The sequence below is a fragment of the Ochlerotatus camptorhynchus genome, unplaced genomic scaffold (genome assembly GCF_037179485.1).
Source record: "Ochlerotatus camptorhynchus isolate MF236.1 unplaced genomic scaffold, CSIRO-AGI_Acam_v1.1 ptg000313l, whole genome shotgun sequence".
Taxonomy (NCBI): Eukaryota; Metazoa; Arthropoda; class Insecta; order Diptera; family Culicidae; genus Ochlerotatus; species Ochlerotatus camptorhynchus.
In genome coordinates, this window is record NW_027040801.1 from 1,161,431 (window position 1) to 1,271,063 (window position 109,633).

At 42.7% G+C, this 109,633-nt stretch overlaps 3 protein-coding genes across 5 annotated transcripts; 1 reads left to right on the plus strand and 2 right to left on the minus strand.

The window, feature by feature from the left end:
• Positions 1-26,096: 26,096 nt before the first annotated feature.
• Positions 26,097-27,961, minus strand: LOC135707504 (protein roadkill-like). The gene has a single exon (XM_065229353.1). It carries the CDS (start codon positions 27,959-27,961, stop codon positions 27,581-27,583), a length of 381 nt encoding a protein of 126 aa, XP_065085425.1. The 3' UTR covers positions 26,097-27,580.
• A 54-nt stretch (positions 27,962-28,015) lies between these two features.
• Positions 28,016-53,204, minus strand: LOC135707501 (uncharacterized protein CG5902). Of its 2 annotated transcripts, XM_065229350.1 has the most exons (6): positions 52,444-52,796; positions 51,859-52,367; positions 38,719-39,231; positions 38,529-38,614; positions 38,231-38,461; positions 28,016-28,209 (listed from the first exon to the last, which is right to left on the minus strand). In XM_065229350.1, the coding sequence occupies exons 3-6, from the start codon at positions 38,997-38,999 to the stop codon at positions 28,016-28,018; spliced, it is 792 nt and encodes a 263-aa protein (XP_065085422.1). In that variant the 5' UTR covers positions 39,000-39,231; positions 51,859-52,367; positions 52,444-52,796. The 2 variants fall into 2 exon arrangements, with proteins under 2 accessions (XP_065085422.1, XP_065085421.1); XM_065229349.1 differs by lacking the exons at positions 51,859-52,367; positions 52,444-52,796 and adding an exon at positions 52,831-53,204.
• A 9,270-nt stretch (positions 53,205-62,474) lies between these two features.
• Positions 62,475-94,166, plus strand: yata (N-terminal kinase-like protein yata). 2 transcript variants are annotated; one of them, XM_065229309.1, is made up of 12 exons: positions 62,475-63,108; positions 70,933-71,483; positions 71,554-71,632; positions 71,694-71,915; positions 71,975-72,130; positions 78,521-78,785; positions 78,850-79,014; positions 79,205-79,350; positions 79,420-79,554; positions 79,614-79,956; positions 80,260-80,340; positions 92,182-92,267. In XM_065229309.1, the coding sequence occupies exons 1-11, from the start codon at positions 62,728-62,730 to the stop codon at positions 80,322-80,324; spliced, it is 2,508 nt and encodes an 835-aa protein (XP_065085381.1). In that variant the 5' UTR covers positions 62,475-62,727; the 3' UTR covers positions 80,325-80,340; positions 92,182-92,267. The 2 variants fall into 2 exon arrangements, with proteins under 2 accessions (XP_065085381.1, XP_065085380.1); XM_065229308.1 differs by lacking the exon at positions 80,260-80,340 and having other exon boundaries at positions 62,476-63,108; positions 92,182-94,166.
• The last annotated feature ends 15,467 nt before the right edge of the window (positions 94,167-109,633 follow it).

Below are 109,633 nucleotides of genomic sequence, written 5' to 3' on the forward strand. Positions count from 1 at the left end.
TGGAAGGTGTTCGTTTATACCCTGGCAAACGAAAGATCAGGCGATAGAGGCCAGATCTTGTGTGACAATCAATCTGCTATTTGCATTGCCAAGAATGGTTCTTATACCACCCGAGGATCAAGCACTTGGGCATACGATACCATTTTGTCTATTGTCCATGAAGCAATCGATAATGGGTAGGTGATGGCAAATATATTAACACCAAAAATAAAGTTGCCGATGGATTTTCCAAGTCACTAATTAATTAAAGCCGGGATCATGAACCAGAGCGGTTTCTAGGAATCGAGGATTAGGGGGTAGAGTTGGCGATCAAATAATCCACGAATAGAATAACAACCGATGTTTGTTATAGCGATAAATAAAATGCTACTTACCGACAAACCTTTAAGACCTAGTCACTTTACTAAAATCACCAAATGAATTAAAATTTCGCGGAACCTAAACGTTCTTTTTGACGCCTGAAAAGAAATGAAAACGTTTTCGGCTGGTCGCCTACCATCAATGTCACGGATAACAGGTCCGGCGATAAAAATCTGTTGTCTCTCTCATTTTTTCGCCGTTCTTTTGCGACGATGAGTGTGACGTCAAACTGTACGTTACATAAGAACAGCGGGAGAAAGAAAGAGGTGACAAATTCACATTGCCGAACCTGTTCTCCATGGAATTGACCTACCATCTGTCAACAGTAAGAAGCTCACACATATACACAGTGTTGCCAGATATACCGATTTATCGGTATTTATACCGATTTCTAAACTTGATACCGATATACCAATAAGCTTTCTCAGAATACCGATTTTGGAGATTTTATACCGATTTATACCGATTTTTATAAATAATCAAAATGATTATTGTCTGCCCGCTGAACTGTCAGATGAAACTATTGTGAAAGACTTTTATCTTTTTGAATATCTAAAATTGTTTAAGTCTGCTCAAAAAATTATTCATCTATAAAAATGTTTTATGCTTGATACTCTTTCGACTAATATTTCCATTTCCTTGCCGTTTTTGGCTAACCAGCAGTCGAGAAACTGCTGATGGCTCATCCTGGTAATTCCTGGGAATCAGGAAATACTTTTATTCAGTGAACTCCATGTTAATTTTATGAAGGGACGGATACCATCAGTGTTCATCGAGCCACCGGGATGCATGCCTGCAAGCTTCATGGAAGCCCAAAAACCCCTCGTCACAGTCGAGCCATTGCGGCCAGCGCCCTGCAGACATCCCGGTCCTGTGTACGAGTGTGGAGAAGGGGTCTTCCAAACCGTCCTCGCAAGCAAGTATTCGCACAACGAGAACAATTTGCCTCAGGTAACGTCTGCCATTTCTAGCGGTTCAACGTCAACCCCATTCGATGCAGCCGCTCAGTGGTGTCACACGGAAGCCAATCAACGTAATCGTGCCCAATCAGGGACATCTGTTTCATCAGTGTTCGTCGAGTCACCGGGATGCATGCCTGCAAGCTTCATGGAAGCCCCAAAACCCCTCGTCACAGTCGAGCCATTGCCGCCAGCGCCCTGCAGACATCCCGGTCCTGTGTATGAGTGTGGGGAAGGGGTCTTCCAAGCCGCCATCGCAGGCAAGTATGCACACGTTTCAAACAGTTTACTTCCCGTGACATTGGTCGATTCCAGTTGCCGCTTGTCAACGAATGTGGGCTTATCTGCCAACCAATGCACCACGGAAGCTCTCGGATCTACCTCACCAGTGAAGAGCCGTTCGAATGGCGTGTCATCTGACCGGTTGTTTTCGGTATACTATCAGAACGTTAGAGGCTTGCGTACCAAAATTTCCCGTCTTCGCTTGCTTTTATCGAGCTGTGATTACGATGTTCTCGTGTTCACTGAAACTTGGCTCAGGTCTGATATCGACAGCGCAGAAATTTCGTCCGAGTATACCATATTTCGATGCGACTGTAGCACATCGACCAGTATTCACTCACGGGGAGGCGGAGTGCTGATCGCGGTCAAAAGGCATATAGTCTGTGAACCTACTTCGCCGATAAATTGTGAGCAACTCGAACAAGTTTCAGTTCGTGTGAAATCTGGACGCCGCTCGCTCTACATCATTGCCATTGCCATGACACTAGGAGACTACAATCTTCCAAGTTTACGGTGGCAATCAGACGATGACGTGAACGGCTTTATACCGTCAAACGTTTCCTCAGAAATAGAACGTTGCCTCACAGAAAATATGTTTGCCTCTGGTTTGCGTCAGGTCAACGATGTTGTGAATACTAATGGCAGACTCCTCGATCTTGTGTTTGTCAATCTACCGGAGTACTTTGACCTCATTGTACCCTCAACTCCACTTTTACCAATTGACGACCATCACGCACCATTTATCTTGCTTCTTGACGAAAGCTGTAATGGCACAATCACAACGGACGATGGGGATGTGAGATTCAACTTTAATTTTCAGTCGTGTGATTTTGGTCGTTTGGATGACGTGCTCTCAAACATCGAATGGGATGCTCGGGAATCATTGGACGAGTCTGTATCAGCTTTCTATGATAAACTTTACGAAGTTCTTAGTGACCAAGTACCTCAAAAGAGACAACGAGCTTCTTCAGTCTACAACAAGCCATGGTGGACCTCTGAACTACGTCATCTACGAAACGTCCTCAGGAAAGCACGCAGCCGTTTCTTTCTGATGAAGTCCGATAGTGAGCGGAATAACCTTCAGGAAGTGGAAACAACGTACAAGGCACTTCTCTTTTCCACGTATGAAAGTTACATGGCTAAGATTCAATCAGATGTCAAGCAAAATCCTTCATATTTCTGGAATTTTGTCAAAAGCCAAAAATCGGCTACTCGCATTCCAACTAACGTTAAATACGACGAAACCATGGCTAGCTCTAATTCGGAAGCAGCAAGCCTATTCGCCAAGTTCTTCGAGAGCGTATTTAGCAAATCATCGCCTGTTCCTCGCTTCAACCGCTTTGCCCATATTGCTTCACCAGACATAAATCTACCCGACGTTCAGTTTTCCGTTGTCGAAGTGGTGAAAGCCATTGAAGAACTCGACGTTGATAAAGGACCTGGAATGGACGGTATACCACCCTTGCTGCTGAAGAATTGCTCCACCGCACTTGCATCTCCCATAACATCTCTATTCAACCGTTCGCTGCATGACAGGACGTTCCCAGTGGCTTGGAAATCAGCTTCTATCATTCCAATCTACAAATCCGCCAACTGTAATCGAGTCACGAACTATCGAGATGTTTCTGTCTTGTGTTGCTTGAGCAAAATTTTCGAAAAACTGGTGCATAACGTTCTGTATAACGCCGTATCTTCATTAATCTCCGGCAGCCAACATGGTTTCATGAAACAACGCTCCACGACTGCAAATCTGATGTGTTACGTCAACACCTTGTCTCGCGAATTTGAACATGGACAACAAGTTGATTCGATTTATATAGATTTCGCCAAGGCCTTCGACACTGTACCGCATATCTTGATCATAGACAAAATGGTACACATGGGGTTTCCGGAATGGATAACGCAGTGGTTGTTCTCGTACCTGTCGGACAGAACCGGTTGTGTTGTAGTGAATGCGGCACAATCCCAGCCGTTCAACATCACGTCCGGTGTACCCCAAGGAAGCGTTCTTGGGCCGCTGATCTTCAATATCTTCGTAAATGACTTGTGTATGCTGCTCTCTTCTTTTAACCTTTCTTCTGCCGACGACTTGAAGATTTATCGTGTCATCACTTCTTCAGAAGACTGCATGGCGTTGCAAGAGGACATAAACGTTATGCTCCGGGCTTTTAATGAAGTTGACGACAAATTCGATTTTAACATGTCCAAAACTGTATTTTCACATAGGATTAGGAATTAAGTCTAGAAAATAGTATTAAGTAGTTCAGTCTGTGCGACTTAGTCGAAGGCGGTGATCGTAAATAAATAAATAAAATAACTTCCTGAAGTTTTTTTATTCTTCTTTTGGAAGTTTATTCCATCTTTCCCCTGGAATTTTCATCCACGTTACCCTGTAGGTTATGTCCCGAAACTTCAGGGATGCTTCTTGCTTTTCTATTAGCTTCAAGAAATCTGCATGAACTTTTAAGAAGTTCTGCATCTTCAGAAAACTCCAGACTTTTGAGTTAGTTTAAAGATCTGTTAGGGTAAGTTCCGATTAATTAAAGATAGGTTCATTAACTTTTGTTAAAGATCGAGAACCTATGAAGTTCAGAAAAGTCCAAAGAGCTTCAGAGAAATTAAATGGTATTCAGGACAGTAAATTGAACAGATCAATTAATTTCTATTAAACTACTGAAACATGAATGGAGCTCTGAGAAGCTTAGGGGATGTCCATAAACTTCAGCTAAGTTCCAACATTTTGGAAACGTAAAGGAAGTAACATGAACATTAGAAAAATGTGAGAATGTTTTAAGGGCAGGTTCGTGCATTTTAATGGCAGTTTCTAGAACTTTTTAGAATGAAAATTTAATCGGGTAGATCAAAAAACTTCAATGTTGATGTTAAATTAAGTTCAATTAAATTGTGAGAGTACTTAAAAAGTTTCAAAATGTTCCAGAAAGTCCAGAGGCCTTCAAAGAAGATTAGAGATTTTCCGGTAGTTGACAATTATCCACGGCCCATACAAATTTTAAAATTTGTATATGGACAATTCTCTACGCATGGGGGGGGGGGTCAAGAATACCGAAAAGCTGTCTACGTAGTTAATGAACAGCCCCTAAAATAACACTGTTATCAAATAAAAAGCAGCTCACGCGACCACCAACGATCGACCAAAACAATCTGTGGGTAGTGTGCGATATACCGTTAAAAAAAAGTTGATGCATTGTCCAATACTCATATTGTTCGTTTAACTCGTATAACTTAAATTATGCACTCATAATGCTTAAAAACAAACAAATAATTTTGAAAACATAAATGACCTATGTAATTATAACAAAACGTCCTATATAACATGTCCAATGTACACCTGACAAGAGCAAAATGTCCTATGTAACATTTTTCACGTTTTCATATAAAAAAAATGTATGAAACGGGTAGATTATAATTTCAATTTCAATTTTACTATCGCATTTTACTATTAAAGGTCTTAAAAATGTCAAAAGTTGATTTGATTTAATATAGTATCAAAAAAGATTTTGTCAATCTTCAACCTCGTTTTTCTCGAAAAGAGTGAAATGTTAGATAGGACCTTTTGAAAAGTTAGGCGAGAAATAGTAAATACCGATAAATACCGATTTTTTAATAGCTTTGGTACCGATAAGCTTTAAAACAATCTGGCAACGCTGAAACACAGCTCGTTTCGTGGTTCAAACCCGCACAGAAATAAAACAGAGTTGTCGAGCAGTTGCAAATCTGATGCAAAAAAGTGCTCGAAGAATGAAACTACAACTCGGCATTGCAAAGGGTGCGTTTTTGTTTTTGTTTAAAAAAACAGCCCATATAAAAAAACACTGCATTGCCAACGGCCTTACACCTTTTCTTGCTGTGTGATTGGTTGAAGGAGAGAAAATGGGACAAAAAAAAGAAGCATTGCGTTCATTTTATAACTAAAACAGGGGAAATTTATCACCGCACATGGCGATTTTATCTACGGAGAAGATTTCCAATAACCGCAAGTCACAGTAAACACTCTTCTTAGCAATGGCTCAGTCGATGAAGAGAATCGATCAAATGTTCTTCGAGAATTGTTGATTACTGATCATTATTGGCAACACTGTCAGCACTTCTCGAATCTTTATTTTTCTCTCTCTGGAGAGAGGCAACACGTGGTTATTTAACGCTAGAACGTGGTAATTTTGAATTTAACGGTCGGCGGCTTGACCTCAGACTTTAATGACGAAAATTTTCCAAGCCTCCGATTGCTATGATCCTGCTATACGGAGCTGCACCGTCGGGCTAACGTCACTTTTTTTACATCTGGCTGTGGTTTGTTTAAATGGATTTTTTTTAAATGTTGCTTTATACCCCGTTCACATTACAGCGTATATCACGTGATATACGCTGTCTTGCAATGAGCACTCATACATCAAGTTTTCACTGGAAATCCTATGTATGAGTGCTCATTGCAAGACAGCCTATATTATGTGATATAGGCTGTAATGTGAACGGGGTATTAGATTATTTGGAGCGGAAGATGTTTTGAAAGAATATAGTCGGATAACATATACCTACAGTCAAATTTCGCTCGTCGAGCTATGCGAGGAGCTATGTTTAGGTGGGCTACGCTTTAGTTGGTTTCTCGTTAGTTGGGCTGTAGCCCACCTAAATCGAAGTCAAACGTCATTTTTGACAGTGCTATTACTTTTTCTAGGGGCTCATGTATGAACAATTTGGATAGTTGCTAAAGGATTGTGATTGTGATGATAATAAACAATCGGTGTATCCCTCAACCAATTTTCAGCTTGACAGCTCAGCCCAACTAATGAAAGTCTTTCACTAAGTGGGCTACAGGTTTAGCCCAACGAGCGAAAGTTGACTGTAACAAATCTTTTAGCCCTTTTTTATTTAAATACTCGAATTCACTTGAATCGATTAACAGGCAAAGGTAAACAAACCACCACTGGATGTCAAACTGGTGAACGCGGGTTCATTTCGTTCATTCGTGACATTAGCATGCAGCATTCGACTGATGCAAAAGTTAAAATTTTCGCTCCAAAAAGTGAATAAAACCCAAGTATTAAAAAAAAAAAAAAAAATTAAAAAAAAGCTCATTTGATACCCCATTCACATTACAGCGTATATCACGTGATATACAGTGTCTTTCAATGAGCACTCATACATCTAGTTTTCACTGGAAATCCTAGGTATGAGTGCTCATTGCAAGACAGCCTATATTACGTGATATAGGCTGTAATGTGAACTTTTAAAATATTTAAACCCATGCACACTTTTTTTTCCTTGATTCTCTTTCCGTACTAAGTACCAATGCTACTGACGCCAGGGGAGCAGCTTCCACACCTGGACCTTACCTGTCGACCATCAACTCATTGTCCAACGGCTTTACTTCCCTTCTGAAAGCGTGATCAAATATTTTATGTCTCATAAAATCCCAGCGGCGCCGACATGCAATTGAACCCAGGCCCTTTGGGGTGAGAGGCAATCACGTCACTACACCACCAGCACCACTGCCCGTGGATACTTAAACATTGACAAAAATCGTAGGATATCAACTTTTGGTCATATTTTTAAACATTTTGTTGGCAAGCTTTTTATGTAACGTTTGCACAGAAAACGATTTAGAATGTTTCAGTTATAGTTTTCTGTATATAAACTACTTAAAAACCGCTACTAGCAAAAAGTTACAAAATTTGACTAAAAGCGATTGTGATATGATTTTTGACAATTTTCAAATGTCCATGGTTTAAAATATTCTTAAATTCTGCATTTTTCATGAGCTTTTATCTAAATTATAAAAATTGAAGGTATGCTTTTTGAGAAATTTGAGTTTGCTCAAAATTACCAAAAAAGCGTGATTATTTTTCCCTTTGTCCCTTTGTCTCAGACGTTATTTCGATCAGGAGCTAGATCAGGAGTGACGTTTTCGTGCTACAATTGATTGAAAAATGTCAAAGCGGCCATTTTGAAAAAGAAATAGAACATCCAAAATGGCAATTTTTTTTAATGTGAATGATACCCATTACATACCGTTATGCAAAGTTTCATGCAAATTGGAGATGGTTATTTCTTGATTCGTCATTTGGCGTGGAACTGCTCATCTACATCCTTAACTGTCTCGATAACAATAATGTGACGAATAAACTTTTTTACACTTGTTCAATTACACTTTTTTGCTACCAGATGAATCATTGTGATGTCATTGACTAAAAAATTAATAAGATTTTGACAAAGGTTTTTTTTTTCTTTTGAGAATCAATATTTAAATTTACGATGTCTAAAATAATGTTTGCTTTTTTCATCTTTACTTGCCAATATTTATAGGTATGATGATTGTATTATTCAGATCTTGAATTCTTTTTTATTTAGGTAACCATTTTTGTTCTATTATAGCCTCGCAGACCTTGACAATAGCCTTGAAACCTTCATAAAATCTGAACAGATAATGCAATTATTTGCATGGTTTGTGAAGATGTTACTCATTTTGAACCCAAAGGTAAACCTTTAGAATTGGAAAGGAATCTTACGACTCTGTAGCACATATCAATTGAACTTGTTCGAAACTGTAAACAACGTGACGACATCGACAATGTGTTTACGATGTGCTGCACGCGGTATACATTATATACCAGTTTTGAAGATAATGTTTACCACTGAGCCACCTACTGGGCAACCTAACCAGCTATAAGTTGATATGCAAATCGTTTATATCTAAGCTCCATCGCCGCTGAATTTCTACGTTTGTTGCCATGGCAACAACACGGGCTAACTGTGCACAGGGTTTTGTTTTTATATGGACATGGATGCAAATGTTTTGTCTTTTTGCAGGAATTGCAGCAGGACAACAACAAATCAATCACGATGAATTCGATGTGTTGATACTCTTGTTATTTCATTGAACAAAGCTAAAGTTACGTAAACGCATGGTAGACGGAGGAGTGATCAGCGAATAACGGAACTGGCTTTTTTCAGGGGGAACGATACATTTTCGTCCCATCAAATTTATCCACAAATTAGCGTACATATCCCTATAAATAAAAATCTTATTTTTATATCATTCATTCTTTTTCTATTTCTACGCATCCCTATCAATGTTTATCCTGAACATCCCTGTTTATCCTTCTGTCTATTCCGATCTATTATTTTCATCCCACTCGCATTCCATTGCAGCGCACCCATGTTTTTTTTAAATAAAATGCATTCACAGAAGTAGTTCACTTTGTCACTTACTTAGAAATGAACCTCGGAATCGAGTGAGAGAAGTCATGTGACAGTGGTCGGCGCCCGAAGAATAAGCCTCCTGTAACTGGTTTTAGGCAAATCGAGACTAATTTCGCAAAGTTGAAGATATTTTTTTGAGTTTAATGAACTGACCCATTCTTGGTGAACGAAAACGTTAAATAGACAGAGTTCACAGTAATATGATATGAGATTTGTGACTGTTATTTTGAAAATGTATGAATTTAATTTTTAAATTTTATTGTAAATAATCGGGATTCCGTTACATTTCGAAAACTTGAAAATACTTCAACACGACATTTTCTGCTCTAAGTGAAACGAAACGAAACCAGAGGCGAAATAAACGGAATTACTAGATAATATATTATATCGCATACTTTTAAGGCCCAAGCGCAATGACAGCGGAAGCGGAACGGCAGTGGAAGCGGAAAAGCCCGATCTGAGTAAGCCTACTTGTCGGATTGAAAACTAGTAAGAACCAAATCGACTTCGGTTAGGCATCTTGATGTAATTTGTGACAACTGTAAAACTTTCCGTTTCCGTGACGGTCCGTCCACGTTTGGGCCTTTACATCTACATGTCACACAAATGATAACTGTCACATTGCCGCAAAAACTAACTCAGTGAGAGTAATTTTTACTCAGTTGCATGAGAAATTTCTAAACACCAATAGAACGTACAACAAGGCTTTCTTTCACTGCTTTTCCGTACTGAAAAAAAAAACAAACCAACCCCAGGTTGGCGAAGTTCATTGAACAATTGTTTGTTACGATTCTTAGGTAAATATATATATTTTTTTTTCGCTCTCTGATATGAAAACATTTAATTAACTTTTATTTTTATTTTGTTAACCGCAAACAAAATCCAACACAAATCGACTAACCGGTCCAAACGGAAACCTGTGAACTTGTCAAACTGCAATGTTAGGTTAAAATAAAGTCCTAAAGAGGAAAAAAAAAACATTTCATAACTTATTTATCTAAATGAGTTTCAACGAAGAAAAAAATCGTACACTAGCGTTTTCTTTGTTATCTGTTTGTTAAAACGTATGAACGAACGAAGCTCACGCTGAACGTTGAACGAATAAGCTTTAAAATTCGATCGAACCGAAACGACACGTCTCCTATTGACTACTATTATTTGTATAAACGGCTGGCCTTTCTCGACGATAGTAAAATTTATTATAATTTATTTCTTTTGCTGTGTGTGAGTGTGTGTTCTATTCTTCAACGGGTTTCATAGTTCTGACTCTCTGTGTTGTTCAATTACACTTTTCTTCGTCTATTCTTGTTTAATTAAAATCTACTCGGCATTTCGCATCTTATAGTTTATTATACTATTTTCATCTTTTTATTCGTATGTATGTGTGTGTGTGTGTGTTGGTTTGTTTGTTTGTTTGTGTTTGAACCTTTATTAAAGCATGTCACTTGTGATTCTCCGTATATGGCCTAACTAAAATGTATCTGTGAGATTTTGGTTTCTGGATGCTCAATCGATTGCCCCCTTAAGAATGGTCGCACTAAATTCACTACTATTGATCAGTAGCTTCCTAGGTAGAACGTGTGTGTGTATGTGTACGTGTGTTGAATTTTTTTTAATGTTACAGATAACAAACAAGATTCTACTACATGTGTACTGCACGTTGCTTCCGTCATTTGATTGAATCGATTTATATTATAATAATAACGGCCCTATAATTAGTATTGAACTCGCGATGAAGGCGCAAAAGTGAAGTTTTGAGGTGAAAAGTTATGATTTTTTAAATTATTTGGAAACGGTGGATTCCATACCAAATCGAACCTTGATTTTAATAAATGAATGCAGAATTTATGCACTTATTTGAGAACCCAATTGGGTTGTTTAGGGGGATTGAGATAAATGTATATTCGTAATCGGCATTAAAAATTGAACCGAAATCCAAGATTTCATCAATTTTTGTACACCGGAACTATTTTAAATAAGTGCGATTACATTAGCAAAACACACCATTTGAGCCACCATAGTCTGTCTTGCAGCTTAAGTTTCGTTTATCCGGTATTATCTTCTCGGCAAGAAAAACAAAACATTCAAGCTGTCAGAATACCGGGATGCCTTTTGAGTACTTATTGCATCTAGAACAACGAAACCACATTCGTATTCTAAAGCTCAGAAAATCTCCACCGGAACATAGGTCTTTATGGCTGAATCAACGATACTAATAAAGGCTGACTAAAAGTAAATTGGTACGCCCCTCGCGCACCGCTAGCACGCCTCTAGTGTTGGGAATAGAAAATCTTTGACAGTGGTTGTTTTCACCTCTGAACAACTGGTGAAAATTTGATCAAAGTAATCGATCGCGTTCAGAAATAACGTCAAATGGAACTCGAAAGAAGAAGAAAATATTGTACACAAGCACCTGAAAATCCGGAGTAGTCCGATTCCAAGCTTGCTAAAGTGCTGAAGATGCCGAAAACAACAGTTTGTCGAGTGCTCAATACCTACAAGGAAACCTTGAGTGTGGAAAGGAATCAGCGGACCTACGAAAAAAACTGGAACCAGGGATCGTCAGCTGCGCAGCAAGGTGCGTTAAAGCCAACCCCGATCTTTAGATCCGAGATGTGGCCAGAAGGTACAACGCCAACTTTCAAACGGTGCGGAACATACTTGCCAGGGAAGGATACAAGTCGTACAAAGCCAGTAAACATCCGAACCGGCACATGAAGGAGAATTCCGTGGCCAAAAAGCGTGCAAGGCTCTTGTACGACCGTGTTTTGACGAAACACAAGGGCTGCACTTTGATCGATGGCGAGACATACGTCAAACTCGATTTTAATCAGCCGCCCGGTCAAAAGTTTTATATCGCGACAGGACGTGGGGATATGCCGGGAAAATTCAAGTTCGTGTTTGCCGACAAGCTCGCGAAGAAGGCCATGATTTGGCAAGCGATTTGCAGTTGTGGCCTGAAAACGGAACCATTCGTCACATCCTCGACGATGACATCCCAAGTTTACATCGAAGAATGTCTAAAAAAGGGCAAAGTCATCTTTTGGCCCGATTTGACCAGCTGCCACTACTCCAAGGTGGTTCTGGCGTGGTATGCTGCCAACAATTTCGATTTTGTCCTCATGCTAATGAATCCTCCGAATTGCCCGGAACAAGGGGTGAGACATGTTTACTCTGAGTTGCTTTTTTGCAGCGAGTAACTCGCGAGTAGCTGAATGTACCTCAATATTTAATCGACGTACATCGATTTTTTCTCTGCTTACTCCGTTTACTCCCTTTAAGAATATGCTTCTCATATTAGACGTCAGTTTTGTTTGTAAACAAAGTAAGCCCAAGTGTATCCTGAGGCGTTCGAATAGCTTGAATATTATGGAAGAACCTGCCAGCCAGCCAGCTTTCAGCAGTTGTTCTTCCTCCTCAGCAGCCAGTTCCAGTTCAAAAGGATCATCGCTGATTAAACAAGCTCTCCAAATAGCTATTCTTCTAAACATCTGGAATTTCACCTATAATGATCCCAGTAGTCGTAACAGTATTCCCATTGAAAATGGTAATAACTAACTCCGATCCCCTTCTCGTTAGCACCATGCAAGTTAGCTACATATCGTGGTGAGCAATATTCCAACCTTGGCCCCTCCAATAAAATCCACCGCTACAGTTTCCGATTTAGAAAACATCTCCCTGGTGGGGCAACAACCGATTTACACCCAATTCCAGCTCCGACGGCAACGCTACCAACCATTACCCCCGCGGAATGTTTAGCCAGAACAGCCGCTGTCATTTCCGAAACCGAAGAGGAGGAGGACGCCTGAAGTAACCGCTACCAATGTTTTCGATGAGTGCGATCCTCGTCCGGACTTCAAACCCATCAACGATCAACCGGACGAAATCGAATTGAAAACCGGTTAGTAAGACTAAGAACAAATCAAGCTGAAAGATTATCTTCATCGAAGACCAAGTACAGGATCGTCATGAGACGTGATCAAGTTCACTCGATATCGTCAGCGCTGTTCATACAATAGATCGAGACGAACAACAAATTCTACACCTGAGCCGCTATGGACTTAGCTATGGAGAAACCGAAGAACACACGTATGTAGTAATGTTCTACTTTAAAGGAGACTGCCGTCGACGGCCGCAGCAAAATCACGGTGGTGTATCGCAGAAACGGGACCGTATCACGATCATCCGGAAGGCACAGCAGAAGCACCAAAAGAGGAATGATGAATGTCCACCGTTAGTAGAACGGCACAGTGGTAATTCAGAGCTCGGTTCGCAGTTTCATACAGTGGCAGTTTGCCAAGCCATGGGAACGGGATTGCTTCGACGAGTAGTACATGCGGGGTACGTAAGTCACCGGATTTTGAGTATTTGGTTAGGCAGATCGAGTTTTTCCACCATATCAAGCCGGACAAGCATTCGCTCTTGGTAAGTCCGGGGAACTTTGAGATTTGGGCGTAATTGCTTTTGTAAACAAATAAGTCAATCGCCGATTTTTCGCGAATAAACGCTCAATCTCGCCAACAAACTATACCAAATGATAGACGAATCGTTCTTCTATCTGTTTGTGTGGTTAATTTTCGAGATTGAGCTTGAATTCGCAAGAAATCGGCGATTGACGTGTTTGTTTACAAAATCAATTACGCCCAAATCTCAAAATTCTCCGGAAGTGTAAGGCAGCAATAGGTTCCGTTCACGTTCACAGTTGGTAAGGGTTGAACGAAGGTTATTAAAGCAGACATGATGTAGGATAATCAAATCAATCAATTTAAGTATCTCCGAGTTTCGCTGAGTTATCAAGTTCTGTAAATATGTTTTTTTTTATTGTGTTTTGATTGACAGCAGCTTTTCGACTCCGCATGAAGATGCTCCTTCATATGTTACTGTGATGCGAAAAGTGAGAAAACAAATGACAGTGATCTTTCTCACTGAGGAATGTGAGTTACTCGAGGTGAGCAGAAATTGCTCATGATCAGGAGCTGTCTTGCCCCTAGGCCCGGAATTTCGACCAATCGAAAAATACTGGGCAATTTCAAAGCAGCGACTTCAACGAAGCGGCAGCCCGAGCAAATTCCAACATCAAAATTATAGCAAATTGAAATCATGTTTTGATATCAACATCAAACTGAAATCCTAATTTGATTTCAGTTTATGCAATTGATAAATTTTGTTTTTATTTTGCTGTACATTTCTCGATGAACATTTCAAATGGTCCTATCTGCTTTGATCGATTCTCTTCATCGACTTTCTCTTTCGTCAATAACTCAGCTGCAGAACCTTTCCCTGTTGTGTTTGACATTTTGGACGCTAGATAAGAACCTCCTTTATCAAACTATGTGGTAGAATTAGCGCGAAATCTGTTTGCATAGCAGTGGTTATGAAAAGAGAAAGTCGATGAAGAGAATCGATCAAAGCAGATAGGACCATTTGAAATGTTCATCGAGATTTGCTCTTCAAAAATATGTTGTTGCGGGTTTGTTTTCATTGCCTTAGCATAACATCAAATTGGATTCTTGTTTTGTTATCAAAAGGAAAAAATGATATCAAATTGAGTTTTCAGTTTGCTCTCACTGATAGCAGAAATAGTTTTCAATGTGAGGTCACAGGAAGTTTTTGATATTTTAACCGTTAAAACGACCAAAACGACAGCAACCTGAGTAAGCATTATCAGCGAAATCACAATATATATATTTATATTTCAATTTGATCTCAGACTTAGCTCGGGAGCCAGTCAAGGACATATAGCAAATTCGGGCAGAATTGAAGAAATGCGGTGATTCCGTGTCTGTTTCCATTGTGCGGGCACTGATGGGTTCAATCAAGGGGAAGGTTCGAGATTTCGTTCGAACTGGAGAAATGTAACCATCGAATGCTGTAACTTTGAAGTTTTAATAAAAGTACTGTAAAGCAACCATTAATGGACTTTTTAAACGAATTTAATGTAATCATGAATTAGAGGTCTTTTTGAGAGTACCAATTTACTTTTAGTCAGCCTTTAATACCAGTAGCGATATGAGTCCTGAAGGTAGTAATCTCACGAAGGAGAACATTTATCATTTCCAAGGAGGATACATGAGCAGCTGGAACGGATCCGACGAACAACCAAACAATCAGACATCCTAACGTACCATACATACCACAGGAATAATCCAAAAGCGACGAGATCGGAAGACGCGGACAGCTTCTCTTCGAAAAAAAGGAAATCAACCCGGTGCATCACGCCATGCAACACAATTTTGCTTGAACCATGTACAAATATAGTCGAGGAAGTGCCTAACAAGTTTGCCGAAGAGAGTACGGTGCTGAATGTTTTTGAATTACCCATCCGAACATACCAACTCGAGAAGATGGAAATTCCGAAGTTATTTCAGTTTGTAGCTTAACTGTCATTGATATAAGGGAGGGGGCGACGGGGATAAGGTAAACCTTCCCCCTTCCCTATCCAAGTACCAACTACGCCTATTAGATTGAGCAAATTTGTTTGAACAACACATCTGAACATACCAAATGGATAAGAAATAAGCTCAAAAATATTTCAGTTTGGATCTGACTTCCATTGGTACACCGGCAGTGTTGCCGGAAAAAGTGATTTTTGGCATTTAATTCGAAACATCGATCTTTCAACAGCTATTGCTTTTTATAGAGACTTTCTAGCACCGTACTTCCTTCTGCAAAGTTGTTAGGCAATTCCTCGACCATACTTTTAAAAGGTTAGTTACATGGTTCAAGCAAAATTGTGGTAAAAATGCAAATAAGAAGGTTTTCCCATACTAAATTCCATGCAAATTTCAAACGCAATGCGGAAAGCCGGTTTACAACCAATCGTCCCCAAATTTTGCACAGTTTTTTTTTATTTATTGTCCTCAATCAGATGTAGACCGTTTTGTTGCAATAGAAATTACATTCTTCGTTTTTTTTTTTACAATCATTACCTCAAATGGAACCTAACCTTGTTTTGAAAAAAAAAAATGATCATGATGACCCACTCTAACTCTATCCGATTTAGAAAATAAATCGAAATCATTCACTCGAATAAGATCTCTTTGATAGTGGACCGTTGCCGTAAACTCCGGACTGCTTATGGATTTCATAGATCAATTTGGGATGCCTTGTGTCTTCACTCAAGAGGTCTTACAGGATAACCCCAACAGGGCTAACGGTCTTATGGGTTCAATATAAAGGTTTATGGATGACTAACAGAGATCTCATGGCAAAGGCTTTATGATCTAAATACAAACGATTTATGGAGGTCAATGGTATCCAATCCGGAAGTCTCAGCATCGAACTCCACAACAGACTAGGGAGTTACAACAGGACGGGCCATCCTGTGATAACCCTTCTTTCGTAGATAATTGTTTCAGAGCACTCCTCCGGCACAAAATTCCATTTTCTTAAATTATTGTTCGATTTGGCATAAAATTCCACAAAACCCGAAACCGTAAACCGCTAATCCTCATGTGATGATTAAGTACAATTGATTGATAAAATCAAAACCCGGTAGATGCCATTCGATCCTAGCAGAGTTCCGTGAGGAGGAAAATGATTAAAAGTTTGGCACTACGCAATTGGGGAGGGCGAGGGGAAACGAACGAAAATGCTTTTAAGACGTCTTCACCGCGAACGAATCACGTCAATGGTGGTTGTTTGTTTTTGATGCGGATGTGTGTGAATGTGTGTGTTTGTGTGACAGTGTGGCTGTGTGAGTGAGATTAGAAAAAGGTCCAATGAGCCGTTCCACGCGGAATGACGAATCGAGCAGACTAGACCTTCTTCGATTTGCATGAAACTTTGCTTAATTGTTTGCAGTGGGCAATCATTCATATTTGTGCTAAAATTCGGCCATTTTGAATCTTGTATTTTTTTAAATGGCGTTTTTTTCTTTTTTCATTAAATCGTAGCACGGATACGTCACTTCAAATCGAAATGAAGACCAATTTGGAGGGAAAACATAAATTATTTCTTGGAAAAATAGACACGGATTTTTTTAAGTAATTGTGAGTATAAGACTTTTGAAAACGTAAATCTAGATAGAGTTGGAATTAGGGCGTAACAGCCTTTGTAAACAATGACATCTCTCATTGATTTCTAGGAATTCAAGGCACGCCTGCACAAACCAACATATCCATCGGGTAGGGGAAGTCTTCCCCTACCGATGTCGATTTGCCAGTGAGAGCCATGGCTTTCGAGAAAACACCGAGAGAAGTCATTGTTTACAAAAGCTGTTACGCCCCAATTCCAGCTCTATCTAGAAATAACAAAAATGTGCATGAAGGGTGTGGTCAACCTCTAATTTCAACAAAAACTAGTCATGTGGCATATCAAAATTTTCAGAATTGTATGGACATGTCATCAGAAACCATGCCAATTGAAAAGAGAGACAATGACTACCCAATGTCCCTGGAACAGGGTCCGGATACCCCGGAGGTTGTGACCAATCTATGGTTTCAACAAAACTAGGTGTGCGGCTTATAAAAATTTTAAGAATTTGATGGACATGGCATGGAGACTATGTAAATTAACTGGATTTATAATGGCCATCCAATGTCCCTGGAACAGGTTACGGAAGCCCAGTAGGTTGTGGCCAACCTCTAATTTCATCAAAAACTAGTCATTCGGTACATCAAAATTTCTAGAAATTCGTGGATAATTCATAAGAGACCATGCTAATTTACAAGAGAACCAATGGGAGTCAATCATGGGTTTGTGGAACCTGTTTTTCGCGATGCCATTGTATTCTGCTTAGTTAATATGGTCTTTAATGAATTGTCAATGAAATTATGAAAATTTTGATACGTCGTACGACTGTTTTCGGTTGCAAAAAGAAACTAGTCACGTCATCGGGCAGCCTTTGTCACTTTTGTCATTTTACATAGTCTCTAATGCCATGTCCATGAAATTCTGAAAATTTGGATATGCCGCATGACTAGTTTTTATTAAATGTAGAGATTGACCACTCCCCCCGAGGCGTCCGGAACCAGTTCCAGGGCAAACGGTGGTCTTTGTCACTCTTGCCAGTTGGCATGGTCTCTAACGACAGGTTCACGACATTCTCAAAAATTTAGACATGCCGCTGACTAGATTATGTTGCAATCAGAAATTAGCCACATTCCCGGGGGCTTCTGGAACCTGTTCCGGGGTCAGCGCGTTGCCATTGTCATTCTGAAAATGTTGGGGCTTCCGGACAATGGAGACAGTGAGTGGTCCATTCCAAAATTGATGTACACCATATTTTAGTTCTTATCTAAACCTACAACTTTGCAGAACATTGTTTGGTTCTATCTTATTGCCTGAGCTTCACAATAAGCTTGAGTCCGCCTTAGCTATCATTTGGAGGGTGAGCCCCCAGATTTCCAGACATAGTGCAATTTTGGGACACCCTATCCGTCACCCTTTTACGGGTGAAAAAATGGTCACGCACATCAGGGTTAAGGTGTTCGGGTTATATTGACTCGGATTTCCGAGACCACCGGATGGTCAATGTTGCTCCGGACATGTTGACATGGCCTCTGATGAATTCTTCATGAAATTCTGCGAATTTCGAGGTGTCGCACGAATTCATCAGGCCACCTTTCCGGGATTCCTGGAAACTGTCAATTGACCACCGGATGGCCAATGTTGACATGGCCTCCGATGAATTCTTCGTGAAATTCTGCAAATTTCGAGCTGTCACACGGCTTGGTTCTATGGAAGTGATAAATTGGCCACATATACGGTGCCCCCTGTTCCGGGACCACCAGGTGGCCAATGTTGCTTTAGACAGTTGACATAGTCTCTGATGAATTATATATGAAATTCTGCGAATTTTGAGATGTCGCACGACTTGATCCTATGTAAATTATAAATTGGCCACTTTTTACGGTGCTTTCGGAGACTGTTCCGTAGTCACCGGATAGCCTATGTTTCCCTGGACAGTGGTGTACATTTTGATTGCAAGTTACAACATATTCAGCCTTTTGAAATGCAATGCAGATGCATTTTGCGACATCTGTTGTGAAAATACACTCGTTCAAAAAAGGGCCAAACCTTGATCATTCCGACACCGATTCTGGGTGGTCAATTCCGGCCCATTCTAGATTTGTGGTCGGAATCACAAAATTTACAAAATCACAAAAAAATATATCAAAAATTCGGGGTGAGGAGGGACTATCAGGGCACCCAATTGAAGCGATTTGGATAGGGGGAGAGTGAAGATGTCAACACCCTGTTGCTAACATTTCGTGGATAAAGAACGGGCTCTTCTCCCCATTCTGCATCTTTCTGTTGGATGGCTCGTTTTCTGACCAATTGGCTGATCAAGTTGTTGGAAGGAGATTCTTAACTGTCCCAAGGAAATGAATAGGCTAATTGCCTATCAATCCATCCATTCGTTTTTGGCCCTTCATACAGCGATTTGCTGATGACAATCAGAGGTTATTATGCTTCGTCAAGTTCAACAGTGAGGAGAACCCACAGCTATCGTACTAGTTTCCGTGCTACAATGAGTGGAAGACCACTATCATCATTATCATACTTTGAAATTTGGTAAGAAAATATGACCCGAACACCTTAAACGTAGCTTGAACACCGTACGGTTGGTTTAAAATAGACAAAAATCGAAAAGAACAATTTTTGGTGAACTTTTTAACTTTTTTTTCAGCAATATTTTTGTGATCTCCAATATTATTTTCTGTGCAAAAATGACATAAACAAGCGTTCTAAACAGAGATTAAAATTTTTACCAATAGTTGTTGTTCTACAATTTTTGTACATTATTGAGTGATCAAGGTTTTCAATATTTAAAAAAATCAAAAAGATTGAACAAGGACTTTTTTATTATTTAATTTTTAACACTTTTTTACCTTGATTTGTTCTATATTTTCCGCTCCAACCGGTATTATCCTCGGATTAAATCCCGATCAAGAATGTCCGGCTGCTTTGATGTCTACATCAGATTCAATCAAACGCGACTGTAAGTAAATATTTTGCAGATCATCCAAACAGGGATGGTGTTTTTTTAAAGTTAATCCAAGTTGGAGCTTACCGTCATTAGTGACGTTTAAGTGCTAAAATTTCAAGATTCAAAATGGCCGAACTTAAGTACAAATTTTAACGATTGCTCATAAATAAAAATTATGCAAAGTTTCATGCAAATCGGAGATGGTCTAGTAAATTTTTTTAAATTTTTTTTTGTTGCCATTTGGCCTGGAATTGCTCTTATTCGATTTTACGGAGTAGATCAACAATGTAATCAATAATATTCCTTATCAACTAATGTTTTGAGAACGCTTTCATGTTGCTTTTCACTTTTTCGTATCTCACATTTTCCCGGTTTTAAAACGACCTACAAGCTTTCATGTTTTGTGTTGAAACAAATCCAAGGATCAGGAAAATTGTCGCTAGTTGTGCCATGTGAGCAGTTTCACGCCAGATGACGAATCGGAAAAACTCGAGCTTCTTCGATTTGCATACTTTGCAAAATTGATTGTCATAAGTAATGATTAATATGTTTGCTGAAATTCAACCATTTTGGATCTTGGAAAATGGCGTCTTTGAAATTAAAAAAAAAAGTAGCACGGAAACGGCACTTCTGACCGGAATGACATTTGAGACAAAGTTTTAGAGAAAATAATGCTTTTCCGGGCAAAATTTACAAAAAGTTTTAACTAATTTTAAGCACATTTAAAAAAAAAAAAAATTGTTGCGAACCTAAATATCTCAAAAAAATGTCCTGGTCCGATTTTTGATATTTTATTTAAAATAAAAGCTAATGAAAAACTTTTGAAATGTTCAAAAATTATGGGTACTTAAAAATAAACAAAAATTGTAGAACAAGAACTTATGGTCAAATTTAAAAATGCGACCAAAAGTTCTTGTTCTACGTTTTTCATCAGTTTTGAAGCATCCATGGTTTTGAACATTTCAAAAGTTTGCCTTTTTTAATCGATTTAAAAACAAAACAAAATCTAGTAAGGGCATTTGGAGATATTTAGGGTTTAAACATTTTTCAATTTTTATTTAAAATTAATTAAAAAAAACAGCTTTTGATTGTTTTTCCAGAAGAACCTAATTTTTTCTACATCTTTGTCTCGGACGTAATTTCGATCAGAACTGCCGTTTCCGTGCTAAAATTTTTAGAAAAATATCAAGGGCGCCATTTTGAAAATTATAGAAGATTCAAAATGGCCGAATTTTTGCAAAAATGTGAATCACTGCTCATAATCAGGCATGGAAAATCATTTGCAGAGCGTAAAATTATTGACTGCTTAGGAAGAGTGTGAAGTCACTGCTCTGTTCAATGCATTGCTCTATCGAGAGCGTATGTACCAAACGGTGAAGGACGAGGCAATGAAAGAGCCAACAAAAACATTCAGTCACTCACGAAGAAGTGATTCGCACAGCATGTAAATGAGGCATTTGTCCATAGAAAATGTACGATCAGTCAATTCAAAACAAGAATTGGGTACCATTACGAGAGAATAAACTATAGTCGCTATATTCATAGTCTGACGGATAGAATTTCGATCTATCAAAAAGCGGAACCAATTCAATATATTTTAGACCACATTTATAAACAAAACGTTGATTATTTTTTCCTCACCAATCGAACGCAAATTACCGGCATCATAGGACAGAGGAAACTTTCCCCAGACCCAAAGATGGTGTCAGTTTGCGTAAGCGAGCCTTGAGTCACGAGAAAAGGGTTTCCGAAGTTTTGTTCGCAATAGCTGATGTGCTCTTTTATGTTGTTGGTCATGATTTGCTCGATTGGTTCCGCTATTTGACAGCTCAATTGGTTCCCGAGATTCTATCCACCAGACTATGAATATAGCGACTATAGAATAAACGTGCTGAGTGAGTGCTCTGCTGTCAGTGACTCGTTTGCTTCCCAATCGTTCAGACTATCAAGAGGCAGTAAATGATGAGGCGGATGGCTGTTTATATTCATATGAAAATGACTCATTGAACCTGACTGTTTTGCGCACTGGTCATTTACATTCATTTCGTGCATTAATTTACATTCCGTAAAATGATGTATGAAGCATTTGTAAATTTTATGAATTACTCAAATCTGTATACAGTCAAGATTCCCATAGTACGGTTAATAGGGACCGGATAATAGGAACCGGCATTAGCGAATACACATACCATATAGGATTAGAGTTAACTGGGGACGAACTCTTATTGTAGAGTAATTTGAAGAGATAACTTCATGGTGTCTTCTAAAAAGTTATTAACTAGATAGTTGACCATCTTTTGGGAAACTTCAACATCCGGAAAGTCACAAGTCTGGTCCTCTGGAAGACCCGGAACATCCGTTAAAGAAGTCAATTTATGATCCTAGAGCTCCGCTGATTTTTCGAAATCACTCGTAGGCTTCTTATCAGAATGAATTCGGAGTTTTGACTCAAATATGGACCCAGGGGACCACGGGGTGGACCACTGGATGATCCGGAACGTCCGTAAAAGTAGTCAATTCATGAAATTGATCCTAGAGCTCCGCTGATTTTTCGAAACAACTCATAGATTGTCTTACCAGAATGAATTTCGAGTTGTTACCGAATGGATCCAGAAGACCAGTTAATGGTCCACCGGATGATCCGGAACATCCGTAAAAGTGGTCAATTAATTAAACTGATCGTGTACCTCCGTGTTTTTTTTTTTCGAAACCGCTCATAGACGTCTTATCAGAATGAATTTCGTTGTTAGCGAATGGACCCAGGAGACCAGTTAATGGTCCACCGGATGATCCGGAACATCCGTAAAAGTGGTCAATTAATTAAACTGATCGTGGACCTCCGTGTTTTTTTTTTCGAAACCGCTCATAGACGTCTTATCAGAATTACTTCGGAGTTGTGACCCGAATATGAACCAGGGGACCAAATATGATCCTCCGGAAGAATTGAAACATCTGAAAAGTGATCAATTTATGAAACTGATCCTAGAACTCCACAGATTGTTCGAAACCTCTCGTAAACGTCCTTATCAGGATAAATTCGGAGCTATGACCAGAATATTGACGCTAGCGACTACGGGATGATCAAATAATTAAACTGATCCTAGACCTCTGCGTTTTTTTCGAAACCTCTCATAGACGTCTTATCAAAATGAATGTGAAATTATGACCGGAAATGGACCCTGGGGATCAAGGAATGGTGCATTGGAAGATCTGGATCGTCCGTAAAATTGATCAATGTATGAAACTGATCCTAGTGCTTAGCGGTGTTTTTTTTTTTCTTCAAGAAACGTCTTATCACAATAATTCAGAGCTACCGGAATATGAATCATGAACATTCACGAACTTCTCGAAACACACACATTTAGATTTTCTGGCCGAGATGGGCACTGCCCACGTCTTTACAATCGCAGAGGATAGGATCAGAGCTGGTAAATATCACGGCCGTCATGTGACAATGAGAAAACAGGTCCTCTCACTATCACGAGACGAAACGACCGATCATTAGCTTTCTTGTCATTTTCCAATGATCAATCACTCATGAGAATTCATTTGACATCAACATTTCTAACTGATTTAGATGAATTTAAGCAAGTAACCGTAGGTAATCGGTAGAGTGAATATATTTTTTATATTTCTTTGGTACAAGTAACTTTAATAGAGCAGTAATCCTAATGATTACAGCACTGTCACGTTCTGTCATGAAAAAAAATCGATGAGATTTTGAAAAAATCTCTGTCATCGTTTTCTCATCCGATGATAGTGAAAAAAGTATCTCTGTAAATATCGTGTGAGATCTTTCATTGAAAATGACATTTGCCAGCCCTGGATAGGATACCACTTATACACATCTCGATATAGAAGGGATCATCGGGTTGTGGGTTAAGGAATAAATTAATTTAAAAGATGTGTGCACTTTTTGGAGAATTGGGTTTTTTTAGCGTGTGAAAAAGTTGACATATCTAAACGATTGAACTAACTTAAAGTAAACTATTAAGTGGTCAGCATATTCCCGGCTAAACTTCTAATTCATTCTAAATAAGACGTCTATAAATGGTTTCGAAAATAAGCGTACCTCTAGAATCAGTTTTATTAACTGACCACTTTTACGGAAGTTCCAGATCTTCCAGAGGTCCATTCAGGGATCCACAGGGTCCATATTCTGGTCACAACTCCAAATTCATTTTGAAAAGACGTCTATGAGCGGTCTCGAAAAAACCGCAAAGTTCTAGGATCAGTTTCACGAATTGACCACTTTTACGGATGTTCCGGATCTTTTGGTTGACCATTACGTGGACACCAGAGTATATATTCTGGTCAAAACTCCAAATTTATTCTGATCAGACGTCTACGAGAGGTTTCGAAAAAAACCGCGGAACTCTAGGATCAGTTTCAGGAATTGAGCACTTTACGGATGTTCCGGATCATCCGGTGATCCATCCCATGGTCCCCTTGGGTCACAACTCCGAATTCATTCTGATAAGACGTCTATGAGAGGTTTCGAAAAAACCGCGGAACTCTAGGATCAGTTTCATGAATTGACCACTTTTACGGATGTTCCGGATCTTCCACAGGACCAGACTTGTGACCTACCGGAAATTGGATGTTCCCGAAGGGTGGCTTAACAACTTCTTAAAAGACATCAAGAAGTTATCGCTTAAAATTGACGAACAATTAGCTCAAATCCCATATGGTACGTGTATTCGTTAATGCCGGATCGTGGTAACAGTACTATAGGAATCCGGCAAGGAATATAGGAATAGAAATCTTGACTGTATATCTTATGCATGACGAACTAGAGTGGGCAGAATTTGTTATTGTTCTTTAACTAATCATGTTTTTATTACTTCATGCGTGTTAACAAATATCAGACTCAAAGTGGTCATTTTATACGATAGATGAGGAGATGAAAGTGAAGATTTGATAGTTCCACTTGAGTACGGCAGTGTAAAAATTGTATTTAGAGAGTAGAAAACGAGTAAAGCTCAATTTTGAGTAAGGTACGAATCGGATTGAAGGGAGATAAGGAGATGATCTACCTGATTCGTACCTTTCTCAAAATTGACCTTTGCTCGCTTTCTACTTTCTATCCACGCTATTTCAAAACTACTCAAATTTGGGTAGAATACACCCAACTCTGTCAAAACTGAACCTACCCAAAAATGGGTAAGCTATGTTGGGAGTGACAAGTTGACAAATGAACAAAGTCGATCGGATTCATGTCGATGTTGTAAATTTGTCAACTTGTCACTCCCAACATAGTTTACCCATTTTTGGGTAGGTTCAGTTTTGACCGATCTGGATGGATTCTACCCAAATTTTGGGAGTTTTAAAATAGCGTGTATATAATTTTCACACTACTCTAACGTAACTAGCAACTCTATATTTTTGTATCCTCATCTATCTGTTCCTTCTGGTTCATCATGCATAAGAGACAAAGATTTAGGTTTTTCACAAAAGTTGTAGCCAATATCAAAACTTACAAAAGCTTCATACATCGTTTTACGGAATTCTGTCGATGAAAAAAGTTAGAGGCTAATGAATGTAAATGAATGCACGAAATGAATGTGAATGATTTTCCGTGCCTGCCCATAAAAAAAAAACAATTACGCAATATTTCATACAAATCGGAGAAGGTCGATTCAAGAATACAATTTGTTTCGCTATTTTGCCTGAAACTGCGCATTAGGGTGTTTCATTTTGAAAAAAGTGATGAATTTTTGATAGGCCACCCTCCAGTTCGATTCATAGCCCCAAAATATGAACCTGTGCAAAAAATGGTAAAGATTGATGAAGGTTTAGAGGTCGCGCCAATGATTTGGATTTTGTATGGAGATTTTGGTGAATTAGTATGGGAAATTATTGATTTTCGTTTACATTGCTCTAACTTTGGTTGTAGTTGTCCAAACGTTGAAAAAAAAAATATGTGGTTGTCATGACAATGATCAACAAGCCTGTTGTTGTTGCGATGAAATTGGCGTTGTTGCCTTGTACATATTCATCTGTCAATTTACCCTATTTTGCCATTTTTTCACATTTTTATAATTCTTGATACGCTGCAAAACTGAGCGTAGCAACTGTAGGCTTTTTGTTTATTGCCATAGCAATAACATACTAAATTTTTTCGACATTTGGACAAGTAGAAGCAAAGTTATAGCGATATAAGCGATTTTTTAAATTCTTCCATAGTAATTCCCATACAAATTTCAAATCATTGGCGCGACCTCTAAACCTTCATCAATCTTTACCAATTTTTGCACAGGTTCATATTTTGGGGCTATGAATCGAACTGGAGGGTGGCCCATCAGAAATTTATCACTTTTTTCAGAATGAAGCACCCTACTGCGCATGTTTTAAAGTTTGAGTTTGAGATTCAATGCACAAAAGACGAGCTCACCGATGAAATTCACCAAAACAAATTTGACAGGACTGATGAGGGCTTTGTTAACTGAAAATCAAAATTATATGTTCATTTTCAGTAAGCAAGATTCTCATCACCTGTCAAATTTCCTTCAGCGCATGAACTATAGAAATCATGTAGACAATTCAAGCTGAACAATGCATTAGGTCCTAAGTAACATTGACAAATTCTCTACGTCGATTTTCTCTTTGCATCCTCATGACCGTGTTAAGACATTCCCAGCTATTTTCAGCACACAGATCGATGCAAAAAGCAATTATCTTGCTTCTAATACGACAAACACAAGACAAGAAACGGTGCTGTACCAAAGTTATTAACGAAAACAAAGTCGATGAAGAGAATCGATTATGTTACTTAGGACCTAATGCAATGTACAGCTTGAATTGACCTGTACCACGCTTGGAAGGGTGGTGAATATTGTGCATTAATCAATTTTCGTAAAGCTTTAAAAAACCAAGCAAACAAACAACAATTCGACAGTGAGTATACATAAGGGCGTAACCACGATAATCGATTCTCTTCGTCAATTTTCTCTCTTGTTAATAACTCGATTGGATTAACATTTCTCGGTACGTTTGTTGTTTCTTTTGATAGCCAATACAACCTGTTACAGCACTGTATTGGTCAAATTTCCGAAAATTGCTTCCCTTAGCTGTAGCAATTTAAAGGGAAAATCGATGAAGAGAATCGATCATCGCAGTTAGGCCCATATGCATGTTCACTGTCGATTACTTTCCGACATTCCTCAAAATAAATGGATCTTTCAGCAGAAAAGAAAATATGAAAAGAAGAAGTCGATCAAAACCGGAAAGATCTCCTGGTGAGAAAAATTATGCTCCTAAATCAATAGCTTGTTGTTATGTTTAACGCCTTTTTGTATTCCTTAAATTTTGCAATTAGGTATCGTCACTCTAGAGAGACTACCTGGGTGTATTGTTTTTATTGTTTCGGAATTTCCTCCGCTCCAACTCGGTTCCAAAATGTTTCATATTTCTTACTCTTTAAAATAGTGTTTTACTCTGTGTCCTTATCTCATCGCCATCTATGTTATTAGTTATTTATATTATAGTTAATTAATTAATGTTTAATGAACATTTAGTTACCGCTTGAATTTTAAATCTGTGACGCACTAATTCGTACCAACTACAACTACTGACGAGCACGTTTCCGAGACCGCACCGCACACTCGGCTTTTTCCTAACTGAGTGTGTAATCCGTACTGACCCCTGCTGGCTAAGTGAGGGGTGCCCCGGCGCGGTCCCCTCCCCGTGTCCTCGATTCGCCCATGAACGATTGGCAAAGGTATAAAACTTGGTTTAATTCGTATTTTGTATAAGAACTGGTATATTTATCTGCCTGAATCACACCGCAACGTGCCGCCACCACCACCACCACGAAGACGATGATCGCTTAGTTGAAATAGCGGAAACGAGCTGGTGCCGCCGGTGGAGGGAGGAATGGCTGCGGAACGGCGGGACGCGGTTGGAACTGATGGTGGTACTGGGAGGAAGGATGGCGGTGATGATGATGCTGCTGATACGAGTGGGGATGAGCTGGATTCATCCCCGGCGGCGAGTACGAGGACAAGGACGGCGAGGATGATGAGGACGATGACAAGGAGGATGAAGAGGAGAACGAACCACCAACAACATGGTCCGGTTGGACCTGACCGTTGCCGTTCCATACCAGTTGACAGATAGGCGACGGTTGCAGATTTTGCAACTGTTGGTGTTGGTAGTGATGTAGCTGTGGCTGTTGTTGTGGATGATGCGGCTGCTGGCTTAGCTGCATAGGCGGCGGCGGCGGCGGCGGAGGTCGTGGTGGAGGCAGATAAAACACGTGTTGTTAGCATTGTACTCTACCAGGCTGGTTGTATTGCGATTGTCTTTCCAGCAGGTCACGGTACTCGCCGTACGTCATGTGGCACTCCTGTGACGTGTAACGAGTCAACTTGAGCGAACGGCGCGTCTCTGGCGTGATGGAAGCCTTGTAGCCACCCTTACGCAGCAGCGAGTCGATCGTTTGCGTTTGGTCCCAACCTGAAATGGTTTGAATCGCTTTAAAGTTCTATCTCTGATGGTCAAGTGTTAAGCGCTGAACACACACGGCGTTTTTTACTTATTGTTCATCTGACAAAACAGCCTTAATGAATACCTAAATTATGTTCAATTTTCTTACTCTATTTACAAATTGAGACGTGGACATACCAAAATCGAACGCGGATTCAATCGATGCAAACAAACGAATCATTGCAGATATAGGCTGGTTATAACCATACAGAGTACGATAAAATCCCGGTTGCATCAGGGACCGCTGACGTAATATCATACCTGAAGCACGGAAGTCACGTAATTTAACGAGAAACGTAGCTTGCTGTACTTTTCGTCTTCGATCAATCGTTTCAAGACCAAGCAGACGGCATCTATCGGGATACGCTGGAAGGTTAGACGGATCACGCCATGGTAGATTCCTGAGAGCAAGCCGTATGAACCTCTTTTGGACTCGCTCGATTCTTAAGTTCCATGTAACGTCGTTTGTAGCGTGTCCTTAAATTTTATAGCGACACAAAATTGGTTTGAGTTTATGGTAAAGGGGAAATCTTAGGGGAAACAAATAAAATGAAAACGGAAGAATAGTGATATTTCGAATCGCGTTGGGTTTGGTGACTATGGCATGACCAGACACTCCCGGGTAACTAGCTCAGTAGCATGAGACCCCTGAGCTGTGTCGCAGGGCCGGCATGTTAATGGGTATTCGGAGGGGCTACGCGGACAAAGTATGAAACACACAGGAATATTCACATTTTCTAACATTTATTTGCCCTTTTCTGTGGCGTGTGGGTGTGGGTTTTATGAGAATTTATAAACGGTACGGTACTCACTGTTGCAGCAGATTCTCCTTCGGCGTCGCGACGCTGGCATTGGCCCACACGGCTGCTGCTGCACTACCGTGTGGCCGGAAACTTGCGGCGTGGGCTGCAGACAGTGTTGTTGCCGCTTTGGGAGAATGGCGGATCTGGTGGCGTTCATCAGCCACATACGGCTCAGCAGGCGTTGCTGGCTCATTTGGCTGACAGGCGTCTTCCGTCGTTGACGGCATCGGCTGACCATGGCATGGCCACCTTGGTCGAGCCGAGACGGGACCCTCCTTGATAATAAAGGCCACCGGCCTGAGGGAATCGTCCCTGACAGACGATCGAGGATCATTTACTATTAGGCTCGGAAGCCATCTTGACTTCCGAGCCGAGCCGTGTAAGACCGTCTTATTTACGGTACGAGGTGTACAAAATGTACAAAAGCACAAGAGGTCCTGAGAATTCAGTCAGGGAAATTTCCGTCAGGATAATAAAAATCAATTACCTGAACGGAGGTAGGCTTTCCAGTCCAAACACCACAAGGGGGGGGGGGGTTGTATTAAATATGCACTACACTTCACGATACCGGTCTACACGGACGCCTGATTACTTCTGCCTAATCTTTCAAATCTTTTGCCCATCCATTGTTATTTTAATGCCAAGATTTTACTCCATCAGTAACGTTACGTTGTTGTTTGCAGCGGCACAAACCCTCTCGCTCTTGTGTGTGTCTACTGTTTTAGGTTTAACAAAACGTGAATTTTCCAAACAACAACAACAACTCATACAAACGAAAATCCAAGGATTGTAACCAACTGGTTACAGTTTGGTGAACTTGATGGAACTGGATGAACATTTCGGAAGTTCTATGAACTGCTCAGAAGCTCAATATACTGCTCGGAAGTTCCATTAAATTCTCGGAAGTTCTATGATCAACTCAAAAGTTCCAAGCTCATCTTGAAAGTTCCATAAACATTTCGGAAGTTCTATGAGCGTTTTGGAAGTTATAGAATAAACTTCTCGGAAGTTCTATGAACTGCTTGAAATTCTATGATCATTTCGCAAGTTCTATTAACATCTCTGAAGTTCTATGAGAATCTCTGAAGTTCTATGAGTATCTCGGAAGTTCTGTGAACTCCTCGGAAGTTCTATGAACATCCCGAGAGTACCATAGGTGTTAACTTAACATTGTTAACTGCGATTGAGAGTACCTATGATAATTCATTTGGTTGAGTGGAAGTTCTATGAACTGGTCGGAAGTCCAAGGGACATTTCGGAAGATCTATGAACATCTCGAAAGTTCTATTGGCCACTCGGAAGTTCAATGAGATATGTGTTTTCAATAAAGATAATAACAATACATGTCGGAAGTTCTATGAACATCTCGGAAGGTCTATGAACATCTCTGAAGTTCTTTGAACTGCTGGGAAGTTCTATGAACTACTCGGAAGTTTTACGAACATTTCTCTATAAACAACTCGAAAGTTCTATGAACACCTTAGAAGTTATATGAAGCTCTATCGGAAATTCTATGAACATCCCGGGAGTTCTACAAAAATTTCGAAAATTCTATGATTCTCTCGAAACTCCGGTCTACAAACATTAAATGCTGAACAAAAGCTTAATCAGCCAAAAATAAACTTCTTCAGTAAAAAAAATAGCTTATTCATCTTATCATTAGCTCATATTGTTGCTTGGGTGGAAGTTCTATGAACTGATCGGAAGTCCAAGGGAAATTTCGGAAGTTCTATGAACATCTCGAAAATTCTGTTGGCCACTCGGAAGTTAAATGAGAGATGTGTTTTTAATAAAGATAATAATAATACATCTCGGAAGCTCTATGAACATCTCGGAAGGTCTATCAAGATCTCTGAAGTTCTATGAACTGCTCGGAAGTCTATGAACTGCTCTGAAATTCTAGAACATCTCGGATATGCTATGAACATTTCGAAAGTTTTATGAACACCTTGGAAGTTCTATGAAATGTTCAGAAGCTCTATCGGAAGTTCTTTAAACATCCCGGAATCTACAAACTTCTCTAAAATTCTATGATTCTCTCGAAACTTCGGTCAACTGCACACCCAACAAACATTTAATGCTGAATAAAAGCTTAATCAGCAAAAACGTAAACTGCTTCAGCTTAAAAATAGCTTATACAACTTTTCATCAGCTCAAATTGTTGGTTGGGTGAAAGTTCTATGAACTGGTCGGGAGTCCAAGGGACATTTCGGAAGAACTATGAACATCTCTTAAGTACTATTGGCCGCTCGTAAATTCAATGAGAGATGTGTTTTTAATAAAGATAATAATAATACATCTCGGAAGGTCTATCAACATCTATGAAGTTCTATGAACTGCTCGGAAGTCTATGAAGTGCTCTGAAATTCTCGAACATCTCGGATATGCTATGAACATTTCGAAAGTTTTATGAACACCTTGGAAGTTCTATGAAATGTTCAGAAGCTCTATCGGAAGTTCTTTAAACATCCCGGAATCTACAAACTTCTCTAAAATTCTATGATTCTCTCGAAACTTCGGTCAACTGCACACCCAACAAACATTTAATGCTGAATAAAAGCTTAATCAGCCAAAAATAAACTTCTTCAGCTAAAAAGTAGCTTATTCAACTTTTTCATCAGCTCAAATTGTTGAGTGGGTGGAGGTTCAAGGGACATTTCGGAAGTTCTATAGACTTCTCTTCGAGATCAGCAATGGCAGATTATGCACGAGTACGGATTTCCGGACAAACTGACGCGATTGGTCAAGGCGACGATGGATCGAGTGATGTGCGTTGTTCGAGTATCGGGGACACTCTCGAGTCCCTTTGAATCTCGAAGGGGGTTACGGCAAGGTGATGGACTTTCGTGTCTGCTGTTCAACATCGCGTTAGAAGGTGTGATCAGAAGAGCTGGGATAGACACGAGTGGCACGATATTCAGGAAGTCCATCCAGCTTCTTGGCTTCGCCGATGACATTGACATTATGGCACGGAACTTTGAGATGATGACGGAAACGTACATCATACTGAAGGCTGAAGCTAGACGGATTGGACTTGCCATCAACGCATCAAAGACAAAATACATGAAAGGAAGAGGTTCTAGGGAAGACAATGTTAGCCTCCAACCCCGAGTTCAGATTGACGGTGACGGAATCGAGGTAGTCGATGAGTTCGTGCATTTGGGCTCACTGGTGACCGCCGAAAATGATACCAGCAGAGAAATTCACGAAGTTGACTGTCTACAAGACGCTGATTAGACCGGTGGTCCTCTACGCCCACGAGACCTGGACTATGCTCGTGGAGGACCAACGGAAGGTGTTGCGTACCATCTACGGTGGAGTGCAGATGGATGACGGAACGTGGAGGAGGCGAATAAACCACGAATTGCACCAGCTTGGGCGACTACGGTGGGCTGGGCACGTCGTAATAATGCCGCACGACGACCCAGTGAAAATGGTTCTAGAAAGCGACCCAACAGGAACAAGAAGAAGAGGCGCGCAGCGGGCAAGGTGGATCGACCAAGTAGAAGGTGACCTGCGGACCCTTCACAGACTACGAGGCTGGCGAACTGTGGCCATGGATCGAGTAGAGTGGAGACGACTTCTTCGGACAGCAGAGAACAACAAGGCCTTCGCCTGATTGGTAAGGCAAGGTATAGACTTCTCTGACGTTTGTGAATTGCACAAGTATTAGCGCAGAACTTTGGGTAAATTCAAAGGTTTTCTTGCACTAATACTTATAATTTACCCAAAGTTCTGCACTAATACTTGTCCATTTCACAAACGTCAGAGAAGTCTATGAAGTCTCGAAAGATCTATTGGCCGCTATTGACTTCAATGTATTTAATAAAGATAATAGAATCTCGGAAGTTCTACGAACATCTCTGAAGTTCTGTGAAACTCTCGGAAACTTCTATCAACTGCTCGGAAGCTATATTAACAGCTCGGAACTTCAATGAGAATTTTGGATGTTTTATAAACATGTCGGAAGTCCTATGAACCGCTTGGAAGATCTATGGACTGCTCGGAAGTTCTATGAACATCTCAGAAGTTCCATGCACATCTAGGAAGTTCTATGATTATTTCGGAAGTTCAGTGAACTACTCGGAAGATCTATGAACATCGCTGGAGTTCTATGAACATCTCGAAAATTCTATCAATGTCTCTAAAGTCCGGTGAACTGGTGATGGGGAATAACGAAAGTAATAAACAGGAAGCGGAAAAGAAGAGAGAGATTTTTAATAGTGTGAATTTGTCGGAAGATCGGTGAACATATCGGAAGTTCAGTGAACCCGTCAGAAATTCTGTAAACTTGTAGGTAGTTTTGCGAACTTGTCTGACGTTCAGTGAAATTGTAGGAAGATAAGTGAATTTGGCGTAAGTTTTATGAACTTTCAGACATTCTACGAACTTTCTGGAAGTTTTGTGAACTTGTCGGAATTGTAGTGAACCTGTTGGAAGTTCTGGGAACTTCTCGGAAAACCCATGAATATGTTGGAAGTTCAGCGAACCTGTCAGTTCTGTGAACATGTCGAAATATCTGTGAAGGAAGTTCTGTGAACTTGTCGGAAGCTCTGTGAACTTCCTGGAAGTTCTGGAGACTGGGGTCACATTGCGAATCTTGAAACGAAAGAAGTTTTTCGTTTCGAGATGCGCAATGTGGCCCCTGTTTTGGGAGTATAGCGAACTTGACGGTAGTTCTGTAAATTTGTCGGAAGTTCTATGCACTTATCAGAAATGCCATTAACGTGTGGGAAGATCTGTGAACCAGTCGGAAATTTCATTAATCAGTTGGAAGTTCAGTTCGAAAATTGTCGGAAGTTCAGTGAACCAGACGCAATGTCAGTGAACTTGTCGGATGGTGTGTATGTGTATTTATTGGGAGTGAACTTGTCGAAAGATCTATGACCAAGTCGGATGTTCTATAAACTTGGTGAAAAATCTGCGAACTTTCCGGAAGTTTTGTGAACTTGTCAGTAGTTCTGAAAACTTGACGGAACTTCTGTGAACTTGTCGGAATTTAGGTGAACCTGTTGGAAGTTGTGAGAACCCAGAAATTTTGTATAAGTTCAGTGAACCTGTCCAAACTTCTGTGGACTTGTCGAAACATCTGTGAAAGAAGTTATTGCGTACTTGACGGTAGTTCTGTAATTTTTTTCGGAAGTTCTATGAACGTGTCGGAAGATCTGTGAACCTGTTGGAAGTTCCATTAACCAGTTGGGAGTTCAGTGAAGCTGTCGAAAATTCGAAATTGTCGGAAGTTCAGTGAACCTGACGCATGGTCAGTGAACTTGTCGGAAGTTGTGTAAGTGTATTTATTGGAAGTGAACTTGTCGGAAGTTCTATAAACTTGGTGAAAAATCTGTGAACTTGTCGAAAGTTCTGGAAACTTGTCAGATTTTTAGTAAACCTGTTGTAATTTCTGAGAACTTCTCGGAAAATCCATGAATATGTCGTAAGTTCAGTGAACCTGTCAACAGTTCTGTAGACTTGTCAAAACATCTGTGAAGGAAATTCTATAACTTGTTAGCAGCTTTATGAACTTTGCCAAAGATTTGTGAACTTGTCGGAAGTATTGCGTAGTTCTGTAAATTTTGTCGGAAGTTCTATGCACTTGTCAGACGTTCTAAAAACGTGTCGGAAAATCCAGTTGGGAATTCAGTGAACCTGTCGAAAATTCTGTGAAATTGTCGGAAATTCAGTGAACCTGACGCAAGGTCAGTGAACTTGTCGGAAGTTAAGTGTTTTTATTGGAAGTTGTGTGAACCTGTCGGAAGATCTATGAACAAGTCGAAAGTTCTATAAACTTGGTGAAAAATCTGTGAACTTGTCGAAAATTTTGAAAGCTTGTCAGAAGTACTGAAAACTTGACGGAACTTCTGTGAACTTGTCGCAAGTTCTGTAGAATTGTAGGAAATTCTGTGAACGTCCCTCGTCTTTCAAATTGTCAGGTTGATCAGAAATTATTCCAAAGACCTTCAGTTGATCGAAAATTACGATAAAACCCTTTGGATATTTGTTCAAGACATCAGGTGGACCAGGTATTATTCTGAAGATCAACAACCAACCAACAATTCAAATCATGATTGTCAGAAATTTTCTCAAGATATCAGGTTGACCAGGAATTATTTCGAAGGCCTTCAGATGATCAAACATCTCCATAAAGTTTTACCAGAAATTATTCCAAAGACCTTCAGTTGATCAAAGATCTCCATTAAGTCCTTTGAATATTTTTTCAAGACTTCAGGTTGATTGAGTATTGTTCTGAAGTTCTTAAACTGTCCAGACATCAGTGTGGGGTTCCACCAATCCGGAGAAATCCTGATTGTCCTGGGGTATGGTTTGGTGTCCGTTGTGGGAGTTCTCCTGAGAGCTTACCTATGCGTCCGTACGCGGTCGTGGTCCGAGGGCAAAGAGGTCGAGAGACGATTGCTGCGTGTTCTCGTTGTCACCCGTCGCGTCTACTGAGGAGTGCGCAGGGTTATTTGTGTGATGGATAGTGGGCGGCTCGCATCTCTATGCGGAGGGTATTTGATACCGCACAATCAGGTTAATCGGGAAATATTTCAAAGAACTTCAAACGATTAAAGATCTCCATAAAGTATTTTAAAGATTGTTTCAAACATTATTCTGAGGATCTCATCATTACAATTTATGTCTCCCGGATATTCTCTCAAGACATCAAGACTCATTGTAAATTATTCCAAAGACCATCAGTTGATAAAAGATCTTCATTAAGTCCTTTGGATATGCTTTTCAAGAATACAGGATGATCAGGAATCATGTTTAAGATCTCCAGCTGTCCAACAATTCAAATCATGTCTTCCGAATTTTCCCTCACGATATTAAGTCCATCATAAATTATTCCAAAAATCTTCAGTTGATCTAAGGTCTTCATAAAATCCTATGAATATTTTTTTAAGACTTCAGGCTGATCAGGTATTGCTCTGAAGATCTCAAACTGTCCAACAATTAAAATCATAAGATACCAGGGTGATTAAGACGTATTCCAAAACTTTTCAGTTGGTCAAAGATCTTCATAAAATTCTTTGGATATGTTTACAAGACTTCAGGTTGATCGAGTAAAGGGTGATACGGTCAAAATTTGGTCAAGGGAAAACGCGTGTAAATCGGTGAAATCGTTTATTTAAAAAATCAAATTAAATTTCTTTTTCAAGTTCAATTAGTATAAAATTCAGGAAAAATATTCAGTTAGGCTTCCGCTTTTCCAAATCCGAATTGCCGGGCCTTACGCTTGACCCCTGCCATGAGATTTTGTACAGCCACCTTGTCCACCTTCTTCGCCGCAGAAAGCCAGTTTGCCTTGAACTGCTGCTCGCCCTTAGCAGTTTTTTTAACCTTCTTTAGGTTCCGCTTGACAATAGCCCAGTATTTCTCAATTGGGCGGAGCTCTGGCGTGTTGGGAGGGTTCTTGTCCTTGGGAACCACCTGCACGTTGTTGGCGGCGTACCACTCCATGGCCTTTTTACCGTAATGGCAAGATGCCAAATCCGGCCAAAACAGTACGGAACAACCGTGTTTCTTCAGGAAAGGCAGCAGACGTTTATTCAAACACTCTTTCACGTAAATTTCTTGGTTGACAGTCCCGGAAGCTAAAGGGTGATACGGTCAAAATTTGGTCAATATCAACTTGACGTATTTCTTTCAATTTTGCATTTAAAAAACCTGAACACCCCTCATTTTGAAGGTGTGTGTGTGTAGAATGTTGCTCCTATTTTGATTTTGAAATTCACTCTTCAGTTGTCAAAATGCCGTCCAAGCAAGAAGAGCAGCGTATCAAAATTTTGCTCGCGCATCGCGAAAATCCGAGCTACTCGCACGCAAAGTTGGCAAAATCGCTAAAAGTTGCCAAATCAACCGTTACAAATGTAATTAAAGTGTTTGGGGAACGTTTGTCGACAGCCAGGAAGTCTGGATCGGGGGGAAATCGAAAACCGGAAGCCGCTGAGACGACAAAGAAAGTTGCCGGTAGTTTCAAGCGAAACCCTAACCTCTCTCTCCGAGATGCCGCAAATAAGCTGGGTGTATCGTCTACAACCGTGCATCGAGCCAAAAAACGAGCCGGACTATCGACTTACAAGAAGGTAGTGACTCCAAATCGCGATGATAAACAAAATACGACGGCCAAAGCGCGATGCCGGAGGCTGTACACGACGATGCTGACGAAGTTTGACTGCGTGGTAATGGACGACGAAACCTACGTCAAAACCGACTACAAGCAGCTTCCGGGACAGGAGTTTTATACGGCAAAAGGAAGGGGAAAGGTAGCAGATGTTTTCAAGCACATGAAACTGTCAAAGTTCGCAAAGAAATATCTGGTTTGGCAAGCCATATGTACCTGTGGCTTGAAAAGCAGCATTTTCATAGCTTCCGGGACTGTCAACCAAGAAATTTACGTGAAAGAGTGTTTGAATAAACGTATGCTGCCTTTCCTGAAGAAACACGGTTGTTCCGTACTGTTTTGGCCGGATTTGGCATCTTGCCATTACGGTAAAAAGGCCATGGAGTGGCACGCCGCCAACAACGTGCAGGTGGTTCCCAAGGACAAGAACCCTCCCAACACGCCAGAGCTCCGCCCAATTGAGAAATACTGGGCTATTGTCAAGCGGAACCTAAAGAAGACCAAAAAAACTGCTAAGGGCGAGCAGCAGTTCAAGGCAAACTGGCTTTCTGCGGCGAAGAAGGTGGACAAGGTGGCTGTACAAAATCTCATGGCAGGGGTCAAGCGTAAGGCCCGGCAATTCGGATTTGGAAAAGCGGAAGCCTAACTGAATATTTTTCCTGAATTTTATACTAATTGAACTTGAAAAAGAAATTTAATTTGATTTTTTAAATAAACGATTTCACCGATTTACACGCGTTTTCCCTTGACCAAATTATGACCGTATCACCCTTTAATTTTAAATGGCATACCGCGGAATGTTCCAAGCGAATTCTAAAAAAATCTGGAGGAAAATTGAACAAATTTTCGTGAGATAAATGATGAATTCCTAAGAAACAATTAAGTAAATTTAAAAAAATTATTTGTTTAAAGTCACCCGTGTGAACCACAGGTAGCAAGGATCTCGTATTGAATATTTTCGGCCATAAAAGTACGTCGCAAAAATCGCCGTGTGTGTGTTCAGCACGCTTTAAGTAAGTTCCCATATTGTCTAGTGGTTAGGATATTTCGGAAGCGATGCACCTACCTTGCTCGGTGGCCACCTGTGGCAGATAGGTGGCGGTTCGTTTTGAGCCACGTTCGTTGTAGAACTCTATCCGAATGCCGTGCACGCCAAGCGTCCAGTCCAGATAGCCCCGAGCCTCCTCGAAGCCCTGCAGGATCGACACCGACACGGTCAGTCTTTGGATCTCGTCTCGCGTGATGGGGGAGAAGCGCGAATCCTTTAAAGCACTTGTTATTGCGTATTCTCGAAGACCTTTTCGGAAAACCAAAATTTCAAATTAAATCTAACTGATTCTAGCCTCATTAAACGGCGAACCAACCTGAGTGAAGACGCATAGCGCTGAACGTTCCGATACACCCGCGCAAACGCCGGTCCTTCCCGATTTTCCAAGTGACAAACAATGGGCTGCAAGAGAAACACAAGTTAAATTAATGTCACGACATTTTTCCCCATAACATTTGCATGACATGTATCACCCCTGCTCCCCCACACTTCCCACTCAAACTCACTAAGGATCATTGGTGAAGGACGGCGTACGAGGTTCCTCCATCTGGTTCAGCTCCCGGTACAGCACCTCGAAGCAGTAGAAGCACATCTCCGACATGGAGCCGATGGCCGACTGGTTGCCATCGCCACCGTCCACCGCGTGCCCATTGGTTAGATACCCATTGCTGTGACCGTTGGTCATTGGGCCTTTCCCGTTGGAGCCACCGCCACTGCAGTGCCCGTTGGCGTTCGCGTAGTTGCCGTTGAGCTTCTGCTTCTTCGTTCCACAACAACTGGACGCCATGCTTGGAGGGCGCTTGCTGCCGCTGTTGCTGCTAGTGCCGCTGGTGTTGCTGCTGCTGCCGCCGCCGTAACTGCTGCCTCTGGTCGTCGATCCCTCCACCGAACGAAGCCGAAGTGACACGCTCTGCCCTTTGCTGCCTTCGGCTTCGTTACCCCCGAGGTGGTTCGTACTGTGATTAGACGTTTTCGTGCCTGTTACGTTACAGGGGTTTTCAATGAAATTCAACGGTGTGCTGCAATGAGAAGTGGGATTTGGATTATTGGTTGGGATTTAAACTCCAAATCTGAAAGATAATGAAGCATTAGGCAATGTGTTGTCTTGAATATAATTGTATATTCATTCAATTACATATTTTTAATATCGTTTCAATATACCACAGTCACCATTTTGATGTAAAATCTATCGGTGTCTAGATCGGTGCGATTGTTTTCAAGGTAGAACTCAGTGCCCTGAAGTTCAAAATTGCAATCAATCTTCCCTCCAATGCAAGATTGATCTTGACGTAGGACTACGTCTTTGTCGAAGGCCCTGTCCTTTGGTTCAGTGAGAGTTACACACAAAAATTTTGGTTCCGTGTTCGGTAAATTTTACCGAAATCAGAACAGCTGAATGTTCGGCAAAACTTTGACCTTCATTTTAAAGGCTTTTGAATTTTAAAGCATGTTCAACCTTGTTTAAATGATTAAATCTTGTCATTTTAGTGGAGATTTAGTTTCAAAGTAGCTGAAAAGCAATTGAATTGAATTGCATAAATTTTACCGAACAGTTCAGTTGTTCAGATTTCGGTAAAAATTACCGAAGTCGGCGATAATTTCTAAGTGTGTAGGGCGCGTTCTGCCAGGTTGGTCGAGGCGGATTTCATGTGTGAGCAAGTGATGACACTAGACATTGTTATGTGCAATTCACTTTAAAAGGTGCGTTTAACCACATGTATTTCCAAAGAGCCTGAATGAAATGTGGAGCTTGCGAAGATCACTTGAAGAATCGATATGACGGTACATTGATACTATTTGTATAGAACACAAGCAAATGCTTCCAGAAATTAGTTAAGATAACATATTGAAAAATGCGTTGTTAGTCAAAAAAATTTATGTTGCGTTGAAATACTATAAATCGTGTTAAATTTAAATATTCCCTCATTTCACACCGTTGAACCATTCTGAACGGTCATCCCGTTGTGGTTGTATCACAGCATTGCTAATAATTTATATATCTATGTATATCTTTTCCGGTACCATGGATTCAACAAAGTAAAAGTGAAAGGAAAGCTGCAAAATTGAGCACATGCGGTACGATAATGGAGTGATGCCGAGAGTGATGCTCGTTAAGAAATTTTGTGTTTGTCGGATTGATGTTTGTCGCATTATATTTCAATTGTAGTTGTTTATTTCAGATTCATATGATAGGGGAAATTGATGTAATGTCGGCCTAAATGCCCCTAATTTGGGCCCATACATAAATTCAGCAAACGACAAAACTTCCAATAGCGACCAAAAATATCTATTAGTACCATCCCAATGACACGTTCATCTAGATAAAATTGATAAATAGCAGATTTTTAGCGATGCGCCCAATCTTAGATGCATAGGCCAACATTAGAGCCATCTGATTTAAAAATTCACGAAAACATAGTTATACGATATTTGCATAAAATTTTCGAACTTTGCGCTTAACTCCATCCATCAGGATTCGTACAGACTCCTCAGATAGCATGGTGGCCGTCTTTGTCCAAATATGTTGGAATTGTTTGATATCTTTGATTCCTTGTTTATTTCCAGAAAGCTTCCGCTTCTTCAGAGCCCACTATCTCTCGATTGGGCTCTAGAAAATTGGGCGGATTTGCGGTTTTTGGTACAATATTCACTTGATTTACTTCGTACCACTCCATCACAGTTTTAGCAACCGGGGGAAACTAACGATTTTAAATTGGCTCACTACTTGACTAGCCTATTGGTCCCAAGTAAATCTATAAGCATACCCATAAAATGAGGGGTTCGTGGATTTTCCTATGTTTCGAGGGGTGCATCGATTAGCTTGGGACCGAAGATAATACCAGAGCTGAACCAAAAAGTTGTGCACGTTTCTTCGGGACCTTCTGGTCTTAGAGTTACCTCTATGGTTTTAGCATAATGGCATGATGAAAAATTTTGCTGTTTTTCGTTGCGATTTGGAACTGTTTTTACTTTATACGACTTCAGCCCCAAACGCTGTTTTGATTTTTGGACAAAATCAGGTGACGTTCCAATTTTACGAGCCACCGTTCGAACAGAGAGATTCGATATCCTCTTCATCTTTTGGTCCATGACAGGATCAGCACGTTCAATGTTTTTATCACTTCTCGGTTTCCTCTCGACCGTCATACGTTCCGAAAATGAATTGAGCACACCGTGAATAGTGGAATTAGGTAAATCCAATTTTTTTGCAAGTTCCCTATTGACCAGTAGTCAGGATTTGCATTACGTTCGTACAAATTCCGTTCGCGCACGTGTTTTCCATATGTCGCGATCTTAAACACTAAACATGGAATGTACACGGTAACCGCAAAATACCCAATAATGACTACAAAGTAAGCATTTGCGAGGGAAACTAGTCCCAGTTTAAGTAAAATTTTACCCATTTATGAGTAATTACAACTACAAAAACAAGTAGTAAGTAAGTAACAAATACTCATAAATGGGTAAATTTTTTACTTATTTAATGGGTAGTCCCAGTCTCCCTCGAAAATGTTTACTTTGTAGTCATTATTGGGTATTTTGCGGTTACCGTGTAAACACCAATCATAGCCTTTTTCATCAATGACTCCCAGCTATACCTCAGCGAAATTTTTCACTCCTACGTGCAATATATTTCAAGAGTTAGTGATTTAAAGGTATCCGGATTAATTATTGGAATGGCCATAGATCGTGGGAATAAAAAACTTGTATATCCTACGATGTAAAAAACTATAAGAGAGTGAATGTTCCTTTTTACCGAGCTTATATTGAGGTTACTATGGTAACATGGAACAAATTCAAAATTATTATGGCATGCTGCGTGCTCGACGGAAGTACACCAGCAGCTCTTCACGGAAACCCTTAAACAGATTACAACGGCTTCGTCATCATATCCGCAACCATCGCATCAGTCGGACAGTAACGAATATCGATCTCTCCATTCTGTTGCTGCTCTCGAACGAAGTGGAATTTCGTCTCGATGTGTTTCGAACGGCGGCCAATGGTTGAAGAATTCTCCGGACCCAACGAAACTCTTGACAACACTCGGCTAGCGCATCATACTCTGCTTCGGTGCTGCTGAGCGTGACGCAAGTTTGCTTTTTGGAACTCCAGCTTAGAGATCCACCAGCGAAACGGACCAAGAAACCAGACGTTGATTTCCGGTCACTCGAGTCACCGGCCCAATAAGCGTCGACGGAGATTTTTAGCGATGAACCATCCACACCCAAAACCAGCTCATCGTTTAACGTTTGCTTGAGGTATCGCAATACCCGCTTCGCTTCCAGCCAGTCAGCTTGAGTCGGCCAATTGGTCCTTCTTCCCAGTATCGATACAGCAGCCGAAATATCTGGACGCGTATTAACGTCCACGTACAATAAACCGCTTGCACATTGGTGATTATTTGGCAATTTATCCTCCTCCTTAGATTGTGTGTGGCTGGGGCTAAGTGGAAACTTAGAAGGTTTTGCATCAGTCATTCCGAAACGTTCCAGCAGCTTTCGGATGTATGTTGTTTGATTCAGGCTCACTCCTCCAGCTGATCGATTCACCTCGATGCCAAGAAAGTGCCTGATATCACCCAGCGACGTCACTTCGAAATGCCGGTTCAGCTCTCGAATTATATCTGCTCATACTCTACTTCTTCTTCACAGGCAACAACCAGGTCGTCCACGTACACCACCAAGTACGTACACTTCTTCCCATCGCGACGAATGTAGCGGCACGAGTCATTTTTGGACTGCTCGAACCCGATCGGCTTCAAAACAGCGTCGAATGTTTGATTCCAAACGCGGCCAGCCTGCTTGAGTCCGTATAGGCTCTACGCAGTCTTACTTTGTTCGAACCAGGTGGCGGACGCATGTCCACGGTTTCCTCCAGAATCCCGAGAAGGTACGCTGTTTTCACGTCGGCGTGTTTCACAACCATCTTCCTCTGGCTAGCGACCGACAGGTAACCTGTTTCACTACAAGAGCGAATACCTCGTCCTGCTTGTGCTTGAAAATCCATTTGGATCCGATTAGTTTTCGGTCTCGAGGGAGGTCCGTCAGCTCCCATGTGCGGTTTGCACGGAGCGATTGCAGCTCAATAGCAGCCTTCCACAGCGCGCTTTCGGAACTTCTTCGAACGTTCTAGGGCCAGGTGGAAGATTTTTCACCAGACTACTCGTTTCCCGGTACCGTGAAGGTGGTACTCCTTTCGTGGTGCGTTCCGATCTGCGTGCCGGAGTAACTGGCTCATCTGAAGTTTCACCCAAAGATTCTTCATCGGATTCGTATTTCGAGTTCGTATCGGAAACGTCATCCTGTTCGTCATCCTCTTGCTCGAGTTCCGGTTGGATATCATGCTGAAGCGGTGACTCGATCTCGATAACATCGATTGGCTTGTACGAGTGCTTGTGTGTTTTTTAGCTCTCCAGAAAACATACGTCATTCGTGGTATCGATGAAACGATATGCCTTGTGGTGATCAGAGTATCCCACCAACGTCATCTTCACAGCTTTCGGCTCCAGTTTGTATCTTTTATCCGACGGAATGTGTACGTAAGCTTGGCTGCCGACTACTCGCAGATGGTTGAGATTCGGTTTCTTGCCATACCACGCCTCGTACGGTGTCTTGTCTGTTGATCTGGTTGGCAGGTGGTGAGCGCCTCAGCCCAGAAACGGTATCCCATATCTCCGTGCAGTAGCATACAGCGTCCCATTTCCACCAAGCTTCTATTTTTCCGCTCTGCAACGCCGTTTTGCTGTGGCGTGTAGGCGGTCGTAAACTGGGGTGAAATTCCTTTCGAAAAATAGAATCGTCCGAGGTGTTTGGATGTATACTCAAATCCAATTGCGGCGCGTCCTCGAACAAAATTAATTTTTGTTCTTTCCGGTACTTCACTCGCGACAGTAACCGAAACGAAAAAAAAAAACACTTGTCGTCGATCTGGTTTTCCGTGCTGAGCACCAATGCTACCGACGCCAAGGAGGCAGCTCCCACACCTGGACCCTACGTATCGACCCATCAACTCATGAACCGGGGACCAACGGCTTTACTTCCCTTCCGAAGGAAGGCGTGATCAGAGATGTTATGCCTCAGAACATCCCGGCGGCGCCGACTGGGATTGAACCCAGGCCTGCTGGGGTGAGAGGCAATCACGCTTATTTTCTCTAATTAAACTTCCGAAAGGCCCATTGGAATAGCCATAGATCGTGGGAATAAAACACTTGTGTATCCTACGATGTACAAAACTATAAGAGAGTGAATGTTCTTTATTACCGAGCTTATATTGAGGTTACTATGGTAACATGGATTAAAATCAAAATTATTATGGCATGCTGCTTACTCGTCGTCGTCATCCCCCACATTAATGTGGATACATACCTTAATACGCAACTAGGAACTCAAGATCACCATACAGAGATAATGGACGTCGAAATGTTGTGGAAAACATCAGAAATAACATAGGAGACTTTCGGGAGACTAGCAGCGATGCAGAGAAGGACAACAAGTTTACAAATAGGCACGAAAATTCGAAAGAAGAGTAAAGAATCGGAGAAAGTTAGTGAGATGGGCTAACAGTGCGGTTGCCCCCGCCCGGTATAACCTTGGCAGGCCTCCGGATACGTTCAAAACTCGTCAAAAATTGATGGTTGGTGAGTAGTAGCAACCTAACGATTTAGAATTGGCTCACTACTTGACTAGCCTATTGGTTTAAGCCCCCATGAAAGACCGTGTCAACCCCAGCATGGCCTCCCTGCTTGCATAGATAACGATGAGGTCACGATAGGCGACTACATACAACGAGTGGAGACAGCGGCCCGGAGGGGGACCCAACAGAAAGGAGAAAAACGGAGAAAAAAACAAATCACCAGTGTGAAGTTCCAGTAAGGCCCAATGTGAGCAGCAAGGACCCAAGGTTTCCAAGGAGAGCAGCCAGGCGTTGGGCTAAGCCAGATATTCACACCGATATCCAGCAGTAGCAAATCTCAAGAACTGCAGTTTGGGTGAACCAAAATAACGGAGGTCAGGAGGAAGATCGATAAACTCTATGTGTTAGAGCACCCGCACCAATGCGTTGCTAAACTTATTTTAGCAACCTCCACCATAACGCAGTAACCGCACTGGGGGTTGCTACTCAAGTGCGGGAAATAACAATCTGCCCCTCGGTGAACAGCGGGTTGACAAATATAGCAGCGCGATAGCAACCGGCCCAAGCGTTGCTATATATGAAATGTTTGTTTGGTTTTTCATTTGAACATTGTGATATATGAATAAATTTGTATTTGGGACAAAAATGTGGACCCAAGAGACAGCAAAGCAAGATCCGGAACAGCTATTAATGTGGAAAATTGGTAAAAAAGTATCTAGATTTTTTTAATCAACTTGTTGTTATGCTGCATTAACTCTGATGGCCATGGAACGGCCCTTCAAAAGATCCGGAACATCCGTAAAGGGGGCTAGTATATGCAATCAGGTAGTCAAATCCTAGTTTTATTTGGAATTCTCTAAGGTTTTGAATCTTTCCTGAAGTTCATTAATTTTTTTAAAAAATTATTAATATTTATAAAATTTTCTTGAACATAATCTGATCGTCGCTGAAGTTCCTGCAGTTTTTTTTTGTAGTTCTTTAAAATGCATTGAATACCACGGAACTTCCTTAAAATAATCTCAAATTTTTACTGATGCTCATGTAAAATCTCTTATGTTTCTGAAATTTAAATAAAAGTCTTGGTACTTTGATGAAGTTTCGGAAATTACCTGAGTTTCTTGGAACTTCTTAAACATTCTTCAATTTCCATGAAATTAGTTTATTTATGAATTTATATATTTATTTATGTATTTATTTTTTTCCATTCCTGAAGTACTCTCAATTCTATTGAAGTTTTTGGTACTACCCGGAACTAAATAGAACTTTCAAAAAAATCCTCGAAGTTTTTCTGAGTTTTATTGAATTGACCGGAATTTATCAGAGCTTACGCATATAAATCTTCGAACTTCCCTGAAAGTCTGGAATTTCTTGAATTTCTCGAAGTTATGAAGTTATTTGAAGTGCCGTTGATATCTCTGAAATTCCCTAAAGCTCTCTAGTTTATCTTCGTTGAGGTACTTGGAAGTTCTATAACATGTCAATAGTCTTCGAGTTATTTCCACATCTCTGAAATTATTTTGACTTCCCTAAAGTTCTCTGGATATCCCTGAATTTCTCAAATTTTCTAAAAAGTTCTTGCAATTTCCTGAAACTTTTGGAACCACTTTTAAAATCCTGAAATTTGCCTATGAAACTTCCTGAAATTGTTTCTTTTCATTCCTCAGACTCTCCTGAAGTCTATATTGTTTCCTGAAGTTTACGGAACTTCACTTATGTGTTCCTGATGATGTTCCTGAAATTGTTCAAAAATTAATGGAACTACCCAGAAAATCTTTAAATTTCCCTTTAAACATGGATCTTCTTTGTAGCTTTCTAAATGTTTTTAAGTTAATTCCCTGATGTCTTTTTACTATCCTAAAATTTTCGGAACTTCTTGATGGTTTCCTCTATTCTACTGAAATAAATGGATTTGCGATAAAGTTCTCGGAACAAATCTAAAGTTTTAGGAACGTCCGCCATGTTCTCACAGTTTTCCTGATATTCATGAAACTGCCCTAACATTTTCAGAACTTACCGGAGGTTCACGTAACTTACTCATAGGTCTTTAAGCTTAAATTTTCCTGAATTCAATGGAACTGCCCTGAAGCTCTTGATTTTCGCTGAAGTAAATTTTCCTGGAATCTATTAAATTGCCCTGGAGCTGTCGAAACTTATTCTTAAAGATCTTTTAACTTCCCCACAATTCTATCAACTGGAACTTTTTAAAGGTTTCAATTTTGTTCTGATGTTAATAGATCTACCGTATTAAATTCGACCAACCGAGCTTGATAAATTCACAAACTAAAATATGTAATCTAGTAATCCAGGTGGGCATCCGAAAATGCCTTTATGCATTTTGGTGCGCACAGGGTGGCCACAGAATTTTTATTTTGAAATTCCCGGTTTTTTCCCGGTTTTCCCGGTTAAAACAATAATATTTTCCCGGTTTGCCTCAAACAAAACAAAATGAAAATAACTAAGCAAGTTTTCGACAATTTTCATCCACAAAAACAGAAAACCAAACTCATAGCTGAATCCAGATGAAGATACAAAAATAATAGGAAAATATGTTTATGTTCCATACAAAATGGTCGAATCAGTTTATATTTAAAAAGAAACCTTAATATTACACTTTACTTTCTCAGCTCTTTTAGTTTAACGTCCAAAGCAGCAGCCTCTTTCTCTGCGTCTGCCAAAAGTTTAGCCTTTATCATTTCCAGCTCTTTTATTGCTTTGTCCGCTTCCCTCTTTCGGCTAGCTTCTTTATCGCTTGCAATCCCCTCAGCTCGCTTTGCATCCAAAAATTCCTGGTACCGACCTCGGGCGTTTCGACAGTACTGAATAAGCTGCTTGTCCACTTGAATGTTGGTCACACCACCAGCCGCTAAAATCCCATCATGTACAGTGCGTTGTGCTACCAGGCTTTCCTCGGATTGATTTACCACCAGGCACTCCTTGTTGACGGAAAATCCGCGCTCCTGGGCTGCATTTCCGGGAGATATTATCAATATCTTCTTGACAAACGATGCCAAATTCGGAAGCTGTTATCTAGAATCAGCAATTGTCTTCAACCAGAAATGATCGACCCGTGTCTACTGTCTGCGATATCCTGAAGCAATTAACTTGAAGAAGGCCATCGTGCAAATTTGCGAATATTCATCCTTCACCTTGTCCGCAACAGCTCCAGCCAAATGATCTTTCTCCACCATATGTTCCAAACAAAACTCAAGTCGTTTCTTGGCTACATCTGGGGAGTTTGAAATGACAGATGGACTTAAACAAGACCTTGTTAGAGCATATCGAAGTGGCGAACGATCGAGGAGTTTCGTCAAAAATGCAACATAATAGTTTTTGCAGTCGTTGCGAAACACCAAGAGTTGTTGTTCAGACATTTTTCCACGGATTCCTTCAGCTTTGATAGCCGCTTTTACAGGAAATCCCACGTCTAGTTCAGCTGATGTAAGAAGGTTGTCCTGATTTAAGTCAATCTCCGTTAGCACTTTAGGTTTCTTTTTAAGGCGGTCTGGCTTCAACACTCTCTGCATCGCATTTTGAACTAGGCTTGTTAGTTCATCGTACAAAAAGGGAGCAAGTGGTGCATCACCCTGAAATTCTTTCAAAAATGTTTCCACATTTGCCGCTGCAGCTACAAAAAAGCTCAATTTAGGTCCAAAGAGCTGATCCGATACCGCTTGGGACACCACTGAAAACGCGTTGGAGCTGTAAACCGCCTTAAAGCTTCTCCTGAAATCGGGATGACTTTCTTTTCGTTTTGACTCTTGTTGAAATTTTAGTGCCTTCACATATGTTCACAGATGAGGAAGCATATCTAGAGCTCGTTCTGCTACTCGCTGGTTTTCCACCCACCTGACTCCGCAAAATTTTAGGGCAATATGGTGTTACCAGTAACTGCTATAAAGTCAGCACGTCTTAGGGGAACATCTTTTAGCAGGTAGTACAACGACACCAGAAACTGATCGATCTTCCAGTCCGTTTTCTGCATACCGCTCTTGAACGAATTATGCACTACATGAAGACCGCAACTGCCAATGCTGAGTAGACTGAAGGAACTGCTCTCACGCATCTCTTGCAATTCGGAGGACAGATCGTTAAGGAGTCGCCAGTTCACGTTGGGTCCATCCATAGACACCTGAATAACTTTTTTCAACAGTCCGGGATATGCTTCGAAACACTTCTTGATCCCACTCATCAAGTCAATCGCTCGTGTCGATGATAGGAAAGCTGAGCCTACATATCTTGTCTTTACTTCCTGCTTGTCTTCATCCCAAAAATGAATGCTTACATCAAGTTGCTGCCGTTGTGCAATTTTGTTCAGTGTTTCGTCGAATCCAAGGACGACCTCGGAGCAACTTTCAACTTTGGTCAGTAAGATCTTCTTGAAGTAAAGTGCCAGACCGTGTGTGATGAAATAACCAAGTTTGGTGCGGCTCATCTCCAGCTTCGAAGCAATTTGGCTGTCAGGAAACATCTTGTGGAACAGAGCAACACTGGTACCTGCACTACGGTATGAACCATGGGTGGCCACAGTTTCAAGTGCCCATAAAATTTCAGCGGACGTCACCGAATCGTTTAAAAAATACTTTTTCATGACAGCCTGATTGGCGCCTACTGCCACTTCAGATGATGTTGAAGCATTTGTCTGAATTGGATCGACCAAGGTAGTTGTACTCACCTTGGGATCGACAGTCAAACTTGAAGTTGAAGATATGATTTTATCATTTGTTGAACGATCTGAAATTTGAGATAGAAGATCAGTATTCAATTCATAGAATTCATGTATTAAAGTCTCAGCACATGATGAACTTGATTCGATAGCAACCAAAACAATAATCGAAGCTTCGTTGCAAGTTTCAGTGCATTGTGGTATAATCAAGCGTGTTATTTCGGAGCTTACCATTCGTTCCAAATAAGCTGCTGATCGGCAAATTTGAGCGACGTGCTGCAGCCTGATGCTGATGGCCTTTGCTTTTTTCATGACTCCCAAAGGCCACCCTTCCCATCGAATCAATTTTGAATGATTTATTGCACCAGGTGCATCGAGCAGCAGTCGGTACTTTGGGATCCGGCGCGCTCCATTGATAATCCTTCTCATACCTCGTCGAATATTTTGTAGTCATGGTTATTTGCTCCAACTTTCTCAAATTTCACTACTCTTATTTGATAGTTTTACACTTATAAACACAGATGGAAAACGCGTCTCACTTTTTTCAATGCAAATGCGGTTTTGAACAGGCCAATGCTCGCGAAATGAATGAAAAAAACACGAAGCTTTTTCATTGACGAAGGTTGATAGCTCGTCGTCGGGTCGGTACGTTTCAGAACATGCCAATACATGCGAAGAGCCGAACGTGAGGTGAACGAAAAAGCTTTTAAAAGAGAATGTCGAACGAACCCGGTCGTCCAACTTTGCTGAATCTTTTTCAGACGCTTGATCGCCGTCGAAAAAAAAAGCTTTAAGCCGCTTAATGTCGTTCGTTTTTGTTCTGGAGTAACAGCAGATCTGTACTACCGTACACCCAAATTTTTCAGGGTGTAGCTGTTTGGTGCATGTTTGTTTATAAACGAATGATGCTGAGCTGTCAATAGCTCGCACTTGTTGGCGCTCAGTGTTAGGTACACCTCGAAAACGGAATCGGTGTAAGAGAATAAAAGCTGCCATCGCCAGTCAACATCAAGGTGGGACTGATTAGCATTTTCGAATTATATTGAGCAAGTTGGATTGAGAAAGAGTGTGAACTTGTGCATATGCAATTAAATTAAAATAAAATATATAATTTGATTTTTCCCGGTTTTGTTTCGGAATTCCCGGTTTTTTCCCGGTCCATTTCAAATTCCCGGCTTTTTCCCGGTTTTCCCGGTTCTGTGGCCACCCTGCAACCTTTATAAAATAAGCATACGAAGATCAATATTTCGATCATTTTTACGAATTGACCACTTTTATGGATGTTCCGGATCTCCCAGAGGACAGTTTCATGACCACCAATGTGCGCATTCTGGTCCCAGATTCAAATATATTCATGTAGCATCACAACAAGTGATTTTTAAAAAAAATCGCTGGGCTATTCGGATACCTGGGTCAGTAGTTAGATCTTAACCTTCAATCTTCAGTCTTCGTGGTTAGGTATATCAATATTGTCGAAAAAAACAATCACGAAACTCTGTGATCAATTTCAGTTCGAAGTTCGACGATAAGTTTAGCAACTATCGGTGCGAAAGCCGAAAACGTAAATTCACAATCGTGATAGCAACGACGGGTGCGTAAACAAGTTGCTAACTAAAATAGCAATGGCTAAAGTTGTCAAACTAGCAGCCCGAATAGCAACGCATTGGTGCGGATGCTCTTAGTAAAGGATAAAAACAACGTACACAAATAAATCAAGCAACTTGTGACCAACTTGTGTGGTATCAAAATTCCAACAAGGCTCTGCTGGAGGCCAAGGAGAGCATAAGGCTGGCTGAAGCACATGAGTCGCCGAAGGAACCCACAATTACACGTCCTGAAACGAGAGATAGAGACACAAGGAAGAAGCAAAAGAAAGTGAGGAAGAAGGAAAACAGAAGGACTCTTGATTTCAAAATTGAGATATAAGTAAATGGAACCGAAAAAAAATATCGTTGTGGTCAGAAAACGAAGCTCTTTCAGACGATGTTAGTAACCGATATATTTTTCAAAATTAAAGCACCCAATAGAGTATGATAAGTATGGATACAAAGCAGCGATGTCGTCTCGTCATAGAGAATTGCCACAGTAAAGAATAAGATTTGTATGATAATTTAAAGGGACCTCTGGAAATGTCGTTATAGAGAGATTATTTGTAGACTGTAGCTCTTATTTTGAAATAATATGGTAAGTCCCAGAAACGTTCCGTTCTATATTAATGAAAGTTTGTGATCATTGAGGTTTCTCGCCACATACCAAAACATACCTAGTCTCATCGTAATTATATGCGACCATTTCGCTCAGTGCACATATTTACCTTTTCGGCTGTGTGCGTGTGTTTTCGTTCACTCACTTTTGTTTCTCGACGACTTTTTTTTTGGTTTTTGCTTGGCTTTGTTGTTGTTGTTGGTTTTTGTTCGATTCACCACAGCCAACAATCTCGCTGCTCTGCTGCTGCTGATGCAGATCGTATCCGCACAATCTACCTACTTATGTTTATTATTTGAGGTGGTGAGCACGAGGAAATGTTTGCCATTTTTCCTACGTATTATGGTTATGCTTTCGCTTTCGGGCGCTTTGTTTTCGAACACTTTCCGTTGCGATTTTTCTTTGTTATGGGCTGGGCAACTAACATGCACCTCTCTATGCACTTATGTAATTATTATGTTGCTGCTGTACACAACAAGACCCAGCAGGAAGTGCCAGCTGCTTGTGGGAGAAGAGCGAAACTCCTATGAATCAGCAGAACCAAGAAAAAAAAATCGAACACACAGCTGACGATGATTGCAGCCCAGAATATCGAAAAAGGCTTGAACGTGTGTCAAGTGGAAAACAGCAGCAGCTGGTCGCACTGAATCATACCTACAATAAAAGGGAAGCAGTAACTAGCTTTTCCTTTCAATCCTACACATTTTCCGGAATTATAACTCTGATTTACCCGAGTCAAGAAACCAATTCCATTCGGACTGCTGAGCTCGGCAAAACAACACACAAAATGAACCTTAAAACCTTCCCCGAATCGAAGAAAATCAATGCTTGAGCCACTACCACCACTTTCGTCCTCTCCTCGCTCGTTTCCTCAATATTTGGGGGATTTTGACGAGTTTTTGGTGTGACCTCTTCGACGCAATGAGAAAATCCACGCACACCCGATTTCGCACTACACCAAGCAGAAAGAGCTCCCGAAATGTATCACCAAAGGCGATGACGATATCGTCGTTTTCTGTGCGGTACAAATGTTCATCCTTCCTAGGATTATGCCTCGAGTTTGGGATCAATAATTTTTCCCCAGTGGGAGGGTATGGTCGTAGGAAAAAACTTTCACCTTCAATCACACGGGGAACGCAGCTTCGCTCTACGATGACGACGATGAACACAATCAAATTTATTGTTTTTCACTTGCAATTTTCCAACTTCACTATCTTCTAGCTCGGACACAAAGAAAAAGTCACTCTGGCCTCGCGGGTTCTTCTCCGTTTTGGCTGCGGGGGAGCTTCTCCTCGATGCAATCCCAAAGTGGAAAACGCAAGCTACATTCGGCGCAAGCACAAGAGCAAGGAGCAGTGGCTGTTTGGAAAAATGCGCGTAATGGAGAGCGACTTTATGGGCACACAAACCATATACAAACTCTACTCCTTTTGTATCACAAAAAGCACTGTGGACAAAACTTTTTTCCTCGTTTTCTTCAGTCGTCAGACTTCACTGCCATCAGACAAAAAGTTTGTGAATGTTTGTGAGTGGAGGAGTTTCATAAACAAACATAAACGCACACTGATGCAAAATTTGGAAAAAGTGACGTTTCCAAACTGTCACTCAGCACTCAGCTGTTTGTGAATATGTACGTTCCTGAAGGGCACTTAAAGCAATGTCAAGAGCAACAATTGAAATAAGCGGAAAAACCAAACGTAAGTTTTAAACGCAAATTTCTCAAGAATAAAAGCACATTCATGCAATTTAATACCAGCATCTGATAGAACAAACTTCTTTCATTTGATGGCATTGTTAGTTTGCGTGAGTGTTTTTCGATTCTCGTGAAATTAAATTAAAAGCCATTGTTTACGTTTGGTTGTTCCGCCTATTTCAATTGTTGATCTAGGTATTGCTAATTGCATCTGAAAATGGACAACTGGCTGTCCCAAAATGCAAAAAAGTGTGATAATAGTGAATGTTTCCGTCAAATCGTGTCTTTGGAGCACTTATTTCTCGCATCATATCATGGGGAATACGTGCACCAACGATACCAAGACGATTAGACGTAACTCGCACTTTTATCAGACGTTTTAATAAGTGAAAAAGCCCTTATTAATCCAGTTCTGTGTGAAATGCGCAATATTTAAACTGGAAAATATGGATATAGACATTTCTTAGACAGAAATCGCGATAGAACTAAAATAAGGGCCTAACAGCTGTTTTTTTTTTGTTTTTTTTTATAATGCGTTTATTTTTCCAGGCTCATTTGCTATAGCTTTGCGGAGCCGATATTCATTGTTTGGATCACAATATTATTATATAAAACTAACGTTAGTAAAGCGGGGGCCGATTACTCGCGGCTATCTCGAGGTTAGGGGTGACAAATTGTAACAAATGGATGGCAGGGTAGGGATTGTGAACACAAGGTTTGGAGAGCAATGTGCTCTTGATCTCGAACTAAGCGACACTCTGATGAAAAAGACAAACATGGGGGTACACCGATGGGCAGCTAACAACTTGAGAGAACACAAGATGACACTAACTACTAAATCCTCAGATCTATCCGTTTTAAAAACACATAAATTAAATTCAAATAGTCGAGATCTCGGCTCGCCAAGACATCTCTAACGGGTATCGCGGGTTGTTTTCCTCGGGCCCTGAGGGATGTGGATAAACCAGATCTGGCAACACGGTGTAGGGTACACGACCAAACAACATGCTCGATATCGTGATAACCACTGCCACACGCACATGAATTGCTGTCTGAGAGCCCAATTCGATAGAAGTGCGAGTCTAACGAGCAGTGATTGGACATAAGCCTTGATATAACGCGTATAAAGTCGCGGCTCATGTCCAACCCTTTGAACCATGGTTTGTTCGACACCTGTGGGAGAATAGAATGTAACCATCTTCCCAATTCACCATCATTCCATTTTTGTTGCCAACTGATGAGGACTTGCTGGCGAGCAATGGAGAAAAATTCGTTGAAGGCGATTTGTCGCTCAAAAATATCGCCTTCCATAGCGCCCACCTTAGCCAATGAGTCCGCTTTCTCATTACCCGGAATTGAGCAATGAGATGGGACCCAAGCTAAGGTGATAGTATAGAAGCAGTTAGATAAAGCACTCAGTTTAGATCGTATTTCAGGGGCAGGAAATACGAGGAGTGCTTCATCGGCCTCATTGAACGAATAGCCTCCAATGAGCTAAGACTATCCGTAAAAATGAAATAATGGTCAGAAGGTAGTGAGGCAATTCGCTCTACTGCGTAAAATATAGCTGCGAGTTCCGCAACGTATACTGAGCATGGTTTCTGCAGTTTGAAAGAGGCGCTATGAAATTGATTAAATACACCAAATCCAGTGGAAGCATTTATGGTTGACCCATCTGTGAAAAATCTTTTATCGTTACTTACATGGTGGTACTTGATTGCAAAAATTGAGGGAACAACCATCGACCGATGGTGATCTGGTATTCCATGGATTTCTTGCATCATGGTCAGATCAAAATTTACAGAGGAACTATAGAAGGCTTGAAAGCAATCACGATTGGAGATTAATGAAGAAGGGCCAACCTCCAGCGTCATGTACTCATAGTACAAACTCATGAATCTTGTTTGAGGATTTCGGTCGAGCAGCTTCTCAAAGTTTTCTATTATCAATGGGTTCATTACTTCACAACGGATAAGAAACCGGAAGGACAGTTCCGCGAAACGATCTGTCAGTGGGAGAACACCCGCGAGTACTTCGAGGCTCATCGTATGCGTCGAGTGCATACAGCCAAGCGCGATTCGGAGGCAACGGTATTGAACCCGTTGTAGCTTCAGGATGTGTGTTTTGCCGCGGATTGAAAGCAGAAGCTACCGTACTCTAGGACCGACAAGATGGTTGTTCGATACAACCTGATCAGATCTTCCGGGTGTGCTCCCCACCAAGTTCCAGTAATTGTACGAAGAAACGTGGATTCTTTGTTGGCATTTTTGTTTCACATACGCAATATGTTTTCCCCACGTGCTTTTGGAATCGAACCAGACACCTAAATACTTGAAAGATATACTTTGAGTGATTGTTCTACCCTTTAGTTGAAGCTGTAACTGTGCAGGATGATGCTTCCTAGAAAAACAACCAACTCAGTTTTCTCCGGAGAGAATTCGATACCCAGCTTCATAGCCCAAGTAGACAAATTGTCTAAGGTATCTTGCAATGGTCCTTGCAGGTCCGGTGCACTTGGCCCTATAACGGACACAACGCCGTCATCTGCAAGCTGCCTTAGCGAGCAATTTTCATCAAGACAACCATCAATGTCTTTTACATAAAAATTATAAAGAAGGGGGCTTAAACATGAGCCCTGGGGGAGACCCATGTAACTAATTCGTGAAGTTGTCGAGTTTCCATGAGAAAAGCTCATATATTTCTCAGACAACAAGTTGCTCAAATAGTTGTTCATAATTGGTGAAAGCCCACTATCGTGGAGTTTATCCGAAAGGACATCGATACAAACAGAATCAAAAGCCCCCTTAATGTCCAAGAAAACTGAACCCATTTGCTGTTTTTACGCATAAGCCAGTTGAATTTCAGTTGAAAGCAACGCAAGACAGTCGCTCGTTACTTTGCCTCTCCGAAATCCAAATTGCGTATCTGAAAGTAAACCATTCGACTCAACCCATTTGTCTCTGGGGGGGGGACGTGCTGTCAAATCAGCCTACTGATCATCTTGTATGAAACTGGTTCCAAACGTAAACAAACGCTGTAGGTTTCTTATGGCTTGTTTACGTTTGGAACCAGTTATGCGAGGTAGGCGACGATTGTTCGTATTTGACAGCCACCTCCCCCCCTTGATTTGTCTAGAAACGCAGTACACACTTAATCTAGCTCGGTAAAATCTCCAACAGCCGATTACTTCGGCATTCACTTTTGCTGATATCACTGCAAAATATCTGTTTGTTAGCTGATATCTCAGCAAAATTTTATTTGTTAGCTGAGTCTCGGCAATTATTTGACTGAATCTCAGCAAAATAAATTGCAGAATTACTCGGCTGTTGGAATCTCGGCGAAAAAATTTAAGTGTGTACACACTTAATCTAGCTCGGTAAAATCTCCAACAGCCGATTACTTCGGCATTCACTTTTGCTGATATCACTGCAAAATATCTGTTTGTTAGCTGATATCTCAGCAAAATTTTATTTGTTAGCTGAGTCTCGGCAATTATTTGACTGAATCTCAGCAAAATAAATTGCAGAATTACTCGGCTGTTGGAATCTCGGCGAAAAAATTTAAGTGTGTAGGCTCTGTCCGCGAATGGTTGGTTTTGTTTTTGCTGGCGCTGATTTCATCTGTTTTCGCATATTTTTTAATTGTACCAAATCAAACAAATATTAGTTTTCGCGTAAGGATAAGTGTAAATTAAGATCTATCACGTCTTAAGAAGTGTTTTTTTAATTGATATTGTAATTAACGTGAAAAATCTGGAACAAGAATTTGTTTCGAGTAGCTGTGTTGCTGTGGTGTCGCGTCGGTCGGTTTTTCATTTCGCTTGTTTTTGGTGCTTTGCCTCCCTCCCAAGAAGAGTTTTACCCGTTTTACCGGGTATTTTTTTTCTTTTCTTGGTGCTGGCGTTCTGCCTTCCGGAGAATGCACGCGAATGAGGTGTCAAGCAAAAATTCGGTGCAAATAAAAAACTTCGAATGTGATTCAAAATGTCGTGTTGGGTTGTAAAAACAACGTGGAAGATTGTTTCGATTACCGCGAGTGAACAAACCGGTCCTATTTCGGAGGCAGAATTTGGTGAGATCCATCTGATTTATAATCAATCATAAATACATATTTCCATATATTACTAAATACGCGCCAGATTTCGAAACATCACATTTCGAAATCTGGAAGTGTGCTTGCAGTACCATTATTCATATGATAACGGTAGTGTTTACATGCAGGGCTTATTGTATGTGAAAGTAACCGCGGAATGGACGTGAATTACCAGGCATTCTGAAATGGGTTGCTGAATCTGCAGTAGAGCTATCGCTTTCTAACTCCCGGACTAAACTTGCTTTAAATTATTACATCAAGGATTGTTGTAAGCAAATTTCTTCCATAATACCACTGCCGGCCAGTGGGGGTTAGATTGAATACACACACACACACACCTCCCCCCCTTGATTTGTCTAGACGAAAAAGAATTATTTTCTCCAACATTTTCCGTATACACCACCGCGTCCTAGCAAGAAGTACGGTCGACTTGTTTCGCGCTCCGTTAATTTGGAAGTTTTCTCGCTATTATCTGACGTAAATAATCAGTTTTTTCTCGCTTAGTGATTCCTGGCATAATTCCGGATAAATTTATCAAAAAGTGAGTTTTTTTCTGAGAAGAAAGTGTGTTTTCGGCATCATCGAAATTTGTTTTTGCGATTGGCACGCATACCTGTGCACACGGATCATCGTCATCGAGTGTCAGCATCTGTCTCCACATTCAAACCGCTCATCCATCATCGTGTGTTCAGCTGAGTGCTGAGCTTCATACAAGCACACACCAACGAAGACCGCCCGCACACGCGGATCGAAGATCATCAAAGCTGCGCGTCGCTCCGCTGCTGCTGTGTAAACGCTCGGTGGTAGTAGTATTGGATTATCAGATAAGTTTTTGTTCTTGTTTCTTTCTTTCTCCCATCAGTTAAATTTTAAGTTTGTGTTTCTGTGTTTGTTTTTTTTCTCGTGTATTGTGTCCGAGTAATTTTGATTATCGTTGCAGTGGTAGAGCGTTTTTCGCTCCCACTAGTACGGCAAAATGGACATTTTGTCGGAAGACGACACTTCTTTGCCACGCGATGGCAAGAAGGGTCGAAAACGTACGTCTTCGCAGAAGACAGATGATGCCTTCCCTGGTTCGTCATCTCAGTCTGGTAATGGACAGGGACAGATAAGCCCCCGATCGCGAGCCTACCCAGAAGACTCGACTGGCCCATGGGTTGTTTACTTTCAGCCCAAAAAGAAACCTTTGAATGTAATGCAAATTACTAATGATCTGACGAAGCGGTTCTTGGCCGTGACCGAAATCTCGAAGGTGAGGTACAATAAACTTCGCGTTGTCGTCTCTAACCTGAAACAAGCTAACGAGATTGCTGCCTCCCAGCTCTTTACACTCGAGTATAGAGTGTACATCCCAGCTCGTAATGTGGAGATCGAAGGTGTGGTCACCGAAGCGAGTCTGACCCCCGAGATCTTGGCGAAGCAAGCGGTTGGCCGTTTCAAGAACCCCTTGCTTCCCACGGTTGAGATACTGGAAGTCCAGAAGCTGAACTCAGTATCTTTCCGCGAGGGTAAAAAGAGCTTTACCCCCACAGACTCGTTTCGGGTGACCTTTTCTGGTTCAGCCCTTCCTCACTACATCGAGTTGGGAAAACTTCGGCTACCTGTGCGTTTGTTTGTTCCTCGGGTCATGAACTGCCAAAACTGCAAACAGTTGGGACATACGGCCTCTCACTGTGGCAGCAAGGCACGCGTTTCCAAATGCGGGGAGAAGCACGAGGATGGCGCCTGCACAGTCACTGCACCAAAATGCGTGTACTGTAAGGGAACTCCTCATGGTCTCTCATCGTGCCTGGCGTACAAACAACGCGGGGAGAAACTAGAACGCTCTCTTAAGGAGCGTTCCAGGCAGTCTTTTGCAGCAATGCTAAAAACAGCCACACCATCAACCAACGACAAAAATCCCTTTGCTGTTTTGTCTGATGACGAGTCTGACTCTGACTTGGCTGAGGAGGGAGTTTCTTTCAGTTTTCCGGAAGGTTCTGCACGGAAACGAAAACGCATCCGTTCGCGGAAAGTTGCAGATAAGGAACCCCAAATCAGCTTGCCCAAATCAAGGAGTGATGGAAAAAAGGAAGTTTCAACTCCTCCTGGTTTCCGCAGAACTGATTATAACCAGAATTTTCCATCTCTTCCGGGGACATCAAAAACCCCTGATGGCCCATTTTTAGGAACAGAAGCCCCTTCTTCATCCGGGTTGTTCTCATTTGATAAAATTGTGGACGATATTCTCAAGTACCTCAATATTTCTGATCCTCTCAAAAGCATTGTTCTGGCAATGCTTCCTTCTGTGAAGACCCTCTTGAAGCAATTGACATTGAAGTGGCCCCTCATTGCAGCAATCATTTCCTTCGATGGATAATTTTCCAAACGAGGTCGGGGATTTGATCACTGTTCTACAGTGGAATTGTCGAAGTCTCATTCCTAAATTAGATTCTTTTAAGTTTTTAATTCACAATAATGATTGTGATGCATTTGCTGTTTGTGAAACTTGGCTCTCTTCAGATATTGATCTTCATTTTTATGATTTTAACATTATTCGACTGGATCGTGAGGATTCGCGTGGAGGAGGGGTACTTTTGGGGATCAAAAAGTGCCATTCTTCTATAGAGTGAATCTTCCACAATTTCCAGGTATTGAAGTTGTTGCATGTCAGGCTATTATTAAAGGTAAGAGCCTTTGTATTGCTTCTGTTTATATTCCTCCTAGAGCCGTTGTTAATCGCAAACAACTTTCAGATATCTGTTCAGTACTTCCTGCTCCACGGTTGATTATGGGAGATTTGAATTCCCACGGTACAGGCTGGGGGGAACTGTATGATGACAACCGTTCTACTTTGATATATGACCTCTGCGACAGCTTTAATATGACAATTCTTAACAATGGAGAAGTAACACGTTTGGCTGGCCCATCCTCGAATGGAAGTAGATTAGACCTCACACTTTGCTCTAACTCATTATCGTTGGATTGCACGTGGAATGTGATCCAAGATCCCCACGGTAGTGATCACTTGCCGATCAAAGTTTCAGTTGCCAGTGGGTTCAATCCGTCGGAATCCGTTAACGTCGCGTACGATCTTACCCGTAATATCGATTGGACAAAGTTCAAGAATGTGATAGAAGATGCCCTAACGTCGGTAGAAGGGCTTCCACCGTTGGAGGAATATAACTTCCTCTCCAATCTGATCTTGGACAGCGCGCTTCAAGCTCAAACTCGGCCAGTTCCAGTAACGTCTTTCCGTAGGAAACCTCTTTCCCCTTGGTGGGACCAGCAATGCACTGAGGTAACAGTCGAACGTTCGATGCGGAATGATGTTTATTTCAACAATATAGAATTTGGGTAAATGATTTTTAGCGTGCCCTGCCTTTTTTCTTTCTTGTTTACATTCGGAAAAAAATTGCCCCAGCTTTGCCAATCAACACTGAAAACGGCCGGCAACAAAACCGAAGTCATGGATCCGGAAACCCACCTAGGTAAGTGTCTTAACAAAGTTCCAGCTCGATAAAACCGGAGGAACCCCACAGTATCGTCATTACTTTGTCGTTTCTGATGCCGATCCCTGTATCATCCTCCTCCACAACTGACGTCAGAAGAAAAACGAAAATCCGAAATAGATTTTGAATCTATTCCGGATCCTCACCACCCCCCTACAACACCGAAAGTAGAAATAGGCCGGTATAAGAACCAGCATTAGAAACGACAAAACGACGCTAATATCCCAAATTTTACTGGTTTTACTCTGGGTACTGCGGAGTTGACCAATTTTATTTTGCAAGTCAATGGAAAACTGCTTGAAAATTTTCTCAAGTTTAAAACTGGTTTGCTCTTTCTCAGTTGATTCCCGCCAAAAGCTCTGAGCCAGGAGTGCTCGAGCCCTCATGACTCTATCAAAGTTTGTTTACATACATGTTTCGCCCAAGTATGTTTTACTGTAATTGAAAACTCAGTTGCCCCATAAAAATTATGTTGGTTTTTATACTCTCATCACTGAGCCTGTTGGTTTTTATCTTTGAGCTTAAAATGAAGAATGTGTTATGAAAAAGTATAGATCATTTTTGTGAGGTTACAATGCTTGATGGTAGATAAGAACAGTAACTGCATTAGCTGCTTCTGAATGTTTGGCTCCTGCTTGACAATTCACACTGGCTCCCAAGTGACAAGCACCTTGAGTGAGTCCGCAGTACTCAGGTTTTACTGAACTGGAACCTCCGGACACTCACCCCGACGGGTCCCCGCATCTCGGACCAGGACCCCAACATCCAAAGCCCACCCTTAATCGCACCCAAAAAAGAGCAGGAGTTTAGATGCCATGTCTGTAGATCGTTTTATTTTCATCTCTTTGCAATCAATTTTTTGCTTTCTCCTATATTCAAATGCTAATATAATTTAAAATTAAGTATGTTTATTTCAAACATAAGAAGCATGTTTAAAATAACCAAACAAAAATATTCACCTGTATTTTCAACACGAATATTTTTAAAATAAACGTAACATTATTTTTATTTTAAACATAAATATCACATGACTTCAAACATGGAATACGTTTGAAATAAACCTTGTTTATTTTTGTGGCCAGAACAAACTGAGTTTACGTTTAAATTTACCTCAAATATTTTTGTTTCAACGATAATTTTTTCTGCGTGTAGGCGTATAATGTGTTTACAGCTCCGAATAGATCTGGAAATATATTGATATTTACTTGATAGTGATTTCTAACTTGAATGACATCATTTAAAAAACAATCATGATAATAAATCATTGCTAAACTGCAATTATGTTCTAAAATACCCCAGTTGAGCATGATGGGACATTGGCCATTATGAATGCCACTGGTATATTTTCGTCTGTTCTTCGTAATCTGTGGTCTTTGACGCTCGAGGGCTTTCACAGTTTCAGCACCGGGTAGTAGCCAGGTTTGACGTTTCGTCTTTGTTTTCATGTTCTGCGCGGAGTATGAGGTGAGGTGTCAAAATTTTGCCCTCTGCATTTTTCGTTGTGGAAAAAAGTGAAGGAAAAAAAAACTCCAGAACGAAAACTGATGGTGATGGTGAATAATCTCTGCGTCAGCGAGAGAAAAAGTGAAAATTCATTAAAATTTGCCAAAAGAAAATCGATTTTGCCAACGGGAAGTGCTCAGTGAATAATAAGGCTCGCGGAAAACCAGTGCTGGTGGTGCTTGTGTTTGTGCTTGAACGCTAGACGGGCCGTGACCGGAACCGACGACACGGCAAGATGTGGTCTTTCTTCTCACGGGACTCGGCCAAAGATTTCCCGTACGAGATCGGGGAACCAGTGCAGCAGTTCGATTCGCGCAGTATCTGGTCGCTGCACCGGGGCAAACGGAAAGGCGGAAGCAATGAGGAAGTGTCCGTGTTTGTGTACGACATCAAGAACGGGACGGATGTGAAGTTGGAACTGGCCAAGGCCGCCGTGAAGCGACTGAAAACGCTGCGCCACCCGAGCATTCTGCAGTTTCTGGACAGTCTCGAGACCGACAAGGTGCTGTACGTGGCGACGGAACAGGTGGAACCGCTGGGTACGCACTTTGAGAAACAGGCCGGCGAAGGACCCCAGCGGGAGCTGTACATGGCATGGGGAATTTTCCAAATTACGGTAGGAAACGCAGTTTTTTTCTCTTTTCTTTTTGTTGTGAGAAAACTGTGTCAGAGGGTTGGATTGGGTTGGGGAGGGTGGGATTTTCTGACCTAGAAGGTGGAGTGAGGAGTTCCTTCTCGTCAGGCAGAATGGATGGGGACACACTTTCGAACGAAGGTGTCAATGTATATCTATGTAGGTAGGTGCTTGCATAGTTTTTCTCCCTGTTCCGCTGAGCGTTGCTTCGGTACATGGTGACTGGATTCTCTCAGCTTCGGCATTTAATGAAAGCAAACATATGTGTGCATGCGAGCAGAGGCGACGAGTGTAATTTCATTTTATTCTGCTGGAAATCTGAGATGCAGCGTTTTATCAGTTTTTATTTGTGCTTCTTCGGAGGCTTGGGAGACTGACGCTACTATCTTCCATTAGACGCAGCCTTAATTGATTGTGCAGCATCGGATATTTGCACTTGTTTGCTTCTTCCTTCATATTATAATATATTGGGTTAGATGGCGGAAAAAAAAAAATACTGCGTGGGTGGGTTGCCGTTTCTATCAATTTGGGTCTATTAGCTGATGCAGATAACAATTTAGCTGGTATTTGCTCAAGGTTTGCAAAACTAAGATTTATTGTTCGGAACCGTTTAAACCATATAGGATGATGGATTGTTCGAACCGAGCATTGCAGATCGAGATTATTTATTTATTTACTTATTTGCTCATCATTATTGTGAGGCAAGATAATTTTTTTTTGCTGCCACACAGTGATTTCATTTAAAGGTCCCAACTACTTACATTACTAATACATGTTGCCGAATCTAGTGAGAAGATAATTGCTCTTAGCATATGGATCATATTTAGAACTCTCTTGCTGCTGTTGCTGGTGAGGGGCATACTAAAATCACATACAAACAGACAAAAAACTCGCAAGTTGTCCATCGACCACACATTTCACGGTAAATTTAAATGTTTCTTAGTTGGTAGTACCACCACCTGTGGCGCGCATATTAAATTGTCTTGTGTGTGACGTTTGCACACTATCGCCATCTGTTGAGCGTACTGTCCGTACACTGTGATGGCGGTACAGTTTTAGCGACGATGTTTTGCAGGGAGAAATATTCAATGTGTTATGTCTGTTTGTCTGTGCTAAAATGGTGTAGCGTTTCATACCAATCTCAGACCCCATCCTCTCCTAGCACTTTGGTCAAAAACGCACAATTCCACGCCAAACATCGATATCTCGAAAACTCTGCTCTCAGAGGAACGTGACTTAAATTGTTGGACAGTTGAAGATCTTTGAACAACACTGATGGTCTTTGCAATCTTGGCAGTATATCTGAGAGACTTGACTTAAATTGATGGGCAGTTCTTCAGAATAATGCCTCATGAACCTGAAGTCTTGGACAATTTCCCAAAGGACTATATGTACATTTTTGATCAACTTAAGGTCTTTGGAATAATTCGTGGTCCACCTGATTTCTTTAGCCCTTCACCGACCATGCACTTCCACAGTTATTAATTGAGAGCTTTCGATGCCTGTACCATTTTTGCATTCGTATAATTGTGTGGCAAGAACAATCATACTCTATGCCCAGGGAAGTCAAGAAATTTTCCAACCCGAAAAATCCCTAGATCCTAATGGGAATCGAACCCAGCCACCTCCAGCATGGTCTTGCTTTGTAGCTGCGCCTTTACCGACTGAGCTAAGTGAGGCAACTAACTGCAGCTATGTTGATGAAATTTGTGCCATAAATCATTTGACTTTTTAAGATGCCGTCGAAAACAAATCATTCATTATCATGCCATCATATTGCACCGGAACAGCTTCCGGAAGCCCTAGGGGAAGTGGCCAGTTTATCACTACAACAGAAACCTATCGAGCAACATATCAATGTTCTCAGAATGTTGTAGCCTTAGAACAGATTCCAGAAGGGTTAATTTAATCATTTATGGATCATGTTGACTATCTGCTGACTCCGGAACTGGTACCGAAAGCCCTGGGGGAAGTGGCAAAATTGCATTAAACCAGAAACCTATCGAGCGACATATTATTGTTCTCAGAACTTTGTGGACAATCTAAAAGAGGCCATATCATCTATTATTGTGCACTTTGGCCATCTGCTGGGGTCGGAACATTTTTTTTTTACTTTATTAGAGAGATTTTTAGCCGTTGGCTAGTTCATCTCTATAAAATAGAAGGCTCCAGAGGTAAGTTCTGCCTGCAAATTTTGTTACGGAGTTGGCTTACAATTCAAGGTTTGTTGCCCAGTATGTCCCTAATGCTGTTTGGAAGTGCGTACTACTCCCGTAGTTGTTGGTATTGCGGACACAGGCATAGAATGTGTTCCACCGATGCAGTGGTTCCGCAAACGTAGCACATTCTGTGGAACTGCGTCCCACCAAAACTATGTGAGATCCTTGTATGGGGATGAAGAGGGATTGAGATTGGCACCACCCTGCTTCCCAGGCTTCCCACATTTTGCTGACTATCCATCGTTTTATGTCCTGTAGTGGCACTTCGTCGGTGTTATGGAGGTCAGCTGGTCCAGACCCTGCCAGGCTGTCGGCTTCGCTATTTCCTGGGATACCGAAGTGCCCAGGGATCCAGGAAAACACCGTGTTCGGAGGTGTGGCCTCCACAATACCATGTATCCTGGGGTGAGTCAGGGTCTCAGATGTAAGGGCTTGTATCACGCTGTACGAATCGGATAGCACCAGTATGGGCCGGTCCGAGGGTGTTGTAACGGCAACAAAGATGGCCGCAGCTTCGGCGGAGAAAACCGAGCATTGTGGCGGTAGGCTGCTACTCATCGGTGCTGAAATTCCGGCTACTCCAATTCCGACCCCGGCTCGGGAAAGCGTTCCGTCCGTGTATATGTGGGCATGGGTTGGGTAGTCCGTGCCTAGCAGTTCGGCTACTCCAGCCTTGAACCTGCTCTTTAGCCGACTCTCGATTTTTGGTGGAGGTATGCGCCAACTTTTGTCTCCGTACCAGTGGATTTTGGCCAGTGGGGGAAGCTCTGAATTGGCAGTCATGCGAAGGAGTCTGTTCCCCTCATCGAGGAGAAAGATCCTGTCATTTCCGGAGGTCATTGCTGTAAAGGTAGCGCCTTTCGTTGCAATTGCTGCGGTTATACGATGGCGGAAGGGCAGAATACCCGTTTCGATGCATGCGGCAAGACCGGAAACAATCCGGACGTAGGTGTTGAAAGTTGGTGCTAGTATCTGCACGAGCTTTTCGGTGGCGATGCACGTCATCTCAATACCGTACAGTAGGCGACTATCGATGACGGCTCTTACAGCCCGGAAACGAGTGTCGTGATTGTTAGACCGGTGGGGGCGAAAGATGGTGCGGATCAAGTTGATCCGACTGCGGCAGTCGTTTTTGATCGCCTTAAAGTGCTGCTCGAAGTTGAGGGACCGATCAACAAGTACCCCCAGAATACGGACCGGCTTCTTCAGTGGTATGGGCTGGCATTGAACTTTGATAGGTGGCCCGCTGACACCTACCGAGCTGGCCCACCTGGCTACAGCGGAGACTGCTGTGTGGGCCTTGATCCTGTTACGTGCTGCTGTTGGGCCGGTAGTTACGATGAGTACATCGTCAGCATACAGGAAAATGTAAACATCCGAAAACTCCGTTCATGGCCACAAGGAAGAGGGTAACGGCGATAACTTAACCTTGTGGGACGCCTGTCTCTTCTCTGAAAAGCTGGGACCTCGTGTTGCCAACTGCGACTCTGAACGAACGATCGGTCAGGAAATTTTTGATGAAGTGGACCATGTGTCCACACAGTCCCCAGTTGACAAGCTGCTCTAAGACGAGGGGCCTCCACGTCCTGTTGAAGGCCTTCGATATATCCAGCGAGACGATCTCGGTGTAGAACCCGCTATCGTTGGCACTCTTAAGGACCTCCCCTAATGTTGCGAAGTAAGCTGACGTTCCGTAACCTTGACGGAAGGCGTGCTGTCGATGGTCTAGCAGGTTTTCGGCTTCAAGGAAATGCTTTAGCCTCCTGTTGACCATTCGCTCCAGGACCTTGGCCATACAATATGTCAAGGCTATTGGCCGGAACTTGCTAACTTCACGGGTTGTTTCATTGGCTTATGGGATGGGAATAACTAAGCTCTCCTGCCACGACGCTGGATACGATTTGGTGAGCCAGGGTTTGTTGAAAAGCTCCAGCATCCGTAGCTGGCCTGGCGTTGGTAACCTCTTGAGTAGAGGGTACCCGATTTCGTCGGGACCCGCCGACTTTCCGTTGCTGCAGCGGAGGGCATGCTGCAACTACTGCCAGGAGAATGCCTGGTTGATGTCCGAGTTCCCAGCGTCAGAAGAAACAGTGAAACTTGCGATGGATGACATCGAAGGCTTAGCTTTCCGCTTGAATTCGTCTTCGTACTTCTCGATGGCTGCGAGATCGGTAAAGTACGAGCCGAGTTCGTCCGCTACAATTGCAGGGTCAGAAACCGCTTCACCGTTAATCTGTACGTGGATAGGTGTCATGCGCCGTTTCCCGAGTGTGACGAATTCATTCCTTACAGAAAGTGCATCCAGCTGGTTCGTTTGGCGACACGGATTTCTTGCCGGCATTGATTGTGCGACTTATGGTAGTGACGGAGAGCGTCCTCGCGGTCGGGATGTCCGATGCGCTTTACACGGCGAAATGCTTTACATATCTTCATTCCACCAGCGTAGCGCTTTTCGCCCTGGAACGCTACTGGTCTTTGGGATGGTTGCTGTTGCCACTTCGTATACCACTTCTGAAAAGTCTTCAATGCTGTTCGGATTACGCTGTAGTAACAAGGACTGAAAGGCTTCACCATAGCTATCCCAGTCCGCTTGGAAAGATGGCGGTCGAAAGTTGAAGTTTGATGGGGTAGTGGTCACTATCATTGAGATCCGTGTTCGCGCTCCACTGAGTTTTTCCGGCAAAGCAGCGGCTGACAGCAGAGACGTCGATGGCAGAAGTGTGCCGCCCGTTAAAGTACGTGGGCACTCCGTCATTCAGAATAACCATGTCTTCCTTCTCGAAAATTTCGACCAGGGTAACACCTCGTGGGTCGGAGCGGGGGCAGCCCCAGCTTGGGTGGTGCCCGTTCAGATCTCCAACAAGGATGTGCGGTTCCGGTAGTTTAGCTATGGCTTCGCTGAGTTGATCGTGATCGATCGGAGTCCATATCGACAACCTCGGAAGGTATAGTCTTCAAAACCCCGATGGCCACGGAGTACCCGGGAGTTGTTTCCCCGTTTTGCTGTCCACATAAACTTACCACCTAGAGAGCGGTTGATTTGGGCTGTTGTCGCTTTGTTAGTTTCCTGGAGTGGGATGACCCAGGGGGGGATCGTCGTGGCAAAGGAGCTCTAGATCACCCGTTAATGTTCCACTGCAGGATTGTGGAAGCCCTGCAGAAAGTGGTAATTTTTTTCACTACATCGAAAACCTATCGAGTGACATATCATTGCTCTCAGAATTTTGTGAGCCATTCGGAAGAGGCCATATAATCTTTCTTGGATCACATTGGCCATTTGGTGGCCCCAGAGCAAGTTTTGGAAGCCCTGAGGGAGGTGGCCAATGTAACACTACACCAGAAACCTATCCATTGTGCTCATAATTTTGTGAGCAATCTTGAAGAGGCCCTATAATCTTTTCTAAATCACAATGGCCATCTGGTGGCCTCGGAACAGGTTCCGGAAGGTCCGGATAAAGTGGCCAATTTTTCACTACATCATAATCCTATCGGGGGACATATCATTCTTCTCAGAATTTTGCGAGCAATCCGGAAGACCCATACAATATTTCCTGGATCACATTGGCCATATGGTGGCCTCGGAACAGGTTCCGGAAGCCCTGGAGAAAGCGGTAAATTTTTCACTATATCAGAAACCTATCGAGTGACATATCATTGTCCTCGGAATTTTGTGAGCAATTTGGAAGAGGCCATATAATCTTTTCTGGATCATATTGGCCATATGGTGGCCCCAAAGCAGGCTCCGAAAGCCCTGGAGGAAGTGGCCAGTTTTGCATTACATCAGTAACCTATCGAATGACATATCATTTTTCTCAGAATTTTGTGGACTATCTAGAAGAGCCCATATATTCTATTATTGATCACATTGGCCATCTGGTGGCTCCGGAACAGGTTCTGGAAGCACTAGGAAAAGTTACCAATTTTTCACTACTTCCGAAACCTATCGGGCGACATATCATTGTTCGTAGAATTCTATGAAAAATCCGGAAAAAGCCATATATTCTTTTTTTGGATTACATTGGTATTTGTTTTACCCCGGAACAGGTTTCGGAAGCCCTGGAGGAAGTGGCCAATTTTTCATGATCACGCATGATTTGTTTTTGACGGCATCTTACAAAGTGAAATGATTTATGGCACAAATTTCATCAACGTAGCTGCAGTTAGAAAAATATGAAATGACATACTCATCCGCCTCCCACAAAAAGGGGAGGGTCATAAAGAGACGTGTTTTATATTAGCTTTTAGCCCAACTCTTCCCTTTGATGACACATCAAGTCGTCGAGAACGAGCCATTAGAGTAAATCAAGAGCCACATGTGAAAAGGGCATACAAGCTTTTTGTAAACAAACCTGTGTAGGTTCTTTTCTCGCCAACCAAGGGTCGCCTACGCAAACCAACCACATCATCGGAAAGAAGAAAGTTTCTCCTACCCTGTGATGTTGATGGTTTGCGTTGGTGTCATATGGATGGCGAGAAAAGGGCATAAGAAGGTTTGTTTACAAAAAGCTTGTATGCCCTTTTCACATGTTGTTCTTGAAATCATAATCCGGCCCGGTCGGTTAAGTATTAATATATGAGAGACGTGACTTGACGTTTTGGACAATTGAAGATCTTCAGAACAATATCTGTGCAATCTGAAATCTTGGAAAAATATCCAAAAGTCTTTATGGAGATCTACAAATAACTTCAGAGACTCTCATAGAACTTCCGAGGTGATTATAGAATTTCTGAGAATTTAATAGAACTTTCGAGTAGTTTATAGCGCTTCTAAACAGTTCGTAGAACTTCCCATGTGTTCATAGAACCACAGACAAACATACGTAACTCTTGATTGTTTATCTTCGTTCACCCATTTAACGGTTGATTTGAATATTATCAGTTCCGCGAACTACTCGCCGCAGCGCTGGCATCTTTGACGTTTATATACATTCTATAGAACTTGTATGCAATATTGTTTGCAAGTAAGCGAGCAAGCTTGCTTTCCGCGAGAAGTCCGAGAGATGCCGTTACTGAGGTCCTATGTTTTGAGATACTATGTTTTCAAGAAAAACGTTTTCAAAGAGCTACGTCTGTTTGTCTGTGATAGAACTTTCGAGATGTTCATAGAACTTCCGTCAAGTTCATCAAACCCCAACGCGATTGGAAATTTAACTCTTTTTCGTTTACGTTCTATTTGTTCCCCCAAGGTTTCTCCTTTACCATAGACTCAAACCAATTTTGTGTCGCTATAAAGTCGTCTACGGACACGCAACGATCTCTTATAAAAAGTCTGTCGTTAAAAAATGCCGTGTGTGTTCTGCGCTTAAGTCGCAGATCTCCGGATAAAAGTGTAATGGAAATTCTCAATTTTCTGGCCAAGTACATCGTCTCAAAATCCTCCTATGGGGTCTCGGAAAAGTTCCGAGGATAATTTTTAAAATTCTTCTGAATATCTGTATGGAGTGCATTTGTTATAATCCGTCTGAATAGACCCTGCAAGTCCTTTTGATATACCTGAGACGTTCAACGAAGAACTCTTACATTAGAAATTTGATGGTCAACTGATCTACAAATCTACTCTAACCATGTCATTTTTTTTCCCTTTCAGCGTGCACTATCATTCCTGAACAACGACGGTAACCTGCGCCACAACAATGTCTCAGTGTGGTCCGTATTCGTAAATGCCAGCGGCGAATGGAAGCTGGGTGGATTGGAGTACGTCTCATCGACGGATGTGGCGTCAGCGCCGCCCATAAAAATACCGCCAGCATTGGAGATCTACGACCCGCCGGAGAAGAACGATGCCAGCAAGCTGAAAAGCATGACCAAATGTTCCACCGACATGTGGGGCCTGGGATGTCTGGTGTGGGAAGCCTTCAACGGACCGCTGAGGGCTCGGGGCAACCTGAAGGATCTGGCGGGTATTCCAAAATCCCTGGCACCACTATACTGCGAGCTGGTGGGAGCCTCTCCGGCCAGCCGACCCAATCCGGCCGATGTGATTACCAAGTGTCGCAAGCCCGGGGGCTTCTTCAAAAACGAACTGGTCGACACGTTGCTCTTCCTGGAGGAGATCCAGATCAAGGACAAGGCGGAGAAGAATCGATTCTTCAGTTCCCTGACGCCGCAGTTGGACAGTTTTCCCGATAATGTGTGCAAGTATGTGGGCGGAGGAATTGTCACGTGGGTTGGAACTCTAATGCAAAAAATTGTGTTTCTTTGTTTGCAGGAATAAAATTCTTCCGCAGCTCATAACGGCCTACGAATATGGTGATGCGGGTTCGGCGGTGCTTGCTCCCATGTTCAAAGTAAGATTCGGGGGCAGTATTGATTGGAAAAACTGTCAACTAAAGTTTCCCTTCCTTGCAGCTCGGGCGGCTACTCGACGAAATCGAGTACCAGAAACGGATAGTGCCATGCGTAGTCAAGCTGTTCGCATCGACCGATCGTGTAACGCGGTCCCGACTGCTGCAACAGCTGGAACTGTTTATCAATCACCTGCAGACGGGGGTGGTCAACGATCAGATCTTTCCCCAGATTGCTCACGGTTTTCTCGATACCAATCCAACGATTAGGGAACAGACGGTTAAGGTTGGTTGTTTGTTGGGAAGCACTAGGTTCTAGAAAAGCTATAACGATCTATATTTCAGTCAATCATACATCTGGCGCCAAAGCTGAACTACAACAATTTGAACGTCGAGGTTTTACGACACTTTGCACGGTTACAATCACGGGACGATCAAGGAGGAATTCGCACCAACACCACTGTTTGCTTGGGGAAAATTGCCCCGCATTTGCATCCGCAGGTAATTATCGCTGGATTGTGCAATGAGTCGTTTGGTCGAACAGCTGTTGAGTTTTTAACGAACGAGACCGAATGCAAATCTCTTTTTTGGTTCACTTATGAGAGGTTTGGAGTAGAAATCAATCGTCAAGTAACTTGCTGCAAAGATGAAAACAGTTTTTGAGCGAACTGGAACGTGTCGAAATTTCCGCTAAATAAATGCAACAATGATGGATTAATTCAGCTGTAACATCGGAAACCATCAATGTTAAGCGAACCAAGTAGGATTCCCTTCACCACGTTGTCTGCAATGTCGTCCATGCAAGGAGAGGAACGGAAATTTCTTTGAAAAAACACATCAAATTCTCTCACGTAGATCTGTTCATGGTGCCGAAAGTGAGTGCCTATCAACTTTGTCTTCGCACCGACCAGATCATCCTTGAAGGAAACTTAAACTGAGTGATTCAACAATAACGCATCTCATTGCCTCCCTTAGCTCAGTTGGTAAAGGCGTAGCTACAAAGCCAGACCATGCTGGAGGTTGCTGGGTTAGATTCCCGATCCGATCTAGGAATATTTCTCAACTTCCATGGACATAGAGTATGATTGTACTTACCACATAATTATACGAATGCAATAATCTAGATCTAGAGCACTACTAAGTTGAGAGCACCCAATAAGCTAATATGCGATAAGCAATAAGCTTGAAATGCGAGGAAGACGAAGCATCCCATTGTTGAATCACTCAGTTGAAGCCCAACCTTCAAGGAGTAAGTTCCAGTCCCACTCTTCAAGCCGTAGCTCAACATCTGCGAGGTGCCTAGTGTACACAACTCTTTATCCAGGATCGATAAGTTGTATGCACCGACCTTCGAGAACTACTGTCCATGTATGCTGCTTCTCAGATCACAACGCCATCCCCGGGAGAATTAGTCTTCCTCTTCCCGGCTGAGCGCATATTCAGACTCGTTAACGGCGCAATTATCCAACCCGGATGGAATAGAGGCCGTCGATAGCAAAGCTAAAAATAAATTCCTTTTATTAGTTGCTATTCAGGATCATAATATGGTCCAGTACTTCATCGACCAATACGCTCGTCAGCCCGTGGATGATGAAAAAGACGGGTTTTTTTCACTGCGAGAGAGCCCCGGAGATTTCCCCGAACGGGATTACTACTACCAAAATACTTTCTGCTATCGCTACTAATACGTCGAAAAAAATCATCATGCATCTACGGACATTCAACGTGATTCATCGTGGTGAGTCGTCAATGAAGTATTGGATGGGGAAACCGATTATTCGACAAAGGGTCATCCACAGATTATGTTAGGATATTTGAGCGATTATTGACTAAAAGAGAGTAGATACTCTTGTTCTAATCGACTGAGGGTAGTCGGTAACTATCGTGGATAGCGAACTGGTGGAATCGTCGGAAGCTGATGGACCGGTGGAACCGTTGAAGATGTGCTGAACTAATGGCTCGAAGAAAGTGACGCTCGAGATCTCCGCCAAGGATCAGCCATATCGCTATTACTTGTTGGAAGCTCGTTGGGTGCAGAAGCAAGATCTCCCTGACACAGCACAGGCGTACGATAATCCCGGGGCAGTAGAGCCGCAGCGATAATGAGGCGATGCTGAACTGAATGGTGGCTGGAACCCGCTTGATCTGATGTTGGATTCGCAACGGGGGGCGCTGGTTTAGTGGAAGCGGTGCTGCTTCTCCACTCGTAAAGGAAGTTCCTCATCATCCTCCTTTGGTTATTACTGTTGACGACAATCACATTCGGGATCTCGAAGACATCTTCACTACGGTGTCTTACAATTTCCGGAAAGCCGATCATCGTAGCATTGCCGATGTGCTGTCAAGCATTGATTGGGAAAACATACTCGATTCTGATAACGTCGAAACCGCTGCTCAAACTTTTTCACATGTCTTGGCTTATGTCATTGACAGACACGTACCTAAGAGCGTTCGCCAGATTGCATCGCACCTCCCTTGGCAGACGAACGAATTGAAGAAGCTGAAATCGATCAAGAGAGCCGCGTTGAGGAAATTCACTAAATATCGAATGATGTCACTGAAACGTCACTACGTTAAGCTCAATTATCAGTTCAAGCGAGTCAGCCGTCAATGCTACTTGCATTATCTCTGCGAGGGATTCAAAGGAAATTCAAGTCGCACCCGAAGTCTTTCTGGAAGTACGTGAAGAAGCAGCGCAGAGAGTCCGGTCTACCATCATCCGTGATATTGAACGGCGAAGTCGCTTCCACTCCACAGGAAGTCTGCCGCTTGTTCTCCAACAAGTTTGCAAGTGTCTTCTCTGACGAGAGCCTAACCAACGAATACGTGAATACGCACTAAAACTAAAGCCTTCTATCAACCCTGGACCGGATGGTGTTCCTTCAGTCTTTCTGAAGAAGCATATCGCTAACTTACTGTCACCGCTACAACATCTGTTCCGATTGTTCATATCGTGTGGCATTTTTCCATTGAACTGGAAATTTGCGCATATGTTCCCTGTGTATAAAAAGGGTAGTAAACGGAACGTGGATAATTATCGTGGAATTACATCGTTGTGCGCAATTTCGAAGTTATTCGAGTTAATCATCATAGAGCCTCTGCTCTCCCATTGCAAGCAGTATCTAAGTGAAGATCAACATGGCTTCACCTCTGGTTGATCTACTACCACGAATCTACTGTGTCTGACATCGTACATCACGCAAAGTATGGTTGAAAGGTCACAAACAGACGTCATCTACACTGACTTGTCTGATGCCTTCGATAAGATAAATCACGCCATCGCGATCGCCAAATTGGATAGACTTGGGATTAGCGGAAATCTCTTGAGATGGTGGTTTTGCTCATATCTCGCCGATCTCGCAGCTACGTCAGGAATACCTCAAGGAAGTCATCTGGGACCGTTGATTTTCTTACTCTACTTCAATGACGTGAATTTAGTTATCGAAGGTCCACGACTATCGTATGCAGACGATCTCAAAATCTACTTACTGATCTGCTCGATCGATGATTGTCAATTCCTCCAACGTTAGTTTGAAGCGTTTGCCAGCTGGTGCCATTTGAACCGAATGACAGTAAATCCTGCAAAGTGTTCAGTCATCACTTTTACCCGAAAGAAAGAACCAGTTATTTTTCACTATGCTCTCCGGTACACCATTATTGAACGTGTGAGCCATGTAAAAGATCTAGGTGTCATCCTGGACTCTCAACTTGCATATAAGCAACACATCTCGTACGTCGTCGACAAGTCGTCAAGGACATTGGGCTTTATCTTCAGAACAGCTAAGAATTTCTCTGACATCCATTGCCTCAAGTCACTGTATTGTTCCCTGGTACGTTCCAGTCTAGAATATTGTTCTGTGGTTTGGAGTCCGAACCACAACAATGGTACTGGGAGAGTCGAGTCCGTTCAACGCCGCTTTCTGCGATACGCGTTGAGAATGTTACCTTGGAGAGACCCGTTTCATTTGCCCAGCTATGAAAGTCGCTGCCAGCTGATTGACTTGGAGCCTCTTCGCACCAGAAGAGATACTTCAAAAGCCCTGCTTGTCGCGGACACGTTACATGGCAGAATTGATTGCATGGCAATCTTGGAGCAAGTAAACATTAACGTCCAACCCCGAATGCTTCGTAACAATGTTATGCTGAGAATGCCACTACATAGGACAAACTATGCAATCAACGGTGCAATAGGCGGCCTGCAGCGAGTATTTAATCGGTCACCTGCCACGACTAACACTTCGGAGACGTTTCTCTTCATTCTTCTCTAGAAATTGAAACAGTCAATGATTATGTTTTAATGTTTTGTAGTCATTGGGACCATATCGAGTCTGGTGATGCTGACAAATAAATAAATAAATATAGGTTCGGGACCATGCGACGAGCCTGAAGTACTGGAAACGTGTCCATGTTGACAGTAGGAGCACGATTATTGCGGTGTCGACCAGGTTGGTCCCTCGTGGAAGCCTGTTGTCGGATCTGGATGAAGGCCGTTCGCTTGGGACATCTCCTATCGCTGCCCAGATGGTTGGAATCACAGTTCACGCACTTAGGTTCAGCTTCTTCTTCCTTCTTGCAGGCGGTAGTATTGTGAGCCCCAGCACATTTGCCGCAACGAGCCTTCATGTGACAATTCTTCGTACCGTGGTGATACTACTCCCGAGGGTGATACTACTTCCACTGAATCACGATGTTGAACAGCGCGCGAATCTGTCGCAGAGCAGCCACACTGCTGGAGTCCTTATCGAAGTGCACCAGGTACAACTGGTCCCGAAATACACTGGTTTCATCACGTCTCGCAATGGGAAAAATGTTGATTTCGTTGCATATGAAGGTGCTCCAATTCCGCTTTAATGTCCGCAACAGGAAGATTTGGAAGACCACGGATCACCATTTTCAGTGGGTTGCTTCCAGGGACGTCGTGAGTGTAGAACTCAAACCGGTTCAGCTGGATAAAAGTGCCAACAGCGTTGTAGTCCACCAGCGTCGAGCACAAGATTTTGATCCCCGTGTTGCACAGCTTGAATAGCGGATGGATTTGGTTTTTAGCCAGCTTATTCCTGAGCAACGCGAGTTACTTCGTCGAGGTGAATAGTGGGGGCACTTTTTCCCGTTTCTCAACTGGATCTATATCTGCTTCTTCGGAGAGTGCTCAGAACGGATTACTCTGAAGCAAAATTTCCGTGTGGTTGCTGGCACCAGCTTCCTTGCGAGGCCTTTTCGGGGCATCTTGAGCGGATGCGGTTGCATCCAAACTTTGGCGACCCATCACCTTTTGTTATTTCAACAGGTGAGTGGAGGCATTCAATCGTTGCTCCGCTACCGCCGATTTAGCGACTATCACAAGAGAGACTACAACTGACGACACGTTGCTAGCCAAAGCGAAAACTCTCGACGGGTACCACGACCAAACGACCGACTTAAAACACCGAACGACTCGATAGAGCGAGCGAAAAGAAAATCGGACTGTACAGCTATCTCCAATTTATTGTTGATCCTATTATAAAGATTGGACTCGGAAAAAATACGACACTTTGTTTTGGGTGTAACTTTTTATCGCGTGGGTAAAAATTAATGAAATTTTGGGTAATACTAGTTTAGAGTGTTATGTATATGTGTGCAAAATTTTATCGCGATCTGTCAAGTAGTTTTCAAGATGCATTCGAAACAAGAAGAGCTACGCCAGCAAATCTTGGGCGCGGTGATCGATAATCCTGGTCAGTCGCACAGATGGATCGGCAAAAGGCTTGGAATCCACCATTCCACCGTGTCCCGCGTTGTGAAGATGTTCCAGAAGACGAAGACCATCGAGCGGCGCACTGGAAGCGGCCGAAAACCGAAAACGGAATACCCAGAGAAGGCGCGGAAGATAAGGCGGTAGTTTAGGAATAACCCGAACCTTTCCACCCGAGACGTGGCCAAAAATGTCAATTCGTCGAAGTGGTTCGTCCAGCAGACCATGAAGCGGGCTGGGCTACGTGTTTTTAAGGTCAGAAAGGCGCTAAACCGGACTGACAAGCAAAACACGGTGGCCAAATTGCGTGCGCGGAAGCTGTACCGTGAGTGGCTGGTCAAGCCAGGCTGTCTCGTCATGGACGACGAGACATACATCAAGGCGGACACCAAACAAATCCCCGGCCTCGAGTTTTTTGTTGGTACGTCCCGCATGGAGGTTCCGGAAAAGTTCCGGAAGAGAAAGATGGACAAATTCGCGAAGAAGTACCTGTTGTGGCAGGCGATCTGCGAGTGCGGACGGTACAGCAAGCCGTTCGTTACAACCGGCACCATAAACGGGCAGATTTATCGAGAGGAATGCTTGCAGAAGCGCTTGCTGCCCTTCCTCCGCTCTCACCGTGGTCCCACGCTGTTCTGGCCGGATCTCGCTTCGTGCCATTACGCCAAGCCTGCAATGGATTGGTGCGAAGCGAAGGGCGTTAATGTGGTCCCGAAGGAGGTGAACCCGCCAAATACACCAGAACTTCGTCCGATCGTAAAGTTTTGGGCGATAATGAAGAAGAAGTTGAAGAAAAGCGCAAAAACATTCAAAACCGATGAAGCTTTGAAGAAAAACTGGAAGAAATTGTGTAAGGAAGATGGGCAAAGCCTCGCCCAAGATCTCATGAGCAGTGTTAAGAGAAATGTACGAGCATTCAGCTTGGGGGAGGAAATTCAATAAATAAATTATGCCAAAACATAGCTAATATATAGTTATTTAATCCCTGAAAATTTGAGAAGTATCCGATTTAAAATGAATTTTTGGTGATCATTTTTGTGTGTCTCATTTTTCCGAGTCCAGTCTTTATGCCATTCAACCTTACGACTCTTGCCCTCATTTGAAGCCCATATTTCTTTTTTACCAAGTACTCACAATAACTAAATCCCACATTCCCACAGGTCCGGCAACGGGTGCTGGTGTCGGCCTTCATACGGGCGATGCGCGATCCCTTCCCGCCGGCTCGGGTGGCAGGAATCCTAGCCCTGGCGGCTACCCAGCAATATTTCCTCCTGAACGAAGTTGCCAACCGGATTCTGCCTGCCCTGTGTCCGCTGACGGCCGATCCGGAAAAGACGGTCCGCGATCCGGCCTTCAAGACGATACGGGGTTTCCTCGGCAAGCTGGAGAAGGTCAGCGAAGATCCTAGTCTACGGGAGAGCATGGGTAGGTTATGTTCAAATTGGGGAATCGCATCGGGGATTTTTCTAACGGGTTCTTCGCATTTCAGAGGCGGACGTCCATACGGCGACACCATCGCTCGGCAATGCCGCGGCCACTTGGGCCGGCTGGGCAGTGACGGCCGTCACGGCCAAGTTCTACCGAAGTCAAAGTGACACGGCACGACCGCGGCCACCACTAACCGGTAAAAATTTGAGTAAACCTGCTTCGCTGGGTATGTAGGCGTACGCTAGAACGTCACTTTTTTTCTCTATAAGAAACCGAGTTTAAATCGCTCTCTAGAATTTATCCATTTGGTTTCCTACCATTAATAGCTAGCTGCTGCAATGTTTAGTTGTCAGTAGATTGTGTCGGAAGGTTCTGGGCTTAATTAGTTTTCTTTTTGCTTCGATCCGACATTTCAGAACAACCATCCAGTAGTAGTATTTCAACGACAACCAGCAGCGTCACGTCGATGACCTCGCTGGAGCATGAAAGCGCAGACACATCAGCATCGGCCAGTGACTACGGTGCGGATAATTGGGACCAGGAGAACTGGGGCGATATGGATGTAAGTTATCTCGCTGCAAATGACCGCCTGGCAAATGGAATTATAAAAGGCCTTCTACTGAATTTTCAGACATCCCAAGATCCTAGTAGTCCTATGGCCGGTACATCGAATCCGCTCTCCGCTAGTCTCAATATGATCGGTAGTGTGAACGACGCTCGAGACGGGTGGGACAACGAAGACTGGGGTAGTTTGGAGGAAGAACCGGTAAGCTTTAAATTTATTCCAATGCGCGTGTTCCCCAATTTCTTCAACTAACATTTCAGAACGAAGATCTGGACGAGAAAGACGAAGACGAGCACATGCGAACGCAACCGCCGTCGAGGACTCCCAACCAACCATCGACGGCAAATGCGTCACCTGCGACAAACTCCAGCAGAGCTGCCTCCACGTCCGCCGCTTCCTCCGCACTGTCCAGTAGTAGTAACAATACCAACAACAATCTACCAAACCATCACACCACCAGTAGTCCGAGCAAGATGCTGGCCCTCAAAAATATGACCAACATCATCAACAGCACGACCAACAATTCCAACTCGAACTGGAACACCAGCACCGGCGACGGCTGGAACGATGGCGATTTCGAGCCGATCGACGAACCCAACACAGGTTAGAAATTTGCTTTCCCTAGAATTTCCCATTTCCATCACCATCATTCATAATTTCTAATTGGCCGTTCGGTTTCATTTCGCTTTCATTCATAAAATCACCCGTTGTTGTTACGACCTTGTTGGACGAATTTCACCCATCGTTGACCGTTTTTCGTGTATTCTGTGTTCCTCTCTTGCCCGTATCACTACTGCTTGCACGCATCTTGTTGAACCATCTACCACCAACCAACCAACCAACCAACCAACTAATCAACCAACCAACCAACCAACCACTAATCACAACCCGCGCCGTGACTAACAGTAGCGGAAAACATTAGTAGTCTCCATCGAAGAGGACACTTTTTGAAGAAGCACGCGATGAAATGAAACAAAACCGTGGACAGTGAGTGTGTTTACTCGAGACGATTAGCGGCTAATAGTGGGCTTCTTCCTCATCCATTGAATATTCTATAGTATCGACTTTTGCGGCTACACACATCATTGCTCATAATAGGACCGATAGAGAAAAAAAATTGAACTCATCATCCGTAGTTGCACCGAATCATCGCTTCTAGAGCTTTAGTTTGAGAAGTTTGATTCCGCTACGTCGGGGAGGACTGAAGCTTCGATCGGGTTGGTTTTGTTGCGGGGCTTGCGGGTTTACTTCTGGAATTATTAAGGTTATCATGGGAATCAAAGTTCAGAGCCTAGAAAAGAAGTTGTTTCGTTCTTTCGATTGACTGTGGAGGTCATTATGGTGATTCCTTGAAGAGGACAAAGATGGCCGTCATGGCGGCTGATAGAGTTTATCGCTCCTAGCTTTCTAGAGCACAAACATCGTACACTGTTACGACACCGGCCATGAAATTGGAACTACTTGTAAAGTTAAGTTCCAGTATCATTGTTGTATGTTTCGTGAGATATGATATTTGTGCTCTTGAAATTGCTAGGTGTAAATGAGAATAATCAGAAATAAGGCTTCCGCAACGATTCACATTAAAACTATCAAAATATCCTTTAAATTTGTCGAACCTCTTAACGGAATCCCTTTATGATGAGCTTTGAGTGGGTTGGTTTATTTACTTTAAATTCCGTTATAATTGCTTATCTTTTGAGGTCTTTTTGATGTCAAAAGATAAGCAATTATAACGGAATTTAAAGGAAATAAACCAAGCCACTCAAAGCTCTTCATATCATAATATGTTGGTTCTAACATTTAGAAAAGCGTACAAGACTTAGAAGCAATCCCACAAGATGTTTGATGGTAGTCCATAAGAGTTTGAGAGAATACTCTTATGACAATTAAAGGGGAAGCCCACAAGATTTCACAGATATTCTGAGAAAAAAATGATACATGACTTGCAAAGAAACTCACAGATTTTATATGGGACTCATATAAAATCAGATGACTTTAATGAGAAGGCCATTGCATTTGTTAAAACTTCTGAGGGAAGGAATGACTTTTAGGGGAGCCGTCAAAGTATTTTTTATTGTTAAGGTAATACAATTCAGCGTCCACAAATCATAGGCAATTGCTTCGAGTTTTCTAGGGAGTTCGGATACTATTGCGATTTCATTAAATTTGCATCACCATATTTGTTGCGTCGCAGCTAACATGGGGAGGCAGTTTTGTCATTGTATGTTTTTCGGTAGAAGATAATTTATTATCGCCTGAAAATGCGAAGTAGTATAAGAGCCCAGGCTTCTGGATCGTATCATCTTAATATGGCTTCAGGAGCAGGTTCACAGTACTATTGAGGAAAGTCCACAGAACTTTTGGTGTGGAGTTCATAGAATATCCGAGGAGCAGGTTCTAGAGAAATTTCATTCTACTGAATCTACAAGACTTCTAGGGGAAGTCCGAGAAACTTCTAAAGAAAGCCCATATGACTTCCGGAAGAATTCCATGGCGCATTTAGGAAAATCTACGGGAATATCGGAACTGGAAAGGGAAAGGTCACAGATTTGTTGGAGGGTGCCCGCATTGTTGTACTGCTGGGGATTGTTCATAGAACTTCTGCGGACGTCCACAAGGCTTCTGAATTAAGTTCACATTTCTGAATGCATGGAACTTCTTAGGAAAGTCCATGGAGTTTTGAAAAGAAACTCGCGGCATTGTTGGGGAAAACATAACATCTGGGGACGTCCCAAAAACTTCTAGACAAAGTTTACAACACTTCTTGGAAAAGCCATCACAGGTTCGCACAAGACTTTTGAGAAAAGGCCACAATAACATTTGTAGGAAGCCCATGGGATTTCTGGTGGAGCTCTGGGAGGAAGTTCGCGGGGCTTCTAAACGAAGTACATGGGGATTTTTATGGACATCCACGGAGCTTCCGGGAAATGCTCACACATTTTTGTGGAATATGTACAAAACCTCTGAAAAATGTGCATAGAATTTCTGTGGAAAGTTCACAGAACTTCTACGCAGATTGTGCATAGAATTTCTAAGACATATTTATAGGTTCTTTGAAGGAAATCCTCAAGCTTCCTGGGGAATGTGCACAGGATTTATGTGGAAGATACGAATGAATTTTGATATAAGTCCACCAGACTTTTGAGGGAAGTTCTCTTGAGTTCTGGAAAGATATTCATAGGACTTCTGAAAGCTGTTCCAGAAAATCCTCACGATTTCTGACTGGAAGTCCATGAGATGTGATGATCATAGAACTTTATGATGATCAGAAAACTTAAGGGTCCATAGAATGTCTGGTAATACAACTATTTTGGTAGAAATCATCCTGCTCCAGGTGGAACATCTATAGATCTTTATGGAAAGCCTGGAGAAGTTCCAGAACACCTCCTTGAAACTCCACAAACATATTCTTAGTAGTTCCCAGAAACGTAAAAGTTCACAGAACTCATTTTTCGTAGAACTTCCAATAGAAAATTTCAAATACGTCCCCTTGATGAATTCAAATCTCTCCCTCAGTAGATCCCAAAACAATGCCTTTCAAGTTCCCAGAACATCTTCCGGAAAATTCTAGAACCTCTTCAAGGAACAAGCATAAATTTTCCTTCAGAAATCTCGACAAATCTCTTAGGAAGTTCCCATAACTTCTCTTAGGAAATTCCCCAGTGGTGTCGCGTAACCTTACTGTCTACCTGTGCACCGACTTTAAAATCGTGATATCTAGCAATAATTACATTCAAATCGATTGCAACATGTACAGAATCTTCTAGTTTTACTGATATTTATTCGATAACGATTTTTGTTTACGATATTCTTCAACGATGTATTAGTTTTATTGGGAGTTAAATGCAAGCTCGTTTATGTAGATGATCTTAAGCTATACGTCATAGTTCACTCGATTGAGGATTGTCAGGAGGAGCTCATCATCAGCGTTCCAAAGTTTGCAATGATGACGTTTCACCGCTCTAAGAGTTCAATCCTTTACGACTACTGCATTGACAATATAACGCTTGAACCTCTCACCCCAGCAGGCCTGGGTTCAATCCTAGTCGGCGCCGCCGGGATGTTCTGAGGCATAACACCTCTGATCACGCCTTCCTTAGGATGGAAAGTAAAGCCGTTGGTCCCCGGTTCATGAGTTGATGGGTCGATAGGTAGGGTCCAGATGTGGGAGCTGCCTTCCTGGCACGTCGGTAGCATTGGTGCTCAGCACGGAAAACAAGATCGACGGAAAAAAACAAACCAAAGGAAAAAAAAACAATGTAACGCTTCGCAGAGTAGAACGTATGACAGATCTCGGTGTTCTTTTGGATCCAAAGTTGACCTTCAATCTTCACTATTCCTCGATCATCTCTAAGGCGAATCGTCAACTGGGATTTATTTCGAAGATTGCACGAGATTTCAAAGACCCTCACTGCTTGAAGGTACTATATTGCTCTTTAGTTCGGCCCATACTTGGGAATGCATCTGTGGTTTGGTCTCCATATGAGATAGTGTGGAATCTCCGAATAGAACGTGTTCAGAAAAGATTTTTGAGGTTGGCTTTGCGCAGCCTGCGCGATCCCATGAATTTACCACCTTATGCAAACCGATGCATGCTATTGGACCTAGACACAGGAACACTAAAGAAAAATGTAACAAGCTTTATTGGTAGCGAAACTTTTAAATGGCGATGTGGACTGCCCTCAACTGCTCTCACAATTAAACTTCCGTGTTCCTCAGAGGATGTTGCGGCAATCATCCTTACTACAATCAAGATTCCATCGGACTGCATATGGATACCATGAGCCAATGTCTGCGATGATTCGGGCATTCTCCGCTGTGGAAAAAGCTTTTGAATTCGGAGAAACATCGAACCAATTTCGAAACCGATTGAGAAGATTGTGATTATTTTTGTAATCTGTTTATCTGTTGCTTTTTTGTGTATTATCTAAGTTTTATTCATTAAGACAACTACTGTCAGATGAATTACAATAAATAAATAATTAAATTGCAAGTAATATTTGACGCCACTGAACTTCCACTGATGTTTCCTACACGCCAGCCGAGACTAATTCAGTGAGTGAGTAACGTTCATTCAGTTGTATTGGAATTTTCTAATACCCAAGTGAACGTTGTATGAGAAATGTCTAAAAAGTGAGGGTACTCAGCGCTGAGTAAACTCAGTTTTAAACTAATCATACAACTTAGTAGAATTGACTCTTTCTCTCTCTGAGTTATTCTCATTGGCCGTGCATACACCTGAGTACAAGTTACTCACTTCCTGAGTTAGTCTCAGGAGCCATATATACTTCCCAAGAAAGCTCCCAAAACTTCCAGTAAATTTCAAGAAGTTCCTCGAAGTTCTCACCACTCCATTCACAGAACTTTTTGGAACTTCCCAGACATTCTAAAAAGTTCTCAATAATGTCTAGGAAGTTCCTGAATTGCTGAACTTCCCCTGAGAAGTTCCTAAAACATCCCCTTGAAATTTCCCTGATATCGCTCAGAACTTCCCCTTGGAACTCCATGAATTCCTGATTACTAAGAAGTTCTCAGAAATTCTCTTAGAAAGCTCCCGGACATTCCATTTGGAGTTGTTTATAAACTACGTACAACCCCCATACATTTGTTTAAACCGCAGACACTCGACAACCCGTCTTATGATACTGGATTTTGGTCCGCCATCTTGGATTCCAAAATGGCGGTGGATGTCAATTCTCCACTTTTACTCATCGAGCCCATTGCAAAGATACGCAAATTGTATGGGTTTAGGTGAATAAACGCTGTCCGTAGGCCGCCATATTAGATTTTGATCAGCCATCTTGGATTACAAAATGGCAGCGGATGTTGATTCTCCACTTCTAGTTCTCACTTCATGAATTTAGATGCCTATACGCTGTCCGGAGGGTGCCATATTGGATTTTGGTTCACCATCTTGGATTCCAAGATGGCAGTGGATGTCGATTCTCCACTTCTATTCATCGAGCCCATTCGATAGATACCCATATTGCATGGGTTTAGATGCATATACACTTTCCGGAGGACGCCATATTTGATTTTGGTCCGACTTCTTGGATTACAAAATGGCGGTGGATGTAGATTTTCTATTTCTACTCATCGAGTCCATTCCATAGATACCCATATTTCATGGGTTTAGATGGATATACACTTTCCGGAGGCCGCCATATTGGATTTTGGTCCACCATCTTGGATTCCAAGATGGCAGCGGATGTCAATTTTCCATTTCTACTCATCGAATCCATTGCATAGATACCCAATTGCATGGTTTTAGATGCATATACGCTGTCCTCAGGCCACCATATTGGATTTTAGTTCACCATCTTGGATTCCAAGATGACAGTGGATGTCGATTCTCCATTTCTACCCATCGAGCCCATTCCATAGATACCCATATTGCATGGGTTTAGATGCATATACACTTTCCGGAGGCCGCCATATTGGATTTTGGTTCACCATCTTGGATTCCAAGATGGCAGCGGATGTCAATTTTCCATTTCTACTCATCGAATCCATTGCATAGATACCCAATTGCATGGTTTTAGATGCATATACGCTGTCCGCAGGCCACCATATTGGATTTTAGTTCACCATCTTGGATTCCAAGATGACAGTGGATGTCGATTCTCCATTTCTACCCATCGAGCTCATTCCATAGATACCCATATTGCATGGGTTTAGATGCATATACACTTTCCGGAGGACGCCATATTGGATTTTGGTCTGACATCTTGGATTCCAAAATGGCAGCGGATGGTGATTTTCCACTTCTACTCATCGAGCCCATTGCATAGATACTAGAATGATGCAAAATTTGACTTTTTCGCTACACAGTGCTTAAATGGTTTCAAATCGGGTCCTGATTAGCCTCCCAAAGTTACAACTCATTTGGTTAGGAACAGACTTCGCACAAGCCATTTGAAGTTTACATGTAAATTACTATGGAAAATCTCAACTTTTTGTTCATTGCCTTCTAGTCTTTTTCCATATTAAGCTGCGAAACAGTTCGATAGCCACTCTTATAGAAAATTCTCAGCTACAACTTTGCTGAAGGTTGTTTCTATGTAAAACGAGACAGGAAAAAGTTATTAATTATTTAAGAGATTGGTAAACTTATGACATGATCAAGCAGCTGCTCTGTAGGCAACACTGTATTTTTCAGTGTGACATAGTAGCCATGATTTTTGTGTCCTATTCAACGCCCCAGAAACACCAATGTTGCCTGCTGAGCAGTTGATTGAGCATGATCATAAGACATCAGCGCATTGAACCATTGAAAACTTTCGATCCTTGCATTTAATCAAAAAGTGATCTTCAGTTGTAGCTGGGAAAATTTCCTACAAGTACAGTTGAAAACTTTTGAAGCAGACCGATATGGTGAATTATTAGATAGACATGAACAAAAATCTTGGTTTTACCATAGTAATTCCTCGGAGACGAGCCAGCCAACGGCTGAAAGTCTCCTTAATAAAGATATAAAAAAAAAAAAAAGAAAAAAAAAATAGTAATTCCCATACAAACTTCAAATGGTTTGTGCCATCTCAGTTTCTCACCAAATGGGTTCAAATTTTGAGATGTTAGTCAGGATCCTGTTTGGAATCGTTTAAGTATTGTGGAGCGAATATTTCAAATTTTGCATCACTCTAATACATACCCATATTGCATGGGTTTAGATGCATATACACTTTCCGCAGGACACCTTATTATATTTTGGTCCACCATCTAGGATTCCAAGATGGCAGCGGATGTCTATTTTCCATTTCTACTCATCGAATCCATTGCATAGATACCCATATTGCATGGGTTTAGATGAATATACGCTGTCCGCAGGGTGCCATATTGGATTTTGGTCCACCATCTAGGATTCCAAGATGGCAGCGGATGTCGATTCTCCACTTCTACTCATCGAGCAGATTCCATAGATACCCATATTGCATGGGTTTAGATGCATATACGCTGTCCGGAGGGTGCCATATTGGATTTTGGTCTGACATCTTGGATTCCAAAATGACGGTGGAAATCAGTTTCTTACTTTGACTGTAATAGCAAGGTATTGATTTTCCGTTTGGTGATTTTGTTACCTCAAAATCAGCTAAGTCGTCGTCTGCGTGTGCTCCCAAATCTGTTACCGTACCTTCTTCGTTCTCTGTGATCCACGTTGAGGTCAAGGAACTGCTTATTTTAATTTTACACGTGACGGAATCCATCTTTGACATAAAAGATGAAACGTAAACAAACATGTCATGTAATATTAAGTGCTCCAAGACTGAAAAGTTCGTTGCTCGACGAAAAGTACGTTTGATTGAGCTATATTTCGCGTCTGTTATGACTCAAATTTATGTCAAAATTGACGCTCGTATATGTCACTCTTAGAGCACCTAAATTTACATGAATTTTTCTAAGTGTGTAGTTAACCCCATGAGTGCCCATTTCGACCTTTTGTCCATTGCTAAGGTGTCGTCAGTCGGTAAAGACGCAGCTATAAAGTAAGACCATGCTGGAGGTGATTGAGTTCGATTCCCGGTCCGGTAGAGTTATTTTCCGGGTTAACAAATTTCTAGACTTGGAAATAGAGTATGATTGTACTTGCCACACAATATCCTAGTGCAAAAATGGGAAGCTCTCAATCTGGCTCAACGAACACTTACTTGTGATCCGGTGTTAATTCTCAGCGGGGACGTAATAAGCAAGGTTTCAAATTGAAATAACTTCGGAGTTTCCCATATTCTCGAGTTTGTATTGTTACGTGTAACTTTGTATAGATTAGTTTTATGCTTTTGCTTAATTGTTTATTATTATTATTCTTCATCTGACTAACAGTCTTATTGAAGTTTGATGGGGATTGATGCACAAGCTTGGTGGAGGCGGTACTCACTTTCAAACTGCTCATATGAGATTGAGCAAAGGTTTTTGAATAACCAACTCGAGAAGATTGGAAACTCCGGAATTATTTCATTCTGTAACTTTACTTTCATTGAAATAAGTGAACTGACTTTCAGTACTTTCTCATCTCGCGGTAGTGCAGTTTCCGCAATTATTCTAGAATTCTAGGAAGCTCCTACTGTTAGCTAAACAATTAGCTAAAGTTCTCGATTTACAAGTTCTTTTCTGACATTCTAGAAACCTTTCTAACGTTTTTGCAGTTATCGTAAAGCTTGTTGTTGAAAATTTGGTTAAACTAAACTTAACCTAAAATAAAAAAAAAAAATCTTAACATCCCTAAAGACGCTTGATCCGGTTCAGAAGACATTGTTAACTGCTTTCGGGATGTCATTTCCTTTTAATACCTTCTTGTAACCGATAATGAACGATCGTCGTTCGAAGCTTGCTGTGATGTAAGGGGGCACGGTGGCCTTAGAGCGACCGTTTTTGCTTACCGAGCAGAAGATCGTGGGTTATGATAGGGTTCAGATCTAATTCATCCTTCCCACTAACAAAACCGTCCTTCCCGTGACAATCGTGGAGATGCAGAGGTATACTCGGTCTCTAGTAACAAAGGGTGTCGAAATAGCAATCCTTTCCCTTCCCGATGACCGTAAGGACGTGGCCGGCGCCGTTATTGACCTCAAAAATATCGGATTTTGCACACTGAAAACGAATTGCTAATCCCACGCCCCATTCATCATATGGTTCTTTGTGCAAATTTTGCTAAATCTGGACAATCACAGAGTAGCCACTAGTGAAATGTATGGTCGTCAATGAGTGAGACTCCATTCCCAAGGGAGTCAAGATTTTGTTCACCAGACCTGCCTCTAGTATGGTATGTCTTGCCCAGGGTTCTGCATTTTCGAAACAAAGAAAAGAAAATGAACTCTTCGCAGAATTGCTTCATTTAGAGCAATATCATTTTTGTGTAAGTCATTGTGTTTCTTGTTATCGAGTCACGATGAACATTCCTCCTGTCAAACATGACTTGGCTATCGCTTGTTTCGTTCGTCAAGTTCATCAGTTCATTTCATTTGAAGCAAAGACTTGTTTCAATTGACGTAATGAATGACTCGAAAACTGCTTCCGTCGTTTTTTTCCACTTTCACTTATTTTCCTTCCTTTATTTAACGTCGGTCTCTATTGCGCAATCTAGTGCCAATCACCGACGGACATCGATTGCCATCCATTGACGGCAATTGAATGTGCAGGAAGGCAGCTTCCACACCTGCGTAGGATATCGCACCCATTCCAACACACATGGGCCGGGACCAACGGCTCTGCTTCCCTTTCGAAGGGAGACGGGACCAAAGATGTTTATGCTTCAGAAAAATCCCACCGACTTCGGCTGGGATTGAACCCAGACCCATTGGGGTGAGAAAGCAATTACGCTTACCGGCTACACCACCGGTGCCGGCTACTTTCACTTCAATTCGGGGCTCATTCGACTTGTCACACGTCGCGTCATCAGGCATCAAGATATAGTACCCGCACAATATTGGTTGCCGATAGGGATGGCATCCGGATTATATGAAGTAATAAATTGTTATTTTATATTAAACGAAAATTATATTAACGAGGTCATTCTGGAGTCCAAGATGGCGGTTATCGGACTCAGGAAAAGCTTCAAATACCCTACAATATTTTCGGAACGGGGACGACGTGAAGGTGAAGAAAATGTATGTCCGACGCCATTTTTGGAATCCAAAATGGCGGCCATCAAACTCAGAGTGTCAAATACCCTAAGATATGGGTATTTTCGGAACGGGGAGGACGAGTAGATGCTGAAAATCGATGTCCGAGGCCATTTTAGAATCCAAGATGGTGGCCATTGGTTTTCAGAAACCGTGTCAAATACCCTAAGATATGGGTATTTTCAGAACGAGGACGATGCAGAACGGGGACGATGCAGAACGGGGACGATGCAGAACGGGGATGATGCGTAGTCATTTTGGAATGCAAGATGGGGACCATCGGATTTCAGAAAATTGTTAAATACCCTAAGATATGGGTATTTTTGGAACGGGGAGGACGAGTAGATGCCATTTTAGAATCCACTATGGCGGCCATTGGTTTTCAGAAACCGTATCAAATACCCTAAGCAATGGATATCTTTGAAACGGGGAGGACGCGTAGATGCCGAAAATCTATGTGGACAATACTCTAAGATATGGGTATTTTCGGAACGGGGACGACGCGTAGATGCCGGAAATCAATATTCGACGCCATTTCCGAATTCAATACCATTGGGTTTGACAAAAACTGGCAAATACTATAAGATCTGGGTATTTTCGGAACGGGGACGACACGTAAATCCTGAAAATTGATATTCGACACCACTTCGATTTTAAAATGGCGTCGGACATCGGTTTCTGGGATTTCGAAATACCCATATTGATGGATATTTGACAGTATTTACCACTGAAATAAGAAGTCGCCATATTGATGGCATCTGACATCGATTTTCGGCATCTACGTGTCATCCCCGTTCCGGAAATACAGGGTACTTGACACGCCATGATTCCAAAAATACCCGCGGCGCCCAGGTTGGGAAATACTGGTGTAGTGGTAAGCGTGATTATCTCTCGCCCCAGTAGGCCTGGGTTCAATCCCAGTCGGCGCCGCCGGGATGTTCTGAGGCATAACATCTCTGATCACGCCTTCCTTCGAAGGGAAGTAAAGCCGTTGGGCCCCGGTTCATGAGTTGATGAGTCGATAGGTAGGGTCCAGGTGTGGGAGCTGCCTCCCTAGCGTCGGTAGCATTGGTGCTCAGCTCTGAAATCAAGATCGACGGAACACAAATCATGGAAAAAAAAATGCAAGATGGCGATTTGCGACCTCTAGATGTCACCTCGATTCCAAAAATACCCACATTGATCGGTATTTGATAGTTTCACACTTTTTATGATCCAACCGGGACCGATTACCGAGTCCAAAAATACCCGTATTGATGGGTATTTGACAGTATTTCCCACTTTTTCTTGAACCGGAAGCCACCATCTTGGATTTAAAAATGGCGTCACATATCTATTTCCAATCTCTAGACGGACTCAATTCCAAAAATACCCATATTGATGGGTATTCGACAGTATTTACCACCTTTTATTACATCGGATATCAAAATGGCGTCGGTCATCGATTCCAGACCTCTAGACGTCATCATGATTTCAAAAATACCCATATTTATGGTTATTTCACAGTATTTTCCTCTTTTTTTAAATCAGAAGCCACCATCTTCGATTTAAAAATGGCATCGCATATCGATTTTCATTCTCTAGACATCATACCGATTCCAAAAATACTTATATTGATGGGTATTCGACAGTATTTTCCACTTTTTCTGAAATCGGAAGCCACCATTTCATTTCAAAATCAAATTTGAAAAAATGAACCGAATGAACAATCAACAAAAGTCAGAATATGGATCGCAGTGCTTCAATGCGAAAGACAGTTCGTTTGACAACGGAAGACGAAATAAACACGAGTCATGCCAAAACAAACAGCATGAAAACTTATCGAAAGTGTTGATGTTGAAGGGGATCTGCTCGAAGAGAAGACAGAATGACTTTCAATTGAAAGTGATGGTTGACAGCTTTTCGATTGAAAGTGACTTTGTTAGGCCCTAGGTTAGGTCATGCCTTTACTGACTAGTGTGACTAGGCTATCGGGACAGAAGTGGTAAATGTCATAGAAATTTTCGTACTGACATTTTGTTGTAAAAAATTCTCGTTACACCTCTGAGGGAGACCCTCTTATATCTTAAGAAGATCTATTCGTGAACTATTCCAGAACCGTGTAAAATTCGAAGCTTCAGTCCACCATTAGAGTAGCTTAAAAAGAAAAGTTTGAAATCCACCCTAACCTCAATTGTTTTCTTTCCCATTCAATTGCCTCATCGCCATACAGGCACTTCCAAACTGGACGAAGCCCGACGGAAGCGGGAGGAGAAGAAAATGCAACGTCAACGGGAACTGGAAGCGCGGCGTGCTGCGCGAGGTGCCGGCGGGACCGGTGGTCCCAGCAGCGGTCCGATGAAGTTGGGAGCGAAAAAGATACAGCTCGATTGAGTAAGCGAAACCGGCGGTGACGACGATGACGACGACGACGACGACTACGACTAGGAGTCAGGTGAGACGAGGATTGTAAGATTTTGGTCGTCGGCGATATCAACACGACGACGTTTATTGGAATTTGTCACTGTCGGAGACGTGAGTATAATCTACACGTACTTTAACTATAAGCAGATTTATGGTGCAATCAAGCGTATGGCCGCCTTTTGGAACGACACTCTCTAATAAAAAAAAACAAGGGAGGAAATTTTCGCGATTTGGGATTTAGGAAAAAAAAACATTCCATCAAACACAGGGACGTGCGCCGGGAAGAAGCGAGAAGCGACAGCGAGGGAATGGAAATGAAAACAGGGTTTGAGAGGAGTCAGATTTTTTCGCACCTTTCGGAGGGCATTGTCATTTATCTTGTATTAGCTTTAAACTAGAGAATTATACGAATTTAGAGACTTTTTCCTATAACAAAAAAAAAATGATCTTAAAAGTGACCGCGTTATTTCCGACGTGTGTCGGATGTCGCCGCCGGCATTCCCGCGAATGCAAGTCTTGTACCTACTATTTCTGAATGTGAAATTCGCGGAATCGAAAAATAAGAACAGAACAGATGATACACACACACAATTTGACTTCTATTATAGATAGGCATGAATCTTAATTACCAATAGATAGTGAGAAATTTATTGAAACTAATTGCACCCTAATAGAGAGTTTAAACGTCACAGACATACAAACACGCATGCCAAAGTCCACGCGTAGCAGCCTCCGGTGTAATTTTCGCTGTTTTCCATCCGCAATGTGGTCGGAAGCGGAACACGGCAGCGGCAGGGTTTGACAGTTGTCGCACCGGAGTCGATTCGGAGACTTACTCAGAGCAGGCTTATTCGCTGCCGCTGCCGTTCCGCTTTCGCTATCATTGCGTTCGGGCCTTTAAGAATCATTTTTTTTTTCGGTACAGTAGGTGTGATTATTTCATAGATGGCTACGCTTTAATAACAGCATATCTTTTCAATGTGAATCTTCTTTTTCTTCATTTTTTAGAGTGTACAAATCATTCGGAAAACTATAATTTCTTCTGTTTCATTTCATGTGCAATGATGGTAAAGCAGTGCATTATCTGGAAGTCTCTTGACCTTCCAAACTATATCTAGACATTAATGTAATGGTGATAAGCTCCAACTCGGATTAAAGTTTAATACCGTTCCTGTTTGGATGATCTGAAAAATATTTGCTAACACGACTCTATGTTGATTAACTCTGATGTCGACATAAAAGCAGCCGGACATTCTTGATCGGGATTTAATCCGAGGATAATACCGGTTGGAGCTCACCACCACAAGACATTATTTGAGCTTCGCCGCCTTAAGGTTTTTTTTTAATCTTGCTGTGAAAATATGCAATTGAACTTGCTCTGGACGCAGTCAACATTTTCTTAGACGTCATTAGAAGTTGTCAGAGGTTCTACTGGATCGTGCACGTGGAAGTGCTTTAAACATCCAGAAAGCCACTGAACATTGTGAAACTTCTCCAGCAAGCTATATTATCATCAGCGCCACCACCACTGCTCTTACATTTTAACGATGTCCTCATCACATTCCATAAGAGTAGTGTATTAGAGAAAGAGGGATATAGTAACAAATTATCACTATCATACCTGTTTTCTCTAACATGGGAGTTGATCCACCGACGACCCGGCAAGACAGCTACATTCAAATTCAAATCCCTGTTCATAAATTTTTCCTGGATCTCGTAGAACTTCGATGAAGATCTTCAAACTTTCCTGGTGTTCTTCGAACTTCTTTGAAGTTCACAGAACGTCTCTGAATTAGTCTCTGAATCTTAAAATTCACAGTACTTTCCTAATGTTAGTACATTTTTCCTCGAGTGCTCAAACCTACAAGAAAGCCCTGAGTGTGGAAAGGAGTCAGCGGACCTACGAAAAAACTGGAACCAGGGATCGTCAGCTGCGCAGCAAGGTGTTGAGGTGCGTTAAAGCCAACCCCGGTCTTTCGATCCGAGATGTGGCCAGAAGGTACAACGCCAACTTTCAAACGGTGCTGAACATTCTTGCTAGGAAAGGATACAAGGCGTACAAAGCCAGTAAACATTCGAACCGGCACATTGAGCAGAATTCCGTGGCCAAAAAGCGTGCAAGGCGATTTACGAACGTACGACCGTGTTTTGACGAAACACAAGGGCTGCACTTTGATGGATGGCGAAACATACGTCAAACTCGATTTTAAGCAGCATCCCGGTAAATTTTTTTACATGCCGGGAAGATTCAAGTTCGTGTTTGCCGACAAGTTCGCGAAGAAGGCCATGATTTGGCAAGCGATTTGCAGTTGTGGCCTGAAAACGGAACCATTCGTCACATCCTAGACGATGACATCCCAAGTTTGCATCGAAGAATGCCTGAAAAAGCGTGTATTGCCGTTCATCCGCAAGCATAGGGGCAAAGTCATCTTTTGGCCCGATTTGGCCAGCTGCCACTACTCCAAGGTGGTTCTGGCGTGGTATGCTGCCAACAAGATCGATTTTGTCCCCATGCTAATGAATCCTCCAAATTGCCCGGAATTTCGACCAATCGAAAAATACTGGGCGATTTCAAAGCAGCGACTTCGACGAAGCGACGGGACAGTCAAGGACATCCAGCATCCGTGTCCGTTTCCACTGTGTGGATGCTGATGGGCTCCATCAAGAGGAAGGTTCGAGATTTCGTTCAAACTGGAGAAATGTAACCATCTTATGCTGTAACTTTGAAGTTTTAATAAAAGTACTGTAAAGCAACCATTAATGGACTTTTTTAAACTTATTGAATCACGAATTACAGGACTGTTTGTGCGTTGGAGTTCATATAATTTTGCTAGAGATCACACAATTCGTAGAACTTATCAGGAGTACACTGAACATTCCTGAAGCTCGCAAAACGTTCCTGAAGTTCACAATTTTTTTCCAGAAGTTTGTAGAACTTCTCGATGAATGAAGTATTTTTCTGAAGTTTGCAGTACTTTCCTTGAAGTTTGAAGAGCTTTTCTGATATTCAAAGCACGTTGTCCAAGTTAACTTAATTTTCCTGAAATTTTTAGAACTTCTCTGTAGTTTGTAGAACTACCCTGAAGTTTGTTGAACTTCCCTGAAGTTTGTAGAACTTTCCTGAATTCGTCTTGAAGTTCTCCAAAATCTCTGATTTAATACTCCAGAATCTCTACCGGGATTCTCAAAAATAACTTTTGGGATTCTTTGGAATCCTTTCCTGAATTCTCTGGAATGCCTCTTGCTATATTTTGGACTTCTTCGGTTGCAATTCTACGGGGTTCATTTAGGGATTCTCCGGAATCCACCTCAAAATCATCAAGAGTTCATGCTGGGCTTCTCTGCAATTAATCTTGGGGGTCCCCAAAATGGAATGCCCTCATGGCCGCAATTTTGAAAATTTTACAAAATGTCCGCAAAACATGGATCATTGCCCATAACAAACGGCTATGCAATGTTTCATGCAAATCGCAGAAGGTTGAGTTTTTCCGATTCGTAATTTGGCGTGGAACTACTCAAAGACCTCCCAGTTCTTCCTCAGAGTTTCTTCTGGAAACTGGTGCAACTTTCCGTGGAACTGTTTTGAAAGTCTTCTTCGAGTAGGTTAATCTTCCCCTGGAGGGGTCTGACCGGGTCTTGTGTCGGTCGACTGTGGGAGACGTTTTGGAACAAGGGATCCTGATAAGGTCCCAAAAGCGACGGTTAAATATCTCATTATATTTGAAGCTCCTGTAGTCGACGGAATTGTGCAGAATCACTTGCGTCTAAAGCGATCGTGATGGCAGTCCTTGGCAAGACAATGCTGGAATCGCTAGAGGCTTCTTGGCCTGACAAAGATTGAATAGCTTACAGCTCAAACGATCGTGATGTTGGACCTTCGCCAGACGACGGTAGAGTCGATAGGGGTACAAGCGATCGTGATTTCGACTCTTGGCTCGACGATGGTGAAATCGTCTGGAAAGCAAGCGATCGTAATGGTGGCCCTTGTCTGGATGAAGATGAAATCGATAGGCGCGCAAGCGATCGTGATGGTAGCTGTTGGAAACTAATAAGCCATGGGGAAGCCTTCAACAAAAATATTAATTATCCTAACAACCACTGTTGATTCAAGTTTAATAAAATTTTCTATCTCATTAATTGTATGTGTGATTCTCCGCTTCGGAGCTAATAGAAAACCAGTATCTCTTTTTCAAGAACCAAAGAAGAATTCCTCCGATAATCTGTGCGAAGAAGATTAAGTCCCATCCTCAGGTGAGCGAACTGTCGGTGTGATTCCGAAACAGCTGCCTGAAACATTGGTCCTTCTTCCCTTCCTCAAGTGAGCGAACTGTCGGTGTGATTCCCAACCAGCCGCCTGAAACATTGGTCCTTCTTCCCGTCATCAGGTGAGCGAACTGTCGGTCTGATTCCTAACCAGCCGCCTGAAACATCGGTTCTTCTTCCCGTGCTCAAGTTAGTGAACTGTCGGTCTGATTTTCAATCAGCCGCCTGAAAAATTGGTCCTTCTTCCCGTCCTCAGGTTAGCGAACTGTCGGTGTGATTCCGGAACAGCTGCCTGAAACATTGGTCCTTCTTCCCGTCCTCAAGTGAGCGAACTGTCGGTGTGATTTCGAACCAGCCGCCTAAAACATTGATCCTTCTTCCCGTCCTCAGGTGAGCGAACTGTCGATGTGAATCCGAACCAGTCGCCTGAAACATTGGTCCTTCTTCCCGTGCTCAAGTGAGCGAACTGTCGGTGTGAATCGGAACCAGCCGCCTGAAACATTGGCCCTTCTTCCCGTCCTCAGGTGATCCAGCTGCCTGAAACATGGGTTCTTCTTCCCGTGCTCAAGTTAGCGAACTGTCGGTCGGATTCCTAACCAGCCGCCTGAAACATTGGCCCTTCTTCCCGTCCTCAAGTGAGCGAACTGTCGGTGTGAATCGGAACCAGCCGCCTGAAACATTGGCCCTTCTTCCCGTCCTCAGGTGATCCAGCTGCCTGAAACATCGGTTCTTCTTCCCGTGCTCAAGTTAGCGAACTGTCGGTCGGATTCCTAACCAGCCGCCTGAAACATTGGCCCTTCTTCCCGTCCTCAAGTGAGCGAACTGTCGGTGTGATTCCGAACCAGCCGCCTGAAACATCGGTTCTTCTTCCCGTGCTCAAGTGAGCGAACCGTCGGTCGGATTCCTAACAAGCCGCCTGAAACATTGGTCCTTCTTCCCGTGCTCAAGTGAGCGAACTGTCGGTGTGATTTCGAATCAGCCGACTAAAACAGTGATCCTTCTTCCCGTCCTTAAGTGAGCGAACTGCCGGTGTGAATCCGAACCAGCCGCTTGAAACAGCAACCCTTGGTCAGCCGACGGTGGAAGCGATAGAGGCGTAGCGATTGTGATTGCGCTTCTTGATCCGATGAATCGCTAAAGGCCCAAACGCAATGTGGGCGGAAGCGGAACGGAAACGGCAAGTTTGACAGTTGTCATAAATTACATCAAGATGCCTAACCGATGTCGATTTGGATCTAACTTATTTTCAATCCGACAAGTAGGCTTACTCAGATCGGGCTTTTCCGCTTCCGCTGTCATTGCGCTTGGACCTTAAGGGCTGAACCGGTCATGTTGGTGGCTCTTGGCCGGACGAAGATGAAGACACTTGTTACAGTTCCCCGGTAGCGGTAGAGCAGAACTACCATAGGGCGGACCAATCAAAAACACTTAGGGCAATGTGCACCAACCAATAAAACAAAACTTGAGAATATATGCCATCAACAAATGTGTATTCTCATTTCCCACATACTCCCCCTTTCTATCCACTGCTCCTTTCTCTCTTTCTCTCTCTCTCCTGCTCTTACTCCTCTTTCTGGTCCTAACTAGGGCTCGCTAAACTACATGGCTTTTCCTTATTTTCTTCGGCGTCGCAAAGCTTCCGCCCACTACGTACATTGGAACGTACTCACATTTTCTCCTGCTCGCCGTCGTTGTTGCCACTAAGGGACTTGCTTCATGGCCTCACTGCACCCATGCGCCTCGTCGACGTGCCGGCTTATCGGCTTCCCTCCGTCGTCAGACCGACGACTTGCCGAACGTTCGCGCCAACTCGTTCCAGAGATCTTCGGAGCTATCTGTCGACGCGCACCTCCGCCTACGACCGTGGAGACAATCGTCGCTCTATCGCCCCGTGTGGTAGTAGAATTGCTGTTCGTCACAGAGTTCACCGTTGTGGGTCGACGTCGTGCACTTCCGCCTTCGAGCACTACCTAGTCCTTCGTTCGCCGTTGTGGTGCAAGGAGTGCCGCTAGCCGTGCGGTCCAACCAGCGGCCGTCACCCGGGTATCCGTTGCTGTCCGTTGTTCTGCCTCCGCCTTCTGCCGTCACCCAGTCCGTCGCTTGACGAACGATCGCAACTGTTACTCGCACAGAGAGTTTGAAGATCGAAATAAAAAGAAAAGCGCCCTGGAAGTCGATCCATTAGTTTTAGCGGAGATTCAAGATTCACATTCGGTGCAACTCACCCTCGTATGGGACGCTTCTTTCTCCTTCCACTTCGGTTGACTTCCGTGTCCTAGCGATTCCCACGCTGTGACGACAACGTGCTTCCTTCGCTGGATCTCTCGACCGAACAAGTTTGGCCTATGAGCAGTCCGTGTGCGATTCCGTTGGTTCACGAGCTATTGGTGTAGCGATCGGTAGTTCCTCACGGTCAGACCAAACCGGATCCGAAACGTGCTGCCTTTTCCCGCTGTTTCACTCGATCGAACCAGTACGTGCTGCGACCAAATCGTGTGGTTGGCGTCATCCAAAATCGAATGGAAAGCCCAAAGCTTTACCGGGTGTGGAATGCACTGTTTTTCGGCAACTCGTGTCGGAACTTCCTGACACTGCTCAATCGCGTGATGCCACAATGGCGGTTGTACGTGCAATGAACTTTGCTGTGAGACGGCAGTGCCGGTGTCTTGTACGTGTGTGTGGTTTTCCGTCGCGCTGCTGCGCTGCGATCGGGAAGCACCGCTTTTATCTCGCTGCTTTGCAAAGAGGCCTATTTTCGATGATCGATTATTTGGTTCGACAGTTGAGAGGTGTAATTTGAATTGCCCGTTGGTGGAGCGTTACTTGTGCTCTTCTTGCTTCTATACTAGTATGTATATATTTCGGTCAACTTCAAATGACACAATGCCAAGTAAACAAACTACATCGTAACACACTAAAGGGTCAAGTGATCGTGATGTCGGCCCTTGGTTTGACGACGATCGTAATGTCGACCCTTGGTCAGAAAATGATGCGAGTCTCTAGAGCCGCAAGCGATAGTGATAGAGGTTATTGGCCAGATGACGGTGAAATTGAAAAGGGTGTACGATTGTGGAGGCGGTTCTTGGTCCACCAAAGGCGGAATCAATTGGCAGGCTAGACGCAAATGGAATCGCTAATGGCTAAAGCGATCGTGATTTCCGCCCTTGGTCAGGCGACGATGGAATCGTTAGGGGCTCAACCGGTCTTGCTGGTGGTTCTTGGCCGGACAAGAACGTCTCAAGCGATCGTGATTATGGACCTTGGTCAGACAACGGTAGAGTCTCTAGATACAAAAGCAATTGTGATGTCGGCTCTTGGCAAAACGAATATCGAATCGCTAACTCAAGCGATCGTGATGTCGATCCTTGGCCAGCAAATGATGGAGTCTCTAGAGCCGCAAGCGATTGGTGTGGCGGCTGTTGGCCAGATGACGGTGGAATCGATAATGGTGTATGATTGCGATGGCGGTTTTTGGTCCATCTAAGGAGTAATCGCTAGAGGCGATCAGCGACAGGAGAGCAGAGGGTATATAAGGTAATCCACCCAGTGAGAGGGTCTCTTTTGATCCTTGGAAAAATCACCAGTAAGTTCGACTACGCGGTTTTTTACTCTAGTGCTGATTGGAGAATCACCTCCGAAAAAGTTACATCGGGCAGTTTGAGTGCGGAAAAAAACTTTACGTGGTGAGATTGTGACTTATCACTGACACATTACTAGGAGGTGAAAGAGGTAGAGTGGTGTCCTTTGAACCTTTTGTGCGGTGGTTTTGATCGGATTGCCTGGGTACGTTAATGATCCTACCTATAAAATTAGACTCTAGTGGGCAGAGAAGAGAACTCGAGTGAAAATAGACCGTCCGTCATACGGTCCCGTGTAGTCGGTGAATGCCACCCTGCGAGGATGAGAAGTCTTGTGATCGAATCCTCGTTCGATATCCAGGTGCCAGAGAGCAGCCGCCAATCATCAGTCCGAACGCGATCGGCTAATTGCTGTTAACATAACGTTCATCCGTTAACACGTGACCCGACCCCCAGTTGGTAGTTTGCAACCCACACCACTACAAACACCCTGCGAAGCGATCGGCGAAATCTACCGTTGTGAGGCTATCTACGATCGGGTAAGTGTCAATTCGTCTGTTCTTGATTTGCCCTGAGTACTTTGAGAAAAATTTGTTTCACCTTGGTCAGATAACGGTAGAGTCGATAAGGGCACAAGTGATCGAGATGTCGCCACAGATGGCCCGGTCGATGGTGCAATCGCTAGGAGTGCAAGCGATCTTAATGAAGGCATCGGATAAAGGTGGAATCGTGATCGTGATAGTAGCTCTTGGGCAGATTGTGGTGCATTCGATAGGGGGCTAAGCGATTGTGATGGTGGTTCTTGATCTGATGATCGCTAGTGGTCGTGCTAGTGGTTCTTGGTCGGACGAAGATAGAAACGCTAACGACACAAGCAATCGTGATGGCCCTAGGCTAGGCGATCGTGATACCGACCCTTGACCAGATGACAGTGGAATATCTAGGAGTTCAAGCGGTAATGATACTGACCTTTGGTCAGACGACGGTAGAAGAACTAGGGGCGTATATGATCGTGATGGCGCCCCTTGACCAAACGAAGCTACAATCGCTATGTGTGTGATCAATCACAAAGGCGGTTCATTCGAGGTCATGAGCTTCTTAGAGTTATTGACACCCGTGTTAGATCCCACCGAGGATCGGACGAAAATAGATAAGAAAGTAAGCGACGGATTATCAAACACACTTCCAGCGACAGTCTGCTTCCGGTTCTTCTTCCGGAAGTTGAACATCCAAAACTATATTTCTTTCTAATATTCATTAGTTCAATCAGGATAAAAACTGTTGTTGAGTTATTTCCATAAAGCATTGATTTTGTAATCTGATGGACGTGGAGCTTGGTGAATTCGAACAAAATAACTTCCTAGGCTTCTTCTTGGCAGGAGGTGTTCAAATGAGAGCTTTGTTTATTTCACAATATTTGTAAATAGCAAACGAAACATTTGCTCTTCAGTCAGTCGTTAAATATCCATTTCCTTCGAGTTTTCTTGATTAGAAGCATAGGTTTAGCGTCTTTTCCTCACGCCCGGATAGTCACACCAACACCAACAACAGATTTAAATCTTCGTCTAGATTCGATATCATGCCACCATCAGCCAAATATGCCTTCCGTCACCGACTATCGCACGTACACCATCTTTCCTCTTGCGAGTGGTGAAACGCGTGTTTCTCCGGATTGTGTTTTAGTGCCTTCTTCATGTTTTCCTACTTCTTCAACTCAAAGCAAAACAACAGTGCGACATAATTATGTTGTTGTCGCTTAGGACAGATTTAAGAGCCACTGCTGTCAAAAGAGTTTTTTTTTTAATCTTCAATTCTAGACGAACATGAGAAAAGTGCCCATGTGTTAAACCTAAACAATGACTTTAAACGACGATTTTTCACGAATCAGATCACGACGATGCAATCTAACTACACCATCTGATAGAGAAAAATTCCTGTCGCAGATGCTGCTGTTAGTTGAGTCTTAATCCGCGTAAAATCAACGTATCAAGTCACTGTCTAAATTTTGTCAATGTGCCCTTTTCACATGTGAAATATCACGGCCGAAAATCTCATTAATAAACATTACCTAACCTAACATGGGAAATATCTTGACATCCACCCTTTCTAAAATGATCATCCATCTTGAATTGCAACGTTTTGCCCCTTTCTGCGCTGCACCACTGTGATTCAGATGAAATAAGTTCCCATTTGTCACGCCTTCCTCCAGCCTCGCACACTTTAGAACCTTCTTCACCTTTTCACCTCACCTTTTCCAACGATCGTAAGAAGTCATTTTTCCATCTGTTTAGAAAGTCAGTAGCCTAAAAGGAAACCAAACCAGAGTGTAACCGAAAAGATAAACCATTGCCTTTTGATATTTAAATTTAACATTTAAACAAAGAGAAAACCCAACTTACAGAAAGCCCTTTAAAAAGAAAGTAGTAGAAAAAGTCCTAAACAAATCGATAGAATTCTCTTTTTTTGTAATAACTTGTAAACGCGCTTGGTTCGGGCAAAGAGAGCGAATCCTTTAAAAAAAATAAAAATAGTTATTTAGAATAAATGGAATAAGAAGAAGAAGAAAAGTCCTTATTGAATTATGTGGAACCCCCCGGAGAATTGACCAAAATCAGATTAACCCTCCCCTCCCCCCTTGCCCTAATATATTCGAAGAAAAGTGAGACGAAGAGAAACCCTATACACAGCAGTTCCACAGTGCGCACGGTGCGGTTAAGGAACGTTTTTAGCGACAACCGAATTAGAAACCTAACAAAACAAAACAAAAAATCTCCAGAAACCAACTTATGATACTTATGATGATTGCACGCGACGACGGTGCGAAGATTACACGATGGTGACGTAAAATGCTATTTTTCTTTACTTGTCCGGCTGATGGAGGATGAGAGACTACCTGTGCATGGAGAAGAAAGTAAAACGATATTTAAAAGAAGAAGAAGAATAAAACTCCTAGATCTAGAAGTGTAGTATGTGATGACGCGGCAATTGCCGCGAAGCAAGAAAAATTATATCAAAATTAACAACCTAGGGTTACCACTAGAAAACGGGGCGGAAAGCTAGGCGAATTTGAGAATTTTATTTGTTTTTGATTTCGTAATCATTCTGAGAGGAACGACCACAAACAAGCGGATGAGAGAAGCATCATTTTTAATGTATAGTAAATGTAAAGTCCGAAGATTTCGAAAATTGAAACATATGACACATGGCATTTCCTATCGATAGAAGCGAAAGAAAGCCTTCGAGAAGTCGACAGCAGTGGGAATATCGCAACTACGGCCACGCGGATCCGGGTAGTTACGATATCTCGTATTGAAAATATACATGTGAAATTCAGTACTTTAAAAAGTGTAGTAACTGAACCTCACTTGTTCGATAGGTATGTGGCGCTGTCACCCCCTTGGTCGTCATACATCGTCACCATCACGAAGTTGTTGATTTGCTGCCGGTGGTCACTACTGCAGAAATACATCATTGTATCTTGTAACGCGACGAAACAAGAAGCGTTTTCTAAACAGCCAAATAAATTAAATAGTTAAAGTTCAATAAGCCGATTTCGCTTTATTTTTCGTTATCCACCGCAAAAGCACACCACATTGGTGACCCCGGTGGTGAAGTTTTCGAGATTTTCTCCGTGCGTTTCGATAAACAACGGAAATTCAATTCGCTTCGCTCGGTCGCCATTACTTACTTACTTACTTACTTACTTACTTACTTACTTACTTACTTACTTACTCCGACATCCCTCAGGATTGCACCTGCATCATAATGTTACGCCAATTCACTCGGTCCGTGGCTGCTTGTCTCCAATTTCTTGACCGTCCCACACTTCCAAGATCCTGCTCCACTTGGTCTAACCACCTTGCTCGCTGTGTTCCTCTTCGTCTTGTACCGGCCGGATTCGAGGCAAACACCATTTTTGCGGGATTGTTGTCCGGCATTCTTAAAACGTGTCCCGCCCATCGTACCCGTCCAGGTTTCGCAACTTTCTGGATACAGGGTTCGCCATAGAGTTGCGCCAGCTCGTGGTTCATCCTTCGCCTCCATACACCGTTCTCACATACCCCGCCAAAGATGGTCCTAAGCACTCGTCGTTCGAAAACACCCAAGGCTTGCAGGTCCTCCTCGAGCATCGTCCACGTCTCGTGCCCGTAGAGAACTACCGGTTTTATCAGCGTCTTGTACATGGTACATTTAGTATGGAGGTGAAGTTTACCCGACCTCATGGTCTTGTGGAGTCCGTAGTAAGCACGACTTCCGGCAATAATACGCCGACGAATTTCGCTACTGCAGTTGTTATCCGACGTCACCAATGATCCGAGGTACACAAATTCATCCACCACCTCGAACTCATCTCCGTCTATTGTCACGCTTCTGCCTATGCGAGCCCTATCCCGCTCGGTTACTCCAGCTAACAGATACTTTGTATTCGACGTATTCACCTTTAATCCAACCTTCTCTGCTTCACGTTTCAGCCAGGTGTATTGCTCCGCCACGGCCTGAAACGTTCTTCCGACAATGTACATATCGCCAGCGAAGCAGATGAACGGGCTGGACTTATTGAAGATCTTGCCCGCATGTTAAAGCCCGCACGTTTCATAACACCTTCTAGCGCAATGTTGAACAGGAGGCAGGAAAGACCATCGCCTTGTCTAAGTTCTTTGCGAGTTTCAAACGAGTCCGATAACGCACCCGATACCTTCACGCAGTACTGTACACCATCCATCGTAGTCCTGATCAGTCTGGTTAGCTTCCTGGGAAAACCGTTCTCGTCCATAATCTTCCATAGCTCTTCACGGTCAATAGCCTTGAAATCGATGAACTGGTGGTTCGTAGGGACTTGATATTCACGACACTTTTCGATGATCTGCCGCAACGTAAAGATTTGGTCCGTTGTCGATCGCCCGTCCACAAAACCGGCTTGATAACTTCCCACAAATCTGCTTGCTAGCGGCGATAAACGGCGAAAGATGATCTGGGAAAGCACTTTGTAGGCCGCGTTAAGAATAGTGATCGCTCGATAGTTCTCACATTCTAGTTTGTCGCCTTTTTTATATACTGAGCATTAGGGTGTTTCATTTTGAAAAAAGTGATGAATTTTTGATAGGCCACCCTCCAGTTCGATTCATAGCCCCAAAATATGAACCTGTGCAAAAAATGGTAAAGATTGATGAAGGTTTAGAGGTCGCGCCAATGATTTGGATTTTGTATGGAGATTTTGGTGAATTAGTATGGGAAATTATTGATTTTCGTTTACATTGCTCTAACTTTGGTTGTAGTTGTCCAAACGTTGAAAAAAAAAAATATGTGGTTGTCATGACAATGATCAACAAGCCTGTTGTTGTTGCGATGAAATTGGCGTTGTTGCCTTGTACATATTCATCTGTCAATTTACCCTATTTTGCCATTTTTTCACATTTTTATAATTCTTGATACGCTGCAAAACTGAGCGTAGCAACTGTAGGCTTTTTGTTTATTGCCATAGCAATAACATACCAAAACTGAGCGTAGCAACTGTAGGCTTTTTGTTTATTGCCATAGCAATAACATACTAAATTTTTTCGACATTTGGACAAATAGAAGCAAAGTTATAGCGATATAAGCGATTTTTTAAATTCTTCCATAGTAATTCCCATACAAATTTCAAATCATTGGCGCGACCTCTAAACCTTCATCAATCTTTACCAATTTTTGCACAGGTTCATATTTTGGGGCTATGAATCGAACTGGAGGGTGGCCCATCAGAAATTCATCACTTTTTTCAGAATGAAGCACCCTACTGGGCATATTACTCCCTCTTTCCACTCCTCCGGTAGCTGTTCTGTATCCTAGATCCTGACTTTCAGTCGGCGCAGACAAGTGGCCAACTTATCCGGGCCCATTTTGATAAGTTCCGCTCCGATACCATCTTTCCCAGCTGCTTTGTTGTTCTTAAGCTGTCGGATAGCATCCTTAACTTCACCTATCGTGGGAGTTGGCATGTCCCCCTTATCCGCTGTACCGACGAAGCCATTCCTCCTGCCGCCTTGGTCCTCCGCCTCTACGCCGTTTAGATGTTCATCGTAGTGCTGCTTCCACCTTTCAATCACCTCACGTTCGTCCGTTAAGATACCCCCTTCCTTATCCTGACACATATCGGCTCGCGGCACAAAGCCTTGGCGGGATGCATTGAGTTTCTTGTAGAACTTGCGTGTTTCTTGAGAACGATACAGCTGCTTCATTTCTTTGTACTCCAGCTCTTCCAGGCGGCGCTTCTTATCCCGGAAAAGAAAGGTTTGCTATCTTCGCTTCTGTTTATATCGCTCCACATTATGACGAATTCCTTGCTGCAGCCTTGCTGCCCGCGCTGCGTTCTTCTCGTCCAAAACGGTCTGACATTCTTCGTTGAACCAACCGTTCCGTCGATTCCGCTCCACGAACTCAACGGCGCCTTCAGCATCGCTGTTAATGGCTGCTTTCACGTTGCTCCAGCAGTCCTCAAGAGGGGTGTCGGTGAGCTCTCGCTCATCCGGCAACGCTGCGTCGAGGCATTGCACGTACTCAGTTGCGACTTCGGGCAGCTTCAGTCGCTACAGATTGTACCGTGGCGGGCGTCGGTGCCGAATGTTGTTGGCAACGGAAAGTTTTTGGTGCACCTTGACTATTAGAAGGTAGTGGTGCGAATCGATATTTGCGCCACGATAGGTCCTAACGTCGACAATGTCCCAGAAGTGCCTTCCGTCGATCAAAACGTGGTCGATTTGCGATTCTGTCTGCTGCGGTGATCTCCAGGTGTACCGATATGGGAGGCTATGCTGGAAGTAGGTACTACGTATGACCATGTTCTTAGAGGCGGTGAAATCGATGAGTATAAGGCCGTTGGCGTTCGTTAGCTGGGGAGCGCAGAACTTTCCTATAACCGGTCTGAATTCCTCCTCCTGGCCGACCCGAGCGTTAAGATCTCCGATGACTGTCAGCATACGACCAAGGTCCCACCGGGGTTGGTTACCCGATCTTCCCTACGGTCACTCGTACCCCAGCCGGCACCGCGGGGAGGTAGGGATAGGAGTTACGGCCGACATTGTGTCCTTCTAATCACAAAATGGCTAAACCAGTGAATCCATCAGTGTTAGCTTCGGTCGCAATTAAGCTACCCGATTTCTGGAAGTCCGACCCAGTGATGTGGTTTGCACAAGATGAGGCCCAGTTTGTGCTTGGAGGATTAACACGCGATGAGACGAAGTTGTATCATATCGTCGCTAAAGTCGACCACACAGTTTTGTGCCATATTTCCGATCTGGTAGCAAACCCTCCGGAAACTCAAAAGTACGACGCAATTAAGGCTAGACTCCTCAACCACTTCGAACTGTCAGCGCAGGCAAAGATGGAGAGATTGCTTAATACCTGCAATCTTTGCGACATGGAATCAACTCACCTGCTTGCTAAGATGCAAGATCTCGCAGCGAGGTTAAATGTCGACGACAGCCTGATGAAATTGCTGTTCCTCCAGCGGGTACCGGCAAACGTCAAAGCTGTTTTGACTATTCATGACGGAACTCCAAACTAGCAGAAATGGCCGATAAAATGCTTGATTCGGTATTTCCACACGTAGCAGCGATATCTGCTATAGCTTCGAAATCGACTGCTGATACTGTGCTCGATCGAGACGAGCTCAACGAGCAAATTTGACAGTTGAAATCCGTTAGTTGCACCTATATAGGTGCAAGTAGAAGCCGATCGTCATCGCGAGTTCGGTCCAGTGTCAGAAATCGATTGGAGACCTGTTGGTACTATCGTAAATACGGTGATCGTGCACGACAGTGTCGTGATCCGTACATAAAAACTAAGTCGTCGCCCATCCCAAACGGCGGGGGTGGGTACGAATCGAAGCCGTCATTTAATGATTCAGGATCGCTTGAACAAAGTTCGTTTCCTAGTAGATACCGAATCCGATCGTTCCAGCTACTATTTCTATATATATAAAAATGAATTTCTGTCTGTCTGTCTGTCTGTCTGTCTGTCTGTCTGTCTGTCTGTCTGTCTGTCTGTCTGTCTGTCTGTCTGTCTGTCTGTCTGTCTGTCTGTCTGTCTGTCTGTCTGTCTGTCTGTCTGTCTGTCTGTCTGTCTGTCTGTCTGTCTGTCTGTCTGTCTGTCTGTCTGTCTGTCTGTCTGTCTGTCTGTCTGTCTGTCTGTCTGTCTGTCTGTCTGTCTGTCTGTCTGTCTGTCTGTCTGTCTGTCTGTCTGTCTGTCTGTCTGTCTGTCTGTCTGTCTGTCTGTCTGTCTGTCTGTCTGTCTGTCTGTCTGTCTGTCTGTCTGTCTGTCTGTCTGTCTGTCTGTCTGTCTGTCTGTCTGTCTGTCTGTCTGTCTGTCTGTCTGTCTGTCTGTCTGTCTGTCTGTCTGTCTGTCTGTCTGTCTGTCTGTCTGTCTGTCTGTCTGTCTGTCTGTCTGTCTGTCTGTCTGTCTGTCTGTCTGTCTGTCTGTCTGTCTGTCTGTCTGTCTGTCTGTCTGTCTGTCTGTCTGTCTGTCTGTCTGTCTGTCTGTCTGTCTGTCTGTCTGTCTGTCTGTCTGTCTGTCTGTCTGTCTGTCTGTCTGTCTGTCTGTCTGTCTGTCTGTCTGTCTGTCTGTCTGTCTGTCTGTCTGTCTGTCTGTCTGTCTGTCTGTCTGTCTGTCTGTCTGTCTGTCTGTCTGTCTGTCTGTCTGTCTGTCTGTCTGTCTGTCTGTCTGTCTGTCTGTCTGTCTGTCTGTCTGTCTGTCTGTCTGTCTGTCTGTCTGTCTGTCTGTCTGTCTGTCTGTCTGTCTGTCTGTCTGTCTGTCTGTCTGTCTGTCTGTCTGTCTGTCTGTCTGTCTGTCTGTCTGTCTGTCTGTCTGTCTGTCTGTCTGTCTGTCTGTCTGTCTGTCTGTCTGTCTGTCTGTCTGTCTGTCTGTCTGTCTGTCTGTCTGTCTGTCTGTCTGTCTGTCTGTCTGTCTGTCTGTCTGTCTGTCTGTCTGTCTGTCTGTCTGTCTGTCTGTCTGTCTGTCTGTCTGTCTGTCTGTCTGTCTGTCTGTCTGTCTGTCTGTCTGTCTGTCTGTCTGTCTGTCTGTCTGTCTGTCTGTCTGTCTGTCTGTCTGTCTGTCTGTCTGTCTGTCTGTCTGTCTGTCTGTCTGTCTGTCTGTCTGTCTGTCTGTCTGTCTGTCTGTCTGTCTGTCTGTCTGTCTGTCTGTCTGTCTGTCTGTCTGTCTGTCTGTCTGTCTGTCTGTCTGTCTGTCTGTCTGTCTGTCTGTCTGTCTGTCTGTCTGTCTGTCTGTCTGTCTGTCTGTCTGTCTGTCTGTCTGTCTGTCTGTCTGTCTGTCTGTCTGTCTGTCTGTCTGTCTGTCTGTCTGTCTGTCTGTCTGTCTGTCTGTCTGTCTGTCTGTCTGTCTGTCTGTCTGTCTGTCTGTCTGTCTGTCTGTCTGTCTGTCTGTCTG

What these genes read in the sequence shown, in the direction of transcription:
- LOC135707504 (XM_065229353.1), bottom strand. Translation starts at nt 27,961, where the DNA reads ATGCAGCTAAGCCAGCAGCCGCATCATCCACAACAACAGCCACAGCTA.
- LOC135707501 (XM_065229349.1), bottom strand. Translation starts at nt 38,999, where the DNA reads ATGGCGTCCAGTTGTTGTGGAACGAAGAAGCAGAAGCTCAACGGCAAC. An exon ending in TCCTTCACCAATGATCCTTA is followed by an intron (nt 38,615 to 38,718) that starts GTGAGTTTGAGT and finishes TTTCTCTTGCAG; the next exon opens with CCCATTGTTTGTCACTTGGA. An exon ending in ACAGGTGGCCACCGAGCAAG is followed by an intron (nt 28,210 to 38,230) that starts GTAGGTGCATCG and finishes AAACCATTTCAG; the next exon opens with GTTGGGACCAAACGCAAACG.
- yata (XM_065229308.1), top strand. Translation starts at nt 62,728, where the DNA reads ATGTGGTCTTTCTTCTCACGGGACTCGGCCAAAGATTTCCCGTACGAG. An exon ending in TTAGGGAACAGACGGTTAAG is followed by an intron (nt 71,916 to 71,974) that starts GTTGGTTGTTTG and finishes TCTATATTTCAG; the next exon opens with TCAATCATACATCTGGCGCC. An exon ending in AGAACTGGGGCGATATGGAT is followed by an intron (nt 79,351 to 79,419) that starts GTAAGTTATCTC and finishes CTGAATTTTCAG; the next exon opens with ACATCCCAAGATCCTAGTAG.